At 40.1% G+C, this 115,641-nt stretch overlaps 1 protein-coding gene across 9 annotated transcripts; it reads right to left on the bottom strand.

Moving 5' to 3' along the window:
- Nucleotides 1-14,399: 14,399 nt before the first annotated feature.
- DISP1 (dispatched RND transporter family member 1) lies at nucleotides 14,400-103,881 on the bottom strand. Of its 9 annotated transcripts, none has more exons than XM_048298657.1 (8): nucleotides 103,818-103,881; nucleotides 46,863-47,399; nucleotides 30,232-30,261; nucleotides 26,535-26,658; nucleotides 25,358-25,485; nucleotides 24,830-24,927; nucleotides 22,688-22,785; nucleotides 14,400-18,055 (listed from the first exon to the last, which is right to left on the bottom strand). In XM_048298657.1, exons 2-8 carry the CDS (start codon nucleotides 47,366-47,368, stop codon nucleotides 14,411-14,413), a joined length of 4,629 nt encoding a protein of 1,542 aa, XP_048154614.1. In that variant the 5' UTR covers nucleotides 47,369-47,399; nucleotides 103,818-103,881; the 3' UTR covers nucleotides 14,400-14,410. The 9 variants fall into 9 exon arrangements, with proteins under 9 accessions (XP_048154614.1, XP_048154609.1, XP_048154610.1 ...); XM_048298652.1 differs by lacking the exon at nucleotides 103,818-103,881 and adding an exon at nucleotides 72,300-72,393; XM_048298653.1 differs by lacking the exon at nucleotides 103,818-103,881 and adding an exon at nucleotides 54,550-54,759.
- Nucleotides 103,882-115,641: the final 11,760 nt, after the last annotated feature.

Raw genomic sequence — 115,641 nt, 5'->3', positions numbered from 1 at the left:
TTCTGAAAAAAAATGAACCCAGGATTAAAGAAGCTTCAGTTTTCTTGTCTTTTTGTTTTGTTTGAATGATTTCCTTTATCTCCTTTTTGTCTTCTTTCACTTTTTCAGTGGCAAAATGGAAAGACTTAGAGATAAAAAGAGAAAATGCCAAGCAGCCACAAAGAGATGTGGACATTTTCTGTATAAATGCTGGTGAAATACTTTGAATTAATAATGTTTATGCTGTATGTAAAGGCCTTCAAAACAAAAACATTTTTAAAGATCGTTTTTCTATCCTCAGCACTCCACAAGCCCTGTAATAACACTCTGAGTTTTATGAAGCATTTCTGACATTTCAAAATTGTCCAAACTGCACTTGAATGAAATCATAGCAATAACATTTGAAACAAACAATAATCCTGGAGGTCTGAGTCCCTGGATTCAGGTATCACTCAGCATCAGTTTGAAAACAAAGAGCAAAACATGATTGTTTATTTCTTATTTTCTTTCCAGCTTCTCTTTTTAAAAATGACATTCAGGGTGGTACAGGGCTCGCTGTTTCTTATTCCTGCCTAGTGCCCCACACTGAATGGCAAGCAGAACAAAACACTTGCTACTGCCAATCCATGGCCAGACACAGCTATCGACAAAATTTCCAGAGCTGATAAACAGAGTTTATTTCATTAAATGGCTAAATATCTTGTATTTCTGTTTTTCTTTAGAGTTTTCCAGTTCAGCCATGCTCTGAGGTTTTTGCTCAAAGATCAAGACTCACAAATATTGCAGTTTCTGACAACCCCACTCACTCCAGGCCTGTGACTCTCTTAATTCTATCCAGGCTGCCGGAAGGACAAGGTAGAACAGCAGCCAGTCAGAAAGACACACTTATTTTCATCTCTCATGCAGCTGATATCTGAGAAGAACATCTCAGTGAGGCCCTAAGGGCAACAAGGACTTTGATTTATTCCAGAAACTGCTTTCTTAGACAAGTTGTTCTCTTGGCAAAATTTAGAACAAATTCTTGAGCTATAAAGGCTTGGGGAAGGTTTTGACTTCCTGCCTCACTTGCAGAAATATTGTTTGCACTGTATTTTGTGTGGCCCTCTCAGCCCCTCCAGAAACTTAGCATATCCTGATGGCACATCAATCTGTTGCCTTCATGGTTTGTAATATCAATAATTATTATGTAAGCACAAGATTGAAGAATTATTTCAAATCCTCGTTAGCTTCAGTACCAACAGGAAAAGAAAGCTACAGCAGGAAAACCCTGCAATTACTGTTGTGCATTCCCAGTAACATCAGTCACACCACATCAGTACAGTGTCTTCCTCCTTCTTCTTCTCCCTTCTGCACAAATATCCTCTGGCAGAGCCAGCTCAGGGAACAAAAGCTGGATTAGGCATTGGTAGGAATAAGAATAGTATTTACACTGGCTAATGAAAAATGGCCAGATATTGATTGTCATGCTTCAAGGGGATAAAAAACCAGCTACCCCACCCTCAGCCATACAACACTTCAGTGTGATTACAGTGGGAACAAAATCAGCACTTAAACCTTTCCTGAAACAGCCACACTTGGGAGCAGTGTCAGGAAAAATCTTGACCAGACAACTCACTCACCCCTTCTGTATGTATAGCAGCGCAAAAACCAGGCAGAACAGTCCAGACCAACATAATGAAAGAATTTTTCCTTTCCACTTGAAATGCTGGCAGATGAGCCACAGATGGCTGCTTGCTGCAATTCATGCCAACACAGGAATGGGTGTCTGTGAAAGCACTCCAGCTATTTTGCAGCATATTGTCTGCACATCCACCAGGGCCCCATGTCACAGTCCTGCACACACTGCTTAACTCCACTTGTTCCAATCACTGGTCCTGCAAGGTCAGGCTGCCTTCATAAAGTCTGGCAGTTCTTCCTAACTCAACACATTAAAGGCCCCTACCCAACAGGACAGCAATACACACTCTCAGAGGCAAATCTACAACTCGGGCTCTCCTCCTCTGTCTCTACATGTGCCCCTTTTATTCCTTCAGTCGCTATTAAATACACCTCTGAGGAGCCACTTCTGTCTCTGCTTTATTTACCAGGCAGAAGGATTTATCTGGCTGCCAGTGCTATAGATTTAACCCATTATCTGAGAATTAGGCTTGCCTTTTTATTTCATACATGGTTTTTAATAACTATAATCATTCAATCACAGTGGAGATGTAATTTATGAGATGCTGCCTTCTCCTGGATCTCTGCAAGTTCTGAATCAGGAGTAGCTAACATGAATATTAGTCACCTGGCTCTCCCTAATTCTTTCATCTACTCCTCTGGTAATAACCTTTCCTTCAGAGTTGACCTTATATTTATCTGTAAATCCTGGAACATACACAAAAGGCTGCAGAAGCAACACAGAACTAAAAATGCTGGACAACCAAACTATCTGTCTTATTTTGGCATTTTTTCAATACTGCCCTATCTGTAATATTGCAGAAATGAAGCAGATACCATGTAGTGCCTTCTTTCTTAGAAAGTTGGGAGTGAAAAATTACAATTTTAGAAACTAATGTAAACCTGCACTTCCTCAAGTAAGTATGCTGATGTGTCTCAAAACTTCAGCTGGCCTAAACACTGTAAGTAAACACTGTGAGAAGAAGATTTTTTAATTATTATTTTAAAACATTCTCAACTGTCATGACCAGATCTAACAATTAAAGAAATCCAGGGGTTTGCCTGCTTATTTAGCTTTTATTTTTATACACACATTTACATATGTGTATATAAGGATAGAACTTTACCAGAAAAACTGTTTCTCATTTAATTTCTCCTCACAGGAAAGGATGACTGTAAATTCCAGAGTCAGAGAGGTTTTGTTCAAAATCTAAATCAAATGATGGCTCTGACATAAAAGTACAGAGGTGGGCAGGAAAAGTGCTCATTCCTAAGAACAAGAGTAGATCACCTGTATATCCTAACATCTGTATTTACACACTGGAAGATGTTTTAGTTTACAAAGAGCACACAAGATTTATAAAGTTTTTATTAATATGGACATTGCACACAGAGCAGCACTACCAGCTGTCCTGGGTGAGTGCTCTCTGATGCCACAGATAAACCCCACGCCTTTTCCTGTTAAAAACTACACACACAAACAAATGGGAACAATAGATTGGCCAACTGAGTCAAGCTTTCCCAAGCCAGCACATGGCTGAGGGCTAACTATTGGGAGGCAGATGAACTGGATTTGAAGCATCAACACAGGAAAGACAAGAGACAAGAGCTGGGCCCAGAGCCAGGGACTACCAAAACCATTGATTCAACCCTATTGTGACACCAGTAACCAGTTACCCTGAAAAGGAGATGATCTGTCCCTAAAAGACAATTCCTAAAGACCATTGCATAGGATGACTTCCCACAGAAGCCAACATTGGCTTATGGTTTAATTTCTGCAGCACAGAGATACCTGTGGGAGCTGAGTACTGAAGGCAGGGTAAATAAACCAGGCCAGAGCTTGTGTTGTCCCAGCTGGATTCCTTTGGTGGCTAAGGGGAGCAGAGCACTTATCTCAGGTGAGGCTGTCTGCCTTTTCCTTTGCCTGGTCAAACAGAATGATTTATGGAAGCCCCTTTCCCATACTTGCAACCTCAAAGAGGATAGAAGTGTGTCACCTGTTCCTGTGCTTTTGTAACTTTCCCATGTAATTCCAGTTTCAGGTCTCAATCCGCTTGTCTGCGAATTAACAGGAAAGAGCCTTTGCTGCAATGTTAGCAAAAAAAATGACACTGCAACCTCTGAAAACCTTCAGAGGGTGATGTTCCAAGTTAGGTATGATTTGCTGCTCCTGAATTAGGATCTTGGGCTCTCTGGACAGTCTCTGTGAGAAGACACGTGTGCTTCCAGAGGGTTGCACCTGGATTGGTTGGCTGCAGAAGACAGCAGGGGTACATCTCAAGTTACTACTCCATAGTCAGTAGCTTCCTGTCCCACATTTAATTTGGAGTACTTTGTAGTAAGAACAGGGATTTCAGGCAGGACAGCACAGCCCAGGATGCACATCCTTTTCCTTATGTCAACAATCAGCTCTAGGTGCTGCATCCATACCCAGGCAGGCTGGAGCTCCAAGATCTCCCTTAACTAATTCACTATATGGCAAAATTTGGTAGCTGGGAGTCAAATTCTCAGTTCAGACCATCAGCTACAGATCAGCCACTGTTCTATAGAGAAGGGATGGAAGGACTGGGTCTTTTTACACAGTTTCTGTCTTTCCCATCTCCCCTCCTGCTGTAGGAGAGGTTACAAACAAGAGTTGCATCTGGTTCAATACACCGAAATACGACTTCAGGCCCTGTGAAGTAAAAAAAAAACCAGTCTGAGAACTGCGATAGCTTTGAGGAAATCTATATTCAGCCAGGCACACCTAAATTTAAAAACATGAAGAGGCCGTGGCTTCCTTGCTGTCTGGGTTTCTTAAGGAAGGGCGGACCCATTTCCAGATAGCATGGGCTTGGGTGGAGGGAAGTGGGAAAACACCAGAAGCAACAACATCTGACATGAATCTGTGCTCTCCTGATCTTAAAATATAATGTGAAACCAGAGCAAGTGCAGAAACTGAAAACTCCAGCAGGGTTTCACATCAATCAGGCTTTCCAGGCTAAAGTGTATCAAAACCCCGGAGCGAGACAGCAAATGTGAGATGTCAGGACGATTTCTGAGATCAGAAGACACAAGAGGTTTAAATCCACAGCCCTAACATTTGCAGTCCACCTCAGGAGCTCACACCACCCCTGCTCTATTGCCAGACCCCAGGTGGCAGAGGAGGTGACTGTACAAACAACAGCTACCTTTGGGGCAAGGCCACTGAAATAAATGAATGCCACCAGCTCGTCCTCCACTTAACAAGGCTGCACACAATGTTGAGAGCAGCAGGGATTCTTGCTCAGCAGGGCCTCTTTGCAGGCAGCAGCAACTGCAGGGATTTGAGGAACGTGAGCACCAGGAGGGAGTCGCTCTCAACTGCCCAAAGGAAGGGGAGTAACTTGCAGAGTAGCACAATGGCAATGGACAAAAGGCAAATTTAGTCCTAGTATCAGACAGATAAATTGCTGAGAGTTCTAATCCTCAGGGATTGCATGGCCCAGTGCCCCCCTGCTGCACAGGCCACACCACCTGCTCTGCTGCTCGAGAGCAACCCCTCCCTCTGCTCAAAGCACCAGGAGAGATATAGTAGCGGGTCCTATTCAAGCTCCATGTCTGGAAACACACTTAAAAAGCAGGCACACACTGGTGTGAGTGCAGCCCCTTGGAATTGGTTGGGCCCTTGCAGCATCATAACCAGCTCTTGTCCTTTAGGATGCAAGTTCAGGTGCTTTGAATCATCTATGCATCCAGGCCTAGCCTTTTGAATTCATTATTTTAAAGGCCTCCTGAAATACAATCACAAAGTACTAAAACTGGTAAATTAAAGCAGAGCTTATATGTCTCTACTGGTCTTGCCCATTTATAAAAATACGGAAGTAATAATAACATTAAACATCAGTTATAATAATAGGAGTTTAAGTCAGGCACGTTATTCTAGCTTTTATATATTTAAAATAAATATGAATTGAAACATAAGGGCATAGTGTTTCTTTGACAGCACCAAAGCAGAAATAGATTGGGCCACCTTTTACACTTTAACAGGATGAAGTGAAAAATAAGTAAGTTTGAACATTAGTAACTTCTTAGCTACAAAAGTCTAAGTATTTATTTGGAACAACCAAAGAATCCCAGCCATACACATAGTTTCAGCCATACAGCACCACAAGGACTTCATTGATTCATCTTTTGAGTTTTGAAATATCTATGATGGGCAAAGTTATCAGTTCCTGTATTGAGGGGACGAACAGAAGTAAAGATTTCAACCTCCCTTCTCCATTGCCCATAATAAACCAGTGTCAGGCATAAGCCAAAGAGGCATACTCACATTCTGCTTTCAGAGGTGGTCTCAGCTTTGAGCTGCTCATGCAGGAAGCACTTCAGTCCCCCTCCTCATGGAGATCCATTTCCATCCATGGACACATCCACTTCCCCATGCTGACAGCCAAATTCACTGCACTGATGACCTATGAACCTGTGTAACAGATGCCAAGTGAAGTACATCAAAGTTACAGCACTAAAAGCTATTTGGATGTACCTGAACAAGCACCAATGAGACCTGCTACACCACTTAGACACACACAGGTTTGTGGGGTTGGATGAGATCCCTCCAAGGGTACTGAAGGAGCTGGTGGGCATGCTCTCCAAGCCTCTTTCTACCATTTACCAGCAATCCTAGCTAACTGAGGAGGTCCCAGTTTTCTGGAAGTTGGCAAATGTGACTAAGCCCATCACCGAGAAGGGCTGAAGGAGTCTCCAGAGAACTACAGACCTGAAGTCTGAACTCAGTGCCAGGGAAATCATGAAGCTGATCAGCTGGGTTGCCATCACATGGCATATGCAGGACAAGAGGATCAGTCCCAGCCAGCATGGGTTGATGAAAGGCAGGTCCTGCTTGGCCAACCTGATCTCTTTCTGTGATGAGGTGACCCACTTAGTGGATGAGGGGAAGGCGGTGGATGTACTTACCAGAAAAGCCTCTGGCATCATTTCCCACAGCATTCTCCTGGAGAAACCAGCTGCTCATGGTTTGGATGGGTGCACTGTTCACCAGGTAAAACCCCGCTGGATGGCTGGGCCCAGAGAGTGGTGGTGACTGGAGTCACATCCAGCAGGTGGCCGGTCACTGGGGGGGTTTCCCAGGGCTCTGTATTGGAGGCCAGCCCTGTTTATTGCCTCTATCTTTGATCTGGATGAGGGGAGTAAGTCCTCAAATGCTGCGTCCAGTTCTGGGCCCCTCGTTACAGGGAAGACACTGAGGTGCTGGGGTGTGTCCAGAGGAGGGCTGTGGAGCTGCCAAAGGGTCTGGAGCACAAGTCCTGTGAGGAGCAGCTGAGGGAGCTGGGGGTGCTTATCCTGGAGAAAAGGAGGCTCAGGGAGACCTTATCTCTCTCTACAACTGCCTGACAGGAGCTTGTAGCCTGGTGGGGGATGGTCTCTTCTCCCAGGTAATGAGTAATAGGACAGGAGGAAATGGCCTCAAATTGCGTTACAGGAGGTTTAGATTGGATATTAGGAAAATGTTTTTCACAGAAAAGGTTGTCAAGCACTGGAACAGGCTCCTGGGGAAGTGGTTGAGTCACCATCCCTAGAGGTATTTAAAAGACATGTAGATACAGCACCTGGGGACATGGTTTAGTGGTGATTTGGCAGCGCTGGGTTAACACTTGGACTCAACAATCATAAAGGTCTTTTCCAACCTACAGGATTCTATGATTTACTGCAGGTTCATAGAATGCTCCCTTTTCAAATACTGGTGTTTTCGAATGCACAGGCATTTACAGTTCCCTAATTAAACCATATTACACATGCTATTGTTTGTAACTGTTTCATGCTTATTACTCTGAAATCATAAAGTTATTGTCATCTCAAATATTGTGGCTTACACACATTTTCAAGACATTTTGTCCCTCTGTGTTGTGTACAAGAGTATTTCCATACAAATAAGGATTTGGGATTCTCTCTCCCTCTCTCTCTCTCTCCCCTGCTCTAAGCTACTTGAAGGTAATATATCTAAGTTATCCAGTGCACCTACAGAGCTGTCTCAAATTCTTGCATACAGGCTTGAGTACCTTGCAGTCAAAATGTATTGGTTCAAGTCCCATAATACTTCTCAGCTGCAAATGATGAAAAAAACAGATTAACACATGAATGATAGTTTCATTACGACACCTTATTTTGGTAAGGTATCTTTCCCCAGTCCTTTTATTTCACATACTCAAACTTGTCTGGAAAGTGATGCTCTCTAGAGTTATCAGAGGAAAGTTTCTTGAATTCTCATTCAACAACAGCATGTTGTTCACCTGGGACATATTAAGCAAGGTGGTTTTAAAAAGTCCTTACAGAATTGAAAAAGCAGCAGAGTTTACCTCCTGGCAAGCCACTGTAATCCAAGCACTTCTAAATTTTATGTTGTTTTGCTTAATACTTCCTGAATTACTTCTTTTAAGTTTCTTTGTGTGAAGGTTATGCTACACAAAAGAAGGTGAGAGTAAGTTATTATCTGTCATTTATGTTACAAGACTCATAATGCCTGTCTTTGTGAGGATTATATCCTTTCAGTGCTATGCCAAATAAAACACCTCCATGTAATGTAACTACCTACTGCTCCAAGTATTGAAACCAGTGTCAGTGTTAACACAGCCCTCTCTATTTCTGCCCTATTCTGTGGAGCAGTACTGCTGTGAAGTCTTAAAAAGCTGACATATCATACTCCCCGAAGGTAAATAAAGCTTCTCTAATAAGAAAGGCTCAAAGAGATTATGCTACACCACTACAGAAGCTGTATTTCAGGAGCTCGAGACAAAAAGAATCAACAAAAGGCGAGAGGGCAGTTTCATGAGTGCACGGAATACAGGGCAAATTGGTTCCCTGTAATGTACACCAGTGCCAGAATGAGCTCCATTTGGCACTTAACAGATTCAGTACCATGTCAGGAAACAAACCAAGCTGTTCAGGGCATCTAAGAAAGGCCCAAAATTTTAGGGTCCATAAGAACACAGAACAGAAGAAAAGGTGGGTAATAGACTTGGACAACCTTGCTGATGTGACAGCCATGAGTTCAAGGTCCATCAGATTGAAAAGAGCATTTTTTAGGGAAAAGGTTTGATGTTCAACCATGGCATATCAGGCCACTTGGAAAATTCTGGGACAATACTATCATATGTTATAAAAGAGATACTTAAACCATACATTTTTAAAACATAGATTTAAAAATATATATTGAAACAGACTGCTTTTGTAAGAAAGAGTGAAGGAGAGTATCTCATTTTGTACTGCAGGATGGCTCCAACAAATCTCTCCACTCAAAGCAATGCTAAACCTGCTTTTCTGTGCTGTCAAACCTTTTCAGGAGTGAGTTCACATGCCTTCAGTTCCCAACTTCTGTTCATTTTTACCTGGACTGTAGGAACTTCGATGGGCTCTGCTTTTGCACATAAACATCTCCCCTCAAAAATGGATTTTGGGCCAAACACTTTGGAATTTTTACGAGAGCCAATAACTCAGCAGTTGTGATACCTCTCTTTATTACACTAACACAGCTCAAATAACTCCAATTAACTTACCTCTGATTTATACCACTAAAGCAAGAGGTGAATTATTGCTCCAGCACACAACACACTGAAGGGGTTTTTATTACCAAATAGAGAACTTTGCCAGCAAGGGAAGGGGAGAAGAGGCAGCTGATTCAGGCGCTGCCCCTCTGCTCCCCACCACGCTGCAGGTACCTGGCTGCTCCTCTGTCAGCTCCTGAACACTGCCACCTCACCCAGGTGATCTCAGGTGACCTGCTCCGAGGGTTGAGTGAGGGCAGACAACCAGAGGGGCCACGTCATCAGACAAGCTGTCCTCACCTGTCCTTCACTTGTCCTGAAAATGACTTCAAATTCGCACAAACTCAGTAATAATTTCAGTACGCCATCCATCTTACAGTGTAAACTACGACATTTCCAATTACTGAATAATACCGTAAAAATATTATTGTACGCAGAAGACATAGCTTAGGTCACATTTTTAAGGGTCTGCCATTACTGAGTGTGTATTTTAGTCCCACTGTTTTCCAAGGATCAGGGCACTGTAATAAAGCCAGCATTACTAACTAGTCAGCCATGAATGATCTGCTCCTTTCCTAAGCCATGGAGAAACATGCTAGAATTGCTATTAAGATTAATCTACAGACAATTTTGGTTAAGGCTTTACAAGGGTTTAAGAAAGTTTGTTTAGGCCTCAAAGCAAAGCCATCCCTCTGCTCTAAAGACTCACTGCTGGAAGGGTTCAGCTTTGAACACTGCCACCATTGTGGCCAGCCCTCAGCAAGAGAGCAAGTATTATCCTGCTGCTTTTAAGAAGACAGATGGGCATCAGTTTTAAATTAACAGCTTGGGAACTAGACTCAACATACATTTCTAACTAACAGAACCTAAATAAAAGCAACAAGCAGCTGCTCCTCTGGAATATGTCTATCCATTTGCAGGTACGGTGACATTGATCAAAACCTAAAATAACTGAATCCAAACCCAAGCTCGACATATTACCTTCAATACATTTCAGGTGTACCAAAATACCCAAAATTACATGTCTCCAGGAAACACCTGACTCCATGGAACGTTCTGAAGTGGGGATCTTAGGAAAAACTCTTGGAATACAGGCTGCCAAGTAAAGGGAAACAGCAAAGCCAACAGTCCTTGGTGTGTCAGACAACCTAGTGCTCAAACAGCAGTGCCTAAAGCGTGCAGCCTCTCTAAGCTCTGCGTGATCTATGCCACAGGCTCTGCAGACCTCAGAGACCTTTTTCTGATAATCTGAGTGAATAAATAGTCAAAGGATAACACCATTAAAGTGAGGGTAGTTGTGCAATGGTGACACCACATCCAAATTCATGAGTCTGCAGAGATCCGTTGTGAACTCGGAGAAGCTCTTACCTTTCTTCCAGACTGTAACTCCTACAGGCTGAGCTTTCTACTGCAAAGGCAAGCCTTGTTTCACACTGTGGGAATATGCAACACTCCGTAGGACGGTGTCCCAGCTCACCGTCATAAATCAAATGCTGCATGTATAGGCACTTCAGATCTTATTGGCAGAAGTAAAATTTAATACACCTTGCCAGCATGTGGAAAAAATTTAAGGTCCAATTCAATGAAGTCAGTGTGATTCTGGCCTGAATCACCCATCTACTACCTATATTAAGTAGTATAACATTCTTTATATAAATAAAATATATTCAATTTTTATCACGTTTGACATTTCTTACAGTGCTAAAATTTTTATCATTTGTCAACCTGTATTTTTAGAACTCTCTTGGACTAACTGCCAGGACTCCATCTGGCAAAATGAGGGGTGTTTCTAATTCAAAGCACTTCAAAGGAATTCTCCCACATCAGTTCAAAGAGATCAAATTAAAGTGATTATGGGTGACTGTAATAAGATGGATTTTAATTTTCTTTAAAAACACAAACAATGAAACAGTAATTTAAAACTCCTTTATGTTACTCTGTCAGCTACCTATCCACCCACCAATTCTTTGTATGAGGCGCTGTACTTCCAGTGACTATCTATTGAGCCGGGTTTAATATTTTAAGGGACTTAATGTAAATTTTTTAATCTTTTTTGTTAAACTAATCAATGTATTACCCACACTATAAATGTGATTATGACCTGAAAAACACAAACCCTAAGGACAAGACAGACAACTAAGGTATCTATTATGTTAAACATAATTTTTTTTCCCCCTGGGTGAAGCAAATTTGAGTGAGTTGGTCTCAGATAGAAGCCCCACTCCAGGGAAAATTCTGGCTTGTAGTCTTTATTCCTGAAGAAAGCATACCAGCAACTTAAAAGCCACAAAATGACCACTGTCTTCTCACATAAAGTCTCTTTCCTTCCTTGAATAAGCGAAGAGATGTCACTTTAAAGACTCTCTACATGTACAAGTTACTGTCAAGTCTTTCCTAGACTTTGGAAAGGCAGAAAGTTCACCTGTCATGTCTCAAGCTACACGTGTCATCACTGGCAGAACAATTCCCAAACACCCCAGCATGGATTAGCCATAGAAATAAAGCTCTGCACCTTCTAAAGCCAGGACCACGTTGCTTCCTGGAGGAAGCACGAGCCAGTGGCAGGGCCCTCCCCCTACCTGGGCAGCCTGTAAGAGAAGCACCTCACTGAGCCAACCTGTGTGGTGTGTGCACATCCACATCCCCCATGCAGCCCCAAAGCAAGGGAGGACCTCAGTGACAGCAAATTACTTAATGGAAATTTGAGTATTTTAGGCTCATCAGCTTCCCTTGGGACTTGGCCATCACTGGCAAGTCTTTGAGAGATGTCTCAGGAGGATGTAATGGTTCTTGTTGAGATTTCCTGGAATGGAACAGAATTCCACCTATCCTCACTTGCTCCCAACAGCATGTAAGAACTTAATTATTAGTATTTATTTCTCTCCTGAGTTTTCTGGTGATAGCGTAATGCATAGCCTCATCAGCCTTCACCTGTCACTGGAACCAACTCCACATCTCTTCCACTCCCCAGGAGTTGCAGTGGCTTGCATTTGAGAGTCTACACATGAATTGACACAGATGCAACACACATACACCTGGTGCTACATCCGTAAGTATCAAACTTAGATAAGTCAGTGATTGCTCCTTGTCAGCTAACTGATTTGGGAAAGATAAAGCAGTTTGCAGGGAGGAAATGGCAAAGTCACAAAAGGCAGATACAGCAGTGATCCTGCTCACTAGCCAAGCACATTAGTTAATTTTAATCTTTCCTAAGAGCACATTACACCCCAACTCCTTATCTGCCCCATTTTTCTCACTGTATCAGCCTTTAAGAACATATAAATCATAATGAAAGCATAACATTAATCTGTCACTTACATCACCATTACAAAACCAGTTATTAATATAAGCAGTCAAAGGTGGTTTCCTTATGCAGGACACAGGATGGAAAACTGGTTTAGGAAAAAAATCTAATTTTGAGCCCATCAGCTGAGAAAGTCCTGTGTTCTGAGATGCATTGGCTGGGGACCTCCCTGAAGGCCCCTGTCTCAAAGCTGTGAATGACAGCTCATGTGACAGGCACTATGTAAGCATTACATTTGACAAGTCTGACAGACTGCACGCAAGCAGATGTGGCAGACAGAAAAAAAGCTGGACAACAGCAAGAGCCCAGTTTATTTCTTATTCCCTTAAATTTCTTTAGATTGCTAGCACTGCAAGTCTTAGCTTACAATTAATGGAGACTCTAGTGCACAGAAAAGCCTTGCATTGGTCTCATTACAAACATAAGAATCAGGCTCTAAACTGAGTGACAAGTTCCAAGGTAACTAAATCCAAGTTTTATTTCATAACTAAGAAAGAATGATACTCCTCTTAAACCATGTAAAACTATTTTAGGCTTTTCTGTAGATTTCAGCCTCTTCCAGTCCCTGGGACATGGAAGCACAAACATCATTACTCTCAGCCAAACCAAAGTGATTTGGTATGATGTGAACCTTCTGCATGCCTTCAACATGAACACCAGGACAGAATTAGCCAGGATTTCCCTCCAGTGATTCATTACACGCCAAGTACCTGATATCACATCAACCCATGAAATCTACCTTCTGTGTTTCATAAATCAACGTCATCAGCACAACCAAGCGATGCAATGAAGAGAGATTTGTCATTAAGGTACATAGCAATGATGACACGCTACACACTTCCAGCTCTCAAATCCACTCTCCCTGAATGGTAAGACCAGCAAGTATTCCCACGACTAGCCACAGCTATCATGTGACTAAACCCCATCCTTACACAGATACATCATCTGAAATCCAATGTCTTGGTTACATGGTTTAGCTCAGTATTTGTAACTCATCTTGGAACTTCTCCAGATAGGAACACTCAGAACACAATACTTTAATTTATGTTTCTGAGCCCTCTGAGTTGACTTAATCTGATACTGTTGGCAGTAAATCTAGAACCTGTGCATTAACTATGCCTTTCTCCACAGTAGATTAACTCTGTGGGAAAAAGTTCAGTATTGCAAGCCACTTCATGCCCAATTTTATAACTCTTGATTTTACATACATCTGTCAGCTGTACAAACTGTATTTTTGTTGTCATCACTGAGAAGTCAGTAATGTTCACTGACTATTGTTTCCACCTGTATTCTCTGGTATTTAATGGTAAAGTCTATACAGTAACTGCCAGAAAGGCAGTTTAAAATGTTTTACTGCACTAGACACACAGAAATGCAACAAGGGCAGTGTAAATGCTGCAGACCTCCAGGAGCTTAAGATTTTGTTAGGATTAATAGTTAAAAATATTCCCCAAACAGGCTACCCTGCAGAGCTGGTCTGTCAAACAATCCTGAAAGAACACAGTTACAGTCCTGCTGCTGTTCCAAGGTGTGCAGAAGCCTGCCAAGGCAGCAGTAGAATAAAGGTAAATTATGTACTCAGGAAATGCGGCAATCTCAGTCTGCCCCAAACGATATTGATCTCACGAGCCCTGGCTTCAGAACAGGGAGAGTTTCTTTGTAATGCTTTATTTCTTGAGATGGTTTATAAGGAGAAATCAAACACTAATGCCCTGGAACAAAACCTAAATGAAGCATAATCCACCTTATGAGTTATAGCAAAAAAACATTCTGGACAACATCAGGTTTTACTACATGTAATGGCTTTATGAAATGTATAAATGTTATTGTTCTATAAAATACATTTTTCATTCCAAGAGGCAAATTATAATTCATATTTATTCAGGACTTTCCTTTCTAGTGCTTTAAACTTACTTTTAAAAGAAAGACGCAGGATTGCCAAATTAAAGGTTTATTATAGTGTTTTTATTAACAAACTTTCATTGGAAAGTTCTGGGCGCATTAACATAGGAGGCACATTGGCTTCGATGTTTGGCATTTGACAGTCAACAGAATTGCACTTCACTGCGATAGCCTTGCCACAACAGTGTGAACTTTCATGGCAACCCTCGGAGCGAGCCTCTCTCCCTGACCTGGTCAGCAGGTGCTTTTTATCATTTTGGTCAGCCTTCAAAACTCGCTCATTCTGCAAGGAATGCTGATCTATCTTGCTCTCAGCTTTCTTTTTCTGCTTTGACAGACAAGCTTTCTTGCTTTCCACCCCGTTCGCTTCTGTACCACCCTTTTCATCACACTTGTCTGTCTGCTGACAGAATCCCTTTTGGTTATTTGAGACACTGTTCTCACATTCAGAGCAACGCACTATTAGAGGTGCTGCGTTTCGGCAGAGGAACTGTGAGGAGCTCATCACCTTTGGAACAGTTCTTACGTTTTCCTCTGGGTTTTGATGAGCGTGTGTATCTGTCCTGTTTATTCTTTGATGTGCCTGGAACTGTTGCATGGACTGGAGGAAAAAATTTTTAGGCAGAGAGTTTTGTGTCATCGTTCTTTTCAGCCTTCCTTGAAGGCAGCTGCAATGGAGGACGTGCTGGACTGGATGCACGTAACCCTCAGCAGCTTGCTGTAAAGCATTTATCGGAGCTACAGAGCTTTGGATCTGCATGGTGCCCGGGGAAGGAGAACACTGGTAACAGAAGGCGTCGCTTAACTGCTGACAGGAGTGCGGACTCCACTTCACTGCCACCTGCTTGTATGCATCAGGACAGCTACACTGCCTGTTTTGAGAGAAAATTGGGCATATGGTGGGTTGGTCAATAGATGTCTGCAGCACAGCTGAACTAGCAACATTTTTGATGCCTTTACTGACTTCACTATTATAGGCTGGATGCATAGGCATACATGAGTTTTGGGGCCTGCTGCTGAAGAGCTCTGAGCAGATATGAGTTTCTTCGTACGTCACTTTCTCTGCAGGGTTACAGATGCCGGTTTGTGACGCCAGAGGCTCAAGCTCATAGTGCTCATGCTCCATTTCTGGTTTCTGATTTCTGGAGTCCAGCTGATACTTGCTAACAGGATGTGATTTGTTTTGACTTCTGCCCCCTTGGGCTCCTGAAAAGGCCTGAGAGAAGGCATTACACTGCAGTTTTTTTGGTAGTGGGATCTGACCACAAGTGCCCTGGGGCCCAAGGCATCGGCACATGCACTGGAAGAAGAACGTTGCGAAAGCCCAACTAATGCACATTATAAGCATCATGAAAGTGCCAAGCTGCGTGTATGCCAACACTGTTGAGGGCATCATCATTGCCCCAGCTACAAATGTAGTCAAGGCAGCCATTGCAATAGCAGAACCCATACGGCTTAGAGAAAAAATGACCTTCCCCTCTCGGTCAGGGTCAGGGGCTAAGCGATAAGCCACTCCATAATGAACAGCAAAGTCCACTGACAAGCCAACAGCCACCGAGATTGTGACAGATTCCAACACGTTCAGCTCCCACCCAAGAAGAACCAGAGAACCTACAGTGACAAAAATAGTTCCAGCTATTGAAACTATTGCATAAAGGCTTATGATTATGTTCCAAGTTGTAAGAAGCATTACGCTAAATGCAACGGCAACTGAAAGGCCCATGGCAATCAGAGTACCATCAGAAAGACTGTCCTGAAGATCATAAAATTCAAGGTTACTCACAAACCAACCATTGCTAAGACCTTCAGGAGCAGAACTAAGCTCACTTGAAATCCACGAGTCCACCTCTTTGTAGAACTGATGCATTTTCTCGTAAGCCAGTGTGAAGAGGTAGGTGCTTTGGAACTCCAACACCACTGCCCTGATGGTGTCATTAAGGTCAAAGCGAGGCCCTGGGGTTTTGCTATCTAAATGGTACCCTGTGCTTCTTTCTAGCTCCATTATAGCTCTCTTGATACATAATTCAAAAACTTCTTGTTTGTATGGAAAGCTCCAGTGGCTGCAGCAGGGGTAAAGAGATGGCTCATCACAGTCTTGATTTTCCATCCACTGCTTAAATGTTTCAATGAAGCAGCTTGTGAAGTCTTGTTCTTCTGTCTGATAAAAAAAGGTTTGATTTCTTAACTTCTGACAGAAACGTAAAATCCAAACCTGTGAGGCTGGGCTAGCGATATTAAAACTTGTATCCAGCTGCAGCTTTCCTTTGCTTTTAGGGTTTAAAGGGTCACCATTATCCTCAGGTGTGACACCCCAAATTACTGTAATCGGCATGTGGAGTTCTTCTCCATGGTGGACACGTTCAAACATAAAAAGTTTTTTGTATTCTGCATCATATCGTTCAAATGGGTGAGAAGACCTAAAAACTTGAAACTCAGAGAGCTCCAGTGACGGCAGTTTCATCTTTGGATTTACACACACAATATATGCTCCACCAATTGTTAAGGCAAGGAACCAGAAAAGCCAAATATACCGAAATTTGATAACAATGCATGGCAAAACTTTCTCAAAAAATATCCTGGATGCTTCTGAGACTGCAAAAATAATCTTGTGGAACATTTGGCACAACACTGTCCAGCAGTTTTTGTTGTTGTATACCCTCTGCTGAGGTTTCTTAAAGCAACTGAAAATATTGAGAAGATATCGTTCATGTAATACAACTACAGCAGGCAGCCATGTAACCATCAAAACATAATTCACCAGAATGGCAGTGCCAGCATAAACACCAAAACACCTGATTGCTGTGATATTGCTGACATAATTAGCATAGAAGGCAGCAGCGGTTGTAAAACTCGTGACAAACATGGAAAGAGCAGCATGTTGCAATGTGATGCTCACTGTCTCCGAGGTTCCAGCATGAGGTTTATCAAACTTTGTGTAGTTCCACACATCACATAAAACAAAAGCATCATCTGCTCCAATCCCAACGAGGATAATCAATGCTGTGAGATTCATGAACGGAAAGAACTCAAAATTAAATACTACCCGATAGAGAAAATAAGAAATAATCAAGGAACTAATTATTGCAAACATAGTCATCAGCGTGATAAACATGGACTTGGTGTACACACACATAACTAACAGAACAATTACAATGGCTATGGCAGGATACACAGTATCCATCAACAGGTAATCCTGAAACAACCTATGTTTTATTCCGAACTCAATCCCTGTGATGGTTGTTACACCATCGGAAGCGTTCCAGTTCTCAAAGTTATCTAGGTAAATACTCATCATGCTTTCCCCTTTCTCGGTCGGGGAGAAGAGCATGCTGTATTTTAAAGCTGGTAAGACATAGTCAGCTGTCTTTGGGCTTAGGAAATCCTTGTCCACTAGGTAGTGAAGGATCTGGTAAACAGCGTTGTACTTGGTACATTTGCGAGGCACGTTAGTACACTTGAGTTGGTCCTTCCTTTTGGCATTCATATCCCAGCAGTCCGGCCCCAGGGTCCCGTTGTAGTAGTATTTGGCACATGTGCGAAGCAGCTTTAGGGTGTGAGAGACATCCCGTTCGACAATTTTCTGACACGATGACCTGTTGTTTAGAATAGCAATATAGTTGCCCAGTGTCCAGCTGGGACAGCACGAAGCAGCAGTGGCTCTCTGGCAGAGATCACCAAACTGGGAATGGGATCTGATCTATATAAAGACAGGCAGGGAGAAAAATCCAATTTAAAGTCTGAAACATTCAGTAACAAAAAAAAAAGCCAACCCAAAAAATGACTTAAAATTATGAAAATTCAGTTTACAGTCCTTTGAGTGTCAACATTTTAAATTCTTACTTCCACACACACTCCTTTTGATCAGTATCCTCTTACATGCAGGAGACTATACCAGTCAGTATACAGACTTGTCACAGTGGCACAGAATTGGCAGAAGCGTTAAGAGCGTTATTTGAAGATCCACTGAGGTGTTTTGTTTCTTTCCAGACTGAAGACTGTTAACTCTCTTCTATTATCTCAAGCTATACTCATGAGAATAAACAATCAGCCATACATGAATGAAGTTTCATTCTGCTTGGAATCATATCCTGAAGCTCCTAGGAGAGGTAGGAACTTACCATCCAGAAAAGAAGGAGGTGATAGCTTTACAATGACTTCCATCACCTCTCCTCTCTTCTACAACCCTGATTTTGTGAGTCTCTTTTAGCTCTTGTACAGTGACAGGCACTGTTCCCAAACAGCTCTGCCTGCCGCCCAGGCACTGCACGTCCCTAAGTCATGCAGGATTTCCAAAGCGCAAGCACAGGATAATTCACTCTCATAAAGCACCCCAGAATAACAGGTCACGCCTCTGCATGCTGCACCCACGGTGGGACAAAGTCCCAAGAGTTGACTCAGGAGTGGAGTGGAGGCAGCTGCAGCAGCAAGGCCAGAGAAGTCAAAGGGATGAGCAGGCAACAGTGGCAAGCGCAGAGGGGACGGAGCTGGGACATGGGGGAGCACTGCTGTTGTCAGCTCAAGCAACTGCCCAAAGCCCAGAACTTTACAGAAATGATAGCAATTTTAACATTCTGGTTAAAGATTCTCCTGAACTAAATGAGTCTTAATCCCTTATGGGGATATTTTTCTTTCGCTTCTAGAATATTCCAGATTTAGTCAAAGACAGTAAGAGCACAACTTCGCTAAATTGCCACAAGACACTTCTACGCAAACTGAAAGTAACTGGAAACTGGAAACTCTTAAGTAACAAGGTTAGATCAGGGAAATCTTCTCAAGTTGAGAAAACTCAATCTTTGGAAAGCACAAGGAATAAAAGTCTCAAAAAATAGAACTTCTGTTATATGTGACAAAGTAGAATTAGTCCTTCAAATATTATAGTTACATATGTAGAAGTTCTGTTTTAATCAAGTTACACAGAATGAGCACATATTAATACAGTCACATTAATAAAGCCATGTGCTTCAGATTTTATAGGACTGGGCCCTGAAACAGTTGTCCACGTATGCTTTAAATTTAGGTGATCTGTAAGAAACCACTTAGCCTCTTTTTACTTTTTTTTCTTCAGCAAAATTGCACAGGTTTATTATTAGCAATCCTTCATAATGCAGACAAAAAAAATCCACTCGGAGATTCTCTCAGCAGTTATAAAAGCTTTAATATGGACCAAATTTTGTCAACCAGTTTCTGAACAATAACAAACTGGCATTCCAAAAAAACAGGATAATTCACATTTGATTGTTTCCAGATAAAAACACTCACACATGCAAACTCAGGAAAAATGGAACAACCCACTAAATAAAAGGAAGCACTGGAATAGCATATGGGTGTTTTTCATGGCACATCTCCAGGTTAGCCCTATGAGGATATAATAGGCAAACTGGGAGGAGAGGATTGTATTGTCTTCTCGATGTATTCAGGTTCAAGATGGGACAATGAGGTTTATATACTGTTCTTCTACACTTGCTGCAGGCCATAAACATTCACTGGCAAAATAACTGCTGCCAAAGATAAAGTAACATGAGCTGGCAGCTGGAAATTAGAAAGTAAAATACAAAACTTAGCTCCTGATAGCTCATTAAAATACTACGTAAAATGTTAATAGATTGTAGCATTGGGCTTTGTTGGTGACCCAAAGGAACTGGAAAGGTCATTCTGGTGTTTCCAGACCTGATCTGCCACTGGCACCATTTTAATTTATTTTGGAACAAGTAAGGAAACTAAACTGTGCAACCTGCATACATCTGTGGGCAGATCTGCCCAAATGGGTCTCTGCAGTAACAGAAAATCACAAATCCACTGCTTTGGGGAAGCACTCTGAAGACATAATATACAGTCTTTGAAGTTTATAAAATAACTGTTTACAGTTTATAGGGAAAACATTCTGCAATTAACAGGTAAAAAAAAAACCCCAAGCCTTCTTATCCAAGTAGTAAAAAATGAGAACACCTCCTATAACTATTTTGTATATAAAGTTTCCATGAAGATTTTAGGACTAGCATATGCTGAGCAGCTGCAGGATAGAGCCCCTAAGTGTCAGTAAAACCTATAGTTAAAGTAGTTACAAGCAGATGGGAATACAATTAAACACATAAGAGGATATGCTGTTTGTTCCATACTAAATAGTAGTTGGCACTGATATCCTGCTTATCACCAGGAAAATACTTAAATTCTAAGGTTTGACTTTCCAGAAAGCAGTGCCTGATTTTCCTGTCTTCGAATACAGAAAGTTTTGCCACTTAATTCACCAGAACTGTGGCCCTAAGCAAGCATGAACTCAAAACCAAAAATAACTACGGCCAGAAAAGAGTTTGTAAGTTCAGGAGGTCACCAAAGTCATGGATTTCTTCCTATGGCTGCAGTGCAAGTCAGCATCCTCTCCCTCCCTAGGGACTGGCTGCTACCAGAACTTAGCATTCAGAAGTGGGACATGGCACAGCACTTTGTGAGTTCTAAGAAGTGTTAGAAGTACTAAAAAACTGCTAGAAAGTGTTAAAATAATTCAAAATGTTATTTGTAAGTAACAAGCATTTAAAAAATAAACCATGATAAAAACTTCATCCCTTTCTGAGCCCTGAATACCTAATTTTTATAATAAATTTACATGCACAGACCAGTAGTAATAGCAAAACCTAACCATATTGTTTTCTATACTAACTAGCTAAAAATCAATGCTGCTACCATGATGCACTGTTGTTCTACCCAGCTGAGGTGTTCAATTACTTTATTCTTAAGTAAATTACAAATAAAGATCTACAAAAACATTATTTACAACAACATTCTCTATAAAAATCTACACAACTGTGGGTGTAGGTGATGCAGCAAACATTTCATTTTCTGAAGTGTTCTTATTTCGAAGGAAGAGCTGGTTTTATGGGGCTTGTTTGTTGCAGTAAAGTAGTTTCATCCTTACCTCACAAAGTATAGCAGTATTTGAAATAACACATTATTATCAAGGTGAGCAGATGGGGAGGAACAAAAGAAAAATTCCTCAGGAGTAATGCAATCATTGCAGAGATATTCTTCAGAGGTAATTAACTGTCTTCTGGTAAACAGAATGATGTTTTTTAATTCAGACTGCATTGCTTTGCAATGACCTACACTGCCCGGGATTCAGCTGCATCAGCTGCCTGTGTGACTAAACCTCTACAGTTAAATGCACAGATTAGCATCTCCTCCCTCAGTCCCAATTTTTACCCTTGTTAAAGGTTACTCTCCCCTGGATCTCCTGATGGAACTGGTGATGTGAGGACTCATTCAAAACTGAGCTGGGCTGCTTCAGATACTGTACTTTGCTCACCTGGCTCGTTCTGATTGCAAGAGATAAGGGATAACCACATGAGCCATCCTGTCAGTGCAATCACCTCTGATGGGGAAATAAGGAACATTTCATGAGCGTGTGAGGACAAAACCCACTTCCACCAAGGGAGGCCAACCAGGACAGAATGCCTGTCAGCAGACTGCCAAGGAAGATTCATTATACAATGTTCCACTACACCTCAATGTTCTAAGCAAGCGAACGATGGCTGTTGTAGAGAAAACAGTTTGGGAATTTGCTCAATTAATACAGTTGTCAAAAAGAAAATGATCAATCTAATAGTGAAGATATTTCTCATTAAATAAATGTTGTATAATATGAATTAAATTGTTTACGATTTTTTTGCTTTGGAGGAGAGCAAAATGGAAATAAATCATTCAGTATTAACAGAAGAAAAACATATTGCTTCATACTCAGAGGTTCAAAGGACTCCAGCAAGTGACAAGCTTGTATTTTACAAATAAAGTTTAAATAGAAAATTATTATTACTCTTTAAATATCATTATCCACATATAGTTAACTGGGCTGTATTTCTAGCTACTGTATCTATGTTCCTTTGCTGTCCATTTGCAACCTAAACTAACAAAAAAAACCCAACTAATTTGAGTGACCCACTGGGTGTCAGAGAAAACTGCATATACTATGAGGTTATAGCTACTTCACCTGAAGGTGAAAAAGCAATAAAAATCAATTATTTGCTGGAAAACAAGAACAAAACTCCATGGAATAATATTCTATGAGGAAACACACAGTAAAAATTAAGACAATCCTTTCCTGAGGCAACCCTCTTCTACCCCATTCTGGATGCTAGGAGTAGAAAATCCACAGAAATCCCCCTATATAATCGGATTTACAAATTGAAAGTTGTTTTCTAACTTCATGTGCATGACCATTTGGCAGGAGGTGAACCACATACAGACCTCTCAAATGCTACTGGATGGCAGTGGGCAGCGAAACAAAGTTTCAAATACACACCCTGTATCTGCAAGTTAAACCAATGCTGTATTTACTTACCCTCAAGTTGTCTACATTGCACATTGACTTAATTGCATTCAAATTCCATAAATTCTCTCCTTCTGTTGATGTAAACACCACTCGTGAATAGCGATCACCTGAAATTACAGGAGGGGGTTTTCACTGATTGTTTGGGCGGGCCTGGTATCAAAGGCTGAGGCAAAATCCCACCACTCCAATGACACGCATGAAATCTTTGTCGAGTCATGGGAATTCACCTCCTTTTCAACATGAGCTGTTTATCTGTAAGACTCACTCCACATGAAAGTTTCTATTTCCTTAAAGTGCTTATAGTAAATATGGCATCTTCAATACTATATACCACTCAGAAGCTCTACAGACTTCTATTCAAGCAAACTATCTTCTGAAATATGACAAACAAAAATCAAAAGATCTAATCAGCAAACTATGAAATTCTTGGCACAGCATAATGGCAGTACACTGATAATAGTAATCAAAGGCTGATTTAGTAAGTCATTTGGGAATATAAATAATAATTATAAAGCTGTTTCTACAAGAATGTTTTTGCTTTAGAAGCAAATGACTGGAGTGGAAATTGTTGTGATATCCTTGAGGCCATTTTCAAGAATTCCACAGTTCAGACACATGGAGCTTAAATTACAAATTAAATCGCATTTATCAGCAGACAGATTTAGGAAAGGAAATAATTACTTAGTGGCAGTGAGATCTGTCTGCAGAGCTCACAAGAGAAACAAATACACAAATATATAGTACTGCCTAATGCAGTATGGTACTTTAGGATAAGAAATATTATCACATTAATTAAAATATTCCAAAACCCCAAAAAAGCTGAATTTTTCCCACTGCTGTGAAGCTGCAGAATTTTTGCCTTTCACAAGACAGCAATGAAAAGACTCAGGGATAGTGCTTTATGATCTCCAGCCATGCCTTAGGATCAAGGGAACTGAAATGTAGAGATCCTGGAGCAGACAAAGAAAGATACCAGGAATGACAAAAGTGGGTCAAGAGGAAATCAACTGTTTTCTTTACATAATGGACTGGCAAATTTTCCCATAAAAGCACGATTCCTTCATGACTGTTGCAACTGAGACTACACAGAAACACTAGAGGAAAGAATGATAGTGAGACTGTGCAGGAACAGTGGCCTGGATAAGAGGAGCTAATTCCGCTTCAAGTTAATGCTCAGCAGAGTTCCCAGAACATTTCCTCTTCCTTACTCATGATATGCTCAGTCTAATTTGGTTCTTTTCACAGGAGCAGAAATGATGACCTTGCTCCCATCCTCCTCAAGACCATACTGTAATTGAAAAAAAGAATAAAAATCTGTTCTTCACCCCAGTTTCCCCTGGTCATTGCTCTCTTAGACCAAGTAATCTAAACAAATAATTTCACAATTGTGTTTTTGTGCTCTGTTATCAGTCCTCACATGTAGAAGTAGCCACAAAAGAGCTCAGGTCATTCTACGAATAGAGGCAAGATCTACATCTCAAATGCACTTTCTGCCAGAATAGCACTTATCAAAGTTCTGCAGTGTGCCTTGTAAAAAGTCAAAAGACTTTGTCTTTTTTGTCCTCAAGTTTAACTTAGCTTCATAAGCCTACAGTGCCTTAAGGTGGGGATTTTCAATTTTTACTTTTGTTTCTTTGAGGGGGATGTTTTCTTTGTTGTTTTTTTTGGTGTGTATTTTTTTTTTCCCTAAACAAACCCCTAAATTCTGTACAAAATAAAACCAGTGGATGCCTTTTAGGACATATACAGGAAAAGTATTTTGATTTAGGTTTTTTAGAATTCAGCTAACGGCCCAGATAAAATACAACTTCTTCCCTAATGTGAATTAAGCACTACCTCTCTAGTCACACACAAAACACTGATTTTACAATGTTCAGCACTACCAAGAACTAGTAAAATTCCTTACAGGAAATGGAAACGCTTAAAGGAAGCACTTTAAGGCAAACACAGTTTATTTTGAGAAAGAACCAATAGAACACAACATTTCAGCCCAATTTTCTCAAGATTTCTGCACACAGAAAGAAGGTGCTTATTGTGTGTATATATTAAGTAAAAATATCTTCCTAATATGGCCTACAATATACAGAACAGTTCAGGAAACATTGAACTGGCAGAAGTTTTTAGTCTTCCTTCCATCATTTCTCCACTTACTTGGAATATCACAGAAAAAGGTATCCTTGTGGAAGTTCCAGTCTGCTTGCCTCTTCTCTCTTTCATAGTGATCATCTGACCATCTGTCATCTTGATGACTAAACCAAAACAAAGTTTTACTTTACCTTAGCAAAGAAATTATTAAAAGAAGCACCATCCAAACAAGTCACACCTTAACAGCTCTTAGACATGAGAAAACATATTTTTACCGATGTGATTTTGGCATACAGTAACTGATACAGTAATTTAATTTTTTGTTTAAATTAAGAGACTTCAAATGAAAGGACATTGAGTCCAGTACTGAAAATATCCATAGAGAAAAGTAAAATTAAACATTTTTTAAAAGAGCTTGCAATGGGAAATATCTAGCCTGATATGCAAGGCCTTAAGAACTGTAGACTATTAGATTGTGTATTTATTGAAATCAGTGGCAGTATATATATTAACTTCAGCAAGCCCTGGTGAAAGCACGATGTACCTACAAAAACCACCAATAAAAGAAAGTGCATTTTTACTACAAAGTCTTACCTTTTAGCTTGCTCATCTGCATATTTGAAAGGATAGTTTGCAAGTGTTGCTTTGTACCCTGTGTTTTTCACCATGTTGTTCCATGTGACCAATCTCTGTCCTATGGCCGTCCCTCTCGGTTCAAAACCCTAAGGGGAGAGAAGCACAAAATTCCATTGATGCTTTTCATTCTTCGGCTCCAACGGGAGAGCGGAAACACGATCAAAGTGATGGATAGTTTTCATTATGAAGCATAATTACTCCAGGCATCTACTTTTAGAGGTAAAATGCTTTATGACAGGTCAGACAAAATAATGACCGACTGTAGAGAGTGACGAGGGATTAAGAATTCTTGCACGTCCTACTGCTCTCTCTGAGAAGAGATGATGATTTAGTCCATCAAATGTTCAATACTTGGTTTTCAGAGGAAGGGCATTTTACGAAGTCCTCTTCTGTATCTCAATTATCACTCTCTATTGATTAAATATGATTAAAAACTGTCAAGTGTATCTTCTCTATTTCTCCAAGAATAAGGCAAATGTTTAAATAATTTTGAAAGTGACTTTGAAACAATTTTAACTTGGCTGTTTTCAAGAAATATCCATTACATATGGATATGTACAGATACACATACTATACTATAACAATAACTTACAGAAACAGTTTATTTTTATTTGAGGATAATAATTAAATGCCACATTTTCAATAAAAAAAGTCCTGAAAGTTACTCATGCTTAAGAGCATTCATGGGAAGTGAAAAATAAGTGCAGTATTTAATAGAATCTGATAAAAATTACTTTTAGTCTTTCAATATGGCTATCACTTCATCCCCAGAAGGCCCTTAGAATCCCCTTCTCCTTTAACAGCTCCTGGCCTTCACTCTTTGAAACCTGAGTTAGAATGTACGGTCTGTGCTGTACATCTACAACTCAGATGAATTTACGTTATTCAGTCTGAAGCAGTTCTGTTGAAGGACACATGACCTTAGAAAAATGCAGAGGGAATTGAAACTAGTGGATAACATTCTCTGATGGCAACTGCAGCTTTGTGTTATCATTTGCTGCTCCAATGTCAAGGTTGGGCAATTGTCAACACTGTGTCAACTGCTGTACTTGCATTTGCTGTTTACTGGTTCCACTGAAAAAACAGCAAACAAAAAATACTTATTTGAAAGTACAACTGATTAATATTGACTTACCAGCAGTGGATCAGAGAAATCTGGAAGATCTGGAACTAATATTCCCACGAGAGCACACACCACTATGAGCACAGTGCACATGCCCAGGACCACCACGGGCCAGTCGGCAATGAGCGCGGCGTAGCTACGGGAGAGGAGCAGGGACAGGTGCTACAGCAATGAAAGCCGCACACAAAACTAATCCATACTTCTCTAAAGAGCTTTTCATAGCAGACTATTAATTTTCCCCAGGATTCTGACAAAAATGCAAGCTTATCCATTATTGCAGACCACTAGAAAAAGATGCTTTGTTAGAAATTTAATGAGAAAAAACATCCTTAGTTCTTTTTTTTACAAACTTAAGTATTTTAAAGAAAAAAAATCAAAGAAAGAAAAAGATCACTTTTAAAGTAGAACCCAAAGAAAACATTTCCTCTATTTTTGAAACAGCCATTAAAAAAAATTCAAACCTTACATACTTATGATCCATGAAATCTTTTGTAGTTCAAAGATGCAAGGGATTGGCAACATGATGCATAAACTGATCAACATTAATTGTCTAGTTTTACAGCATAACATCCATCCTTGAATTTTAACACCTAGTTCATTCTAAATTTTATGAGTGGAAGAATTTTTATATTCTAAAAATACAAAGCTAATTTTTATTATTTTTTTAAAATATTCTTATTTTTGTTAATTCGACAGCAAAATTCAGAAAATTAAGTGAAACCAAGAAATCTTAATTTCTAAATTATTTTTCTTCCAATAAAGACTCGAATTCATAGAGTTTATGTTTCAAAAGCAATATTGTCTAATATTGGGAGCAGAGAGAGTACAGGAAGTCTCACAGAGGCATTAGAAAAGAAACTACAGGCTATGAATCCTCCCATACAAATGGTCTCTGTACACACTAAATATTGATCAAGAAGATCTCCACTCTTATTTCCTCAACTTAACAAGCAGCATAACATGAAAGTTTATAGCAGAAAGCTCCTTTACTTACTTCTACTGTCTTAAAAGATTACGGCTCTTTTTCAGTTTTAAGAGCAACTTCCTAATTAATCACATTACAATTGTCAGCTCGACAGAAATTTTCTGTCCTGCTGCTAAGAAGAGAGGGATTGTCCATCTCCACACCCCAGCAGTGGTTTCCCAACATTCTGACTGCAAAATCCATGGCATGAGCAAGCTTATTCCTGTTTTTCCATAGCATGTGGAAATAGGCACCTCTAGGGGTCCAAGTAGAGCTTTAGGGAGCAAGGAAATCCAAAGCACTGGGTGTTTCTCCATTTCCCATTAGGTAAACATGGTAAACTCTGACATGTTCACACAAGAGGTTAATTAGCAAAAGCTTGAAAAGCAATCTGAAGTCAAAGTTTTCATTAAAGTCAGTCACAAAGGGGCAGCTTGCCAAATGAGCAATTGTACAAAGTAGAAGTGAAGGGAAGTAAATGACCTAATAGAATTTTCCTATTTATAGGACTAAATGTTTTTATAAACACCAAGCTAGACTGACTAGCCATTACAGACATTTGCTCTGAAGTCATAAAAGTTATACCCCAAAGTTTTATTTTCCTATTCATCACTAGTGCCAGATTTACCACTTTGACATGTTGTCTCTACACTTCCATTCTCGGTTGAGCAGTCTTAAATTGGGTAAATTCTATCAGCTGTAAAAGAAATTCTGTCCTAAGTGTCTAATGTGATAATAAGCCACATACAGAACACAGTAAGTGCTTGTTTACACCTGCAAATTTCTTCTGTTTCTTATACCACATACTGAAATTCTGATAAGCAAACCTGACCTGGGCTGACAAAAGGACTGACCACTCCATGTTTAATTTTACCTGTCTGAGCATCATTTAGTGCTGCTGAGGGCTCTGGCTCCCACCAAGTTGCCTAAAAAGCAGCCTCAATCCCATCCCACCATACATGGCTAAAGAGATGGCAGGTTTTTAAATTTTTTACCCATTAAAAAGCCATTACATGAATTTAGTTACTTTTTCTTTCCTGTGAAGAGGAAGCCACTGCCCTGATAGATTCAGCATAAATGACCACTTGCCTCAAAATGCCTGACTTTAAGGGGAAAATGCTTAAATCAATTCCTCAGTGGAGGAATCACATTCAGAAAGGATATCCTTAGTGCTAAGCACATCCTTCCTAAATCAGGATAAAACCTCCCACTTTTGGATGCCTCATTAAAACTGTTTTTTGGTTGTGCAGTGACCTAGACATATATCCACACTGATACCTTTTCTTCTTTCTTTTTCATCCAAACTATTCCAGTACTGAATGCTGAACTCATGTAAGTTTGACACTGAGTGAAATACCACTTTTTATGCCATTTTGCCCTGTTTTCAGTCTGTTAGAATGGTACTAATTTTAACTAGCTATGTACCATTAAAACGCATATAGCTTTCATTAATTTATTTCCTCCTGATGTTTTCCACACACCTATAAGAGGTTTGATTTGTTTTTAGGTTTTTTTCCCTTCATGTTTTACGTAATTCAAAATGCTTAGGAGATACAGTAATTCAATCTATATTTAGCACCACTAAAAGCACCACTGTTTTCAAGCAGTTTGTCCAAAGGTGATCCAAGACCTCAGATGTTTTCTTCAAAAGGAGAGGGTAAAAAAGCTAGTGTTTAGTTTTTCTTCCCATTTTAAGCTACAGTATAATGTGTGGCTAGAGTTAACTTTTCAATTCAGCCCCTATATACAGATGTCCTCAGGTTCAACCACTCCTCAGGCTCATACAGAGACAGAAATGTACCATATACAGTTTCTGTATTGTAAAAAGCTCACTCTGAGCAAGAGAGATTTGTGTGACCCAAATCGCATCAACACACAGACTTCTGTAACTCAAAACAGATACTTAACAAACAGGCCTGCTCTTCACTGACAGCAAATGCTAAAGATGGATTGTGTTTTTAACATATTTCACTTGAGATGGTTTCTTGTTGCCATTACTGATGCGCCGACAGTTTTAGACACAATGCTCTGTTATTTTCTATGACCCTGCCACGCTACAGAGCCTATACAATCCAAACCCAGCGTTCTAGATTGCATGGGGTTTTAGGAAGAATTAAAAACTACTATGATGGAATTTTCTTAACTTGTCTGTCAGGTCTGTTTATCACTATTGATGATACAACCAAGCCACTTCTCAGAGCAACCCTTAATCAAAAAAGTACTGAGGCATGGAGTTTCCATGCTTGTGGAGGTAGTGTACATACACACAAAGAGAATGGCAGAGATTGTAATAAAAATGCCATAAAATAGTTGAAAACAAGAAGCATTGAAATCTGCATAGATTTTTAAATTCTGGCCTATTATTAATGAGAAGACTGCTTTTCTGTCTGTAAATAGAGCCTGAGTTTGGCTGTCTTGTGCGTTCTATTGCCTTCCTGCTCCCCCAGGATTCACAGATAAGTTATTAGGGATGGTAAGGAACTTATCCCTGGATCCTTGTTTCAGTGTTGATTTAGGGACCCATTGCAGAGGGACCCTGCCTCCCCAGTCTCCTGTGGCAGTTGCAGAAGTTTACTATTCACTGCCTAAAGAAATACGTTTAAAATCTGCTTTAAATTGAATGCTTATTATTTTCTTTGAATATTCCTTATTCTTGCTTTGTATGGAGAATAACAGCTTTGCCATCATGTCATCTACCACCTTTACAATTCCACAAACCTCAGCTGTGACAGCAGTACATCTTACCTTTTTGGTAACTTGAATGGTCTGGCTGGTCTGAAAGAAGGAAAAAAAGAGAGTAATTGAGAATGCATGAAATACGCATGCACACATCAATTTGTTTAATTATTCTCATACATGGGTAAGCATATAAATTATAAAAATCAGATATTTTAGGATATGAATTATTTTGAAAGGCCCACAATCATATTCAATTGAGTCTTTGCAAACAAGTAGTTCAGAGAATAATTACAGCTACAGACAGCTGGGTTTTCAAAAGTGGAATTTTATGCAGCTAATTTTTGGGATTACTACTCCAGAGGCTTTTCCAGTTTTCAACAAGAGACCAAATAAACTAATGTGATAAAAATTCAATACTATTGAAAATCATGACAAAGTTTGCATATGATGGGAACAGACAACCACAACACCATGTTCTGACTGTAATTCACAAAACCTCTTAATTATCCTTTGTAATTCCATTAAAAAGAATTAGTTTGACCATAAATTCTGTCTTGCCATAATAAAGGAAACAGAATGACATAGGGCACCTCTATAAAATATTTTTATGCAATGTTTTGTTACTTCTTAAAAATGTAATATAAAGTATATTATTTTGAGGAGGAGATAGCAAACCCAAGCGAAAATTATTGTTATCTGACACTGTTCAGTGGGCACTTCAATTTGTTAGCTACTGGACCACAAAGTTTCCCATAAATTCCACTTAAAAAAAACTTCATGAAGAATCTGCAAGTCCTTTCAAGAATGTGACATAAAATCACTCCAAAGGCGTAACCATACTACAGCTTCAGTTAAGTTATGGATTTGTTTTACCACCAAGGACATATTTAATATTATTTCTTTAAAGAAGTACAGAAAGCCCTGAATTAAGAGGCAGGTACTTGCATAAAACAGACCATTTAGTAACATCACACCAAGGTTGCCAAAAGCATAGATTTGTATGCCTTCACACACAGATAAACAGTTCAAACTTCAGACTCCTCAGAGATTTTCAGAAAAACTTAATCCACTACATAGAAATGAAATTTGCTGTTCTTCAAAGTAGTAAGAGTTGTTTACTACTACACAGTAGTAAAATTTGCTCCTTACAGCCATGAGGAAGTTGAAGAAAAGCAGAATAACCAATCTGCAGTTGCAGTGACTCAAGGATTAAGGAAAGGTACAGACAATGATTCTCTGTTAAATTCAGCCACAAAAATTAAGACTAAATTTATAAAGTGTCACCAATGCTCACAAGATGCACAAATCTGACTTTCAGATGTACTGAACATACCCAATTCCCTAACTAATCCCAAAAACTGCTGGTACCACTACAAAAGACTCACCAGCAGCCAGAATGTAGAGAAATCCAACTAAACTGAGTTCTGAAATTACTTTGAACAGTAAGTTCCTCGAGGCTGAAAAGAAGTTGAGGCAGGCTCGGGGGACTGCTTGTTGTCTGATCTACAGCCTCAACCACAAACCCAACTTTTCCCAACTCAGGCTAGACTGGAGGGTAAGAAACCACGTGCTGAAGTCAGAACTCACTCAAGCTGAATTTGAAGTTAGTAACAGGACTCTGGATGAAGAGTCCCTTTCACAGACTTGGACCAACACAGAGCACTCACTGAATGTGCCTTCCCGACTGTATGGAAAAGGGGGCAAAGCCACAGTGTTGGGAATAACAATTTTTTAAACTGCAGCATAGACTCCTGGGTTTACAGATGAGAGAGAAATATAAACAGACATATTTACTGTTACTATTGTGATTCAAACGTGGATTTCTAGCTTTCATTTGAAAAGATCTGAATTTCCATATACATTCAGTCACTTGTTTTTGTCTATGCTTTAATGGGCTCTGCCATGAGCAATAATATCAGACAACTCTTTGGCACAAGCAAAGTCACCCAAGGACAATGATTAATGCAGGCTTTGTATTTGTGCTGACTTTATAAAGGTTTCTGCGACAATTCCGGTTTATATTAGCAGGTGAAATTGTTTTTTTCAAATAAATACCTACGTTATCCCCTTACTCCTGGTCTAGTCTCTGTTTCTCAAGGCATCAGGGGCTACTTTAAAATTAAATTTGCCTAATTTGGTTTACACAAAATGGGTAAAAATACCAACACAATCATTCCTCATCCTCCCCTTTCCCATCAAAACCAAAGTACATTTCCCTCTGTTTCCTCCACCTGCAAAAAATATTCAGTGCTGAACAAATTACGATGATTAAGTTCTTCAAAGTTAAGGAGGGTTAAAGGTCACACCTGCTATCAAACTGTTTTGTTTCGAAAAGCATGCACTGAAAAAACCTGGGTACACCCGGGTGAATTCCAGCAGTGTAACCAATCCCTTGCAGCTGTTGTGATGACTCTATTATATTGGTCAATAGGAGAAGTTATCCCTGAAAACTATGCCCCAAAATTCTTTAGTTATGCTCTAAAATACAGAAATGCATGGCAAAACCAGATCTTTCCCACTTAATTAATGTTGCTGTATCTAATTTTTGAAGTATTATGCTTTCATTGAGCCAGTTTAAGTAACACCATCAGCCTCCAAAAAAAAGGGTGGACAAAAGAGTCCTCATCAGTTTTCATGAGAAAGAAATGGTGAATTCCATTCTTTTGCTGGGACAAAAGCCAAGTTGATCTGTGTATTAAATTACCTTTATACTTAGTTCTCACAAGTCTGATAGCAGAAAGTGACTATTACAGTTGTTTGTGACAAGACCAGCACAACCAAGTTACTACATAAACTGCAGTCACTGATTAAAATCTAACAAATACTTTGCACCAAGAGGGGAAAAGGAAAAGAGGAAGACAAGGACCAGCTCTGTTCTACGTCCATTCACTGTGAGTGTCAGACCCTGCTCAACAGATGCTTTGCTTCATCCTGTCCTTTCCTAATGGCAAGTTTTGTCTGAACATCACACAGTTAAGAAACACAAAAAGAAAAGATAAATAGATTGGTTAAAACCCCCAGATGTTTCTCAGCCTGAAATGTATTTTGGATGACCAGCATCCTTCTGTGTAACATGGTGAAAAGGAGGAGCGGTGTCTTTAAAAAGGGCTGCTGTAACACCAGCAAGTTTACTCCAGGAAATAAAAGAGCATCAGAAGGATTGATCACATTTGGACTGGACTATTGCAGCTCTAATTATTCACCTTTCCATCCTAAATAAGCACTTAACCTCAGTGTTTCTACCATTATTTTGAACAGTGAGGTAATTTGTTCCTTTGTGTACATACCTACTCAAATAGGGGCAGTTCACAGGTATAAAAAATAGGATCGCTTTATGTATTTTTCAATCTGAGAAAGACAATGATCAGTGCTTGAGCTTCCTGGAGGGGAACATGCTGTGCCACATGACAACATCCTGACTTTGGGTTCCCAGGCAAGCCAAAGTCTCCTTTTGATTATAGCACTGAATGAGTTTTCTCATGGACAGGGTATATCAGAGAGGGGAGTTTGGTCCTAATTTCAAGAATCATAATGGAAAACAAGCTTTTGGAAATCCTATGTAGTATTAAATCTAGTTTATAACCTCCATGTCACCTGGGCATCACACGGCACAAAGCAATGTTTCAAAACATGTTCCTCAGCGTGGGACTGTTGCAAGTTAATTGAACACTTAATAATAACACTATGGCTGGTTTACTGCACATGCAGCGTGTTTCATTAATCTAATGTATTTCAGGGAAACACAAACCTGAATGTGTCAGAGGACAATAAGAGTATCTAGATATTCCAAGACACTCTTTTCCAGGCTTTCTTCACGAACCTCGGCTGTGAGAAAGGTACCAAAGTAAGCAACCCCAAGGAATCAGTATTTGCTGCTTTCTTAGTGGGTGCAAGAAACCCTGCAGAACGTAGCCATGAAATAGAAAACTAGGAAAACAAGCTGTGTTTTGAAGCATACTCTGAAGAGTTTTCTAGTTGTTGTGAAGCACCCACCATTTCAAAAAAGTGTTAAAAAGGCAGCTATCAATAACCTAGGAGGTTGAAAGAGATATTAATATGATTTTAAATAGGAACATTCCTGCTTACACTGACAGTAACGTTCATTGGGGGTCTTTTTTTCGAGTCAGCTAAAAAGCATTAACACATTCCAAATCATATCTTCGCACTAACTTATCCAAACATTACCTTGCTAAAATTCCTATCACAATTCTGGATATTGCCCCGGCTAAACATTTGATTTCTGATTTATTTCATGTCACTTAACTGCAATTAATTTTTATTTCACCACATGTAGATGGTAGAGACTAGAACTCAGATATAAAAGGGCTTTTCCTCCTTTTTTCCTGGGAGGAACAACAAGCCAGTTAGACTTTAAGCTGAAATTAATGCCTATCAGCCTGACATGGGGCAGCACAAAGGCACTGCCTGGGGTTGTTGTGCCCTATTTTCAGGTGTAAGGAAACAATAAACAGCATTGGATAAATCCAAAACTGTCAGTGAGAGTGCTTCTCCTCTGCTTCATTCCTGGGAGACAGGAGCTAAGGGGAAGCAGAAGCTGCTCTCCCAGCAGTGATATCCAGCTGATTCTGGTGCTTTGCTGCAGCTGGGACCATCTCCCAGCTGAAACCAGCACTAACTGAGAAGTTCTGCTCTTCTTTACACCACTGCCTGCCATGAAACACTTTATTAGGAACCTCCAGCTGACTGGACCAGAAGCATCTCAAAAACACAGACACCTTTGCAAGGTTCAAAGTCCTTGACCCATTTTTCCTATTTAATTGCAGGAACCAGTGTCAGACAGAAAAAAAGTACTGACTGCTGGACAAATGCCATCCCTCAGCAAATCCAGCTGAGATCCAAGCTCAGCGACATTTGGATATGAACAGTGACAGCCAACCATAATTTCAGGGCTCAAACCCAGGCACAAGGGTAACGTGGAAATAGTCGCTGAGAGAAATTTGGGAAAAGCTCAATTTTCCAAACAGTCATTCAGAGATAACTGGTCAGGTAGCTGATCTCCATCATTTTGGTGCTGAGCTGCACAAAAATTAGAAAATAAATGTATACGTTACTGATATTTATCATAAAGGCCTTATACAACATAGAATCCTGAGATGGAAGGAACACATCAGGATCACTGGAGTCCAACTCCTGGCCCCGCACAGGACAACAGATTCATTTTGCACTCTTACTTTTCACTTAAAGATTCACTGGAGTAAAAAATGGTCAGTTGCAATAAATAGCTGTATTTACTGAAAAAAAAAAAAGAGGGAGAGAGAGAGACTCTCCTGTCCAAGGATTATGAGGTGTTTAACCTCAACACTCAATGCTTTACTTTGCCAGAGGGAAACTATTCCCTTTGTTGGTAGATCTGGTTACCAGAAGTGATAAAACATAGCTTTTGGTCATTATTACATGCCTGCATAAGCTAAATCCCTGCAGGATAGAATGAGATATGCATCAAATTGTACGTTCTCCATCAGATCATACAATACAACCTAAATCCTTGCACAGGAAGAAAATCCTCATGTTTTCAGAATGTTATTGACCCAAGAGAACAATTTGAATTGCTCCTAAATATCAGCTAGCTTTTGCTGTTATATCGGATATAACACCTATGTGCTTTATCACTTCAACACTCAGACAACAAATCCAAGAGATTAAATTGCCAAAAAAGTCTTTATAAGCCTCCCAATTAAAATTTTTTTTGCTACGATGAACAGTTTCCCATGATTCTAACCATGAACTCTATCTAGATGTTTTTTAAACATGCAGTGTTCATTTATTTTGTCTGGACTTAGCTTTACTTGTTTACTTCTCTAAGGAACAGGACAACCCACAGCAAAATAATGTTGTAAAGGAGATAGAGAATCCAGTTTTCTGGTAAACTGCTTTTTTAAGGTTTTATTAAAAGCAAGAAGAATGCAATTAATTTTTATGGGTTTTTTTCCCACATAAAATATCAAGGAATAATCCAAAAGGATTTTATATTTTTTAATCTCTAGATTATCAAGGTGAAATCATCTGAAACTAACTGCTGTTTCATCCCATTAAAATGTGTGAAATGTCAATATTGCAGCTTTTCTTAATGTTGTACATATGACTATCCTTTGCATAAAATTAAGCAAAATGCAATTTAGCAGACTAAAAATCAATATGCTATTTGGCAACTGTGTTACAGATGTCAATTCACATTTTTACAGTTCAGACATCAAGCTTTATAAAGGTTCTTGTCTGCTTTTCCTGTGTTCTTACCTACCTCTTCAATTCCAACTGAGCATCTGCTCTATCTTCACAGCAAATGTGAGCAAATAACATTGCCTTTCTGTGAGGAAAGCAATTGTGAGGAAGGTGTTAAAAACTATAAAATCGTTGTCTGAGTGATTCTTGCTCTGTCTGATTTAGATTTAGCATAAAAGTGTAAGCTTTACTGACTTACAGCGTGCCCACTGGATAAAATCCTATGGAAAGGGGCAAACCCTATAGACTTAACTAAGAATTTCACTCACTTCCTTTCTGCTATGAAATCAGTATTAAACTTTACTAACCTACTCTGCAAATTAACAGATAGTTTTGACATCTCCCACAGAAAAACTTGAGGCTCGTGCCAGAGTACAACAGGGAAGTATGTTTCCATTAAGGCACCAGAGATGGGAAAAGGTCAATACAATCCTACTAACATCCTACATGTGTGTATTTTCATTTGAAGTTTAGTAACAGCACTGGGAGGAATGTCCTAGGAAGATGGGTTGAGGACTTTGGACTTGTCTTATTTGGAGAAAAGGAAGCTGAGCAGTGACCTCATTGCTCTCTACAGTTCCTTGAGGCAGGGAAGCAGAGGTGTGATCTCTTATCCCTGGGATCCAGTGCTGGGACATGTGGGAATGGTTCAAGCTGAGCCAGAGGAGGTTTACACTGGACATTTCTTTATCTAGAAGGTGGTCAAAACCTGAACAGACCTTCTCAGGGAGGTGCTGATGTCCCAGTACTGTCAGTGTTCAAGAGGCATTTGGACAATGCCCTTAACAAGATGCTTTAACTGGGTCAGCCCTGAATGGGTCAGGCAGTTGGGTTAGGTGATCCTTGGCAGGTTCCTTCCAATTGAAATAGTCTATTTTATTCTATCCCTATATAACTCATCATATGCTAAAATTAAAACTTCTATAAATCTCTAACATACAGGTGATTTAAAATTGAAATGATCCTACTATAATAATCTCCAGGGCTGGAGGTTTGTTGGGTTTTTCCCCCCCTCTCCTTCTCCTCACTGCTCCATAGGGATGGTATCCACATCAGAGCGCAGGATTGACTTACCAAGTCTTCAGTTTAAGGTTCCTTAGAAATGCTTTTTTGCAATACTGACTTCTAATGTCTTTCCTCTCTCATCTTCAAGAACTGACTAAATATTATCAACCACTGGGAAAGCTGGCTCTTTTCCTTTACAGCATCTACTTGGTTCACTCGTCTTGAAAAGGAATTAAATCATCTCTGTAGGAAAATCTGAGAGCATATAAAGGAGCCAAGTCATACAAGACCCTCCAAACACTTTTCTTGTATTCTTCTTTCCCTAAACTTTTCTCCAACGAGTGTAGCCACTTTTAAACACTGCTCCAAAACTGTCAATAAGAAAATTGCCATCAAGCACACTTAAACTGGATTTTCCCTGCTTTAAATGGAAAAGTTTATATACAATTTAAAGTATATACTTCTTCAAAAGGTTTAATTGAGGCTATATATATATTCCTTTAACTTTTGAAGCACTGCAGGCAGGACCACATAGAGCAGTGCCTGGCAAATTAAACAAAAGTTCTGAACTATTTAAGAGAATAAAAAAAAGCTTTTCTGTGAGAAATACCACCATGAATCATTATTTGAAAACAAGCCAACAGCTAATTTGGAGCAGACTAATATTATTTCAAGATCCTTCACAAGTCTAAAACCATTAGTCTTTTCTCTTTTCTTGGTAATTACAGTGAAATTAATAGATATGTTCTGGGATTTAAATGATGACTAGAGTAGTTTTCAACATTTTTACTGGCAAAAAGTCCCTTCCTTAGAAATATTTTATTTCAAAGCTGCTTTTATTACACTTCCCAGTTGAATGGAGCAACACAAGGTCATGGCCACGTCTTGTATTTCTCTGACAGACAGGAAATTAACATGACCCAAGGAATCACAACATACACAGAAGAAAAACCCCATCTCATGATACCAAGGAGAATGAAAAAGATGTCCAAGAGTGCCTATTTTTATCATGGTATCTCTCCACACAGGCTGAAGTGCATGTTCTTACAGGCATTAATGACTGACATTAAGCACACAAAGTTTGGCTCTAGAGTAGGGAGACTTGGACTGTCAGAAATCACACCTCAACTGGTACTTCAGTCTTCCTTCCTGTGCAGATGGAAGAATTTGTGATTGTAAGTCACCAGGGAGTTCAGTTTTGCTCTCAGAAAACCTCCTTTGACCAGAAAGCTTTTCTAAAGATAGACTAAAAGCACTTACAAGTTCTCCAAATTGTTCATTCAACTATGGTGATAAGCACCAGTTTTTATCTTTCTCCATATTTAATCTCTTGCAGCAAATGAAAATACTGTTACTTAAGATCTTTGTTACAAATGTAGTCAAGTATCTCTTCAAACATATATTTTAGTGTTGAACTCTTCCAATATCTGTGAATTTAGTCATTTAGAATCTTGTAACTTTCAAGTGATATAAAACAAATGTATAGTCAACACAATATATTTTAAAGGATTTAATATTTTAACTGCACAATGAAGGCTCTTTAGCTTTTCCTGGTGCTAATGAAAACTTGCACATATATAATGCAACATTATCTTCTGTATCTCCTGACATGAAAATTGTTTTGTATGCTCAGTAACAAGCAAGCAAAAAAGGAAATATTTACTGAACACTTAAGGTTTAGAGTATTGTAGCTAAGACCCCAGAGAAACACTCTAAGATTGAAGAGACTATGAAACAGATTTAACATAACCAAAGCTGTTCAGCAAAACGTTTGCAAAAGTTCATCCATTTGACAGAACAAACTAAACATCCCACAAACTGGAAATGTAACATAAGAATTTTGAGGGAAGGTATCCCATTAACATGCTGGAATATATGGAAGAAGTGGCAGAAGTGATGCAAGTAAGCTTTTCTAGTCCAGTACATTAATCTATTTATGATTTTAGTAGAAAAGAACCAAATCACACCCCAATTTGCAAATAGTGAGGCTAGGCTCTCTAAAATATCATCAGGATTTCTACCTGTAACTTCCCTTACCCTGCACTGATCTGTCAGTGGTACCAACTCATTTCTATCTTGCATTGATAGTCCAGGCTTTAAGAGACTTCTTTATTCAGAAGAATCTCACTGCAATTTTTGTGTAGCAAAATCAGTGCCAAACTTCTCAGGCACCCTCTGTATTTCCCTCTTGCACTGTGTTTGGAGTTTTGTTTTGCTGTTCAAGCACCACTGACTAATTAAAAGCATGCACATCAATTATTATCCACTAGGAGATGAAGACAACACTGAAATATCAGAGAGGAAGAACATGATTTTGGAAGGAGTTAGAGACAGAGAAAGCAATGGTAACTCATAAAGAGCTTTCCAAAGCCAGTGTTCATCATTCTGCACCTTCCCCCACCATAAGGAAGATTCAAAACTTTTAAGTTGGAATACTCAAATCTCTCAAAACCCATTTCTTTAAGAGTAATGTAAATCAGGTCGTTCACCATGCATAGTTTAGACTGTTGTTCTTTGTCTGGTGTTGTCTTATCCACATTTGAATCTTACTACTGTTGAAGAATGGTTAGAGGATCAGGGACACGGGTCCCTGGAAGAGCTGTACAAGCAAACACCTTTATAGCTTGACATAAGTAGGCCTCTTGCTAACTGCAGAAATCAGCAGGCCTTTGTAAGCCTCTTGCTAGCTGCAGAATAAGGAAATCGTGAGAACAGAAATCATGAGAACAAAGAAAGAAGGCAAGGACACAAACGCAGTGTTCTTGACAATCCTGTTACAGATAAACAACAGGACGTGCTGACAACATGTACTGACCATGAGGAATGAGGAGGAACCCTGAATCGCAACATTAGCAATACGTGTAAAATGTAGCTTTTTACCCAGCATCAACAGACAATAGAGAAGTGACAAGTATGCATATTTGAGTGTATAAAAGCAGAATCCTAATTCCAATAAACTGAAGCTTGCATTATCGATCACACTGACAGTCTGCATGTCTTCCCTTGCCGGAGTCAACAAGATACTACAACCTCCTACTAAATTAAAAGTACATGAAAACAACTATACATTGTCAAAACATTCCAACAAACTGACATAATTTTGGATGTTGTGGTTTTTTTCTCTAAGTGTACATAAATGCTCAGTTTTAAAAGTCATCTCAAACCCCACACTAATTAGTCCTTTTCCAGAATGAGCACAGCTGATGCTGGTTTTCCAGTCAATTTAGTACAAAATAAAGGAGCCATGTTTTTTATGGTTTCCCTCCCATTATCAGCTTTACATCTTCTGAAGATGGCAGTTCAAAGGCCCAGCAGATTGCTAGTTATGAGTGAGCTCTTCTGTTGTTCAGGGAAAGGTGAAGGATACAGGGCATGGGAAATTCATCTTCAAGCACACACAGGACCTGAATTCTCTCAGGAGCAGAACCTCCATGGCAAAATAGGGCCAGGCAGGTACTCAGCTGCACTCAGACCAAAGCAGGAACCTTCCATGCACCTCCTTCCTATGGCAAAAATGCTTGTTTCTAAACAACCTGAAGTCTAGACAAACTAATGTTTAATTAGTACAATTAAAAAGCCTGCAAAAATCCCTTGGACAGCCCAGAAAGACAGGTGTTTTGAAGTGCACTTCTATGCAATACTTTCCGAACCGTGCTGTTTTTATTTGGTCAGCCACCGAATTATAAATGGCATTTTTATTTGTATTCTTGTCTCTGTGTGTCAGCCCTTTGCTTTCAGCTCCAGCAAGTGCAGCAAGTTGTTTGCACAGCCAACAATGCACAATATTTATCATGGGAAGAATAAATGAATTAACAAAACCAGAATGTAACTCTTAAGGTATCACACTCAGAAATAATGCAGGACTAAAATAAAAAGATGTGAAAATGAGGAAGCACAGCTCAAATTAGACTGACATGAAAAATTATTTCAAAGAAAGAAAAAGAACCAGTTCATTTGGTCACAGGGAAAACCTACTTCTCCACATGTGCACAACAGAGAATCCCACATCTGGACTCAGAGGGATGCATGAGATAGTTTCGCATTCCTTTTCCTTTTCTGCAACTCCATCAAAATCCCAAGTATGCCATTGGGTTGATAATGCTTCACAGTAAGAAGATAAGAACTCTTATTTTGGCATAGAATAAATGGCTTAAATGAGAATAGAGGCAGAATTTCTATTGTTTCAGGAACTCATGATCTATAGCACGAACCAAGAGATTTGCAACGGCCTGAACACTGAATGAAGTGATGGTAACAGCTTTTACCTTTTAGCTGCTAAGGTTGATAAAACATTTCAGAAATCCCACTTTCAGAAACCTGACTGAAGGTTTCTTCCTAAAGATTCCTATCTTCAGTCTTCCTAGGGGAAGGCAGAAAGTCTCCTTTACTACTTTTTAAGTTATTATATGCATATGTATTTTGTACAAAAGACACTAGTATACAATTCATATAAAAAGTGAAAACAAAAATCTTTTAATACATCAAATAAAGCAGAAGCTAACAACTTTCAAAACAGGATAGGCTGTTTTAAAAGCTCAGTGGAAAAACTTTTGTGAACAGTTCACGTTGCTGAAATGAGGATATTTGAAAATATTTTATACACATGTATACACATAATCAGCTCTGCAAGCCACGCAGAATGTACTAGATAACAATTATCCTTTTCCTGGAATCAAGCAGGGAACTGTTTCATAACAAAGTCTTGTTATTAAGATTGGTATTTGGCAAACATTCCCTTGCTTTTTGAAAAAAACAGAAGCTTTTCTTTTTTCCTTGTTCTAATCTAAATGCCAAGTAACTAGAAGGAAAAATACAAAATGGGTAAGAGGCAGCTGTAGTGTTCTATCCTCACTTCACAGCTTTTTCATTTTTATAGAGCTTCTTTTTAAAGTATTAAATAAAGTGTAAGTATTCATGTATATCTGCAGTACTGTTTAAACAGTGTGTGGCACAGAACTCTGAGACACAGCAGAACCCAGAATCCCAGAACCACCACATCAATCTGCAGTGCCAAAACACTTCAAAAGAAGGTTTAAATCTAACTGAAAGGAAGATGTACAGTAAGTCTGGATGCTTTACCAGTTTCCTGATGCTGTTTTTTGCCTTCTTTAGAATACAAATTGGTCTAGCAAGCAAAAACTTTGAATCCAGCAATTTAAACCAACTAAGCTTTGGAGCTAAAACCTCCAAAGTAGGCTGGTGGGGGACAGGAACAATTTACATATATCCCAAAGTCTTAAATTTTAGCCAAAGTAAGGATTCTGTGAGGTGTTAAACAGATTTTATTCTCCTGTTCCAGCTTGAGATGATTGCATGATCCTGGAGAGATCATCCCATATATCCTTTCAGCCTGTTTTTTTTACCACAGATAATTCAGATGCTTTTCAGAACAGTTTTCCTTACTTGTCTGCTTTAGTCAAAAGCATTAACAGTATAGTCTAAAAAAGTAAATAACAGTGGGTGACATAAAGCAGGTTCACCCTGAGCCAAGAGTGCTTGTTTGAATTTATTGGTTTGATACTGCAGAAGTGCAAGCACTACACACACTGGCAGTCTGGAGCACTTGCCTTAGCAGCAGCACCAGCAGTTCTTTCACAGCTCCCTGACCTCTTCTGCCCTACCTTTTGCCTCTGAGTCCACAGACCTAAGTTTTCTAAACTTTATCACCCAAGAGAGATTCCAGCAGAGTTGGCGTCAAGATTAACAAGCATACAGGTAGCTTTCAACTGGTGTTTTCCTATTAAAATCTTCCCATACATGTCTGAGGGAAGCAATCCAATTTGGTACCAGAGACAACATCACTGTTATTCCATGCCTTTCACAATCCTGAGACGACTTCCTGAATGAACTCTGCACATCCTTCCTCTTCCACTCCTATTTATATGCATACATTCCTATACGAAGATTAAGTTTTGAAAAACACCAGGAAAGGTTCTAAGAGTTTTCTGGCTTTTTTAAAAATAATATTCTGTTCTCCTAGAGAACTATGCAACTGTTCACTATTTATTTTATCCTCCTTTCAATCCACTAAGCGTGCTACTGGGCTGCACAGTTTTACTTTTCCCTAGTGACTCCTAACTCAATGCTTCCAGTCATTGTGGATCATCTTCATGCTTCTTTCACAGCCTTACTTTTCCCCATTTCTACTCCACCCTAGTGAAGGCTGCTGATGACTACAGAAGCAAGGGGCAGCAAAGGAAGGGCAATAACTACCCATCTTCCAGCAGCTCTAAGCCCCCAGGTTTCTTGAGATACGTAAGTGCATTCCAACAAAAAGGGATACTTCAGCATGAGCTCTCCAGAGGGGTGAGGTAGGGAAAAAAAATCATCCAACACTACTGAAAAGAACTAAACATGCCATGCTCCAAACAGGTAAATTCAGAAATGGTTAGAAAGCAATCAAACCCCCAGACAACTGCATGCTGATATGGAGAGATGGCTAGAATTTCCCAGGGAGTGTTTGTGTCGTCAAGATATTATGGCCACTGAAGAAAGAGGTATGAACATGTTTACATGAACTACTTCTTAAATATGTGCACACATTAACATAAGAAACTTTACTCAAGATTTTCCAACCTCAGCAAAACTTCTAAAGATCATCATAATCATTACGACGAATAGTTGAACTATTTTACCTACTTCTACAAGAGAATTTTGACCACAATCATGCTGCAAAACACCAACCATTAAAAATATTTTCTTTTACACTACAGGACTTTTTCACCAACCCCAAAAAATTAACAGGTGTCCAGACTCTCAAGATATGGTGGATAGATGATGTTTCCATGTAATTTAGTTAAACTTCAAAGCTGAACCCTCTACAAAATTCCAGATCCAGCCAACTTAAGAGGATAGGACAAGTGTGGCATTATTTCAGTCTGTCTTTACACACTCCAATCTGCAATGATATACCAGAGCCACATTCCTTTAATATTAGGTCACTGACAAATGTTAAGCCTTGGGCTTCAAAACCTGACAAAACCTGTTGTGCTGAAACAATTGGTTACCTGCCCAGAGCTATAAGCATCAGTGATACAGTTTGCAAAGAGCATTCATCCTCCTCTCTCTAATCACATCTTTTCTCCCTTCTTAAAATCATAACAATATTTGAATGCATTTTTTAAAAATACAAGGAAGCAAAATTAAGTGCTATTTGACTACATATTGAATTTAATTAATGTATTGTATCAGAACCTGCATTTAAAATAACCCTTAAAACATGCACATTTTATACAGCTGGATGATTTCCAACGAACCTTGTAATAAAAATACCTGGAGAAGAAGCTGCTGTGCATATTATAAGCTCAAACTGCAATAAAATTAGAGTGTGGAACAACGATCACATTAAAATATCACACACCTAAGTGATACTTTTCTGTTTACAGGAACTCACCCGAGCATGTAAAAAATGAATACACATTTATCACCTATCTTTTATAGCATTGCCAAGTAGCTACAAATGAGGCAGTTTGCTTCTTCCTCAGTGCACATCCATCCACCTGCAATGCTGCATGCAGTTGCTCCCAGTTTTTACCGTCTCTCAACATGTCTACACTGACAGTGGCCTCTCTGGGTGATAACTTCACAATGCAATGAGAGACGACTGTATTTAGACACACCTTGTTGAGTATGGAGAGAGAAAAGAAGTCTTTGGTTCCATGCTAAGTCACAGTGAGATGTATACACTGTCCACTAATGTAGCCATGGGCAGTTCAAGGAGTGAAAAGGTATGGAAGCAGTCCAGTAATCATTTGATAGGGATGTGCAGAGTTTGCTAACACATATAGCTTTATATAGCTTATTGCATCGTTGTTTTGACTGCTAGCAGTAAGACAAACCATTTATCATAAGTCACTATTCATAATTTCTGTATGTTTTTGTAGAAGTGTACGGTATGGCAAGGAAGTGCAAGATGAAAACCAGCATCTTGGCTCAAGAGCCCAATCAGAGCAGTTCCAACAGTTTTTGTATTTGTGAAGCATGACAGAAAACATTATTTTACCGTATCCAGAAGAAATTCTCACTGTTTTTATTTCTACACTAAAACCAGAAGCCCAGACTATGGACGGCATTTGTTCCCTTCCTCATGACTTTGGAATACAGATGAAGTTTAACAGCCCTGCTGCACAGGGAGAAAAACCGTGAAATCAGTGCAACCATTCCGACAGTTTGAAAAGTATGGCTGATCCTACAATAGTTCAACTTCCTGCATACCTTTGCATACAAAATTATACAGTATCTTTGCTTGACAGTTAAACAAGTATGGGGTGGAAAAAACATCTCTGATTGTAAGCAGTTCTGACAACTCAGATTTTTTCCATTCGTAAGTGGAATAACTGGCAGGAGAAAGCTGATTTGCACTCTGTATTATCATCATCCCTATTTTCATCTGCTTTTACCTTAGGGGAAAAACGCTTTATTCACTTTGAGTTTTTCCACATTAAATGCTTTTCCCAGTCTGGTATTTTTAGGAGTTTAAAATTAGTTCATATATTTCATCAAGACAAAATCACTATAACTGACTGAGAAACACTTGTAGCTCCAAGTTCTTGAACAAGGTTGCAGATGTTGGAGAACAGGGAGAAGGATAGTTTTTAATGCTCCCATGAAAATCCACCCCGTTTGGCCCAGCTGCAACTCAGAAAAAAGAAATTAACCCTGCTTAAAAGCTTCAAAGTATCTTCCTTCAATGGGGAATTTGGATTTTAGAAACTGCCTCTTAATTGACTGATTTTGCCCAGGACCAGAAGGCTGTAGAAGGTTTTTCTTCTGTTTGTTGTTCCTTGAAGCTAGGACTACTGTCACTGGAACTCCAAAGCTAACAAAGAGGCAGGTTCATACGAAGTGGAGAAGAGAAAGGATTACAACCTGTAACAATCCAGAATTTCTGAATCTGAACACGAATTTGAAGTTTAGCAGATGACCTACACTGAAAAGACATGAGGGCAACCCACTGTACCTGCTGACCCAACAGAGAAAAAACACCCTGTACACTTGAGAACAGGACTGTTGCAAGTGTTTTTCAATGTATCTTTTTAAGGAAATACGTGTTTTCATTGGACTATGCAGACATACCAGATCTTTCAGTGTATTCTTAGCTATCTCTGTATTGGTTTGTTTTACACAGCAGAGGTACACTCTGTGTCTTGTAAAAGAGCTAATGAGCTACCAAACAATCCCCAATATGAAAAAAAAAAAAGCCAGCCTTTTTTTTGTCCCCCAAGAAAGAACTAATTCACTTCAGGAATATTCATGGAGCCCAGCAAAATTAATCTGACTTGGTTTCTTAAGGAAATAATAACTTGGTAATGCATCAAAGATTAACCTGTAAAATCACTGGGGAAGAAATTTGGTTCATCTTCCTTTCAGATCTTCTACTTTTGTAAGAAAATGGAATAGTTCTGGGAAAGACTACCCATCCTGACAACTAAGAAATAATGCAACCTCCTTACCTTATCCTGGCCATGTGTTGCTGCACAGGCTGATGCTGGAAATGGTCAGGCCACTGATGGTGAAGGCAGAAGGATGGGGAGGGCTGAAGACAGCAGGCAGGCTGATAGACAGGGGTGTGTTTTTGGCAAATAGAGGCTGAGTACTCAGCGTGTGGCTGCATGCAGCACGAGGTCATAGGAGATGGTGCTGAGCTGCCAACCACTGAATGACATTCTTGCTTGCTGTTATGGCTACTTAAAGAATGATGGTATGGACAAGGGTGGCAGCATTGCGACAACATCTGCTGAGTTCTTTGGTTGTCTGAAGGCAGAAAGGATGGTTTGATTGTACCATTAAGTTGCAGGCAGCCATTTGGACTTGGTTTTGTTCTTGGTGTTTCCTTGGATGGGAGCTGTTGGACTGTGATGTCTCCGTCATTCGCTGCAACAACCCCTGGGCCAGCAGCATTTGACAAGATGCTGCCGTTGCTCAGGACCACAGAGTCAGTGACGTTGCTCATAGCCATGCTCCAAGTTCTCAGTGGATACGTGATGTTCCTGAGGAAACAAATAAAGCAAAGTTTAGAGAGCTGCAGCGTTTTCAGATGCTCAAAAATAACTTTAGATTAAAGTGAGTAAAACTCTGCTCTGAGCTTCGCCCTTCACAACACAGGGGACCAGAAAGGAGTCACACACACACTGCCAGGAATGCTTCAAAGTACTTAAATTTGTTCAACAAAATATTAAGAGTGAAGTTATGTAAATTCCCAGTGAGTAAACCAAATTGTAAGTCAAATGAACAGAGATTTGACAGTGTCTGTGTCACAGCTAACAAGTAATGGCTGAGATGCACAGAACAAGCTCATTGTGCACAAGACTGAGTTATATCCACTATATATAAAAACAGATTTTCGTGTAAACGGCATAACCATCCACACCTTGCACTGCAATTTACCTGTGTGCTTTGCAAACCTGCAGGAGACAGGCCCACACAGTAGATATTGTTTAATAACCATTAATGTGCTGGTTTTAGTAATCTCCTTTCCAATCTCTATTGAAAACGAGGCATATTCATGTTTATAAAGAAATTCTTTTGAAATGCCTTATTTGAATAAATCAAGCCACTTCAGCAGACATATCAAAGTTTCTGAATAGTAGACTAGATCTTTAGCAGAAGCTCAAAATGAACTGTTATAAATACTAAAAAGATGGACTACAACCACATGTTTTTCCCAAGTTGACAAAAGAATAATCCCAGGATTAAGTTACTGCTGATTGAGAAGCTCTTGCTTCTCAGTGACACGTATTCTAAAGGCAGTACATAATGTACTATGCTGTCAATAAAGGATATTAGAAGATTTTCTCCTGAAGTTTTTCAAGCAATATGTAGGTAAACGAGAACTATTAACATCATAGAAGTGACCACAGCTCAAGATCAAAACTTGTGTGAGGTGCTCACAGCAGCCAATTTCTCCCATCTTAACTATAACCTTGTTTTAGTAAGATATAAAGGTAAGTTGGAGATCATTATTTTGACAAATAACATGAAAGGTCAAACACCACACTCAGATAAGAGTTTGCTACCCAATTTACATGGGCCTGGGGGAGGCAGGAGGAGAAAGAGGAAGTAAAACACTAATTATGTACTACTTAGTAGAATAAATCAACACTTGCTGAAAAAACAGAATCAGTTAATTACAACTGCTTTGACATTTTAATACCGTATTTAATTAACAGCATTGCAAGTCCAAATTGCAAGGCTCGCATTACAGACACTGAACTTTGCAGAAAGACACAACATACAGATTAAAGCAGATAAGCAAGGAAGTTTCTAACTCATTTTCTTCCCTGATACCTTTGCTGAGTGCTCAGAGAGTTAAGCCTGCCCAGCCAGCTGAGCTATTTAATTGCCTGAATGCTAATTCTGAGCAGAAAGTGCTTTGCTGACTGGAATGCTCCCCCTGACAGCCCCCCATGCAGCATCTCCCTGAGACAGAGCTAAATCCTCCACTTCTGAAACGAAAATTAATCCTCTGCTATTTGTTCTAGATCATGTGCAGAGCCAGATGCCCTGGGAAATCACTTGCATTTAGATAACCACTCAGAACAGGAGAATATGCTGCTTTGACAAGCAAATTTTTCCAGCCTTCAATTCCACACATTCTTGCTGGGTACCCCCTCCCCTGGCCCAGGCAAGTCAAGCCCAAGGAGGACTTTCTGCTGAGCACAGAGAGCAAATTCAAGTGGCTGGCTACGCTTCAGTTTGGTCTGAAGAGACATATTAGTTACGTGAAATTCCACTGTGTTTGAGCAGTCTGGTTTTCTCCCCCACTGCAGTCAACGTCAAACCTCAGTGGACAGAGCGAGAGCCGGACACCAAGGCAGAGAAAGCTCCTCTCCAGGTGCCTGGTAACATCTCAGGAATTTCTGGCAGCTTATTTTCACATTCACTCACATAAGAGGCTGCACAGTGATGCTGTTACACTTGTTTCTACGTTAGTCAGACCCATCCATATTATCACTTGAAACTGCTGTAGACTGATCAAAGAAGGGACAGAAAGACTGCAAGTATCTGACATTTCAGGAAGACAGACACACCATCCTTTTGCTTTAGGACACTTGCAACATAATTTTTAGTAGCTGTTTTCAACCACTTCATGAAGGAAACCACACGTCTCTGTGCCAGGCACACATGTGCCAAACACAGATGCCCAAGCTTGTGCCTGCAGCAGCTGGGCAATCCCAGCACAGACACATGGGCTTGGCCCTTCAGTGTATCTGTGCCCCTTGAGAACAGGGAATGACATGGAAATTGTAACTTCTGTCCACACAGCTCAGCAGCCTCCATTTAATACGATCTAAGATAAAATGCTTTTTTTCCCCCACAGATACAATATCTACCTGTGTACCTTTTGTTCAGAAACTTTTTAGAACTACTACATTTGAAGAAAAGATCATCATCAGTACCACAAGATATAATTCTGCTTTTGTTCTCCTGTTGAACAAGCAATTCATGAACCATTTCAAACTCTAAAAATTTTAAGAGATAGAGCTGATTCTTTCTTTTTTCTTAAGGCTTGAGGAACTCTTTGAGTTCTGTCCATTTTTATGGAGTCTTTGAGAGAGGCAATGGAAGCACCTGCTTGCCTTGAAATTCTTTCAATGACACATTAAACCAAGACTACTTTGCATGCTAAGGTAGACATCTGATTAAATATTTTATTCAGTCATAGCTAAGAACTGGGACTCAACCCAATTGTCTAGAATGTGAGCAGGGCTGTACATTTTCATTTGGTTTGGTAGCTTTTCTATTTTTTAAACAAATGTAAGAGAGTCATTGAATTTGACAAGGCTAATGGCATCTGAGTTTTGTTTCACTCGGGTTTGAGGGTATTAAAAAATCTGTACTGTGGTACTTCATTTGTGTCCCTCTCTACAGAATTGACTATGAACCACTGACAGCAAAACTTCACCTGCAGCTGTCACACCAAAATATATTCTTAGATTATATTCTTATCTCTCCGCTGCATTTTGTCTCCTCTGCCGTAATCGCAGTGACTGGGAACTTAGATGTAATAATGTCCCAATGAAATAGTTAACTGAGTCTCTTTTTTAGAGGATGAATAAATAAGCCAATTAAAATGTGACAAGTAAAAGCATAGTACAATTTTTAAAATGACACGGGCATGGGAAATCTAAGAACATGCTGATAATGAAAAAAAATCTAAAAACAAGAATCTTTGAAAATTCAGTCTTTGAGAATTCTGAATTCTTTCAACGTTGAAGTTTATTTTTGCTGCACTCCTCACACTGCTTTAGGATCTGGTATTCTCCAGGAGAACGGGGTTTTCAGATTTATGACAATGAAAAGCTTTGAAGCTTTGAAAAGCTTTGAAGCAGTGGACAGGTATTCTGAATAATGAAGTTGTAGAAAATACAGGTTTTAATGCAGGCAGCCCTACTTAACAGAAGATTAAATACAATTAGAAAAAGTGTTAATCTACATGTTTAATACATCCCACTAAGGTACCCACATCTCCAGCTAAACACAAGGTATCTTAAACATGATCATCTCTTTAGAAATTATGCCAGCTGGACTGCTAAAGGAAGAAAACCAGAATTGTCTTTAATTACTGCACTCTTGATAGCAGTAACTGCTCAGAAAGCACTTGAGCCACGCAGTTCAAAACAAGTCTTGGAAGAGTGTCATATCTGGAATGTACCATGGTCTGAGCAGCGATGTTCCTTCGTGACAGTTTTATGGAGTAATCCATCTATTATTTGTAGAGTTAACAGCGAACACAACTCACCCAGCAGACAGCTGCCATCTGCATTGCAAGCCCTTCAGGAAATAAACTAATGGTGTACCACACAAACTACGTAGGATTTGGTGCTCTCCAACTAGCATGTTCTTTTAAAACTTGGATTAAGTTCACCTGTTCCTTTGGCTGCAACTGAAAGAATTTTTCTTTAAGTTTCATAAAAAGAAAAATCCAAAACAAACAAAAAAAACACCAACAAAAAACCCAACAAAAAACCCCCAACCAGACTTAAAAAACATTGATTCAACAAATCCCATCTGGACTCATAATGCCTGCAATTGGGAATGACAGAAGTGCAAATCCAAGAAGGAATGACGTAGTGGAAATTTAGTACAACCTAGTATATTAGTACAGATAATTTATAGATATTTAGAAGACAACAGAGAACAGCCAAGTGTTGAGGGCTGTTTTAACCATATAAGAAAAAAAATACCCAAAATATGTAGCATGCACAAAACCAAAACTAAACTGCTGTCAGGCTTTATATTTTTCATTTAAGGTAGGACAAAATTCCAATTTCATTTCAAAGTTATCTAACGCTTTTCAGCTGTAGTCAGCATTGCATCACTCAGCCAGCTGGGCCAGTCTAGGCTTTATGGACTTTGCAGACCTGTCAGCTACGAAGCATCATCGTTCTGAGATGAACATGATGTCCAAAGTAACAAAAACATCTTTTCATGTTAAAATTCATCTAAACCACCTGGATTCTAGAAGCAGTGCATTTCTGAAATAAGCAACATTTAACACTCCCAGCACTACCTGTTAAGGCTCCTTGCAGATGAAATACCATAATGGCCATGCAAGTCCTTTAAGACGCTGAAGTTTTCCAAAGTGGCCGATGGGTTACATGGTCTTACAGTCTGTAAACTCAGTTAAATCCTCTCCAGGCTTCGCCTGCTGTGCCAGCCAGTGCACAGCCACTCTTAAGGAGGGTTTGCTCCTCCTTCACATTACCGGAATTCTTTGTATCTTTGCTTTTTCTCAGTGCTCAGAGGAGTAACAGGTGGTGCCTGGTGTTTGATACTGCATTTCATGGGAGATGTCTACTTACCTATCACTGCAATGGTCTTTAGCAAGTCAAACTGCTTTTTAATGTTTTATGGTTGTTGATCTCCATTTTGGCTCTCAGCTAGACATTTTTCACATTCTCCAGCTCTTACTCCAATGCTATCATACATGGTGCTTGTTTTCTCTCAATACCTTGATTCTTTCTTTTCCATTTCAGCTGTTAACCCCTAGGTCTTCCCTGAAAAGCTTTCTCTGTACAAAACACAGGCACTTCCCAGAACAAGCCATCCCTGTGCTTTCCTTTTTCCCCCCAGGTATTTCAAGTATATTAAATACATGCATTTCAGCTTCAGGAAGTCTCAAATTCTTATTTCATCCACAAGCAAGTTTACCTGATATATTTATTAATCTATCAGCCATTTCACTTCGAAGATTGGTACAACACAACTCCTATTTTTGAGAAAGGCCACTACGGTCAGCTTATTTTCTGCACAGTCTATAAATACCCATTTTCTCAAGTAATGTCACCCTATTAACAAGCAGATTTTCATCAATCTAAGTCCTTGTTCCCTAAGGTAGTAGTTAGCAGACAATTACGAAGCAGAAGAGGCTTGTAGAAGGGAAATTTCCCCTCCTCCAAGTGTTTTGAGAGCCAGCTGTCCCTGCCATCCCTCTCCACAGCCTGTGAGGTTGTGAAGCTGTCCTGTCCTGAACCTGAGACTCCATGAATTCATTTCCTGTGTCGCAGGCTGGCTCGGGAACCGCAATTCCTGTGACAGGGAGTTTCCAGATGTCACCGTGCCAGCACCACAGCTCACGTACAGATGGGCACTGGCAAACCAGCGTCGCCAAGCTGGCACAAGAATGGACCCAGCAGCGACAGCTATGGGGTAATGGAGCTGGGAAAGACTGCAAAGGGTGGGAAAACAAGGATTCTTCAGACCCTCAGAAACAGATTTTGCTTTGCTTTTAAGCTAAAGTTACTTCTCCTGGCACAGACAGCAAAACAACTGCAGACCATTCCCAGAAATCATTTGCAGGGCTCCAAGTACAGATATCAATAGCAGTACTTTAACTACAAAGTCCTTTTAAAGTAAAAATCTACAATAGATATAATTAGACTATAGATAGAAGACAACAAGAAGCTCTGAATTCTCTTCCAAAGTTTTGTATGATTCTAAAGTTTTAATTAAAAAAAAAATTTAAAATCATAACTATTTAGGGAAAATAAAAAAAAAAAGTATTAAAGCCTGAAAAAGCTTCAAATACTCTGAATTTTGGAATGAAACACAGCTACTATGAGAAATTATTGGAACCATACTACTTCAAGAAAAAATGTGTGTAGTGCTGGAAAGCAGGTATACCTCAGAACAGTTTAAGAGCCCAGAAAGCTGTTAAAAAAACCCCCAAACATTGCTTACAACTGCCTCACTGTCATCACCCTAAATCTTAATTCATACTACTTACTGACTTCTATTACCATATGAAAGACTTTAAAGTTTTTGTAATTGCAAATATTCTGATCCAAAATAGCTCTAATCCTGCTTACGCAGAAGGGGGAAAAACCAAAATATGTCTCTTTCTGGCTGTAAGAAGAGTTACTTGCATTGAAAGTTTCACAGGTTTTTACTTCATCATGCTGTGGGATTAACATTGAAATTATTACAGCTGTAAAGGGACATAAAAGCAACACTCCTTAACTACAGCCCCAGCTATACCTACCATCACCCTGGTTCTATCAGTGTTACATAAGAGGTTTAGAAACCTCTCCACAGTCTGCTTAGAATCAATTTTTTTTCTGTCCAAATTTAAAAGCTATGTTTAAACATAGTAACAAGAATTGTTACTAATATTAGCATTTTTCTTCCTATTTTAACAGAAGTACTAATATAATTGTACCACTACAGTACATTACAGAAGGCAAAGAGTGAGAATGCCAGGGCACATCAGGCAGGTACACATTGGCAGTCACACCTATTTGATAAACACAGAGCATTCCTTGCATTTGGCTACAGAAAACACAGCAAAGCACTTTTACCCTACTGGTCCAGCAATAATTTTCTTTGAAAGCTGAACATGGGAGAAGTAATTTTTTTTGGTTGTTTGCCGCTTCATTTCCCAAGCATGAGCCGCGCTCTGAAGGTCAAATGATAAAGCTCGTACAGCACTTTTATCACAGCGCATCTGCTCAAAGAGCCGGATCTCGAGCCCGGGGTGTTTTGCTTTCTCACCATGCTCTTCAGCGCTGGCAGGGTCCTGCGCTAAGCTCTCCGGCATTTCTACCCAGCTGAAAAGTCTCTCACAAGCCCAGGAGCCCACTTGCATTACAAAGTTGCACTGCGGTGTAAATACACACTAAGTTAAACCTCCATCCTCACGCTTTCCGAAGGCACGGCCAGGTCCGAAGCAACCCAGCCTCTCGCCACTCACCAGCCGGGGCAGATGGGCAGGAAGGAGGCGGCAGCCCTGTCTCGATCCAGGTATCCCGCGGCTCCGCGCCCGCTCTCCCCGCAGCCGGAGCCGCTGCTCCGCTCGCCCCAACACTGGCCCCGAGCGGAGAGCGCCGGGAGCCGGGGCCGCCCCTCCCCGCGGCAGGTCCGGGCTCTGGCAGCGCCCGGCGGCTCCTCCCTGCTCCTTCTGCCGCCGCGGGAGCCCCGGGCCGCTCCCCGCCCTCGCTCCCAGCCCCCGCGGATCGGGCTCGGGGCTCGGGGCTGAGCCGAGCGCCGCAGCTTCACCTGCCGGCGCCTACCGGGGCTGCGCCATCCGCGGGCTCCGCGCCAGCCTTTCCACGTGGAGAGCACGAGTGGCATCACCTTGGCACCGCCTTTTGGAAAGGGAAAGAGCCGAGGGAGGCGGGAGACTGAAAACAGCACCGGGGGTCATTCGGAGTGCTTTTCAAACTCACTTCAGCCCTCATTAGCTCCTGGCAAAGGGCTTGTCCCCCCCAGCACCAAGCTCTTCCTTCATCCTTTGGTTGTCAGGCATTTCTTACAAAATATTGCTGCGTGGCTACAAATCTCTAACAGGTCTCCAGCAACAAAACACCTGCTGGGATTTAAGGGTTTTTACCCCACCAGACTTTACAATATTTGTACCTAAAAAAGCTTCTTCCACGCATGAGTACTTGAGGATCTGGTAGTTCATCTCCACATACATCTCAGATAATATTTTTTTGTACGACTTTATAAATACAAACGTAATTATTACAGACAGTGCAAAAACCTGAAAATTTCATGCTTCACAACTCAAAATGAAAAAATAGAGATTACCAAAATCTGGGGATATCTAAAACCCTCAATTCTAGGACCTCAAGAATAAAGCAGCAGGTTGACTTTTGAAAGAGCTCAGTACTAATGTGGGAAACGTGGTTCTCAGCAGAGCTGTTCTGTGAGGAGCTTAAAACCCTACCAGAGGAAGTGCTATAAACTGGTCTCAATCTGTGGTACACCAGAATATTATATTATGTTCAAACTCATTTCTAAAGCTCATGTGCTCACAAAGCCTTGTGTTTTGGGAGCTGACTCCTGGTTTTTCCTCAGCTCTGGGTATCTCAGATACAAACCTCAGAACTGGCATCTTCCTATCAGATCTTGTGAATCAGTTGCCTGTAAATCCAAAGTAGATCACAATTCACAGCTGTCTGACTGGCTTACAGAAGTGCTTTCCTTACTCTCTATTGAAATACAGGAGCTCTGATTTCAGGGTCAAGTTGAACTGGTTGAAGCAAAAGGAATTCCTCATTTATAAGCATCTTTACTCTTTGTAAAGCAAAGGATTTAACCAAAGGAAACACTGAGGTTCAATTTCCCTTAGTGTGATGTTAGAATTATGCATTCCAATTGCTATCCAAGTTTTTACACAAGGCAGCTCTTCTTGCTAATTGCATCTGGTCTTTAACAGGTGGTGAGAAACTCTGCTGCTTCCTCACCTCTAAGAGGAAACTTTTTTTTAAAAACCCATCTTCCTTGACTTTCTCACTGAGCTTCAACTGGGAAATTTCACTGGCATCAGCAGCCATCGCCACCTCCCCCCACACCATCAGCATCCTATCTAAAACATCAGTTTCCTAATATTAATGGATTCTATAACAGAAAACTTGCTTTCCATCCAAGGTAGAACCAGTCAGCGTTAGTGATCTAGGACAGTTTTTATTTAAAAAACTCAAATGTTTTTACTGAGCAAAACAGCACTACTACAAAGCAGGTAACTTTCAACCATAATTCAAAATGAAAGTAGGACTGCAATACAGTATTCACTTTCTGAATATCTGAAACACATAATATAGCCTGGAAGCACCAGAAGAATAATCACAAACTTATTTTTCCAAAGTCACACAGCTCCATGTGTTTTTGAAAAACATACCTACTAATAAAAGTATTTCTGAAATGTGTAAATATTATTGTGTATCAATTCACTGCAGATACTGTATCCCTTGTATTTGCTAACCACCTCAAAGAAGTGACAAAAGGCATATAATATTTGCTCATTGCTTTTATATCTAGGAGGAAAAGGATGATAAAAATCTGAAGGATTACAGTCCATTAAAACTCTTAGATGGAATGTACTGCAGAAAATAGTGTTAGTTTGTTAGCACATAAATTTAATGCAGATACTTTGTTCCCAAGGATGACAGTAAAACAAATGAACAATGCATGTTCATAGATATGGTTGATAAAAGTATTTGTCCAAATGGGATTTAAATAGCGTATCGTGTATTTGAATTACAGACTTGTAGTAATTATTGCCTTTAAAATATCTGAAAACCAAACTCAACACTAAGTGCTGAGTTTTCACTTATGCTACCCTCAAGCCCTGCAGAGCCTTGGTTGCCCAGGGTCCCCCCAGCATATTCCTGGTTTGGACACTTCCATCATCCACTCTTTAACATCCCCTTCTGCATCACTGCTACTGTTGCTACTTATCCCACCATTCATCTCCAGCAATATCAGACAAATGCTGACTTCTTTACTTGCAAGTGATTAGAAAATACAACTGAGCCCTACAGCTTATGGAATGCAGGTACAGAAAAACCAGGGCAAAGTGAAAAAGGATGGAAGAATTTAGAGTGATTCAAGGCAGACCAGGAATGTCAGATTTGATCTGTGGAAGCCTCAAAAGGATAAATGAATAACACTCTGCTCTATTCACTGCCTGGAAATGTGTCTATGCAGGGAATCTGGAGGACATCTGCACTACTAATTCAGCCTTAATTTAAGTCAGTATGGTCCTTGATGCATCAGGAAGTTCTGCCTACCTATGGATCTACCAATACATTTCATAAGTACTTTGCATGTTCCAACCAAAGAAAAGTTCTTTAACTTAGTTATCATAAGAGATGCTTTGTGCATTTTTCTATCATAAGTGGTACTTTTAAAACTGAGATTTTAAAGTAACATTTTTCACGGTATACTTCATGAGTAAAATCAAGTAGTAGTAAAAAGACTAATACAGTTCCCAGGTTTCTGTATACAATACTCAGGAAAAAGGTAAATACTGTTACAAAGATAACCATGTCAGAGACTCAAAAGAGCTGTAGTCTGTGTAAGATGAGCCTAAAAGCCTGAAGCTTGTATTTACAAAGTAGAACTGACAGTGTGTTGTAATGCATGAAGCTTGACCCTTCTCTCTCTTCACACAAGATACAAAGACCTGAAATACTTGGCTGGGACCCTTTCATAGCCTTTCCTAAGCTGAAGACATTGGGCAATGCCATTGAGTGCCAGCCACTTCTCCAACCTTTGGCTGCCCGTGATCAAGAGCTGTGACAGAGCTGCCACCCTTCCATCACAGGAGGTGCAACTACACCTTGTACCTTTTCCTGGCTGGATGCCTTCACCTGCCTCTCTGAGCTTAATCTGACATTAATCACAAATCAAATTTCTTGTCACAGTGTCACTCCTTCAAAGAGAAAGATTCAGAAGAAGCTGAAAGACTTTGAGCACTGAACATTAATATGAGAGCTGGTGGCAGTCTTGGGTGTTCTGGGGATGAAGGACTAAGCAAAAGCTCAGGAAAAAAGTGCACAGGCTTCCAAAATCCTTGTAAGCCAGAGAGAAGGCACAAGAGGTACTGTAGAAATTCTGGTGAATTGCTAATGAACTGGGGAGAATAAGGGAATATGGAATAAAAGAGCCAATTAGAGGTTAAAATGACAAAATGAGTTCTGCACGTGGCACATATACTCTCCACATATTTTATTACAGCCACATAGAATTTTTATTACAATTCCTATCCACCTACAGAATTTCCTGGCTGGTGTTTTCTTTTTTCTTGGATGCAAAAGTCTCTGTTGCCTTTTAGATGCCATAGCACAGTACTTACAGTAGGCAATTTACCAAATGCCTTTTAAAATAAACAATGTAGCAGGAAAAATATGGTAGGAACCAACCACTCATTTACTACTTTTCATACTAAAGTGTATTTTTGTGCAACACTTGAGGTAATACTAAGATAGCAGCACCTACTTTAATTATTCAGAGGCACACAGAGCACAGACCAGGAGCTTCCAGCTTCTAGCAGCACATGGGACATGCCAGCACCGTATTGAGGAAGTTAATTGGGCTGAGTCAGCTTGATCCATCAGAGATTACAAGGTCTAGACTGCCACTGATCCTCACACCTGACAACCTGCAGAGAGATCTAAGAGCCTACACAGTGTTCCCAAGTGTTTTTGGCTCCAGAAATATGAGGCAAAGACACAAAGTGACTTACCTGAGACTGCAGCCACGCAAACGTGAGCTGTCTGCTCCTAAGCATAAACTGAACCTGAAAAGAGAATGGCTGTGTCCATAAGGAAATGGACTTTGAAACTCTCAAAACTGGCATTTGGAAGCCTCTGAATACTGCAGTTAATTCACAACCTGTGTTACCCATCCAGAGATGAAAGAAAATATTGCAAAATATAAAAACAAAAGCACCCAGCAATGAAAATATGGCACTTCAGTCTGTAGGTTTATTTATCTGAGATACAGGATGAAGAAAAGGAAGTGACTGAAATTCAAGGTATTAAAATCTCTATCCTCTTACACTGTTATTCTTCTATACATTTTTTTCTCCCCCTTGAAGTATAGAAGACTGACCTTCTTATAAATATAGGTTGCAATATAAGCAAAACTGATTCAGTATCATCATATATCTATGGCAGAAGCCTTAAGCAGAGTCCTCCACTTACAGACTGCTGCCTCCACAAAGATGAAATACTGTCTGATCAACAGAGGACGTGAAGTAAATTGAGTATCCTCCTCCAGCTTCCACTCATCCAGACTTTATCACAAAATCTTTCATAATTGATAACCTGGAGAAAGGCTGAGAATTAAGTGAGTTTACAGGCTGAAAAATCTTTTAAGCCTTGCAAAGCAGTCTTTCTCCAGCACTAGTGACAGGGGAGAAGTTAAGACATACTCTCTACTCATGCTCTATTCATTGTGGTTGTTTTTTGGGCTTTGGATTTTTTGTTTTGGTTGTTTGGGTTTAAGATATGCAAAGGACATCTGGCTTGGATTTGGAAAATTTAAACTCCACACACTACATTCAATAAACCAGATACCAATGCATTCTTTTTAATATGCTGGAAACTGGACATTTAAGGCCACATTGGCTTAAAAAACATTGAAAGTCAAAGCACAGAAATTAATTTCTGGGGGCAAAGAGGGTCTTTCATTGTCCATGAAGTGCCTAGAACAATGTCCTCTCAGTCCCAAGTGTAATGAAAGAGTCAGTTCAGTATGAATCTGCAAACAAATACAGCCTGATTCTAAACTATTTCCTTTATTGATTTTTTGTCCTTCATTGATTTTTTTAAAAAGCTCTCAAATTATGATAATGACATTTTACAGCCGTGCCTCCTCCCCCAACTGAAACAAGACACGAGCAGCATTTCTCTAACTTTTTTTCATTGAGATCCTGAGATTTTAAATCACATCATGTGAAGACTGAGTTTTATGACATATAAGACTGTCTTGTTTTATCTACTCACAGAGCAGAAATACTAACATAAATTTAATGACATTTTTTGGTGCAGATCTAACAGACATAAACCTTTTATTTCCCATGTTTTCAAACCACACGTACTCTGAATTGAAATGCATATCTGAGGCTCCGCAGTAACTCAAGTCCCACATCACACAAAAGCCCTGAAAAGCTATTAAGTTTTAAAATTCCCCACACTGGATGAAATTATTTACATTACTAAAATAAAACTGAAAGTTGTGTCTTAATCATGAAAAACAGAAGAAAGCATTAGATTTAATACTCTGCAAAAAAGCTTTAATATGGAAAATTTATTAGGCAGTTTTATTAGCATCTCAAATAGTTTTCAGATACTAATATGAAGAACACTTGTTAAAAAACCAAATAAATCTGGAAGCAGAATTGCATATCTATACTATTGATTTATCTACAGCTTACAATGTTTTGAAGGAATTTTTAATAGCTTGTCTTCAGCTGTAAAACTTTCATTCTCTAAACAGAGTGCTCCAATAATAAGTTACATTAAAATGCAGCTGCATAAACATGTTTACACACAGTTATATTTTCTCATTCACATTCCTTTCTCACAGGTGTACCTTTTCCACTATGAAGTAACTGAACTTAAGTGTATCTTATATAAGTGCACACATGTATAATGTCACTTGTAAAATAGTCCAGACTGACCAGGGGGAAAAACTAACAGAATGCTTTATCTGAACATAAAATAAACAAGTGACATAAAAAGCAGTAATTCTACCACTTGTACAACACCAGCACTTAAATTACAACCACCAGCCTGATGGCAGTGAAAGCCACTATTGCAGTGTAACTTTTTTATTCTGACGACAGGAAAAATGTATTTTACTAGTACTGTTTTAATAACCACCACATTAACTTATCTATAATCAAAGAAATAACAAAGAACTGCATTTCTCCCATCATTTGGAGAAATTCATATAGCAACAGTCCAGAAACCACAAATACCACTATTTCCATTTCAGTCAGGGAAGCAAAGGAAAAGTCACTTTTTTCAGATTCATATTCTTAGTTCAGGAAACAGCAAAGTCTTGCAACGTATGGGATTCTTTCAGAAGATATCAATTATTTTTAAGATAGGGACCACTGTTTTGAACTTAATTTAGGGAAACTAAAATTGTAACTACTGCATTTATTGCAACTGCATAAGTATTGCCATATAATGCTTATGCAATATAATGCTTATGCAATATAAACAGCTGTGTGCAAAATAAACTTTTATGTTTCAGATATCAGAAAACTATTCATTTTGCTGTTCATTTCATTCACTTACACATCTAAGTAGAAGGTTCTTGCTCTTCTTTTAAGAGCAAACTAGGTAACAATGGTAATTCTGAAACATTTCTACCTACTGCACATTCAACTTCCAACCTAGCCTCGCTCCCTTGGCTTAGTAAAACTAACAGGAGAAGAAATCCCTACCAGCCTCTTGGTTGTTAATTTTTTTTTAGAAGATTTTCAAAACTAACTGCCTAAACTTTCAAACAAATACATGAAAGAGCTCCCCGTCCTTTTGTGCTCAACCAACATCACACCTTCACCTTTCTTCATTAGGAAAGTGGAACAAGCACCAGAGCTGATCTTTTTCTTTTTTTTTTTCCCCCCCAGAAACAAAGAAAGATCTAAGTGTTTGGAGTAAACAAGCATTGCTAGAGCCCATAGAGGATCTTTTATTTGAAGTGAGCTTTACTGACACACTGAACGAAGGCCTGACAGACAAGGCAAGAGAAAATGGTATTTGAGCACAACCTCAGTGTTTGCTCACCAGGCTGCTTGCCTGCCACAGGCTTACCCAAACACAGCCCCTGAAATGCGAAGTCAATCTTTTCTGGCTGTCTCTTAGCAAACACATGTGAGCCTGGGAATTCCTCATACACTCAGATAAATCAAGAACCAGACCGTTCAGAGCCCCAGTCTCCATGGCTTTAGAAGGAGATGTCAGATTTCTCTGGGAGCCTCTGATTTCACACTACTTTAACTAAAATACAGTTATTGCCCATCATATGCAAGCCACATAATTTCCAAAACTGTTCACCAAGCTTGACACATTTCTGTTTCACTTGCTACTCCATGGGCAAAACCTTGAGACAAGTCTAAACTATGAAACACCTACATAACATTCCCCTATGTTGCTTTTTTTAATGCTATCTCTATTCCTTTTGTATCATGCCCAGCGGTATTGAGGCATGTCTTCTCAAAAAACTGATCTGGCGTTTTCTACTGTGCACAGGTTCCCTGGAGCCACACAGTTGTGACTGTACAGTACAAAACTTGTGCTGTCAGTTCAAAACTGCAATGGTATACCTTCCTGATCAATGCTCAAATCAAGAAATCCTTTAGAAAAGGACAAGGTACACAAACATTGCATTACAGCTGTAATACAAACCCAGACAAATTCCTTCCCTGCATAAGGTCCATTTAACAAATCAGATTTTTATGTAGAAAATGACCCAGTATTGACCAAAACATCTAAGGTGATGTACTTCAGTGCTCTTCAAACCCAAGGGTACCTCTTGAGATTTACATTCAATAAATACAGTTGGATACCTACTTAAAGATGAAATTCAAGAACAGACTTTGACTAGACTACATATTCTGTGATGCATGTAAAAATTCAGTTGGACAATATTGCTTTTACCATTTTATCCAATTACAATACAGGCTACACATGCTCAGTTTCTAGGAGATTCATTGGAATAGGATTTGGTTCTCTAGTTACATGAACTCTAGTATCAGATTAACTCCCTTCGCACAAGAATTAAGGAATCTTAAGAGGATCAGCTGCTGAAATGTATTTAGGAGTACAGTATCTTTCCATACCCAGGATTTGAGGATCAGGACTCTGAAGCAGCAAGACTGATACCAGTCTGCAAAGGAAACCAAGCTATGGGAATTGAGAGAACACTAGTCACTTTTGGTCCTTAAAGACTACAACTGTGGAGTTGGTTTTTGTTTTTTTTTTTTAATATCCTGATGAAGAGGAGTGCCTGGTATATGCCAGCAGTACCACAGCTGTACAAAGTCAACACCAGCAAAGCACCTCTATATCAGACATGGAGACAAGGAAGCAGCAGCTGTGGAAGACTCCTGGCAGCCTCAGGCAGCAGCAGCTGCACACCCCTTCCAAGGCTCCAAGGAAAGTTTGGTCCCTTTGCAATTCCCTCCCTTCCTGCTCCCTTAATTGGGCCATGTACCTGTTCCAGGGCATGGGCACTGGTAATTTTAATGAACCTGAGAAATCTGTTTACTACCAAGCCTTTGAACCTTTATAGCAAGTGTTCAGATATTAAAACCTCAACATTCTATTTATAATTTTAAATCTTATTTCACAGAACAGCCTTGTTTAGTCTACAGATTTAACAGTCACTGGCAGATATCATTTTAAAGAGCAATGCATGCAAAAGATACTGACCTTTCCAGCAAGAACTCACAGTCCAGCTATTAAAAAAATAAGACCAGCCACAGTAAAGGTTGCTCCATTTGTCAGACGATATTAATCTTTGCCTATGCCCTTTCCAAAACAACTTAAGTATAAATCTACCAGCAAAAAAATCTTTCCCAAAGAGTTTCCTTTAGAAACAAAGCCAAAAATAATCTAACCTTGAGGGAACCATCCCAATGAATTTTGCATGACTTGTTCTTCATACTTGTATGACACATCCATGTTTTTCCTCACAGTGAACAAAAAACAGTGTCATATGGATCTGGTCACAGTACTCAAAGGCACACAAAGTTATTGCTAGGCATTAGAAGAGACTTTAATATCAGCCAGTGTTCTTTCCACCTTTCCAGTACAGCTGAGTGTGAGCAGGACCAACACTCTGTGCACAGTAAGTGACCCCAAGCTCCTTGGTTACTGGCACATTATAAACTAGGGGTGAGAGCAAGCTGCTCACATGTATCAAGGAGAAGGGGGCTGGGAAGAAAGGAGAGAAAGGAACCTGGAATGCTTGGCCCAGGGTCCGAGGACAAAGAATTTCAGAGCTAGGCGGCAATTTTAAGAGGCAAGTGCCTATCACGCAAACATGTGCTCATCATGCTCACCCACACACTTCCTCTTCAGAGATTAGTTTTAATCCCAAAAAATTTTCTAAATGCAACTCCCCACATATTTGCACGAGCTTGTTTGCTGGCATAAGGATGGTGGCTACAGCAGGCAAGGATAACCAGATGGGGGAGATGCATTTCTCCCAGTGGCATTGACCACTTAGGTTCACTTAGGAGAACATGTGCATATAATGTGTATATCAGAGTACAAACTGCAAAAGCAATAGGCTTTACAAGACTAAAGAGAAACTTAGAAAAAATGCTTAAGAAAAAGTATGCAGTACACAGAATATAACTAAAAGGCAGAAATGCAAATCACAGGGATAATAAGCATGATGCACAATCTCTGGCTCTAAGTTTTCTGTAAAACAAGTTATTGCTGAACTAGTTTTGAATTCTCACAAAATAACAAAGCAGAAACAAAGGGCTGTGTTCAAAATGCTTACAAACTGAAATTCCAGTTCCCTACATACAGGACTTTCTTTCATTAGGACAAGATGGAAAACAAGTCAGCGATTAGCATTCTAATTCAACACTAAAACATAGTAGGGTACAATTGGTAAAGGCACTGATGGGCATTTTCCCAGGTTTCTTGTTGAATGACTGCACTTTTTCTTTCAGAAAAAACAAGTCAACAGTTCAACAACATCATTATCTGCTATGACTTTCTTCACAAGTGCTGCATTACTGAGCTACTTGCATGGCTACTGTAAACACTGAGCAGGAGCATCAAGGCTCTTCAGATAATCAGTCAGAGCACGACTGAGAAAAGAACAGTCACACTTCTTGTGCACAGAACACACCCAAAAGACTCCAGCCATCAGGAGCTAGTTTGCAGGTAAACATGTGAGTGACAGCAGACAAAGCTGTATTCCATTAAAATGGCAGGGGTGAAACCTTCAGAGGGACATAATTCAAGGAAAACTGTGCTGTGCATTACTGGATTCTGCACAGTTCTTCACAAAAGCCTCATGACTTCAGAAATAAAAGAACAGGTTTTGTTAAATTTCCTATGCCCACTCCTCATATTTAAAGGTGGAAAGAAATATTTCCCTCAAGGAAGGGGGGCCCAGTTCATAATTTCTGGATTAAACCCATTACTATTAGCTGCAGAATGAAATTATTAGTGACAGGTTCACTGAATTACCTCTTTACAGAGGTCACTGGAGCTTCCTAGAAACCTAAAACTGCCACTGTAAATTTAGTTAATAACAATTAAGTTTTTGAAACCACCTAAATTAGAGGTAAACATAATAAAGAACCTGCTTTAATACCCTAATTTAGTCATGCACTGTAGTACAATACATTTTCATTTTTTCACTTTGAAGTTATAGACTAAGAAATACAAGAGTTTTGGCATGCACCACTATTACATCAACATTTTATATCCACAGATGTGGATGTAGAATTTCTATTGATTTTAAACATGTTCATTTCTCTTTGAACTATAATACAAATCAAGAATGATTTTTCTGGCAAGTACACAAAACACAGCTTGATTAGCACATTTAAAATAAGATTATACAGAGGCTTAAAATAGGATTAAACAACAGCTTTCACCACGTAAAATTCTGTTATGAAATGTATCGATTTTGCAGTATTGAGAATCTGAAAAAAAAAGAAACCACATGTACAAAAGTCTTACTTTCATTCTATGCTTAGTACTGCCATTTTGAAGTTTTGCCCAATTATTGATGAAGGACCTTAGACAGAAACTGTTCAACCCACCACTTTACAGGCTACACTTAGTTCTGCTTAATCTTCCAAGACAGTTAATAAACTCTGTGCACTGTTTCATGTAAAGTACATACAGATCCTCAAAGTCCAGCCTGTATTTCCCCTTCCAAGGAAGTGACCTCACCACCAGATTATAAAGTCCTGTTTCTCTTACTGGTGCTCTCCGTCGCTCTGGTCCTGTAAATTTTGCATTCCTGGTAGTACAAAGGACGCCCTTCATCCCAATCCAGTAAACAGCTGAGTAGTTAAGAGTCTGCTACTTGGTGAGAAACCTCAGCCTCAAATCCTTCAGCTGGATTTCAGCATTAAGTCCAAGTCTTCCCTTTTTTAGGGTTATCGCTACAGCTGCCCAGCAATTACATCCAAGCTTTGCAGGGCATGTGGAGACACTGGTGGGATGCTGCTGCAGTGGCACTCGGACACTGGGGCCTTGGCAGGAGCAGCACTGGGCACAGCTCTGCTGCCCAGCACACCAGTTTGCCCAGCTGCTGGGACCACAGGGGGACTGGATGTTACATTTGCTTACACCAAACTCTCCACCCCTCCCACATACAATGAGAGCCTTCATCCCTGCCTTCCCTCCCAACTTCTGATCTACTTTGTCACAGGTTGCTTCAAGAACTCCAAGAAGTAATGCCATTCCACCCTAGCCAAATCCATTTTGAAATGCCTATTTTTACACAGTGCAAAAATAAACACCTTGAATTCTGATGATTCATTAGGAACTGACAGGTAAAGTGGTGCTATAACTGAATTACTGGGGAAGAAATAGAACACCCCATGAAATGGTCATGGTAAATCTTACACTAAAATGAGGGTCACCTGTCACAACTGAGCCACATTCATTAGTATTGAACAGGAACCTAATAGAGTTCCCATAGTCTCACAAGCCTTAAATAAATTTTAAATGTGCTCTGTTATGATTTATTTTACCAGTGCAACACTATTGTGTAAAGATCACAGAATCCCACTGACCCTGGTCATGAGTTCCCTGGAACTATTACCAAAATTCCACAGTTGCCAGAGACCCTGAATCTGAAGTAGACTGATACTAATTTGCAATTAAGAGACTAACCTACCACAGAGTGCAGGTTTCTTGGTCTAAATTCAGTTCCTTTTGTAATTTCTTTTTTTCTGCTTACTACTGTAAGAGGTTTTGTTTTAATAACTAATATATCTCATGCAACAACTAGATATACCCATAACAGATAATGGGGCAAAAGGCTGGAAAAAGAGCTTGATTAACCAGCTGTAAGACTCAGTATCACCTTTTGCATAGGACACATCTGATTCTGAACAAGGAAGGCAAACATGCTCTGTGCTGTGCTAGCCTCTGTATCTTTGTGGTAGAGAGTAAAACCATATTATTCAACTTCCTCCTGGCACTGGGTGTCTAAATTGAAAAAATGACCACACTCTCCAGGTGTCTAGGTTGATCAAATGACCTCACTGAAATAAGAATTTCTTTGAATTGTTCCAATTCAAAATTTGCAGAATACTCTCAGTATTCAGCATTTGCAGAGTACTCTCAGCAAGATTAAGCCAAGAAAGGACTGACACTTAAGTGTTTCTCATCCTGCAAAAGAAACTTAGAGGTAACAAATATTAATTTATGTAGGTAACCAAAATGCTGAGAAATTTGCAAGGAAAACTGAGGCATTGAAGTCTTGGAGTGGTCTAAACTATCTCCAAATATTATTTAATATTTGGATTCTAGCTCCTCTTGCAGTGCAACTTCTGCTAGCTTTCAAGACATCAGATGATCTAAAATTCAACAAACTCTGTCAGGGGCTGTGCTGAATTATCGACCATCTGGAAACTGTAAAAATAAAAGTTATATGAAGGGACACAAAAAATACTATTAAAATAATACAGTGGTGACGGTAAAGCTTGACAACTTTCCAACAGAACTAACTGGAAACCTGCCTTTTCTGAAGACTCATACAACTTAGAGCAAGCTGACTGAGAGCTAAGAGCCCTGAGGCATCAGATAAGGCTACCCAAGCAGTCTCCTACCTGTGGAGATTAAACTCTATTTCTTTCTACAATGAAATGCAGAATTTTTTTGATTTAGCTTTTAAATGAGATAAAAAATAGAAATCTAATTTCAAAACACTGAAGTTCCTTCCAAAAGTATAGTTCTCTTTATCCAGCCAATTCCATGTAGTCTCCTTCTGAAAAACATAGCACTGCTCAAAATTAAGTCAAAGGATTATTTGGAGTTGTCTTGCATAAACACAAGCCAAGTATCAGCTTAAGTTACTATAATGGTCTTTATGTAGGCTCATAAGTCACACGGCAAATTCTGGCAGAAACAGACTTCAGTCTTTAGACACGTTCAGATATTTGAACATAGTGCCAAAAATCTCCCAAAGATAAGTGAAACACACCAGGAAAACTGGTTTTAATATCCGAAGAGTTACTCAAGCTCAACTGAATTTCTCAAGATAAAGAATACATTTTTCTTGCTATGCAGAAGACAGATGAATCCTTCTGCTCAATATCGAACAGCTGTTGAAACAACAGATGCTGAAAATTCTCTAAGAGAGTCTACAAAAAATCTTTTATGGAGCAAATTACTTTGCAACCTTAACACCAGAGTTCCTATAATGAAATCAATTTCTATGCCATGGTCTTAATTTCAGTTTACTTCATATAGTCATTCAACCTACAGCCTCTAAGCTTTATATTCAGTAAGTTCTCATACCAGCAGTTGTGTTCCATAAAGAGCCTGGTTCCCTTAACAGTGCTGGTATTTGCTTAGTGAAATATTAGTTCCTGCAACCTGTCAGAAAGGAACTGAACAACAACACACTCTGGTCTGACCAAAGAAAAAGTAAAAAAGCCTAAACAAGAACAAAAAGGACACATTTTCAAAACTGGGTGTTTTACTCTATATAGAACAGTTCTGCTTATTCCACACTCCAAAGTTGAAAATTTTAACGTTTCACCAATTTACCAAAAAGGTTTTATTTTTTCACCCAAGGTTTAAGCCAAATGTGTCTCCACACTGGATCCCAAACTTTAATTTCCTTCTACTTCTGCTATTGTTATGCCAGCACTTCTAAATATTTACCCTTCCCAGATTCCTAAAATGGAAGAAGCCGGGGCTCTTTTGTAGTGCAGATGATTTGCACAGACCCCAAGCAGTGGAGAAATTCTCACGCTTTCACGGGAGGGAACTGGATTTAGGGGACACTTTGCTCCTGACAGGGTAAAGTAATCTTTAATAAATTTAAATTGAAAGGTCTTTCTAACACAGAGGGATTATGTATATCTTCCTTATGTACAACGATAAACATTAAAGGTATTAGGAGACATTCCTTAGAGAACTGCAGATTTACATTTTTCATGAAGTGTAGATGTGATTAAACTGCATCTAAAGCTGGAAATGTTTAGCACTAAGTAACTGAAAAATTACTTTTCTGTATATGTCACTTCAATTTATCTTCTGAAAAATTGAACTGTCACAGACAAGGATTCAGTAAAAGCTTAATCAAAAACGTGAAGGCAATACTAACAAAATGCAAGCATAAACAACGTGAAAAAGAAAACTGCATTTTTATCTCTACTGAATCTTTTGGAGTCTCCACAGGGGCAACTTAGTTCTTGGTATCAAAGAGGGAAGTCAGCTTGGTCTTTGCTGGCATCACATATTCAGCAAAGGGACCTACAAGAGAAATGCTCCATACACTGTTTATTTATTAAATCAACCCCATAGTCTAAAAAGTCATGCTACAGTAAATCTAAAGGAGATGTAAACATGTAAGATACTATGGAGTCATCTGAGACAAAAGCAGATTTCCTATTTTTGTAAGCACACACTGACTTACATCGTCCTACTTAACAGAAATCTGTTGCTAAGGGTAGACAGAAAGCTATTTAAAACTTGCTAAAGCCATTGATTGTGTCATTTTAGCTGAAGCTGTGAGTAAAAGTATCAATATATTATTCTTTATTTTGAAGTTGTCAAATTATGCACTCTAACTAAAGAAAATCCTTCCAGAAAAATCTTTGTGAGCACTGAGCCTCTTTTGTCATCAAAGTAAACATTTCTTTGTGTATCTATTCCATCTGATAGTTGGATTTTTTTTCCCCCTTATGGATGCTGAAAACTTGAGGGATAAGAATCTAAATGAGATCATGGTTCCCATATATTACCAAATTCCTTAAGAATCCATACAAATGCTTAGTAATCAACAGAGGAATATAAAGAAACTTAAAAGTGTTTTTCTGCACCGTGGGGAGCTGCAGTTTCTCAGGATCGAACTCAGAACACACAGGCATATCCAAAAGGAGGAAAGAGAACAGAGGCTGTCTCAATCTGCTTTTCAGTTTAAGGCAGTAAAATAACCAAGTCATAATTTTTAAAAAACCAGGACAAAAATACTTCAAAGGAATGGCTGTTAGTACCAAACCCATTTCACACAGTTCCACCAGTCTATCAAAAGCAATCTCTCCTTATCCTCTTGGTACTGCACCATTGCTCCTCACTTTACATGGACCTTTGCTTCTTTCTCATCTCCTGCTTCTGTTTTTATCTCCTCTCATCCTGAACTTTTCTAATTACAAAGTCTTCTAAATCAACAGAACCAGAAACTTGGGAGAATAATTTCTAGAAGCAGCAGTCTAGATAGGGAAGGGGAAATCTGTCTCTGTCCTGCAGATTTCTCCCTGTGTAGAATACCTGTCTGCACAACCACCACTTATCATTGCAAGAAGTTTAGATGTGCAGGACAGTTTGACCATGTAACCAAGGAGCTGCTGTGGGCACACAGGTTCTACAGACTCCATTAACCAGTTTCACCTTTTAATCATTGCAGTGACCTGCACTGCACTTGCACCTCACGCAACACTCAAGTGCCAGTCACCATAATGCTCATTCATGAGGTGTTCCTTGAGTTCTCCAATTTAGTGTAAGATTATTTCCAAGCTATTTAACCCTTAAAGGAAAGAGCTGGAAAACACAATCCAAAATTTTGTTCATGAGACTAGTGAGAAACTGTAACATTCAAAGTCTTCATTAAAATGACTTTGATTTTACAGACTGACTTCAAGAAAATACTTGAGAAAACCCTAACTTAATTGGTAACTTACAATACAATTACATTTCACCAATTTCAGATTAAGACAGGTGACTACTTTAAACTCTCGAAAGACCACTGAACAAGCAATAGCTACTTATCACAGAAGCCCCTATCTTTAGAAAATATTGAAAATCAGTGCTGGAAATATAAATCATTAAAATAGAACTTTAGAAAATAACAGTGGATATTGACAAATTGTAGGCACTTATTTTTCTTAACTTTTTTTTTATAGGTATAACAGTTGCTTTACAAGTCATAAGAAAAAAAAAAAAAAAAAGAACAATTCTTTACCTCTACAATTTAAAACTCATAGATGAACAGTGAAGGTTTGGTGCATCAAGTAACACAGCTGCTGGCTTCAAAACTAGCGATTATGAGAAAAAATTTAAAAGCTGAAAACTTTAACTTAAAAGATATGCTTTCCCCAAATCTGAATTAAAAGCAGAGAGATAAGACAACTAGCTAAACTGGAAAACTGTAATAGCATCAAAGTTACATGGATATGCAGCAAAGAAATACATTGCTAACTCTGACTAGCAAGGTAAGATTCCTACCTTCAGCTGGAAACAAGTTTTAAAGAGCAGTCAAGGTGAATTTGCATAGTGAGGAACAGTGTTAAAATGGGAAATGTTTAGAGAGGGAGTTAGCAGTTCTGTATATATTATAAACAACATCCAGACAACAGGTCACAGATACAATCCTTTCAAAATAGTTAGTGTCTGCTGTTCTCAGGAATCTTGCCCTCTCCAGTGCAGAGTGGATTATGTTACTCTGGAGAGCAAAGGCAAAAGGGAACAGGAAGAGAAAAGGCACCTGGAAAGAAGTAGCCCAGTTTTAGGTGGGATGATAACACTCTGAAAGCTGCTGCATAAGGAGAAAAGCATTTTGAAATAGCTCTTTGTGTCACTCTCCAACAGAAGATTTTAATGATAATGAAAATAAGGGAAACTGGAAAAAAATCCAACCACAAGCTACATAAAAAAGAGAACATGTTCACAAGAAGAAATGCAAATACTTATTGCCCTTTCCTCCAATCATCAATGCAGAACATGACATTCTATGTCTGTATGTCCTACAATTGAAATTGCTATCGATACTCCTCACTAAAAGCAAGAAAGATGTCACCTTCTGGGTCTGGATTAGTTACCTTGAACACAAGTGAGCTGACAACTGTAACAGCACCTTCTCAATACAGCAGAATTAAAATCATGAACTCCCCAGAGCCTGCAAAAAGCAACCCCATCCTTCCTTACCCAGCCACGGGTGTGACTCTTGAGAAGCAGCTGACTGCACACAGAACGAAGTCTCTACTGGAAACCAGGCTCGTGTGTTACATTTGATGTACTTCAGGCAAGTGAAAAACTTCATTAGAACATTCCAAACAGGTTTCCAGGAACAGCAGCACACTGAATTAGGGGCTAAAGGAAGAGGAGTTGTCAGTTTTAAGTGCACCAGAAAGAAAAACAGGAACACACTTCCTGGGGCTTTTAAAATTACACTTCAAGAGCTATTGTTACTAATAGCTGCTCTGAGCTGTAAAAACTGCAACCTTGGAGGGCAAAAGTCAAAGAAACCCTACTGGTTTTCCCCGGATTACTCACAGAATTAATAAGATCATTTGGAAGGCAGCCTTGAGGTTATCAGAAATCTCCCGTCACATGCCCACAGCAAACTTTTCCAGCATTTCTGCTTACAACTCTTTAATGAACTGCAGCACTGAAGCAGAAATCCTCTTGCCTGCTAGCAGGTCGTGCTGGAATGCAATTTGGCTACCTATGTGTTTTGTGTTTCCAACAGCAAAGTTACAAAAAAAGAAAAAGAAACAGATAAGTCTTTAGCAGTTTTCCACCACATGATTCTGAAACAGCTTTTAAAAGTGTATTTAGCACTGAAAAAATAAATGTCACAACTTCTGTATCAATATTATTACTGACAACATAAGCAAACTCTCTTAATTTTTCAGTACATAATCGAAGACAACATTGCTTTAAAGTACCATAGGAATTGTTCCTTTTTAAAATATTCTTTAAAACAAGAGCACTGGAACAGGGTGCTCAGCGAGGTGACGGAGTCTCCCTCTCTGGAGACACTCAAAACCCACCTGGACCCAGTCCTGTGTCACCTGTTCCAGGTGACCCTGCCTTGGCAGGGGGGTTGGACTGGGTGATCTCCAGAGACCCCTCCCAACCCTAATGAATTTGTGATTCTGTAATAGGTCTCAGGCAGGTAGAAACAATCTGAACAATGACAGTTCATAGTGGAATTGAGGACTGCTGTTTTGATACACAGAAAACCCTAAACATCAATGGAACTAAATGGTGGATATGATTCAAACAGATTCTTGTCAAGGAAGGAATGGTAGGATTTCAGCTACAGGCACATCTTCACTACACCATGTTTAGGTACTTGGAGGATTTTGGCCCAAGCCACTATTTGTGTACAAGTATCTCATATTCTGAGCACCTGGTTCAATGAAGTACCCCACAAAACAGACACTAAGATGGATATCAAAAATACAGCTTGCCAGCCAGAAGCTCAGACATTCACTGTGAATTTGTGACTGGAGGTCAGCAGGAGAACAACCCAAACTAGTATGCCCACTACAGGACAGCCTTTCGATATGGCCACAGGAATAAGCAGAAGCAGGTAGAGATCAGACAAATAAAAATGACAATATTCATGGCAAAGCAGGATTTCAACTTGTTCTTAATGTGATGGGCTTGGTCAAAGATCTGGCATTGCTGCAAGTGTGCATCTGAAGTGTTAAACACCTGAAAATCCTTTTTTTGGCCTTTTGGACAAACTTTCTGAGAAGAAAATTAAAGGACTTGAAGAGGGTGAATCAGTCTGGGAGCCAGAGAAACATTACAGAAGAGCAGAGACTGCATGTGTATCATCAGGTTGGAACCCAAGGGAAAAATAAAATCCCAAAACTTACTTCCCTCCTTAAAAGTCAAAAAAGAGGTCAAAATCCCCAAAGCAGCCTGTCACAGGTAAGAAGCTGAGTTAACTTTTTAATCAATTTGAGAGAAACTGGTATTTGTGGAAGGATTTTGCTGGTTCAATCAGTACACTCACTGGAGACTTAAGATAATCAGGCATTGACCGTCACAGCTTCAAACAATGTTTTGCAATATTTGACTTCCCCTCCTACATCCCAGGCAATCCAAAATGGATTCCAAGCAGGCAGAAAAATTAAGGGTCTTTAGCCAGTCACATCTGTTTTACTTGAAGTTACAAGCAGCACAAATCCAACACATCAGGAGGCAGAGGGAACACAGAGATACATCCAAAGACACTGCTCTTAGTTTCCAGAACAGAGAAGTTAAATCAGAATATGGAGTGAGGTTGTGTGTCTCAGCTGCTGTACATGGAAGCTCACTGTCCTGAGAAGGGTTAACATGGAGAACTTATTGACCACTTGAACATGCAAGCTGGACATGTTCTTTTGCACATTAGAAACAGCCTTAATGCCCTGTCTGAGATATTTTAAGTCATAAATCCTACTGCATGACATGCAGTTTTAAGAAATCCCATGAGACTGCTGGTGTCTGCTATCTGGGCACTGCTGATTCACTGTTTGCATCCACGTGCTGCAAAGATTGCTGTCACATGCAATGTTCTGTGTCCGAGTTCAGCATCTTGTTTGTGTTGGCAGGAACTTTTGCCCACTCTTGACAGAAAAAGTGTAAGATGAGGTTTAGAAATTCCTTGATCAGGGCAGATACTCCCCTCTCCTCATACAACCCGTGTCAGGGAGCAGGGAGGAAAGAAGAGAAGACAAGAGAAACAAACCTATTAATAAACACAGAACAGAGAAGCATGGGTACATAAAATTTTGATAAACCAAGTTACCAGTTACCTACACATTTTACTCCAACAAAGATGGAACAAAGGATATCTGTTGCTTCCCCTGTAGTGCTATGTTGCAGTGGGGATCCTGCAACACGCATATATCAAACCAGGAGTCCCGTGGAAAGGAAATATATACGGACAGACAGATTCTTGATAGCTGTTTCAGAGATGTTTATTTCTCCAGCCGCATGGCCGGAGCTCTGCCGAGGAACTGTTCCAGTCACAGGACCAAGGGTCCTTCTGCCCGCGCAGGGAACACAAACCAACCAATGGGAACGAGGCTGAGCAGGGACAGGGAAGCCCCGTGTCTGTGCCCTCAGGGCCCCTCTCCCAGGGCTACACGGCAGGGGAGGGACCCCAACACCTCACCCGTTTTATTTTAATAAAAGGAGAATGAAAACAACTGGATAAACATAACAAGAACAGTTTCAAAACAAAACAAGCCACCCTCCTGAGTCTTTAAATGTCCAAACAGATTCTCTGGAACATCTTAGGGCTGACAGAAGGGAGACAGAATTCTCTGAGCATGCTTTGTGGGGAAACTGAGGCAGGAGAGGGTTTAACTTCTTCCCTCCCCCTTTTCATCCCCCACTCGGCATTGGAAAGGGATTTTTGGGGAAACAATTGGCAAAAGCATGGTTTTGTGAGGGAAACCATGGATGAAAAAACGGATTGGGAGTACATTGGGGGTAATAGGATATAGGGTAAAAGGGAAAGGTGGGATTAGGAAAGGGAAACTGTAGGGGGGGCTTACAATGGAGATACTGTCTAACATGACTACGATTTTTTGCATATATACTGCCTTTTACAGAAACACCATCAGGCCCAGTGACCTGCGATGCTTGTAACCCTTTTCTCCCTAGTACAATATTAAATTCCACCACCTCTCCATCTCCCAAGCTTGGGATGCATTTTTCAGGGTTATTCTTTTTAATAGCAGTTCTATGCACGAATATGTCTTGCTGGTTGTCACACCTTGTTATAAAACCATAATTTTGCTTAACATTATACCATTTTACTATCCCTAAGGTCTTAGTTGCTATGATCTTTTCCTTTTTCCGAGTGGCTGCTGTTTTCTGTCTCGCTGCGTCTTTGCTCTCTCCTTCGGTCGCTCCCGTGTTGGAATTGTCGGAGCTGCTCGTGCCTGCGCGCTCTTCCCGGGGTCGCGTTCGGGGCTGCGCGGGCCGGGCCGGGCCACGCCGCTCAGTTCTCCGTGCGTCGCCTCCTCTGGTCGCAGCTTCGCTGCCGCTGCCGGGCGCTGCACCCACGTCTCGGCCGGGCCCCCGAGCGACGACCCCCCCGCGCCCCGCTCCAGCGCGTGTCTCGGCTGGGCGCGGCTCCGTTCCACCGCCATCGCCGCCAGCCGCCGCCCGCACGCCGCCCCTCTCGGTCGGGCGTTCACGGGGCTCGCTCCACCACGTGCTGCACAGGACCGGGCGGGCACCGCCGGGTCCCGCCGCGCCTCGCTCCGCCACCGACACTGCGGCTCGCGTGGCTCCGCCCACGCGCGGGAACTGCCTCGCTGCTGCTCGCAGAGCGCTCGGCGCACGTGGCCTGGGCCGCACGGTCCCTGCGCCAGGATTCCCTTCGCCAGGACACAGCTGACATTGCTCAACAGTCTCGGTAACTAAATAATATTCACGAAAATATTCTTCCATCGGCATATATTTTGACTCCAATATTAACTGTGTCCAAACGGTTTTCCAAAAGCCCTTGGTAAGAATTAAATCCCAAGAAACATAGAAAAAGTTCTTAAACAACCATGCCAGGAAGTGTTTCAGTTCTTTTTGAGCTTGAATCAAGCTAAAATTTACAAATCGTTGTTCAAGAATCATTTTAAGTTTAAGATAAATGTCCATATGCGGCTCTGAGAGCCAAGAGTCTTCCCACGGTTCCTCCATAGTTTAGATACGGAATAGCAAAGCAAAACCAAGAAGAGGAATCCAAAGTTTCCAGGGTTTACTCACACAAATCAGTCGCTTAGGGATCGGGGATCGTTCTGCTCACAAATCTCCACCATTTGTTGCAGTGGGGATCCTGCAACACGCATATATCAAACCAGGAGTCCCGTGGAAAGGAAATATATATATGGACAGACAGATTCTTGCTAGCTGTTTCAGAGAGATGTTTATTTCTCCAGCCGCATGGCCGGAGCTCTGCCCAGGAACTGTCCCAGTCACAGGACCAAGGGTCCTTCTGCCCGCGCAGGGAACACAAACCAACCAATGGGAACGAGGCTGAGCAGGGGCAGGGAAGCCCCGTGTCTGTGCCCTCAGGGCCCCTCTCCCAGGGCTACACGGCAGGGGAGGGACCCCAACAGTGCTACACCACGAGCTTGGAGAGCTGCATGTCCTGCCTTGGACTCAGTGATTTCCATCCAATCCCAACAGCAGCTCTTGACCTCACTTTTTTATTCATACCATGTTCTCTCTAACAGCAGTGACATGAACCAAATTTGCCACCTGAACAGGTGGGCAACAGCAGCTTGCCTGTCTTGGGCTTTCAGCTACTCAGCTTTTGGCAAGTGCTCAGTACAAACATTCTTCTATTGGGATGATGCTTTCTAAGTTCAAGCAGCACAGTGTCAGCTGGAATGCCCAACAGATGGGACAGATGTACACTGGCTGGTGACAGCCATGGCAGTAGGGGTGCGGCAGACAAGTAAATGGTTGTAAATCACGGAGGTTATGAAAGAAAACCACTGTCTTGGAGAAGTCACTTACAGTGACAAGATGTGAGGATAATTTCCATTACCTGAAAATAACAGTCACATCAAGTTCCTTACCTGTCAATCTTGAAAAAAGAAAAGTAAACTTTTTTTTGTAGACTTTTTTAGTCAGCCATAGTTTTGTCCACAAACAAAGCTTCATCCTGCCATTACACAGGCAGTCCAGCAACTACTAGCCCAACATCTATACAACTCCCTAAAATTTGCCCTGCAGACCCCTCTATCAAAAAGGTTAACAAAGATTTTTTTCCCCTTTCACGCTACTTCACTAGTAACCCCTTCTTTTGGTTTGTCTGACACAATTAAAATGTAATTTCTACATTTTCTGGATGATGACTTCTTGTCAGACCTGTGTTATCTTGGGACTTCTAGACCACGGTGCAATTTTTACACAACAAGATTATAGGAAGTATCATCACAGTCTCCTTCTCTCCACAAAGTAACTGGTATGGATTTATTATTTCATCTACAGTACCTTCAAGCAAAAATTTTCAAGTCTGAAATGACGCAGTGAAAGAAGACATCATCTACACTCCATATTTAAGTTTAGACATTACCAACGACCCAGAACAATTACCAACAAAGTGTCTATTTAAATATTTTAAAAGCTGAGTATTAAAATCAAGGAAAATTTTAAATGCCTTAACCTGAAAACAAAGATTGAGAACTCACACAGATACCAAACATGAAATATATGCATGGGAAATGGTTCAGAAGAGAACTACAAAGCTTAGATATCAGGAGTAGGAAAGGAAGATCCATAACATGCTATTTGATAGCCAGCTTCAGACAGTATCCACTAAAAAAGTTATCGGACAACTTTTTGACTGCTCATGCAAATTGAATGAATGACTTGATTTCAGAACTGACAGTCTCAAAGAGTCAAGAATTTCTAGGCACAGAGTTGCCTGTTTACTGCAGTAAACCACCAAGATGACTCTTTTTTTTTTAATAGAAAAAAATAGTTTCTCTACAGTAAAAAGTTTTATTCAGTAGAAACCTCAGGAGTGATGGGAAGGAACCAGACCTGCTTCACAAATGACCTGACATTATTTCTGCATCCCTCAGAGATTACCGCTGGGGCAGAAGACTCCCAGGGATATTCCAGTCAAGGCCTCTATGATGCAGTTTGTGGTGGGTGTGGAAAGCCACATGAATTAGCAGCCCAAGGAATTGTAAGCATCTTGCTGATCTTGCCTACTACATGAATATAAAGTACCTTACTCAAATCCAAAATGTAAACAAATTTGAGTAATTCAAATAATCAAAAGGTAAATATTTATGTGCAACTGATGGCAGATTTCTAATACTTTTAACACCTGATTTACATCAGGAATATGATCTTGTGTTTATCTATTCTTTATTTGAGGTGGAAAATAAATAGTTGAAAGTATTTGTGCTCATTTAGGAAAATCACATCTCTGCAAAGGATACTTACGAGGAAGATGAGAACAAAGTTTCTCATTATCAGAATACCATGCCACTCCACACTTTCTACATAGTTTTTTCTAAGAAATCCAGTTTTTCTTAGAGTTTGGAAAAAAGTGGAAAAGCATTTGTACCTGGATTGAAAATAAACCGTCTGAACCGATCAGCCTCATGAGGGAATCTCAGTGTAAAATTTTAAGTGGAGCTCTGCTTGGAATTTCAACAAGGTAATTAGGTATAGACCACTTCAAAGTGGGACATGTCTATACTGATCACTGGCACACATAATATTGCAGAAGGGGAGCCAGTACTTCCATCAACATTTGAATAAAACATGGATTTTTTTAAAAATCTGTACTCTACAAGAAACATAAGAACAGACAGAGAATAGCTGAGCAGGTCTGCTTTTCGTGTTTTTCAGCCAACATTACTTATGCCCATATCAAAAGCTTCTTTGGAAGCACCAGAACTTAGCTGTTGGCTCCAAATACCTTAACATAATTAGAATGGTTTTAAACTTCATTTAAGCCATACTTCCTAACCCTTCTGTGCAGACTGCAGGGGACTGCAGATCAGTTTGTCTTCCCTCTTGCTGACCTTAGGCAGCATCACAGCTCAACTTGTCCTGCTGGAACTCACAAGTGTGTGTCCAGTGCCTCTCCTCCACATCACACACTGTACTACCTTTGCTGATACATGATCTGTGCCAACATCTCAGCTTCTTTCTTCTGTCTGCCCATTTTCTACTTTCAAACTCCAAGCTTTTGTGACAATCAAGGGGAAACACTGTACTGGGTCATATATATATTGCCATACACGTACAATTACAATCCATGCCTAAATTGCCTGGAACATGTATTGTTTCTAATAAGCTCTTCCTCTCTGCTCACTGACTCCTTCAGAAGATTTCCAAGTCACAGCTCCTCTTCACAAAAACTAAACTGTCAGTAGATTTCTGTCTGCAAGCACAAGTAAAATAAGTGTTTAATCACAGTATCTGAGAAAAGAACTGGCTGCTGTGCTCCAAGTCGGCTGATGTTGCAAAACAATAGCTAACACAAGTAGTAGGGCAACTATCCACTATTTTAGCAAAAGAAGACTTCCATGTGTTACACAATATCCAGATTTTTTTAGAAGGAAAAGTGAAAATTCACTTGTCTTTATCCTAAAATAGAATTTCTACTTTTCAGTTTGCTGGTTTGGGTTTTTTATAACTAAATCTGCAATTCATACATATCCCAATGCCCAAACATATATTTGCATCAAAAATATATTTTGTAGACTGAGGTGTACAGACTCAATGAACTGAAACGTTGCCTGTGATAACATCAGCCAGCTGCAAATAGATTCTAGGTACACTGTCAGAACTGGGAACACAGGCCAAAAAGCCCTGGCTCTCTTTCTGGAGACCTAGGTAGAAAACAGAATTTCGCTTTTAGCATGGAATACACAAAGAAAAATAATGTACCTGCCTTTTACAACAGAAAGTTATTTGAAGAGATGACGAAACAAGTCATCTCTTCAAATTACCACTATGAGATATGGGGTGTTTTTTTGGAGCTGTTTGTTTTGTTTTAAAATGTAAACATACACACTCTTTTACACTCATATTTTGCTCAATGAGCTTTAGAAAAAATGTGCCATATTCTGTAGCTTTGCAAACTGAGACCACATGTGAGCATTATACACACCACAATAAAAAGGCAAGCTGCCTGTTCAGCTGCACATCTCTTCCTGCATATGGACACAGATGGAAGCAGCTGTTGCCACTAAATAACTCACAGAGCTAAAATGCATTTGAGAAACTCTGCTCCATTCCCCAGGCAGGACCTGCTCCTATGGACTGCAGCAGAACTGGATGGGACAGAAAGTAAATGCAAGTAGCAAGGTGGTTTGTCATTCCCCCCTCATCTCCTGAAATGAGCTCTGAACAGGTACTCATCCAGCTTTGAGAAATGAAAAGACAAATACAAACACCACTTCCTCCTGTAACTGCTAAGCTAAGCAGAAACACAGAAAGTGCATACTTTTATTTTACAGCACAGTACGAACACGAATTATCCTTTTTGTACCAAGCCATTAAAACATGCAATTTGCCCATCAGGTCACCATAAGAGGATGAAAAAAAGTAGTGTCTGCAACATTGGCTTATACTGAAAAAACAAGGAGGTGGAAGGATGAGGTAATGGAAAGAGGGAAAGCCGTTTATCACCCCACTCACTCTCCTCCCAGAGAAGACTCTGAGCACTCAGGAATAGCAGGACTATGTTCGTACTCATGACCTTTCTTTGAAAAAGTGCAGTGCAAAGTCTCAAAAAGTAAAAGTCAGGGAGGAGGCAGAAATCTGACATTCCAGCACTCCCACTCCCAGCTTAAAACTTCAAGGCAGACCGATTGCTATTTCACAGTCTGCTGATTTGCTCTACTTTCCATGAACCAAGAATGCTTAAGAAACTCTAATTTAATCTCTGCTTAATGTCTCAGGTTAATCATGTTAAAATTTTGCTTCTGGAATCTTTAATGTCATCAATGGCAGTAGTGGCCCACTGAAAGTGAACATTCAGTAAGAAAAAGAAAACTAAGAATTTCCTTGCTGGAGGAAAGCGAGCCCAAAGTCTCTTTTCTTGAGGATTTTAGAGACAGGTTAGCTTCATTTGCATGTTTTTAGACAGGCATACACCTTTAGTAGGAGAAATCACATGTAAATCAATACAGAAATAACACAGTTCTCTCCAATACTTATCAAGTTAGCAATGGCACTGAAGCATATGTATTTATGGATTAGAAAAGGCATTCCTGCTTTCTGCAGCTCATGAAATCATTTCTCTTGCAGAAGGCGGTTGTAATACCACACACTGCAGTCTATACAACTGTAGGTGTTCACATTTCTGTGATTGTGATTGAAATAAGGCAATGATTGTGCTGAGTCAATCCACAAGATAAGAACTTTTTAAGCCTCAAAACCAACAAAATATCTGATTCTCCAGAGAAAAGTATGAGTACCACAAAATGAACAACTCTACAGGGAATGCTTTCCCTATTAAGTTATTCGAGCCATAAGTTCATAACTATTCACTATTTTTTTACTGTTTGAATAATGTTTCACATTTGGAGTCCATGACATTTTTAAGTTAAGTTCCAGGTTTGGCAGAGGCCCTATCTCTACATCATCAATTCTGCACCATGTAGCCAAATTGTCTGATCTCCAAACTATGCCTCTCATAACCAAAGAACTGCAATTTCTGCACTTCTACAAAGCAGATAAATTTTCACAAGTAGTTAATGGTGGATGCTGCTTTCCCTGTCATAGAACTACTTTGCAATTAAATGATTAAAACTGTCACAGCTTACATGAACACACAGTATCTCTCTAATCTTTAGGTATTATTATACAGGTGCAGTTCTGCTTGGAAATACAGAAGGTAAATATTTCCAGCCACTGGCCCTTTAGAGATGTTGACTGGGTAATGTGAACACGGAAACAGGAAAGCACACACATGCGAGTTTTATTTGCAAGTTTCACTCCCCATTCTGTCGCCTAAAAACTTTATAAATTTTCAATTTCTATAGAGAATCCATGCCAGGATCTTCACCCAAACCAATTCTTTCATCAAATTAAAAAGGTTCATTCCGAATTTCAAGTAAATATTCTTATAGTCACCTTCAGACTTCATTACTTACCCAAGCAATGAGGCAAACCAAACGAAAAAAACCCCAACAAGTCAACAATTCCATGAATCACACAGAAATTGTTTTGCTTCCACTGACGGGATCAATGTTTAAGTTAAGCACTGATGTCATTTTAGTGGCACACCCTCCCCCACTGCAGGACCTCACCCTCCACAGCCTGTGCCCAGCTTCCATCCCACCCAAGCACATCCATTAGGTCTGTGCTTCTGCAGCAGGGTACTCTTATATTTGCACTATATTTTAAATAATTTAATTCTTCTACCTGCTTTTTAACAGAGTCAAATCAGATATAACAATAATTACAAGCAGAACAATGAAAATAACAAAAAGATTCAGTAAAAAGAATCCTCAATTACATAATTGCCTTTTAAATCTCATACATTCAACTTTGCTGTTTCCAGTTCTTTCAAGACAATAATGGCTCATTTGACCAGTTCTTCTTTAAAAGTCAATTACTGTACTTGCAAAATTTACCTTTAATGCAATGGCCACCCAAGACCTCTTCACCATTGTAATTGATTGATTCCTGAAGTCCTTCTCTCAAAGCAAAGTTCTTGTCAGTACTGCAGCATCTTTCCCTAAGTCTGTGATTTTCTTCTTCTCTATCAGCATCGAGAAGACAATTCCCAATCACAGAATTTCCATCTACCCTCCATCCTAACTCTCCCTAGTAAAACAACAGTCTTGTCATTCTGACTTTCCCAGGTGGTGAGGGGAAAACAAACCCATCCATACCAAAAGACATTGAAGTTACAGAAGTTATTTCCCTTGCAAAGAAAAAGAGTGCAGTGTAGTAAAAGTTATATGGAGAATAACCACACAGAGAAATTAGCCAGAATTGGGAAACACTGTCCTCATAGTCTCAAAGACTTAAGGAGCCTCACACATTCCTGAGCTTGCAATTTATATTCCCAACTTACATTGTTTCCCCCTCAGCTGCCTGCATCTCCTGGGTTTGCACACAGCACCTTCATTTTCTTCCCCACACCTCACGTGCTTTGAGCAAGATTCAGCTGCATGAAGCCACCAGGCATTTGGCATATGGAAATAACAAAGCAGGAGAAAGAGCAAAGCCTTATTACAGACAGATGTTGCTGCTCTTACTGCAGCTCCATGCTCAGGAGTCTCATTAGAAAGAATATTGCTCCCAGTTGCAGCCTAACAGCGGAGAGAAATACAACAGAAGCAAAGCAAGTTGTCTGCTCCTGACAAGGGAACATTCAATAAAAATCTAAATTTGGCACCTTAATGTCTTTGAAATCAATCAGCCCTTAAAATTCCCTGCCACATGATGCTAACCATGGAATACAGCAAAGTTTAGTGCACTGCAAATTTTTATGGTTGTCAGGGACTTTTAGCTGCTCATACTATTAATGCCAACAGAAAGACTGGGCAGAGAGGTAAATATCTGCTGTTTAAGATGTTAAGCTTTTCATGCCTCTGGCTCAAATAACTTCACACTCTCTGAGATAGTAAGATTCCTTATGGTAAGAGTCCACATTCCTTCTAAACCTGCCTTTTCTCCAGCTTAATAATGGTGCAATTTCTTTCTTCCTGCTCATTCTGTTCCTCCACACTTGCAAAAAGCATCATTGCTCCTATGCACACCCAGCACTCTGACAGGCCTTGTACCAATAAGGACTTGGCTTCTTTTTGCCTTCTCACAGCTATTCAGCCCTCTGCCATCTCCATCTCATCTCTCCTCAAGCTACCACAATATTTTTTAAAAGTAGGGAATAAATGAAACAGCAAAAAGGTACTGAATAGCTCTCCCCCTACTAAGGTTTCTAATGCCTTAGGCTAGATCAGACGTTTCTCTTCATGTTAGTACTAGCACCAAGTTAATATTTCCTTTCAGTATCAAGATTATGGTGCTACCAAATAGTAATAAATCTCCACTAAATATTCTCAAGAAATTAAGTTCTAAAATTAGACTTAAAAGTAATATTTTAAAAAAACCTCTAATGACTATTAGAATGGGGGAAGATTCAAAGGAAAACTGACTGAAGTGGTTTCAAAGCAAAGTGTAATTATATATGAGCTTCTAGCATTTTATGATCACAAAATGAAGTTATCTTTCTTAAACTGAATTATGACAAATTGTTTCTTCTCAGGTGTGGAACAACACAAAACTGGTACTACCAAAAATCTTCAGCTGAGGCAAGGTATCTTCAGCAAAAATTTTTATCTCTATTATCATCTTGTGGTCAGAGGACTATTACATGGCCTAGCAAAACCAACTTCCATGTGAATATATTTCTAACCTGTAGCTAAAGGCACCAAAGTAAACATTCATCTGCATCTGTTCCATTATTTCCATTTGCAGAACATGAAGGTGTAAGTACACAATGTTTTCAGCACCTGGACACACATGAGGAATAAACCATTCCTTTAATTCAGTCTCAGAATTGCAACTATTCTCTACAAGCTTTAGGAGATGGGAAAATTTATCCAGAACATTCCAATAGTGAAACCACAAAAGAAATATCCTGGAGACAGAATACGGGAGAAGAGGAAAGGCAAGCTGCCTCTCAGACCCATCCCAGAAGGGCAGCAACTTTTCATTATTTGACATTTGTAAAAACATTTAATTCAGGCATTCAAATAAAACCTTCATGATATGCAACATCTCGACATAAGAACAACTATTCCTGAAAGGTGAATATATAAAATGGAGTATAAACGTACCAACTGCAAACCTGGGATGAAACTCTCAGATCACTGCTTCTTGCTTATGACAGAGAGATTTTTCTAAGAACACTTGGTTTTAGTCAACTACAGATAAACCACAAATGTTACAACTATGCAAAAGAACCCATCAAAATTCAGACGTGTTCAGATGGACAGTTCTGTAATTCCATCTGAGAAGTTCTGGGGTTTATTTACTAGAAGTACTGGTTTTCCCTAGCTCAAATAACTAGCCATTTCTAATAGCCTAAATGAAGTAATCTACCCTTTTTCTAATTGCCCCTTAGACCCAAACCAGTCATAAGGACACAAAAAATAAAACAGAGACACCAAAACCTAAGATTATTCTGGTAAACAGCACTTTTGGTACCCAAGCCAAGCAGCAGCCACAAGAATGCAATCTGGACACGATGAAGCTCTTGATATCCAGTCCCTGCCTCTCCAACTGACCCCTGCTCACTCAGAACATTTCAACAATTTCTGCAGGATTGCCCGCAGACATTATTGTGACTACAGTGTGATACAGAATAAGCAATCTTCATCTTAGAGCACTTTAACCATCTTCAGCTTCTCCCACAAATGTAAAGCTATAGATTATTTTATTTGTCCAAGACCAAGTCCACATTCTAATTTTTATCAGATTTCACTGCCATCATCTATCAAGACCAACCTAAATATTTTCCCAAAAGGTACTTTTAAAATTAGATCTTGTAAGCAATGTATTAAGTTCTTTCCCTTAGAAGCAGGACCTCATTTTGTGCAAGTTTAACATACCAAAAACCCACCTAAAAATGCACACTATTTCTTGGGCAAAGTTAATTCTTTGTTAATGTAAGTACTAAAGCTCAAACTTATGTTTCTTTCCAAATAACTGAAACATCTCTTTAACAAAGCAGCAAACTGTAGTACAGCATGAACATTGTCACTCTCTCCTTTCAGCAGATAATTTCATTTCACCAGTGCAAATTTTATTGTAACTACCTTCCACTACTTCTCCCCTCTCAAAGTTTTCCTGTTTCATAACACTCTGGAAACCCAACATTTTGCTTTGAAAACCTGGCTTATGGCCAACTTGCAACTGATACTACAGTTTAAATACCTTCCTAGCAAAGTTGCACAAACTTCAAAACACTCTGGGATCAGTCATTAAAATGTTTTTGTTTCAGTTACAACACTAATGAAAACCAAATGTCTACATTTATTTTAGCCAGCTTAATGGTCTAGGGACTTCGCTTAAAAGAAAGCTCTGAATCAACACTCATTTACTTGACTGAACAGATTAGCAAAACAACATTGTACAGAGATACGGATAATATTTTTAAAAGGTTTAATAAGAGTCTTTCAGCCACAGTTTCAATTAAGGAGGCCAAATTAATCGCCTCAATTTTCTTCTTCTCTAAAGTCTTCAATTACAGCATGCTCAAAACTATGCACTTTTAGCTGCAACTTTACAAGGCTCAATTTGCAAACAGATTTAAGACCCAAAACTAATGCTGTGCTACAGGATAGGCTACTGCAAACCAAGTAGAGTACAAAATAACAGATCCTGCCTGGAGTTTGAGCCTTCCCAAAGTGTCTGCTTGTGAAAGATATCACTGTGCTATGCAGGTGTATCTCCCGGTTATACACACGACACATTCAGCGGACATGGGAATATTCTGGGTGGGAATCGCAGCGTGCTAAATGAAATGCTCCATACAAAGCTGTCTTTCAGCTGAGAGTCATGACATTCTGCTGTTGCTTTAATCCATACCCTCTACAATCAAGCCAGCAAATTCTATGCTGGTTTTGTACAGCCTTAGCAATTCAAAATAAATTGATGTTTCAGCAACATTTTATCCCTTAATTCATTTTTGAACACTTTGTACGTACTTCTGCACAGCAAAGAATATGGAAGGTCTGCTGAAACAAAACCAACACAAGCTGGCACAAATATCTACATTTGCAGTAACAAATCCTGTTGACCATCATTTGTATCTCAAGATATTTGGAGCATGCACCACCTGTTTCCAACTAGCTCTCACACTGTTCAACCACACAATTAATGACAGCTGCTAAAAAGTCTAAAATATCAGGGAAAACAAATAAAAGTTTAACAGCAGCTATGCAGGACTGGGGCAAGCCACGATCTTTTGCTAAATATGAGTCATTATAACACATACAATACTCCAGCAACGTGTATTTGCACTTCACAGACTCCCTTCACCACCATTATAACTAAAGTTAAAGGGTTTCTGTCTGCAGGAATGCCGGTGCCTCTGTGCAACAACTCTTTCTAGGCCAGGAGGGTGAGCAGGCTGCCTGTACACTTCCAGAGTTTTACAGATCTAAGGAATCCCTAGCAGAGCCTTCCCAGTACACATCCCTAACACGCACATCCATCCTATTTAGCCATAAACATAGAAAACAGAGCAAAAAGCCTGCTCCAGAGGTGACACCAGGTGCACAAATGCCAACCCAGAAAGAAATTTTAAATGAATCAATCTCAAATCATCAATTTTTTTATTCCCTAAAATGTGTAAAAACTGCTATATAGCAAGAAAGTAAAAGTTACAGATAACTGATGGGCCAGTAAGTAGACTTTATAACATCCACTTTAAGTGCATTGCCAGTATATTTGAAAGAGCAGTTTACGTAGGAACACTGGCATTCTTGCCATGCTTTCAAAAGTATGCAGAACTCTCCTTGTGTTAAAAAAACTTTCTTTCTTGCACAGCAAGATACTGAAAAGAGTAACTTTTTATATGCTTAATTCAGAGTTTCACAAAAAATCACATGCTTACAGTAATTCAATTGATTTCTCTATTTAAGAGGTTTCTTTCCCAGAAATTAGAATACACAATTCTCGTACTAAGTAGCTGATAATTGCTTTCCTGTTAATCCCAAAAGGAGAAGAAAGGAATAATACAGGAAAAAAGGGATACTTAAAAATAATACACTTATGTTTCACAAAAAAAACCCAATGCAACATAAAAGGCTTCCAAGGACTTAGGTCTCTGACCTGGTCACGACTTTATAGATGATGGACATCACGTCAAGAGCACCACAAGCAAAGAATCCTTTCTCAAAGTTTCAGCTAAATTATCACTAAAAGCAACAGCTAACAAGATCAAACAGTTCAGCTATTTAAATAAGAATGGAAAATAGCTGAGAATAATTTCTTATTCCTTTACTTTGTAAATCCACATTCCTTACTCCTTTATTTCACATTTCTTACCCCTTTATTTTGTAAATCCATGTACCTGCTCTTTACTACTTTGAGAAAGAATCAAGGCATACTGTTTATTTCTCTTATGTGGATAAGAGAAGTATGAATTCAACCACACCCTTCAAAAAACTTCAAAAATAACCATTTCTCAGTATGAATTTTGTCAGACCCTGGCAGCCTTACAGAACAGTCACAGCTCCAGCCAGCAAAGAGGTCCTCTCATGGAGTTTCAAATAGATACAACAACGCCTTCATTTATTAAATTGACCATACCTGCCTATCACAATTTCTCTCAGGCATGCAGCACAGAAGATTAATAAAGAGCATGTGGAGCAAACAAGAAATACCCCCTGAGATCAAGAATAACAAATTTCTGCAAAAACACAGTTGGAGATAAGTCCCTGCTATCAAGTACTGTTTGCACAAAGCAGCATAGAAGTGCAAATCACAAAACTCTCAGGAGACTCCCACATCACATCTGCGTACAAGGGAAACTTTTACATCTAACCTATGGTTTGGGACAAACTTCTCAAATATGACTCTTTTAAACAGTAATACACATTCATTCTTCTCTCAAAGGAAAATAATTACACCAAAAGCAGATTACAGAGAAACAGCAATACTTAAGAATTAGGTCTCGTAAATTCAGAATATTAAGACTAATTTTTATGGCTCGTACAACAAGCTTCAGTTCTTGCATGAGACAAGGGATCTTTTATGTGAAAACACCTTGAAGAAAAACAGATAAATAGTAAGTATTTTCCAGTAAAACAGAACTTGACACTTGCCATATATTGAGCATTCTCACTTGAAAGCCTCATCTAATTGGCTGTTTAGTTCAAAACAACCATATCACAAGACCTATTCCAGAAGAGTAACATGGAAGCAAGGAGAGCTGAAGAACAAGGCAGCTGCTCAGCTTCCTTCATACTGACACACTCATAGGAACAGTCACCCCTTTTGGAATAAGAGAACAAAATTCTGAGTATCTTTTCTTTTATCCTGACATCCAGCATTGGGGGCATTTTCTCACTATATAGTAAGGGTTAAACCGAAAGCATTTAATAGAGATTACTCTGTGAATATTTAGGATCTTCATGGCTGGTAGTGTCAGCTCTGGAAGCTGGCTGTTGGGCCAGGCCAAGAGGATTGATGGACAATGAGGTAATCGAACAGATGTACACAGCACTTTAGATTTTCTTCCCTGTCACTAGGGCCAAGTGCCTTTCTGTGTACAGCACAATTTCCAGGTATGGGAAATCAACATATGGGATGGTTGGAAAACAAAAAAACCAAACCCCAACACCCTAAACAAAAACATGATGGCTTTTTACTTAGAAATCTACTTGGAAATTTGGCTTGAACTGCCATAAAAGTGTTCTAGCCCAAGAGCATTTGGTCACTGATGATTATCACCAAAAGAGACAGATTAGTATTGTTAAGACAACATCTAATAAAATGAAATAAGCATGGACTGAAAGAGGCATTCATCCCCAAGCACTGTCATGCTTTAACATCCTGCTGAGTTTGTACATTTGTAGGATATGGGCTATATTAGAGCAGCACATGGAGCCAATATCACATCAGGCCTCACAACCTGAAGCTAGAAATCCACTTCTTGGCAATTCCAGTACAGATTCTCACAACTTCATTTAGTCCTGGACATGTCTTCAAATCCATGCCCACTTTCTTCCCAAAGAAGCTGAACCTGTGTCAAAGAAAACTAGACTACAGCTTGCCTCACTGCTCTGCAAGAGTTCCCTCCCTGGCACACACTGCTGAGAGGATGTTTGGCTAAAAGGAAGGACCCAATTAAATTCTATCTCCAAAGAGGTGCAGGAAGTACAGACTCTACTGTTTCTCATTCTGAATGGAAAATGCAGATGTTTAATGGGGGTAGTATTAAGCTTGCATGAACCACTCAAGATATTTTGCACTACATCTATATAAGCAATGAAAGAGCTCTTCTACTAAACACAAGTAGTTTCAAACACAGCTATCTCTGTACCTATCACTTCACAAAGGCACCTCTGGCTATTGCTATGGATACTAAACCCAGAGAACATCTTGTCACCTTCACCTGGAAACTCAGATCTACTGCACTGAAATTAGCACACTGAGGGTATTTCATTTACACTTTTTAAAATACACAAGACACTTCTTTGTAGAGACATTTCAGGGGTTTGGAACACACAAGGTTTAAGACTACCACACTTTTCTCAAGAAAATACTTTTAATAAACTTTAAATGTGAAGTGACTTTAAAAGGTAGATGGTACAGCTCATATGGGAACTGACTGGCACAGACTGACCATGCCCAAGCTTCTCCCCCACTCAAGAAACTGCCTTTGATTATGAAGTGGAAGGGGACAGAGTCATTGTGGCTGTGGAGTTTCACAATTAAGTTCATCACAAAATGTACACAAAGGTCAATTTTACCAAGAAAACTGCTGCTAATTCTTTTACTCCACTAAGAGTGGTCATGCATTTTTAACAGCTGCTTCTTTAACAAGTGTTTCTCTCATCTTTCACTTTCCACAACAGGATGTTCACCTTTTCATTCTTTTCCACTATGTTGCCTCTTGACTTTTTGCTACTCTTTTGGCTATTTGACCCAGACTGAACCAAGTGTCCTGCAGCAGTTGTCTGTCTCATCCTTAAGGAGTACACAGTGAGACATGAGCAGCACTTTGTGACACCTTCACTGTGACAAACACAGAGTTAATTTTCCTCAGCTTTCAAATGTGCCTGCCCACACCTCTTCCAGTGTGACCTGGGAAAGGAACAAGTTAATGTTTGACTTCTGGTTTAATCATATACTTTTTCTTGTGGTTACTTGATAGCAGAGTCTGGTGCTGTGCAGGTCATTTGCTTGGGCTCCAAAGTCAGCAGTTTGTATTTCTGAATCAAGATTTGAGAGGTTACATAAACACATTTATCTTTGTGGTCTTTATTTTGGAAGGGGAGAAAAGTAAGTGTGCAGCTAGGAAGGAGCAAAGGAGATGACTTGGAAGGCAGAGAACAGACCAGAAACATACTTCAACTATTGTATTATGTAACATAACATAAAAATGCTCTCTCATGGGCACTTCATCTATGCATGCAGGAATTTTAAGGCTTGATTTCCTTGTTATGCCAGTTCTTAGCTAGAAAAAATTCACCATCCCCTTTTCCCAATCACAGCAAGTCTAGGACCTCTTTGCTCCACGCAGGTGCATGAGATGCAGCACGTTTTGCAGCAGCAATTCCGTAGTTCTGGGTGGGTGCATTGCCCCCCATTTAAATGATGATTGACAGGACTCCAACACACAACACGGGGCACACAAAATCAGCAGGGTCATTTTACTGCAGAGGGAATAAAGCAACCTGAACAACTGACAAGCTAGTGCAAAGTAAAGATATACACGTGAACATCTCTGCATTAACTCTTTCAAAGTGAACTTAATCCATTCTCAAAGCAGACAGTAGAATTTACATTCACTGGCCAGTTAGCTCCAGTGAGAACAGCATCACTTGAAAGCAGAACATTCATTTGAAAATAGCTACCGTAAACCTTGTCTACCTCATTCCTCTGTAAACAAACATTAAGAACCTGACATATCCATGGCAACTTGTGCTGTGGAAACGAAAATTCAACATAACCTTTTAAAAATGATGCCAGTTATTTTACAAAGAATTCACTGAAAGAACTATAAACCCTGTAGGGTCACACTGTAATAATAAATTTAAATGTCTGTGCAGGCCTAACTTAAAACAAGCACCTGCAGGAAGAAGCCTGCAGGGATTTCAACCTGATGCTACCAGCTTTGGAAAAGGTATTTCATTGCCCTGAAGACCCCACACGCCCTCTCACTCTTCAACACTGCTGGTCTGTTGAACCAGAACAACATCACACAGCATTGCCCTCAGCCTCCAAAGGAACTTAAATTAAAAAATAAGTCCTTCGGCTGTATTGCTGTATCAATGCTCCAAGACAAACCAGCTTATACCAATGCAGCCTCCTTGCTTAGAAAATAACAGGGATTCCAATAAAATTTAAATTCTGCAATCTTTCTGTACCTTTATAAATCATGAATGAAGTAAAACAACTATACCATACATCTGAAGCCTTTGAGAAAGGAGCTGCCTTCAATAACAGGGTGGAACCAAAAAAAGCAAAGGAAGAAAAAAAGTTTGCATTTTCCATAAATAAAGACTAAGGAAAATACCACAAGGTTAGATATTTTTAACCTATCAAATTTTTAAATTATTGTTCTTTAACCTGAGGATACTGTAGCAGAAGAATTCAAACACAACCTAGGAATTCATGAATGAAAACCTCGGGCTTACATACTAACTTTTAATGCAAAAAGACGTCTGAGAGTTTTAATTCTGTAGCGACAGACAAAAAAATTAATCCTTACAGCATTACATTCTGTGTGTGGAAAACAGGGCCAGGAATTAAACATGCCCTTCAGCAAATCATAATTCAACAACATGTCTAAGATTAAGATGCTGACAGTTCTGTCTCCCAGGCCCAAGTTCCTGCTACCAGAGTACACCGCCTCTTATTCATGCAATTTAATTGCCAGGTTTAGAAAAAAAAGGCATGCAAGATAAAGGCTGCTATCTGCTAATGAGGGAATGGTTCATTTTATATCTTAATTCTGACCCTGAGGAATGTGTGAAGCAGTCTGAAATCTCAGAATCTGGTATCAAACTTACCATGGGGTTTGAAGAGTCTAATTTCTCCCTCATCCCCAAAGCAATTTTACGTATAGCTGGGGAAGTAAGATGATTCTGGAAGTTTGTAGCCATCAGTATACACTTAGTGTATCAACTGGAAGATATTTACAGACATGAGATGGAAGTGAGCCAGAAGATTTATAAAAGTATTTCCCCCTCTCCCCCAGTGCAATATTACTTTCTTTGAAGAGCAGGGAATGGAAATGAGGGAGTACAGATGTGCAATTTTGATAGCAAGACCCATTATCACAAAATGAGAAGGTGATTAACATGGGCCCAGTGCTATTAACCACTTTGATACCTTTTTAATTTGAATGTCCCTGCTTTCTAGAAACCCTTCTAGGATTTTCTAATACTCTAATGGTTAGAAAGGAGCTCAATAAATCAACTAATCCTGCCTCTCAGGACTGGGGGAGAAAAAGATGGTCTAGACAGAGTTAATCTGTGCCTTATGAGGCACTCTAAAAATGGCAATACCACAGTCTTCCCAAGCAATCTGTTTCAGTGGGTCACAGTTCTTTTCTAGTGTTCATTTACACTCCCTCTGTTGCAGTTTAAGCACTTTACCAGTGGTTCTGTTGTCAGAGTGACTAGGCTGAAAAATGCTCTCCATATTTGTATCTCACCTGAGGAAGACTCTTCCTTCCCTCTGTAATCTTCCATTCTGTAAGGGAAACACTTATCAATCTTTCTGTGAATAAAACAATTACATTTTCAATACTTCATTCTTTACTTTCCTCTATATTGTCTTGTAATCTAGCTTTTCCTGGGGTGAAATGCTTAAGCCTAGCATGAAAGATTATCATGTGATATGTAGAAACTCATCCTGCTTACATATCACAGTAAATCCAAGTTGTTTGCAGCAGCTGCGTTAACAGAATCATATCTGGCTTTTCAATTGCAACATCCCCAGAACTCTTTTCAGAAAACTTATTCTACTCCTCCACAGTCTTCTTGTACAGAGATGATAAATGGAGGATCTCGAATCTTGCCCTCATCCAAAAGGCATGGTTTTCTCCCTCCCAGACTGCTTCTTCTCTATCCTCAAGTCACTCTGAACCCTATCCACATTGTCCAACACACTCACAGCAATTCCAAGCTTGATACCATCTGCTGCTAATACTGCACAGCCTCAACGTTTCACTTAAGTCAAAATTAGTGACAGAACCCTGCAGAGACCATTCAGTCTCCACATCCTCTAGTCTGACAGCAATCCATGAAACTATTTAAGGCTTTTCACCAACTTTATGGTATTTAGTGAAACATCCTTGCTTATAACACAGAAAAAGCCATTAGAATAACTAGCTAAACTAAGAACATATTTGTTCCTCCCAAAAAAGACTGGATACCGTGCCATAAAAGGAGATTTGACTGGTTGTGAATTTGGGTTTCAGAAAATTCAAATTTATGTTTATTTAACACTTTTTGTACTTACTATTTGTAAAACTTACCCAGTGGTTCACATTTGTTGCAATGTTTTTGCAAGTGGACTCCAGATCTCTCGTGCTTCTTTTCCACCTGACCCACTTAGATACAGGTGCTGGGCTTGGCTTCTCTCCCTATTTAAAGAACTTTAGCTGTCTGCATGGAAACTGATAATGGTTCTGTGACCAGGAAGCAGGTGAACCAAATTATCCTTAAGTTTCACCTGCTTTCCAAATTAGCCCTTTTGTAAGTGTCCTTCATCTCCCTTATATAAGAAAAATTCCTATGCTTCTGTTTCTGGTGTCAGGTATAACTACAGCTTATCCTGCAATAAAGGTATGTCTGAAACAAGTGTGCTAAACATACAGTTTAGAATTTTTAAATGTGTTCTAGGGAAGAAAGTTCATTCAAACCTTTTCCAAAAATGTTGCGACCAATTGATTTTTTAAAGTATTTTCACCATTTGAGTCTTTTATTAGTTGTCTGCACCCCGATTTATAAACACCCAGCAGCATTTCACATTCAAGTTAACAGTCCAGTTTGGTAAGCTGGGATAACAAAGTCTTATGTTGCAGATGTAAATGGTCTCACTGAGCACCAAACACCTCCTTGGTGCTAAATGAGGACTCTTGCCTCCTGTCCTGGTTGAGCTGTATCAACCATGCTGGTGCACATCCCACCACACCTTGAGCTCATTCTGTGCCAGGACCTTACAAGGACTAAGTATGAGCACAGCTGCTGCACACAGCAGCCACATCTACACTTAAAACTACTTGATATTGTTAATTATAGACAGCCTCTCAGGAAGCTGTCTGTACATGTCTAAATTCACTGGAAGGAGGTAACTCTGAGAAAAAAAGAATTTAAGTAGTGGAACAAAGTACCTGCCCTTCTCCATGGAATAACCATGAGTGCTTGTTTTGGCCCATGGTTTATTACACTACACAGCACACCATGGAGGGCTACCCAGAAGCAGCTCACAGAAGAGATAACTACATCCAACTAAGAACTACCAAAATATTTATTCAAACTTTTCACTTGTTGCATTTCTGTTTTCTACTCTGCTCCATTCTGCTCAAAGCTGCAATACAATGGGGAAAATTCATAACACAAACATGAATACAAATTTCCAGAAAAGACAAACAAGATACCACAGAACATCCTCTTAACAGGGCTAACAGAAGAGCTGGTATTAAGCCTTGAAGAGTAAAGCAGTACAACTGTTTTGAGCTATCATTCAGACCCATTATTATCAGCTGTCTAAATTTTACCTTAATACCTTTGACACTAAGGCACTGACCACCAGAGCCTTCCCTGAACCAGAGAGGGCAATGATGAGAGGTACCATAGATAAGAGAGGTCTCAAAACTAAGAAGTTATCGCAGAGTCTCATAATCCCATTATTATGGCTTCAGTTGTGGGTTTTATAGATTTAGCAGCCTTCAATTTGTAGGTTCTACAGACTTAGCACGCTAAGTTCTAAAATCAGCAAGGAACTGTAAACAGCATATTCAAATTGCCTTTGAGGGTTAGAGGATAAGATGCCAATTTAAGAAAAAACAAAATCATGTTTGACACAAGCAAACAGATGCAGTTTCTCCTGCCTAGGTAGTAAAAAAAAAAATAGAAAATCATGTGTTTTTGGAAGTCAGTAACTTTACTGTGTATGCAACCAGTAAAGCCATAAAAAAAGAGAAGTTAAAGGGCTTCACAAAGTAACAAAAGCTAAGAGAGGGACAAGCCTTCCCCAATCCATTCAATATCGCACATCTGTGATCAAAATCTATTTTAAAAAAAATAATTAAAACCCCTTTCAATTTCCTCAGAAAGCAGTTTGGTTTGTAGAACTCAACCATATACAGGGCAATAACAAACAACCATGTGACCCTCTTACAGAAAGGCCATGAAAAAAAATAAGAAATCTGTCTGGAGTTTGTGTTGGCCAGGCAAATCAATATACTTAGTCATAACTCAACTGCACTACTTACAAAGCAAGTAATTGTTTTCCCACTAATGCCATCTCTACCATTTTTAACAGAGAACAAGTTGCCAAAGTACTCAGTTTGCAGCAGATCAAACTGGCTTTGCTTGACAGCAAAAAATAGCAGAGAAAAGCAGTTTACTGATGCAACAGTTAAGCAGTAACACAAAAAAACCCCAGTTACAGTTCACAGTCAACCACAACTACTTTCTTCAGCTGTCTTGGTGTGTGAACATTATTACACAATGACATTTCCAAAACCCTTGAAGCAAATCTTGCTTTTTCAGTTCATAAAGTTTCACTGTCACAGAAAATACATGATGACTAATTCAGGCCCAGAAAGTGTCTACGACCATTCAGGATCTTAGACTCCACTGTCACAGAATGAGTTCTAAACTATATTTACAATCTGACTTTAAGTTTTAATAATGGATTTTGCTTTTAATTCCATTATGTTTTTATAAAGCTATCAGCATGACATACATTTCACATGACTTAACTTCAAAGGGTTAAGATTAAGTTACTGAATTCTTGCAATACCTGCTGTAGTTTTTTATAGTATTAAAGAAGCTATCAACAGTAAGTGAGAACATATGTTTAAGACTAGGGTAAAGTTTATTCCAGAAGGCAAAAATTCCCTTCAGCTTTATATAATTATTTAGAACAGCATACATATGAAAGAAAATATTTTAACTTACTTGCATATTCAAAGTATGTGGCATAGCACTCAGTAATTTTCTAAGCCCAAAACATGATAACCACAGCAATCTTTAATTAATTACCTAGTTCTCAAAATCCCCCTCTTCCTTCCTCCCACTCAAAGATATCTCCACATCACCCAGTTTTGATGCAACTTCAAGAACTGCAGCCCAAGAGGGGTGTTTCAATATTAAATACTTTTACCATTAGAAATGGATCCTATCAGCTGTATTGCTGAGCACAGCAACTACTTTCAGTAAACACAACAGGGAGAAAATTCCTAAGGAAGTCTTCTAAGTTCACATCGAGTCTAAAAGCATTTTCAGTCTAAACCTGTAAGTGTCAAGCACCCTCTAGGTCTTACAACAACTAATAGGAAAGTGCAAAACTCGGAAGACCACAAATGAGGCTTTGTGAAGAAAACAACAAACTCCAAAACCCCCAGCTTTAATTCCAACACTACCCCGAAGCACAAGCGTAATCTGAGCTTTACCATTTCACTCACATTCCAGGTAGAATGGATCTTGTGTTTACAAAATGTGTCCTCTCAAATCTCACTACTGATGCTCCATCCTGTCTAAAAATACTTAATCACAGACAAACACTTCATGAAAAGCAGCTCATTGGCAAATGCATCTTCTCTAAGTTAAAACACAGAAAAATTATGTTACGCATACAGTTAAATTTGGTATTGGAAAAGAAACCTTAAAGAGATCTGCATTGAAAGAAACAATTTCTTAAGTCAGTCACTTTATGTCTGAATTACTTGTCAAGCATATTGATTGACCAGACATGCACAAGTAACAGGAAGATGATGCTGTACTTAACACTTTGAAACCTGAAACAATTCTCCTCGAGACTCTCTCCAAACACTCAGTAAACAGCAAACAGGATACTTTTGAAAAGCAAGGCACAAGCCCAGTATTAGCTGTGGCAATAAACCTTAGTGCCTTCGAGATTGACTTCCTGGTTCAGCTCCAGCAGGCATGTCTTATCACATGCAAGGATGGCAATGCCATAGAGAAATACCAGGAAGTCTAAAACAAGGCTGTTTACAGCCCCTGACCAACCTTGGTTACATAAAGACGAAAGATAAGAATTAAAGCTCTGGAAGGGGGAGATATTCTTGTCAACCCAGGAACAACAATAGTTTAACTTCTAAACACTCTGGCTCTGCACAAGAAAGGAGTATTGCTGAGCACGCAGGCTTCACCCAGGAGTTTAAGTGTTTTCAGATGACAAGGCAAACATTTTCCCTTATTAAAGCCTATCTCCCTCCCATTTTATCTGCATGTGAAGTTCATTAACAAGGAGAGACTACACAAGACTAAACCACAGTTTCCATCTGCTAATAGTTATGGCTTAATTCAGTCATTTTTATTAATTTGTGTTACATAGCACAAGAGTTATGTTGTAGTATAGACAGCACAAGAATGTTTTTATCATGCTGTGTTTGTCTGTTTCTACAAAAACAACAATGCTATACATAACGATAGACAGCAAGACCTTTCTTCAGAGACTTGAATGCAGAAAGCTGATGTTATTTCCAGTCATATGTTGGCTGTACCAACCCATCAGAAAGCAAGGTTTTCATGGCTCCCATAGAGGATAAAGATGGGGGGAGGAATCAGAACAGGGAGGGCAGAAAGAATGTTTCTTTCACAGCTTCTGTAAGCTGTGCACACTGTGACCAACACTCTGGGCTCTGCACCACTGAGGACATCCAGCATGGCACACTAACATGCCCCTCTTGAGGTTACCATACAGCTTCTCTCATTTTGGGCTGCACATCTTAAGCTGTCTCCATACCACAAGACCTCTGGTACCCCACCTCAGCACTCAGGTTTTCCCCTCACAAGAATGGGCTCCACATGCCCCTACTCTCATTTCCTTCCACATACTCCAAGAACACGCACCTTACAGACACTAATTCTTTCTCTGGTGCCTTTCAGATGTATTTCTACCTAATCTTAAATGTCACTTTCCTGCCTCTATACCACACAGTTTCTTTCTCTGTTTCTCCTCAATGCCACCTTTACTAACCAGAAAACTTTATGCTTGCAAGGTCTACACTACCCTACACCATCAGCAACCTTTAGTCTTCTGTGATCTCTGGCTTTGCCCCATTCCATTTCCCAACACCCCTTTCGTTGCTTTTCTTTGCTCCACTCACCTGACCTGAATGCTTGCACTTCCAGATCATCATCTGACACTGGTCCTTCTTCCCACAACTCTCCCAGATAAATTAATGTTGCATGCTGGAGAATCTCCCACAGAGAAATTTAAGCTGCTATTTATAAGCATAGAGTAAAGGTCAGGTTAAAAAAAACCAGTGTTTTTCACCTTTCTAAGGCTGTTTCAGATACAGCTCAGAGCTTCCCAACCAAAGACTCCTCTCTGCTATCCTGGCTTTCACCGGCTCAGCTGGACTGTGCTCCTTGAAGCCCAGAATGTTTCTCAGAAGCTCTTGATTTCAAATCTTAGAACATTATGGTTGGAAAAGACCTCTAAGATCACCAAGTCCAACCATTAACCAAACACTGCCAAGTCTGCCACTAAACCACATCTGTAAGCACCACATCTATGTGTTTTTTGACATTTCTAGGGATGGTGACTCCATCACTTCCATGGGCAGCCTGTTCCAATGCTTGACCACTCTTTTAATTAAGACATTTTTTCCTAATATCCTACCTAGACCTCCTCTGGAGCAACCTGAGGCTGTTTCTTCTTGTCCTATCGCTTGGTAGCTGGGGGAAAAGACCAACTCCCACCTGTCTACAACATCCTTCCATGCGGTCATAGAAGCAGTAACGTCCCCCTGAGCCTCCTTTTCTGCAGACTAAACAACCCCAGTTCCCTCAGCCACTTCTCATGTGACAGATAAAATTCACACTTTTTTGATTGCTGCAGGCCTCAAAAAATCAGAATTCAGATGGAAATTTCCTGTGGCTGCTCTATTAATGTCATGACACATTTAACAACAGCATTAATGTATCACACCTCAAGAAGAAAACCCCTTAAAAGGGTATGATACTGAAAGAGAGGTCTCCTTTTTACAGTAAAGCTAAAAAGTATTTTGTTTACAACAAAACACTGATCTGTTGATCATTATTTGCATTAAAAACATCAGTGTCAAACAAGCAGCATTTACAAATTTTTACTGCTTTAGCATTAGTCTCCCTGAACACGTGATTTAGAGGCTACAATCTACTCTTACACCAAAATTAAAGCAACCTGCTTTTATTTCTTTTAATATAAGAACATTTTCACACCTTCCCCTAGTATGTAATTTTTGCTGCACTTCACACCAAAGCCCAGCTGACTTTGTAAAAACCACCTACAGGAAATCACACTAAACTCAGAAATACCATATGGCTGCTGAACGAGAAAATAGCCATGGTTACCAAACCAAATTAATGCCATTGATCACTTTAAAGAGAGATAGATGTAGGGTTGCTAATTACCTGAGGTGCTTATTATGTATTTCAAAGTTTGAAAGTAATTCTATCCCTCTATCAAAGCCAGTATATCAATCATCTCTGTTAAAGGCTTAGAGAAAAAGTCAAGCTTACTGCCCAAATAAATCTATGGTCAACATATGAGAAACATTACTATGAAAGCCATTCAAAAAGCCTCCTCATGGGAAAGGGTAACATTATGAGAACTAAGTGCTTTCACATGTTGTTTTTACCTTTGTTCTTTCAAAGTCTTACTTTCCACCTCTTCTACAGCAAAATTTTTTTGGAGGCTACTAATCTGAATTCCATCTCTTTCTTCTCAAGGCCCCTTGGGACTGCTTCTCCCCCATCACTGTCCTTTGTTCCTGCTACAGTAATTCTCTGAGCAGTCAAAAATAGCTTCACGTGGCATTCTCCAACAGAGCCAGGAATCTGCGATGGTAGCAGATTAGGACAGAAGGAGTGAGAAGAAAAAATCGTGAAGAGAAAAACGCCCACATTCTCAGCAATGTTGTGACTGCTGCGGCTTTATTTATCACTTCACATAACCTACAAGCAACCTCAACTTTGCTACAATGAGTTCAAAAGCAGGCTAAAAGAGTGGAAAACGCAATCACTGTGTTTTATTCCCTACATATATACTGTGTCCCTTAAAAGGGGAAATAATGCCTCCTGAGTCATGCCACAAAGTTTCAAATCCTAAGGCATACAAATCTTAATTCCATACTTCCAACCACTCGAGTATCAAGTCCTGACTTCAACACCCATCTGCTTTTCACCAACATACACGTTTAAGCTTCAAATCTCAAAATAACTGTGTCCTCAAACTAGGCTATGATATTATTACAGGATATTACTCCCCTCAATCTGAAGAGGAAACCAAATCTTTCTGCGCAATCTGATTTTTCTTTCTATTTAATGACCACCACAATGTCCTACACTACAACCATGGTACAGTTCAATCATTCTATTCTGAAACAGAATATGAGTGTCAAAGGCCGTTTTGTTTTTTTACTTAAACTTTAACATTTAATTACTCAAGCAAATAAGCCCCCATCTGGATGTTTGTTTGCCTCTTTAATTTGTATTTCAATTTACATGGACAATCAGCACAGCAGCCCCCCAGTACTAGCTGCAGTTTCTGGGAGCTACGAAAAAACTAAAGAAGCACAAGTCATTTATTTCACATTTCAGAGAAAATCATAAATACACGTAAAATAAGTACAATTTGTAAATGTTATATACATTATAATATAGTGTGGAGATTTGATTACAAGCTTAAATACCTGCCACAAGAGACTACAAATCACAGAATCTCCTGAGTTGGGACAGAACCACAAGGATCATTCAGTCCAACTCCTGCACAGGACAGCGCCAAGAATCACATCACATGCCTGAGGAGCATTGTCCAAACACTTCTTGAACTCTGGCAGCCTTAGTGCCATGCCAACGTTTGAAGTATTTATATTTTTCTAATACACCCCTCCCTGGCCCCACCTTGGCTGTTTGACACCAGATCTCTTCCACACCCATCCCTGCAGGCTGCTTGCTTCAGGCTCTTATTCCTCTCTCCAGTTAAGAAAACCCTTATTCCTTCCAGTCTCCATTCATACCATCTGCTTCCTGGCACCTATTTTTGCCTGTAGTTCCGTCAGTCAACACTCTTAAAGCTGAGCACTTTTATAAACCCACTGACAATCCAGATGCCTTGTCCTAAGTGTTTGTTACTATTTCACAGGTTTGACCAAGCCAGATATTCTATAAAAAGCTACTTGCAATTCTGATCAGAGAGGTTTTGTTCACTTAAATCACACACATGCTACAGACACACTTTGAGTAACTACAGCTCATCGCTCTCCTGAAGAGCTGATTCTCATTTACATCCATACAACGTGAACCATCAACCATTCTGCTAAAATGTATTTTTCCATCTTCTCCAGAGGCTGAGAAAAAGAGATGGAGTATCCTATTGCCTTACTCGCAGAAAAGTTTTCCATTAATTCTAATAGCCTATCAACCTCTACTAGAATGAGGATGTGAAGAATCCAGCAGGTGAGCTGTCCCTGATGCAGGAACTAACCCATTCCCAAAGTGGGGTACAGCGAGAGCTCGTGCACAGGCTGCAGGTGCCAACTCCACAAATAACGTGGGAACTGGTTGCTCACACTGAATTCAGAAACCGAAGAGGCTTCCACATCCCTCTGGGCAGACCTCTGCCTTAATGGTCTCTCCAACACACCTCCAGCATTTTCCACCGCCACTGGAAGCAATGCTTAAGCAACCTTATCACAACATCGGTTGTGCAGACAGATGTCGGGAATTACCGTATCCTTATTTCCCAAGACAAAAGGGTGCCAGATGAGCTCCCTTTCGAAACCACTGCCGGTAGACCTGCTCTCAAGGAGTCTTTGCTCCTAACAAATAAAATAGGCAACTACCAGCAGCGTATGTCTGAACAAAGGGCAGGAGCACACGAAAGGCTGCTCACATCTCAGTCCGTAACGAATGAAAAAAGTTAGGTGCTTGACTACCTTTAAATAAAGGAAAAAAAAAAAAAAAAGGCCCCAGGTCCCATTAAAATAAACACAAAAGATTCAGAAGTGAAGGTGAAAAATTAATTCATTTTTACAAGATATTTTAAGGTACGGCTCAGCCGACACAAGGGCACCTCCGCCCCCAGCAGGGCTCTCCCTACGGAGGGGCCGCGGCTGTCCCGCGGGCGCGGCTCCCCGGGGCGCTGCCCCTGGACCGGGGATTCCTCCCCCGCTACACGAGCGCGGGGCGGCCGCCGCCGCCTCCTCCCCGGCGCCGCCGGCCCGACCTGGTACCTCGGCGGCGCGGAGAGACCGCCCCACGGGGCCCGCCCGCCCCGGCAGGCTCTTCTCACCTCGCGACCTGGCGGCTGCCGGCGGCGCGGCCCCGGAGGCGGCGGCTGCCCGTCGTCGCGGGCCGGGCGGCGGCAGGAAGCGAGCGGCGGCCGCGGCGTCCCCACCGTGGCGCAGTTACCATGGGACGGACGCCCTCTCCCGCTCCCTCCGGAAGTCACCGCCGGCGGGGCGGGGGAAGGCGGGGCGGCCAGCGCCGCCATCTTGAGCGCGGCTCCCGGCCCGGCTCCCGCCAGCCGCCATCTTGAGCGTGGCACGGGGCTCGCCTGAGGGTCCGCCCCGCCTCCTGCCCCACTCCCGGCTCCTGGGGTGGTGGCTGCGAAGAACGGAGCGTGTCCAAAGCTCCCCAAAGAACCACAGTCTAATAGACAGACTTTTAAAAATATATCAAAACTGTGGGAACGTCGTGTCTGGGGTTGAAAGGATTCCCCTTTAGTCTAAGGAAATTACACCGTGAAGGCCACAGTGGCCCCCAGGCAGTTTCATCCTAGGCAGTGACACAGATCAGAGTCCATGCAACGGACCACCCTTCATCTCTAAAAACATGTCAATATTGCATATGAAATTGCACATAGGAAACAATATTACCTATATGGTGCTGAATTCCTAGGAAAAGCTTGCTCCAGCCATAGTTGTGCCAACTTGTTCATGGGCCTCAGTTTTTAATTGTGTGATTGCGTAGCTTTGCGTCCAAAAAGGCGTCTGTCTCTTTTAGTGCACAGAATGGGGCGAAATACAGACGTGGAGTTTCCTAACCTTTGAGTGCTTCCTTTGAGCACAGTTGGAATAAAAGTATGTCTTTGTAATTTTTAAAACCGTAGTAGCACATGGGATAATCTGCAGTGATCCCTTGCACATGACGAGCTGTTTCACTTTCATCCTGTTGTGAGGGTGACTGGCTCTCTAAAATCCCTTCTAAAGCATGTGAAACACCCAGGTCAGGCTGCGGATGGCTTGAGAGCCAGAGTCTGCAGCCTGAGTCAGGCTCCAATCCGCTCCTTCCCTCCTCATTCTCCCTCTGCGTTTCACTTGGTGTGGTTTTTATCGAGGGCTCGTTGTAATCTCCAGTTCTGACCCAGGCCTCCTCCCGCAAGCCACTGCTGTCTCTCCTGCGTCAGCCCAAGGGTTTGCCTTTGGTCACACAGGGCAGAAGCAGAGCGTCAAATGCTATGGAAGTTGACGTTTTTAGCAGCGTCAAGTCTGGGACTAGAACTGTGCTCAAGGAGCATCGCGGTGACTGGGAGGGAGCACATGAACTCGGGTGCAGATTTTTCTGTGAAGCAACATGAGCAAGTGAGAGAGGGAAAACTCCATCCCCCTCCATCTTCAAAGGGACTTTGCTGCCAGCCCTGGTCGCTTAATACCATGTTCTGCCACTTCATCTCTAATTGTACCAATTTATTTCATAGACTCAAGTAACAACTGAGTCATGCAATAAAGCTTCTGTAATTCCTATGAGTTCTTTCTTTCTCTCTCTCTCTCTTCATAATAGATTACAGGATATCATTTATGTTGCAGTGATCCTCCACTGAAGTACACGAAGGTCAAGAAATGTAAAATACCTGTTTTCCACACTCCAGCTCCTGTCTTTCAGTGCCATCTAGTGCCCACGCATGGAAGATATACTGTAACTAATCGAATTTCTCCTAATCAGATCGATTTGCCGTAATTAATACATTTTGGAAATTGGTAGATGGCACAGGTAGAAGGTATATTAACACAATATTTCTCTATATAAATCTAGCGACATATAAATTAATGTTTTTATTTTATGGCACTAAATTCTGACACAGATCTCTTTTACATTAATTAAATTAAAATCAATAGCACTCACAAATCAAACATATATATATATATATCAGTTATTTACTTTTGGCTGTGCTGTCCTCTGTAACTAATTAGATTGCTTTGGAAAATAGTGGTCTCAGAAAAAAAAAAAAAGTACTGAAATAATTTATTACCTTGCTTCATTTTCAGCTCTACTGAAAAGGAGTAGCAACCCAGATCTGAGCCAAATTGCAATTTAATTTACAAAGTAAATCTGCAAGGCTTGGAATAACAGGTCTTTCTATCCATCTACAGAACGGAACAAGGTGCTTTTTGAAACAAGGCAGAGACAAAAAATGAAGGGTTATCCAGAGATCATCTGACTTCAGGTTGTTATCTTTTATCCCTTCATGCCTTTCTTTGCAGTGATGGCTAGTTATTATTTCCATCAGCAGTTAAATAGTTCTTAACCTTTATTACCGCCAGCCTGGGCCCTAGGGTATATCACCGTGTCCCGCAGCCATAGGGAGGAGGAGGAGAGAAGATCCAGCAAGCAGGAATCGTGCAGCAAGATTGATTGATTTAATTATTTTACAAACTCTTTTATAGACTTTTTTCTTCATAGTCTAATTGGACAAAGGACCAGCCACCCGTTGGTGGTGATTGGGTGATTGGCAAAAATCCTAAAACATCCATTGTCAAAATATTTTTCTACTATACCATAAACAAGACTTTTCAAGGTTGCAGGTGGCTTGGTTGTTTGCATTCCCTGCTACCTCTTCTGCGTGAGAGAAAAGTCTCTCACGGACTTAGAAAATAGCAAGAAAATCCTTGCTAGCAGCATTTTTGTATCCACAAACCTTGACACACCCTTGGCTTTTACTGCAACACATAAACTTGAGAGATGCACATGAGGGAGTTACATCATCTACCCGTATTACTGCAAAGAAAGCATTCAATGGCCAGTGCAGTAATTCCCCCTTGAAGATCTCAGATTCTAAATTAAGATGCAAATAGTGGGTAGAAAATACAACAAAAGGAATACAAAGACAGAATTTTATACAATAGTCTTGTGTATATTCAGATCCTTGTGTGTAATTTACCTTCCCTACCTGGTCATGAAAGAACTGGAAAGTCACTATTCTCAGAAGTAATCCAGCTAAAGAGGAAACAAAACAAGGTGCTCAGCTGCTTTCATTCTACTAAAAATCTAAATTAATTAGAGCAATTTCAGATCACAATTCTGACAGCTGTGTTTATCACACTTTCTTCAAAGGATAGAAATTAGCATTGACTGACATTAGCATCAAAGCTTATTTATTCACCCGCCCACATCGTAGCAGCCCTTCTGAGTTTGCCTGTTTATTTAGCACTTTAATAACACCACAGTAAATAAGATTTCATTTCAGAGCGTGCATGTTTTTTGTCAAAGCACTTAGCGCAGGCTTGTTGGAATGCCACAGTAGAGTCCCTTGTTGCAGGTTTCATGGAAGAGCACTGGGTGTTCTCCAGAAAAAGCACTTCAAATGGTTAACAAGGACATAACCTGGGATCCAGAATTTCTTTTTCTTTCTTTTTTGTCAACAACTAGAAAATATCCGTCTTTCAGCAGTAGCCAGAGACAACCTGTCAATCCTTAAGCTGCAGAAGACTGCCCAAGTCTGCCAAAAGCTGGATAAGGTGGGAATGGAGTCTCCTGTGGATATGACCCAGACAGAAATGGCTGACCACAGGCCTGTTCTGTTATGCTTTGCTTCCTTATGAAATCAGGAGAAAGACAACAAGCACAGCTCTGTGAGCAAAGGGGCAGTGTGGGCATTTTCTGCCTTGCAGTGAAACACCAAAACTAACGAGGGAAATAGCTGTTCCTTCCCAAGGTTTATCGTGCTACAATCAGGACAGTAGTCTCCCCTAGACAGTACTGTCAGCCTTAGCTGAAACAAAAAAATGAGAGCCCTCAGTGAAAGGTGTCATTCAGAACATGAACAAGAAACAGCATAGCTGTAAAAGTTGTCTCTCCAGTGGGCATATGATTCTAAAGAGAAGTCAAATTAAAAAAAAAAAAACAAAACAACAACAAAGAAAACAGAGGGAATGACTTATGTGAATAAATTCCACTTCTTTGACCACAGAATTACTTTCTCAAATCCTGACACTTAATATGCAACCAAGTAATCATAAGACAACGGTTCTGTGTAATGGAAATAATTTAAGTTTCAATATTTCATCCAGCAGTGCAGACAGGCCTGTGGAGCGTGCTGTCTTAGCTGGAGCACTTATTGAGTGTGACCACTGGTTTATACAGCAGGAGCTGAACAGTGACAAATTCACTCTCCAATTCTGAAATTAGGAAAAACCAGAAACGCCAAGGAAATGAGACACTCAGCAGCTGGTGAGAGAGAGAGATGAAAAATTCACAACTTTCAATCACTCACAGCACATGTTATGCAGAAATAGACTGAGCTCCCGGTTTTGCTTTGAAGGTTGTGTCACTTCCAGTCTTTCCTGTGAGACTCAGGCATGGCTTATGGTGGCGATTTGCATGTGGATGAATGAAATGTCTGCTTTCAGTGATTGTGTGTCTGTCTTGGTTTTCTCTAGCTGAGAGAGAAAACAGCTTTTGGGGGGATATATTACCCTTGTAAATATTCCCATGGTCTAAACCATTGCACTCAAACTGACTTCTTTTTAATAAAAAGAAAAAAAAAAAAAGGAGGAAAAAGAAAGAGTTAGGGGAGGCAACACTGTTAACACTGATTTGCATTGTCAACTGACAGCTCAGCGACTGGAAAGTTTTGTTTATTCTGTTTAGCTTGCCAGAAACCACACAGTCCCATGTAAACCCAAATTTTGGACATGCTTTTTCTCAACTACCGTGAAAATATAAGGGAAAAGCCTAATTTAGACAGCCCTTCAAAAGCATTGTCCAGAAAAGTTGTCTTGCATAGTACTTTACACAGTCCACTCTTCAGTGGTCCCCCTCACTTTCTTCAGGCATACTAGCAACCAAAAATGTGCAACCAAGGGTAGCTTAGGACAATATTCAGTACCTCATAGGAGATTACTGCACCAGCATATCAACTAGGATAAGTGTCTCTTCTTTTATTAGATTAGTTGATCTAGAAAGCAAATCTACCTTCCTTATGAATACTGACCAACACTTTAATTTGCAACAAAAATTAGGAATTTGGAGAGCAAGATTTAAGAAGATCACTATTATTAATGTTAAACTGCTTGCTTTGCTGAATATAGGTAAATTTTACATGTTTCCGTTAGCCAAAGGTCTTTTTTTTTTCCATTTGGTTACTTTGATGAATTAGGAAAAAAAAAAAATCTGCATCTGCCCAGACCAAAAGAGGATTCTGCAGGCTGATTTAGGGACATCAGGACACTGAATTCCTTTGTAATGCCCCAAGAAGGAAGTTTGCCATGCTCAGAATCATCAGCTAATGACAGGTCCAAGAGCCTCAGTTAATGGGAATCAGATGACAAGCTCCAGCTGTCTCTTCAGCTTAAATAAAGCAGTAGATGCCACCGAGGCCATGTTCTTCCTCACAAAACTCCCTTTTCTCTTCCATGATCGTGGGTTTTTTCTCTACTGCATATTAAAATCTTGCTGGCTAGGCAAAGGGAGGAGATGTGTTGTGCCACAAGTGGGTAACAATTCACTCCTAGCCTATTAAATTACTTTAATCAGAGGTATATTGGAACAGCAACAACCAGTGTTTAGTTGTTGAGACACTTTTTGGGTGATATTTTGAAACTTCATTACTATTTGCAAAAGCACGTTGTGAGAAATCCACTGTATCCTTAACTGATCTTCAACACCTGTACCCCAAAGTGTCTTTTGTCACGCAAAAAAGTCCATGTCATTTCTCTCAGAGCTCTCTCCACCATCTCTATGTTCCTGAAGATAAAACAGTAGAACATTCATGAGATAAGAGGCAACTAATGTAGGTGTCTTCTGTTAGGATCACTTTAAAAATGATTATTGTCCCAGTGCTTCTACTTACCTTGCACTGAGACTCCATCACATAAGCCATCACATGATTAATGGCTGTTTTTGATGTGGTGAATAGCGACAAGACATTTGCAGTGTCAGAAGCCACAAAAACCAGTTAAAATTAATCTTAAACAGCAACAGTGTGGAGCACCAGCAGCAAATCTGCTGTTACATTTTAGATATGAACCAGTTTTGCTTTAGCAGCAAAGAGCTGCAAGAAGTCAGTGTTAGAGCAGGGAGGGTGAGCTGCATTCACCTCTGGCTCATGCTTCAACAGAGTCCCAACTGCAAAGCCTCCTGTGCTACCCTTTTTCCTCTCAAGTTACTCCCTCAACTAAGTAAGCCTGCTGTTAAATAGGTTTATGTATCAAAGGTTCAAATTTAAGTCTGTTAAAGGGAAATAAGAATAGAATTTGATGGACAAGAATCAAGCTCAAGTGAAAGATCTCAGTATATGCTGCCAGAGCTGAGGTCCTGTTTTAAAGTTCAGTTGTATCACACCTACATCTTGGAAAACTACACCACCAGTTTTAGATATCGCTTTTGCAAAGTAGACATTCACTTTAAAGCATACACTGGCACAAGCTGACACTTCAGGCTTTCAGGGAAGTTGTGTTGCACTTAAATTTCAAGAGCCTATGTGTGAGTCTTCTCTGAAGTTAAACTGTCTAAACTAGGACTTCAAATACAGATTCAGACAGTTTCAAGTTTCACCAACTTTTGGGAAACCTTCATTGATAGGCAATGAAAACTGAATTTAAAATTACTAAGTCTATAATCTGTTATCTTCACATTAAAAAAAAAAATCCATCTTTTCTGTAGAATTTTATTGCTAGAAAAGCTCCACCACACATTTCATTCATCCCTAGTTACAAAATTTCAGCCAGTTGAATATCTAATGAGGTGTTTCCTCAAGAGGCCCTGGGATTTACCTTGGATCAGCTGAATGTCCTGAACAACCACCATTGTTGCAGCCATCAATAACCAGTCTTGCAGCATAACAAAGCAGGGCAGGTTATTTTCTTACTGGCAGGAATTAGTAAAGGATAATTGGAGTTACCTTACATTATCCAGCTGGATTGCCTAACAGCAACCACCACTAAGAGAAGGCAATCACCACTTAATAGAACCAGGAGTGTTGCAACAGAACAACGAACTTTGGGGACTTTCAGAGAACTGGTGTCAGAAAAATGCGCTAGAATTCAGGTTTTGGGAAGAGTTTTGTATCACCTACATTCCCAAAGGGCCTTTATGGTTAGACAAAGTTAATCCTGTACAGTGTCATGCAGTTAGTGACCCCCCACCTCATTTTTGGATCAGGCTGAATTTGGGATGTTACCTATTGCAAAGATGCACATAAAGGCTCAACTATTTTCTGTTCTGTGTTGAAAGGGTCAGCTGACATAAGATCATAAAAGCTGCTGGGCTGGTTGTTTTTCCCCCCAGAGAGAACGGCTTTCCCCTGTGTCCAAGGACCCTTAAGTGCTCTGCTCTGCCCAGCCAGAGTGGTTGTCCTCATTAGCTTTCTCTACACACCACATCCAGTTACTTGCCATAGCTGTTGCTTAGGAATGGCACCCCTGCCTCTTACTGGGCACCATCCTGCTGGGAAACCTTGTGGCTTTGTGCCTCTCTCCCCCAACACACACTTGGGTAGGTGCCTGTGACAGCGGAGGGTCCAGGAGCCCCAGGAAGGCCTTATTTGCAATGCAGGGTTAGAACACACCAAGTCTAACCTCACATTTCAGTGTTGTTCATGGAAAGTGGAAACAAGTGGGATAGACAAACATTTATTTATGGCAAGCTTGTAACTTGCAGGCTGATAGATTTTCATGGTTATACTGAGATTACTTTCCTACAGCTACATTGATTTCCATGGAATCATTTCTTACTTGTATTCTGGTAATCAGGCCAGGAAGAATCAAATGTTCCATTTAAACCTTTTTTTTCATTCAGTGGTAAATTTTTCATGCTCTTCTAGATCTGAGTTCTGGACTAACTGTAAGTGAGAAAAATAAAATTGTGAGGGAAGAGAAAAGAAAAAGATCTGCTTTATTTATACCAGCTCATTTGGATTAAAATCAGTCATGGTTGAGGCTGGTTTTTGCAACATGCAGGGGGAGCTTTTTCAGGCCAGGTCCCTCAGCAGTTCCATTCATGCCCAGCACTGGGTTCAGAACAGCTTTTCATTAGCATTCGAGAATCTGTAAAAATTTCCATGTTTTGTTAGTATTTATTTATTAACAATTTGCAAAATCAGTTGTTCCTGCACCCTGACTATGCATTATTTACCTTATCCAAAAGAAAAGATGGACATACAAAATCCTAGGGAAGGTTTCCTCCTATAGCATCATTTAAAACTGCAGCCCCAGTGCAGATTTCAATCTGATGCACCATTTTTCCTTGAAACCTGCCTGCACATACATCCCAACTTCATGTGGCAGTGAAGAGCAATCTGAAGTTTATTGCTGTAGCTATGGAATATCAATACCTCCATGGCCACAAGTGCAATGTCTATTTGTTTCTTAAAGTACCTAAACCCCCATCTCTTACTTAATCCTTATGTCAGTTGTGGTTATCCCCGATGATATTAAAAACAGGCAAAGTGCTTTCGTTGGGTAGAAAGAGCCAAGTGTGTGTAAATTGTAAATGATATCTCCCTACAAGTGCACGAGCATAGGGACACACAATTTTTTCTGGCTCTGACTTCCTGCTGTAGGTGGATGCCCTTGGTTACCTCCACAGGCTGTGCTGCCCACGTGCAGTTGGTCAGGACATTCTCTGAGCTGGTGGAGGGGATGAGGTGACAGCCCTTGATGGCTCATTTTGGACATGTCAATCACTTGGTAACTCTGTCATATTTACCTGAAATTCTGTCCAGAAAGTGTTTTCTTACCAAGGAGATTTCTTCTTTCAGCAGGAGACAGAAGACATTGTGGAAGCTGCAGAGAGACTTTGTATCTGCCTCGCCAGTAAAAAGGATTTTCCATTGATAGTTACAGCATGGGGTTTTTTAAAGCTGTGTTGCCAAAAGCAAATCGTTTGAATTTTAATGTGGCTTTGAGTTCAACATCTTCCCCTTTCTCTGTTCATTAATTTCCTCTTATATTCCTAAGGATCTACCACGTATTACAGTACTTTTCACAGGAATTCATGTAATCTGATTTTAAGCTTTATGTGGATTCTTTTTCTGGTCAATTCATACTTAAATACTTAAAAGTTTCTGCAGTTTGAAATACAGGAACAAGGAAGTCCTTAGTCAGGCTGACTAAACCTAGTGATACATGGCTCAAATTTAACAAACCTGTCAAGAATTACTTGATCTTCCTTGGTCCACCCTTGATTAGAATCATCCTATTGTGATTTTCCTGCAAGTGCTTTCTGCCACAGGGGTCTAACTGTGAAGTTTGCACAAAATTCATACCATATCTAACATACCATGCACTGATTGTTGTCTACCTCTGTGATAACCAAGGTTTTCTACTGTTTTCATCCACTAAGGCTGCATCTGGGCATGCAAAAGCTCCTTTGTGGGTATTGTAAAATGTACCCTTTGGAAAAAGCTGATGGGCTTATACTAAGCAGTGTAGTCTGAAGTGTATTGATAGAATTTATATCATTTGAACAAAAAAAAATAGCTAATTTTAAAAATCATCAAGGGTTTTAAATCCTGGTAATAATCCCTTGAGACAACAACAGTCAGTATTAAAAGGAGAAAAAATATCAAAGTGCCAGCTTTGTTGCTTGAGTAGTGATTGCATTCCAGTTAATCCATCCTTCAAGTAAGTTAATCAATCATATTAAAATTAAAAAATAAAAGGGAAGAAAAAACTTTAATTTGCTAAGGAATTAAGTGGTTGCAACTCAAGCTGCCCCAAACCAGAGATACAGCCTCCAAGGATACTGTGAACTATGGAAACAAGAAGAAAGCTTTAATTTTGAGCATAAAAACAAGTTAATCTGTGAAGTTGCACCAAACACAGTTCTGGACCATTCAGCTTGCAGTATGATCTGCTACTTTGCAAAGAAGAAAGCCTGCAGCCTCTTCTAATTGATCTCCTCACACTGGCCAGATTCAGCTAATACATTATTTGCTTTAAGTAATTCTACCATGAGTAGCAGGTTTTGCTAGAATAGTTAGTGTATGCAACAGCCATACAGAGATCTGAATTTGGAAAGAACAAAGTCTTGGAGATACATCACCTGTATCCCGTTTGCCAGTCTGTCAAACCAAACAAGACAAAAATGGCAAAGTTGCATGTTTTATCCCACAAATTCATAACTCCATGACTGAGCTCTCCAGAGGAAAGGTTCACATCAGCCTCAGTTGTGTCATACTTAATGTGGCTATTGGAAGACTCACTTGGTGGTCTTTGTAAATACCACAATTCCTGTATTTGTGACTTTCTCCATTTTTAATACTGATGTTTTGCTGGGTGGAGATTTCTTGTCATACTTGTGATTTTTTCTAAACATCCATGGCTAAAGCTCCTGTTTCCTGCTGCAATCCTGATATGCAGATGCTCCTTGTATCCCATCATTCAGATGTTGTGTGCACAGGGTGCTGCTGTTATGGTTTTACAGAGGACTGTCATGATTTATCCCCAGTTGGCAGCTCAGCACCACACAGCCACTCACTCACTTCCTAGCCCTGGAGGAGAGAATTGGAAGGGCAAAACACTGGTGGGTTGAGATAGAGGCAGTTTAACTAAATTTAAAAAAGAAAAAGGAAGAGGGAGAGGGAGAAAAACCCCAAACCCAAGAAAAACAACAAACTGATGCCCAGCCAGTTTCTGAGCAAGCAGAGCCCCTGCCAACCTCCATCCCTGTGGTATGACTGCTGAGCATGACATCATATGCTGTGGGAAATCTTTCTGGTCACTGGGGCTCAGCTGTCCCTGCTGTGTCCCCTCACAGCCTCCTGTGCACCCCCAGCCCGCTGAGGCACACTGGCAGGGCAGTGTGCAGAGGAGAGAAGCCCTTGGTTCACATTTCCAGCTGCCCAGGGCCTCATTGTCCACCTCACGGCCTTTTCCCCACAGCCACGAGCAGGCGGCTGATGGGCACAGCTTTGGCCAGCAGAGGCTCTGTCTTGGGGCTGGCTGGAATGGGCTCCGGCCAACATGGGGGCAGCTGCTGGTGCTGCTCACAGAAGCCGCCCCTGCAGCCTTTCCCCTGCAATCCTTGCCACAGAAACCCAGCCCATGATGCCAGAGAAACCCCACACAGATGTACACAGCATCACACCACTCTCTTCCCAAAGGGTAGATGCCCTGGAGAGGCTGCCAGGCCCTGGGACAGAGCAGCTGCTGGGACACAGAGCAAGGGATTGTCTGTGTTTGTCAGTGCTCCTGCTCCATGGCCTTTGCAGTGTCCTCGATGGAGGCATAGCTGCTCTCCTGGTCACAGAGCACACCTGGGCTCCTGGATGCCACCCTGCTGGTCCTTACAGAGATGTCCTACATAAAATGATGTAGAAGGTGTAACTTGTGACACCTCTTCCCACTTTAAAGCTGTGGTGCCACTCCTGGGTGCACTGTGCTGGGCAGCTGTGTGGAAAAACTGCAGGAAAACCACGAACTCTTGGTGGCCATCACTCCAGCAGAGTCCAGTGGGAATTTTTTATACATTTGAGAGGGCTCTGCTTGTGCTGTTATGCAGTTTTTGACAATGTTTGGGGAGAAGGTATTGACTAAGCTGTGCTGGCAGAAATTGGAGAAGCACGGCCGGCACAGAAGAGAGTCCAGATATCACAGACAACAAGGTACCTGTTTCAGACATTCAGATTTGACAGCAACTCAACAAAGCAAAGGCAGCCTTACATCCAGAGGCCATCAATATGGACATTGCAAACTGAAGCTGAGTCCTTCTTTGGAAAAGCCAGACAGAAAGATTGGAGGCACAAAGCAAAATTATTAAAGACCACCACGTGGCTCTGAGAGACACATGGGACTCCTGGAGGCACCAGCAGATGCATGTCTGGTTCAGATAGGGAAGACTGAACTAACTGTGCTAGTGAGGCTTCATCTAGAATATTAGAGAAGTTATTCCCAAAT

This window comes from Corvus hawaiiensis, chromosome 3 (genome assembly GCF_020740725.1).
Source record: "Corvus hawaiiensis isolate bCorHaw1 chromosome 3, bCorHaw1.pri.cur, whole genome shotgun sequence".
NCBI classification, from domain to species: domain Eukaryota; kingdom Metazoa; phylum Chordata; class Aves; order Passeriformes; family Corvidae; genus Corvus; species Corvus hawaiiensis.
This window is presented reverse-complemented; position numbering and strand designations above follow the sequence as displayed.

Excerpts from the sequence above, each read along its gene's own strand:
- DISP1 (XM_048298657.1), bottom strand. The coding sequence starts at position 47,368 with ATGGCTATGAGCAACGTCACTGACTCTGTGGTCCTGAGCAACGGCAGC. Across the intron at positions 22,786-24,829 it reads CTTTTTCTGTGATATTCCAA|GTGATCGCTATTCACGAGTG; the intron begins GTAAGTGGAGAA and ends CTGTAATTTCAG. Across the intron at positions 18,056-22,687 it reads GCAATGTAGACAACTTGAGG|ATCAGATCCCATTCCCAGTT; the intron begins GTAAGTAAATAC and ends GTCTTTATATAG.